The sequence below is a fragment of the Peromyscus leucopus genome, chromosome 14, assembly GCF_004664715.2.
Source record: "Peromyscus leucopus breed LL Stock chromosome 14, UCI_PerLeu_2.1, whole genome shotgun sequence".
NCBI lineage: Eukaryota > Metazoa > Chordata > Mammalia > Rodentia > Cricetidae > Peromyscus > Peromyscus leucopus.
In genome coordinates this window covers 86528721-86672899 of record NC_051075.1, presented here as the reverse complement: position 1 = coordinate 86672899, position 144179 = coordinate 86528721, and the positions used below count along the sequence as shown (strand labels likewise).

At 36.6% G+C, this 144179-nt stretch overlaps 1 protein-coding gene across 6 annotated transcripts; it reads left to right on the top strand.

Moving 5' to 3' along the window:
• Nucleotides 1-77514: 77514 nt before the first annotated feature.
• Nucleotides 77515-139934, top strand: Tmem196 (transmembrane protein 196). Of its 6 annotated transcripts, none has more exons than XM_028880939.2 (5): nucleotides 77515-78539; nucleotides 130480-130536; nucleotides 133344-133598; nucleotides 134743-134816; nucleotides 137249-137334. In XM_028880939.2, the coding sequence occupies exons 1-5, from the start codon at nucleotides 78375-78377 to the stop codon at nucleotides 137253-137255; spliced, it is 558 nt and encodes a 185-aa protein (XP_028736772.1). In that variant the 5' UTR covers nucleotides 77515-78374; the 3' UTR covers nucleotides 137256-137334. The 6 variants fall into 6 exon arrangements, with proteins under 6 accessions (XP_028736772.1, XP_028736771.1, XP_028736773.1 ...); XM_028880944.2 differs by lacking the exon at nucleotides 137249-137334 and adding an exon at nucleotides 79099-79120 and having other exon boundaries at nucleotides 78460-78521; nucleotides 134743-135549; XM_028880938.2 differs by lacking the exon at nucleotides 137249-137334 and having other exon boundaries at nucleotides 77516-78539; nucleotides 134743-135549.
• The last annotated feature ends 4245 nt before the right edge of the window (nucleotides 139935-144179 follow it).

The following is a 144179-nucleotide window of genomic DNA, read 5'->3' as shown; positions in this document are numbered from 1 at the left end:
GTTTGTTTGTTAATTGAGACAGTTTCTTTGTGTAACAGTCCTGATGGCCCAGGAACTCACTTTGTAGACCAGGCTGGCTTTGAACGCACAGAGATCTACCTGCCTCTGTCTCCCAAGTGCAAGAATTAAAGGTGTGCATCATCACCACCCGGCTTAAGAGATCCCATTTATTAATCATTGTTCTTAGTGCCTTGTTAATGGTGTTCTGTTCATAAAGTCTTCTCCTGTGTCAATGAGTTCAAGGCTATTCTCCAGTTTCTCTTCTATCAGGATCAGTGTATCTGGCCTTATGTTGAAGTTTTTTATCTACTTGGAGTTGAATTTTGTGCAAGGTAATAAAGCTTTTTTAGGTAGACTTTAAATCACTGCTTTGATTTTTACTATAGGTTATAGGTCAATTTAAATTGCTTATCTGATCTTGATTTAATTTTGGTGGGTGGCACATATCAAGAATACTATCAATTTCTTTTAGATTTTCTAATTTGGTGGAGTATAGATTTTTAAAGTATGTCCTTTTGATTTTCTGGATTTCCTTGGTGTTTGTTGTTATGGGCCCCCTTCATTTCTAATTTTGTTAATTTGGTTGTTCTCTTTCTTTTAGTTAATTTGGATAAGGGTTTGTCAATCTTATTGATTTTTCTGAAAGAACCAACTCATTATTTGATTAATTCTTCAAATAGTTTTTGAAATCTGTATTTAAATCTCTGATTTTATTATACAAATGCCCTGATTTTTATTATTTCTTGCTGATACTCCTTTTTGTTCTGATTATTATGTACAAAGAGGACTTTTTTCTGGTTCAGTCTATTTTGTGTTCTGTATTTCTTTTATATCTTGATAGACATCTCCATCTTTATGTTAGGGACATTTTCTTCTATGATTTCATTGAAAATATTTTCTGTGCCTTTGACCTGGGTTTTTTTCCTTCCTCTTTTCCTATTATTCATACTTAACTTTTTGGCATCTTTTGCATACAGACAAATAGCAGTCAGCTGAGTTCAATGATGTCAGTGATTTATTCTTTTCATACTGCCCTAGATTCCCTCAATGTTGCTAGAGTTTTCCTGCCTTGCCCACAGTCAGGACAAATCTCTGTCACTTGCCAGTCCCACAGCCGCTCAGACCCAACCAAGTAAACACAGAGACTTATATTGCTTACAAACTGTATGGCCGTGGCAGGCTTCTTGCTAACTGTTCTTATAGCTTAAATTAATCCATTTCCATAAATCTATACCTTGCCATGTGGCTTGTGGTTTACCGGTGTCTTCACATGCTGCTGGTCATGGCGGCGGCTGGCAGTGTCTCCTCTGCCTCAGCCTTCCGCTTCCCAGAATTCTCCTCTCTCCCTGTCCCACCTATTCCCTGCCTGGCCACTGGCCAATCAGTGTTTTATTTATTAACCAATCAGAGCAATTTGACATACAGACCATTCCACAGCACCTCAATGTTTTTTTGCTGGAATATTTTTAACCAAGATATTCATTATTTCTACTGTGTCTTCAATGTTTGAGAGTTCCTCTTCCATCTCTTGTATTCTGTTGGTAAGTCTTGTCTCTGAGGTTCCTGTTTGAGTTCCTAAATTTTTCATTTCTATAATTACTCCAGTTTTGCTTTTCTTTACTAATTCTATTTCCACTTTCAGGTCTTGAACTGTTTAATTTGTTTCCTTCCACTCATTGTGTTTTCATAGATTTCTTTAATTTCTTTAAATTTTGTAATTTTTAAAGACCTCTATCATATTCATGCTGCCTGTTTAAAGTCCTTGCCTTGTGCTTCAGCTATGTTGCACTTCTCAGGACCCACTCTGGTAGGGTTTGGGGGCTCTAACGAGGACATATTGTTCTGATTGTTATTGTGTTTTTACTCTGGCTTCTAGACCTTAAGGTTGGGAAGACTGTAATTCTAGGTGCCAATTTCTGGCTTTGTCTTTGTTTGAATGGGTGCTTTGTTCCTTGATTTCTGTTGCTCTTTCTGGTTCCCAGGAAAGTATGATGACTATATGTTGCTTGATTGTAGCTAGAGTTTTCCTGCCTTGCCCACAGTCAAGAAAAATCTCTGTCACCCACCAATCCCACAGCCGCTCAGACCCAACCAAGTAAACACAGAGACTTATATTGCTTATAAACTGTATGGCCATGGCAGGCTTCTTACTAACTGTTCTTATAGCTTAAATTAATCCATTTCCATAAATCTATACCTTGCCATGTGGCTTGTGGCTTACCGGTGTCTTCACATGCGGCTTGTCATGGAGGTGGCTGGCGGTGTCTCTCTGCCTCAGCCTTCTGCTTCCCAGAATTCTCCTCTCTCCTTGTCTCACCTACTTCCTGCATGGCCACTGGCCAATCAGTGTTTTATTTATTGACCAATCAGAACAATTTGACATACAGACCATCCCACAGCACTTGATAGGGAATGCTTTTGCATCCTGCTTAGTGTGGCCAGTGGTAAGTTCTGGGTACAATGTTTCTGCTTATTGGGTCCTGAGATTTAGGAATATGTGTGAGCTAGAAAGTTTGGGAGTGGAAGCTGAGGGGATCCATAAGAATGAGGGAAGCAGGGTGTTCCACCAGCATCTGCTTAGTTACCTGGGAATGTGGGGCAGAGAGTAAGGAGAGACCACAACAGGTAGGTAGTCATCTACAGAGCTGGAGATGAGACTGGAGAATTGGATATGGAGGAGAGAGAGAAAGTAAAGACCCGAAATATCCATGCTTCCTTGCCCTGAGTTGCTGTGGGATTCCCATGTAATGCCTGGGTGAAGGATGATTGGAGGAGAAGATCTGCATGATCTCCTGAAGATGAAGGAAGAGAGGGAGGGGAGGCCACAATAGGTGTTGTGCTACAGAGCTCAGGGGTGTGGTTAGGGAATGGGATTTGGAGAAGGGAAAGAAGATCTACAGTTAGATTACATTTCCCCCTGTGTCTGTTTTGTTTTGTTTTCTTGAATTTAGGTAATTATTCTTGTAGACACATTTTACCCTGTTATGTAGTATATATTATTATTTTCTCTTTTCTTTGGGTTTATTTCATCTGAGTATTAAGAATAAGCCTTCTTTCTTTGTCTCATTTAATCTATACATAAACACTTGGTGATTTGTTTAAAGTTCCTGTGAATTTTAATATGCATGTGTGGGTTGGATAAATTCAATCTGTAGACAAGTCATGGGGAGTCATTTGATATAACTATATAGATAGATGCTTCTAGCAAAAGGGATTAAACAGATTAAAGAGGAATATCAAAAGGTATATAATTGAGGTAAGTATTGCTGTCAGTTAAATTGTATTTTAGTAGCACTTAATGTATGTGATTTACTAGGGTGTTTGCTTGAGCAAAACAGGCCTGGCAGGAACAATATCCAAATATCTGCTGTGTAGTGGAGAACATCCTTTGAGTAAAATACATTATCCAGATTTACAAGGCCTGGGGTTTATGCTTCAAGGAAGACCATAAAAATGAGACTAAGTACAAACTAAGGTGGTTCTGCTGTGAAATGTATTTAAAAGTTGTGACTAGTGCTTTGATGAACATGAGAGTGTAGCCCTCCCTGTAGTATACTGTGAAGTAACCATCTTATTAAATAAGGAACACAGAGCCAATGTAAAGGTGAAAGCCCAAGAGGTCAGAGCTAAGAGCCTTACCCTTTCTGCTTCAGCTATCCTCTCCAGCCAAGAGACCTACTTCCTGTGTTTTTGTACTTATATAGACTTTCTGTTCTGCCTTCTCATTGGTTGTAAACCCAACCACATGACTGCCTCATCACTGCCTGTCTGTACAGACCTCCAGGTCTTCTATGGTTGGTATAGAGATTAAAGGCATGTGTCTCCATTGGTGGCTGTACCCTTGAACACACAGAGATCTACTTAGCTCTGCCTACCTAGTGCTGGGATTAAAGGAGTGCACCACCACCGCCCAGCTTTTGCTATGGCTCTAATAGCTCTGACCCTTGGGCAACTTTATTTATTAACATACAAATAAAATCACATTTCAGTACAAATAAAATATCACCATATTTCCCCTCTTCTATTTTAATAAAAATAAAAAAGCAAAAAGATTATAACTAACATAAGAAAAACTATATATAAAAGTACAATAACTATATACAATATATACAATTAATAAATATCTAAACAATGTCTAGTCCATTCGTATTTGACAAATTCAGAGAAAATAATTACATTATCTATCCTGTTTTGGTAAGCCCAAAATGTACCTAATCACTTTCTATCTTAACTAATCTTGAACTATAACTAACTAATCTTCAATAATAGCTAACTAATCTTCAACTATAACTAACTAATCTTCAACTATAACTAACTAACCTTCAACTCCCTCAGAGACACAAGAAGGGAATAATATTACCTAGCAAAAATAAAAACAGGAAGTACATGCAAGCAACTTCCAAAAAAATTGTGAGTTGACAGAAACAGCCAGCTGCCTGGACAGTCACCTAAGGTTTCTTCACAGTGTTGGGGCATCATCTTCAGCCTATAGGCTTAGTGTATCTGACAGACTCATTTGTGAAGTGTACACAAGGTCAATAGTTTGACCTCACATTGGGTAAGAGCAGTCCATGTACCAGAAACACCTGAATTCCACTAGTGTCATGTCATGATTCAGGATTTTAATTTCTGGAAATTGATAATGAGTTTTTTTTTTTAATTCAGCTGTCCATTCTTCTTGGCTATGTGTGTGGCTTCATCTCAGCATCCCATTCTTCTCCATATCCTTCTACTAAATGCCAGTCTACTATTGAGAGGCGTGAGCTTAGTTACTCTTCAAGAATAACTGTTTCAGCTGTCATTCCACAATGCACATCAGAAGCCATTGACCCACTGCCTGTTCAGCTGCCTTCTAAGAAAAGGGCACTGTACCTTTTCTAGATTGTAAAGGCCACTTCAGGGATGGTGCCATATGGTCCTAGCCTCAGACCACACTTGTACTTCAGTAGTCCTTTGCTTCGTGTCCTGTCTGTCCATTTTGTCCTGTTGTCAGCAGTTGATTCAAGGATACTTTATTGTCCAGTGGCTAACTTTTGCCACAGTGAAAGTTAACTCCATATGCAGTTTCTTCAATGCCCATATTCTCTCTGAAGTAGATTGGTACTGCCAGGAGCTGACATGTCTCATAGTCATAACAAAAAGAAAAATTTTCTAAGTTATTAAAACATTTTAAATGCCATACTCTGTAGATCTCTGAAGGGTTTGAAGATGACCTGTCTATCTAAAATATATCTGCTAAATCTTGAAAACATACCTAATATAACTACAAGTACTATTATAATGTTTAACTACTAACTTTCATTTCTTTTTATCCTAATAGTTGGTAATAATAATATTCACAAATCAGCAATTTGCATTACATTGTTAAATGAACAGTATAAGTACAATATCTTGAACAAGATTAAAAACATATGCATGGCATTTTCTAACAATATCAATGTCAATATGTATAATTTGTATACAATAGAAAATAATCCGCCAGGCATGGTGGCGCATGCCTTTAATCCCAGCACTGGGAGGCAGAGGCAGGTGAATCTCTGTGAGTTCGAGGCCAGCCTGGTCTCCAAAGTGAGTTCCAGGAAAGGTGCAAAGCTACACAGAGAAACCCTGTCACAAAAAACTAAAAAAAAAAAAAAAAAAAAAAAATGCTTGTCAAGCCTGGCAGTGGCCACAGAGGTAGACAGGCCCGGCGGTGGCTGGCACAGACATACAGGCATGGCTGCAGGCAGCAGAGACATACAGGCCCAGCGGTGGCCGGCAGAGACAGACAGGCCAGGCAGCGGTCCACAGAGGTAGACAGGCTCAGCAGAGGCAGGCAGGCCTGGTGCAGAGGCAGGCAGGCCCAGCAGGCGGCCGAAACACAGTTGCAATAAAGACCAGAAACTGAGCTATTATCTGCTGAAGAGCTAGTGAAAACAAGCTCTTAATCAAGAGCTTGGAACAGGGAAGCCTTTAACCTCAACACCTGGGAAAGAAGCTATCTCCGTGGGACAGAACCAAAAAGAATCTGAACACTCCATCTGAGGCCAATCCAGGGTCCAGCTGCTGATCCTGCGAAACCCAACAACTTGGAGGTGTTGGTGAGACTACCCCACTCAGCTGAAATCCATCCGGGAGAGGATTCAGATCCCTACAGTTTGAAGTCTGAAGAAACAAGATCAGCTGAGGAGTTGTCGAATGAACAAAATGTGACCTGGGAACACAGAAGAAGGCACTGCCCAGCCACCAAACCAGATCACCAGAATCATAAGTATATACTTCACTGACTGAGATCAGCTGCTTCTGAAGAAACAGCACAATCGCACCAATTTAACCAAGAACTCCTAGTGAACCAAGACTAAAAATTAGAGCAAGAGAGGCACTCTCAGACACAGAAACCATCTGCACCTAGCAGAGGAAGAGATGAGTAGACGCCAGTGCAAAAATACAGGCAACAACATAAAGACCTATATGGCAACATCAGAACTTAGTGATTCTACACCTGCAAGACCTGAACATACCAAGACAGAAGAAACAGAAGAAATCAATCCTAAAAATGACTTTAAGAAGATGATAGAGGCCCTTAAAGAAGAAATAAAAATTTCCCTCAAAGAGGAAATAAAAACTTCCCTTAAAGAGGAAATGAAAAACTCCATTAAAGAGGAAATAAAAAACTCCCTTAAAGAAATGGAAGAAAAAACAAACAAAAAATGGGAAGAAATCAAAGAAAGCCAAGAAAAAGCAATTAAACAGATGAAAGAAACATTCCAAGATCTGAAAAATGAATTTGAGACAATAAAGAAAAGACATGCTGAGGGAATACTGGAAATAGAAATCCTGACTAAATGTACAGGAACTACAGAAACAAGCATAACCAACCGATTGCAAGAGATGGAACAGAATCTCTGACACTGAAGACACAATAGAGAAAATAGATTCATCAGTCAAAGAAAACACTAAAGACAAAAAAGTCGTAACACAAAACGTTCAAGAAATTTGGGAAACCATGAAAAGACCAAACCTAAGAATAATAGGGATAGAAGAAGGAAAATACCAACTCAAAGGCACAGAAAATATATTCAACAAAATCATAGAAGAAAACTTTCCTAACCTAAATAAAGAAATACCTATGGAGATACAAGAAGCTTACAGAACACCAAGTAGGCTGGATCCAAAAAAAAAAAAAAAAAAAAAAAGTCCCCACGCCATATAATAATCAAAATACTAAACACACAGAACAAAGAAAAAATATTAAGAGCCACAAAGGAAAAAGACCAAGTAACATATAAAGGCAAACCCATCAGAATAACACCAGACTTCTCAATAGAGGCTATGGAAGCTAGAAGGTCATGGACAAATCTTATGCAGACTCTAAGAGACCACGGATGCCAACCCAGACTATTATACCCAGCAAAACTCTCAATCACCATAGGCGGAGTAAACAAAATATTCCAGGATAAAACCAGATTTAATCAATACCTGTCCACAAATCCAGCCCTACAGAAAGCACTAGAAGGGAAAATCCAACCCAAAGAAGCCAAACACATCCATGAAAAATCAAGCAATAGATTATCCCACACCAACATACACCAAAGAAAACAACATAACCACAAAAAATAACAGGAATTAACAATCACTGGTCATTAATATCCATCAATATCAATGGTCTCAACTCACCTATAAAAAGACACAGGCTAACAGAATGGATAAGAAAACAGGACCCATCCATCTGCTGCATACAAGAAACACACCTTAACTTCAAAGACAGACACTACCTCTGAGTAAAGGGCTGGGAAAAGGCTTTCCAAGCAAATGGACCTAAGAAACAAGCTGGTGTAGCTATCCTAATATCTAATAAAATAGACTTCAAACTAAAATCAATCAAAAGAGATCAGGAGGAACATTACATATTTATCACAGGAAAAATCCACCAAGATAAAGTCTAAACATTTATGCTCCAAATACAAAAGCACCCACATTCATAAAAGAAACACTACTAAAGTTTAAAATGCACATCAAACCCCACACATTAGTAGTGGGAGATTTTAACACACCAGTCTCACCAAAAGACAGATCTACCAGACTGAAACTTAACAAAGAAATAAAGGACCTAACAGATGTTATGACTCAAATGGACTTAATAGATATCTACAGAACATTCCATCCTAACACAAAAGAATATACCTTCTTCTCAGCACCCCATGGAGCCTTCTCAAAAATTGATCACATGCTTGGACACAAAACAAATCTCAACAGATACAAAAAAAATGGAATAACCTCCTGTATCTTATCAGACCACCATGCCTTAAAGTTAGACCTCAACAACAACAAAAATTATAGAAAACCCACAAACTCATGGAAACTGAATAATGCCCACCTAAAAGATCAATGGGTCAAGGAATAAAGAAAGAAAGAAATTAAAGATTTCCTAGAATTCAATGAAAATGAAAGTACAACATACCCAAACTTATGGGACACTATGAAAGCAGTGCTAAGAGGAAAATTCATAGCTTTAAATGCACACATAAAGAACATGGAGCAATCCCATACCAATGAATTAACAGCACAACTGAAAGCTCTAGAACAAAAAGAAACAAACTCACCCAGGAGAAATAGACGCCAGGAAATAATCAAATTGAGGGCTGAAATCAACGAAATAGAAAACAAGAGAACAATACAAAAAATCAATGAAACAAAGAGTTGGTTCTTTGAAAAAATCAACAAGATAGACAAACCCCTAGCCAAATTAACCAAAAGGCAAAGAGAGAGCACCCAAATTAACAAAATCAGAAGTGAAAAGGGAGACATAACAACAGACAACAAGGAAATCCAGAGAATCATCAGATCATACTTCAAAAACCTGTACTCCACAAAAATGGAAAACCAGAAAGAAATGGACAATTTTCTGGATCAATACCACATACCAAAATTAAATCAAGACCAGATAAACCATTTAAATAGACCAATAACCCCTAAAGAGCCGGGCGGTGGTGGCGCACGCCTTTAATCCCAGCACTCGGGAGGCAGAGCCAGGCGGATCTCTGTGAGTTCGAGGCCAGCCTGGACTACCAAGTGAGTCCCAGGAAAGGCGCAAAGCTACACAGAGAAACCCTGTCTCGAAAAACCAAAAAAAAAAAAATAATAATAACCCCTAAAGAAATAGAAACAGTCATCAAAAGTCTCCCAGCCAAAAAAAGCCCAGGATCAGATGGCTTCAGTGCAGAATTCTACCAGACTTTCAAAGAAGAACTAATACCAATACTCTTCAAAGTGTTCCACACAATAGAAACAGAAGGAACACTACCAAACTCTTTTTATGAGGCTACAATTACCCTGATACCTAAACCACACAAAGATGCAACAAAGAAAGAGAACTACAGACCAATCTCCCTCATGAACACTGATGCAAAAATATTCAACAAAATATTGGCAAACCGAATCCAAGAATATATCAAAACAATTATCCATCACGACCAAGTAGGATTCATCCCAGGGATGCAAGGATGGTTCAACATATGAAAATCTGTCAATGTAATACACCATATAAACAAACTGAAAGAAAAAAACCACATGATCATCTCCTTAGATGCTGAAAAAGCCTTTGACAAAATCCAACACCACTTCATGATAAAGGTCTTAGAAAGATCAGGAATACAAGGAACATTCCTAAACATAATAAAGGCAATTTATAGCAATCCAACAACAAACATCAAATTAAATGGAGAGAAACTCAAAGCGATACCACTAAATTCAGGAACAAGACAAGACTGTCCACTCTCCCCATATTTATTCAATATAGTACTTGAAGTTCTAGCTAGAGCAATAAGACAACAAAAGGAGATCAAAGGGATACAAATTGGAAAGGAAGAAGTCAAACTTTCACTATTTGCAGATATGATAGTATATATAAGTGACCGCAAAAACTCTACCAGGGAACTCCTACAGTTGATAAACTCCTTCAGTAAGGTGGCAGGATACAAGATTAACTCAAAAAAATCAGTAGCCCTCCAATATATAAATGAAAAAGGGGCTGAGAAAGAAGTCAGAGAAACATCACCCTTTACAATAGCCACAAAAAATATAAAATACCTTGGGATAACACTAACTAATCAAGTGAAGGACCTTTTTGATAAGAACTTTAAATCTCTAAAGAAAGAAATTGAAGAAGATATCAGTAAATGGAAGGATCTCCCATGCTCATGGATAGGTAGAATTAACATAGTAAAAATGGCAATCTTACCAAAAGCAATCTACAGATTCAATGCAATCCCCATCAAAATCCCAACACAATTCTTCACAGACTTGGAAAGAAAAATACTCAACTTCATATGGAAAAACAAAAGACCCAGGATAGCTAAAAGAATCCTATACGATAAAGCAACCTTTGGAGGCATCACAATCCCTGACCTCAAACTCTACTATAAAGCTATAGTAATAAAAACAGCTTGGTACTGGTATAAAAACCGACATACAAACCAATGGAATGGAATTGAAGACCCTGATATTAATCCATGCACATACGAACACCTGGTTTTTGACAAAGGAGCCAAAACTATACAATGGAAAAAAGAAAGTATCTTCAACAAATGGTGCTGGCATAACTGGATGTAAATATGTAAAAGATTACAAATAGATCCATATCTGTCACCATGCACAAAACTCAAGTCCAAGTGGATCAAAGACCTGAGCATAAATCCAGTTACACTAAACTTAATAGAAAAGAAAGTAGGAAGCACTCTTGAACACATTGGCACCAGAGACCATTTCCTAAATATAACACCAACAGCACAGACCCTGAGCACAACAATTAATAAATGGGACCTCTCGAAATTGAGAAGCTTTTGCAGGGCAAAAGACACAGTCAATAAGACAAAAAGACAGCCACAAGAATGGGAAACGATCTGCACAGAAGATTGATCTCCACAGTATATAAAGAACTCAAGAAACTAGACATCAAAATACTAAACAGTCCAATTAAAAAATGGGCTAAAGAGCTAAATAGAGAATTCACAAAACAAGAATCACAAATGGCTGAAAGACATTTAAAGAAATGCTCAACATCCTTAATCATCAGAGAAATGAAAATCAAAATGACCCTGAGATACCACCTTATACCTGTCAGAATGGCTACGATCAAAAACACCAATGACAGTCAATGTTGGAGAAGATGTGGAGCAAAGGGAATGCTCCTCCACTGTTGGTGGGAATGCAAGCTTGTACAACCACTGTGGAAATCAGTATGGCAGTTTCTCAGAAAATTAGGAATCGAACTACCTCAAGACCCAGCCATCCTACTCTTGGGCATATACCCAAGGAATGCTGATTCATACCATAAAGACACATGCTCAGCTATGTTCATAGCAGCACTATTTGTAATAGGCAGAACCTGGAAAGAACCTAGATGCCCGTCAACGGAAGAATGGATGAAAAAAAATGTGGTACATATGCACAATGGAGTACTACTCAGCAGAGAAAAACAATGAAAGCATGAAATTTGCAGGCAAATGGATGGAACTAGAAAAAATCATCCTGAGTGAGGTAACCCAAACCCAGAAAGACAGTCATGGTATGTACTCACTCATAAGTGGATTCTAGATATAAAATAAAGAATACTCAGACTACAAAAAAAAGAAAGAAAAAACAATCCAATCCAATGTAAAGTATTTAAAACTAGTAATTGTCTTTTCTTTTCTTTTTTTTTAAACAAGAAACTTAAATCTAATCTCCTTTGCTTAACCCTTTTCTTAACCTTTGACAACAACTTGTAACCAACACCCCCTAAACAATGAAAATTATCCCAGACCCAAATCCCATTAAAAGACCAAAAAAACCACCCGCCCCACACCACCTCTTTGGGAATATGGGAGTTATATTCTTAAAATTGCTTCCTGCTGGGTATGGGCGAAGGTATCTTTATCCTGAAAAGAAAAATGTTAGGTTAATTGTCAAATTCTAGGAAAGGTAACTATATCCTTCCTTATCCAGTCTGTGTATAATGTCAAAGTTCAGGGTTTATCTCAAGTCCTTATTCAAGTAGTCTTTGAGACTGGATCATCTCAGCTAGTCCTCTTAAAATTGCTCTGAGCACTTTGTAGTTCAAAGCTGATCTGTAAATGATGTTTGTCAGCTTAGTGATATTATTATTGTCCACATGGAATTGTTGTTGTTGTAGGACCCCATCTTTTTCCTGGAGACTTCAGTTGATGTTAGGCCTAGCCATGATTTCCTACAGAAAACTGATAAGAGACTCGAACACATAGACATATATGCAGCTAATTGAAGCCTTTTTTTCTAGAATTAGTTAGTACTCTATATGACCATTCATATCTTGACAAAGTTTAAAATGTGTGTGTGTGTGTGTATTCTTATAAAATTTGAAATAAATTTATACTTTAAGAAAAGTTTAAAGAATCAAAATAGAATAAAAGAGTTGAGATTAGTAATAGAATAATCCCTTAATTAATTTGGCTTTTCTCCTTTTCCATAGCAGAATATGACTCTTTTCTTCTGGCATGATACAAGGAGTTTGCATTCTCCTTTTAACAACATGCTTGAGTTTAAAGAAGGAGAGAACCATTCTCCAACTCCAAAGTCAGCTTTAAATTTTAATTGAACTGGGCCTATTGAAAGACCAAAAGTGTTAGAACTTTAGAGAAGAGCAGAAACAAACATTTAGGAAGACATAAAAATTTTTAGATGATATACCTATATGCCATTTCACTCTGTTTCCTGGGATAGATGATTTGTGCCTTTTCTTCAGTTGTCTCATTTGTCCAGTGTTCTTCAGATTCCTTAGCCTTCATTCTCCTAAAAGACAAAAAAAAAAAAAAGAAAAAAAAAAAAAAAAAAAAAAACCTTTCCACAAGACTAATTTTGGAGATGTTCCTTTTTAGCAAGTTATTATTTGATTAAATGAAAAGGCATGTGTTACTGGTATAAGTTAGTTTAAATTGGATGTTCATACGGGTTGATGAAATATTACCTCCTCTAATTAAGAGGTCTCTCTTGTTTAAATTGAACCTTCATCAATTTTGATGGTACCCACAGCTTATCTTTTCCTGTAGAAACAAAAGCAAAACCACCTCCCCAATGTAACACATATCCTGGTTTCCATTCTGAGGTCAGCACATCCTTAAAGTATATAGGCTGATTTAATTCTGTAGTTTTTTCTATTATCCAATGTCTTTCTGCAGCTGTTGTTCCTTTCTCATTGGCATTGAGAAAATTCAAGGTTAATAGAGCATTATGCAGTCTATTTCTGGGGGTTTTTGTTACCCCTTTCTGTTTATTTAGCATATCCTTTAGAGTTCTGTTTGATCTTTCTATAACTGCTTGACCTGTAGGATTATGCGGTATATCTGTAATATGCTTTATATTGTAATAAGCAAAAAACTGTTTCATTTTAACAAAGACATATGATGGAGCATTGTCAGTTTTGATTTGTGCAGGTTTATCCATGATGGCCATAACTTCTAGCAAATGAGTGATTACAGAATCAGATTTTTCAGAACTCAAAGAGTTGCCCATTGAAATCCTGAATAAGTATTGAAGGTATGGTGCACATATTTCAGTTTTCCAAATTCTGCAAAGTGAAACACATCCATCTGCCAGATTTCATTCCTCTGAGTACCCTTTGGGTTACATCCTGCTGATAATGGCATGTGATTGTAGAAGGAACAAGTAGGACATTTCTTTACTATTTCTTTGGCTTTTTGCCAGATTATGGAAAAATCATTTTTAAACCTTTACTATTGACATTTTTTTAATGAAATTCTGAGGCCTCCAGCACATTTCCTATCAATTTATCAATCTCATCATTGCCTTGTGCTAGAGGGCCTGGCAGACCAATATGGGATCTGATATGAGTTATGTATAAAGGATGACTCCTTTTCCTGATTTTACCTTGTAATTGAATAAATAGTGAAGTTAATTTTGAAGCATCAGGGATAGATTCTGCAGTCTCAATTTGTAACACCACTCTTTCAGCATACTGAGAGTCAGTTACTATGTTGAGAGGTTCTGAAAAATCCATTAATACCAACAGAAGAGCATACAATTCTGATTTTTGAACTGAATTATAAGGACTTTGAACCACTTTACTTAAATTTTCTGATTTGTGACCTGCCTTTCCTTGTTTGTTGGCATCTGTGTAAAATGTACAAACTCCAGATATGGGTTTTCCCATACAATTTGAGGCAAGATCCAATCAGCTCACTTTATAAGATCAATTCAATTGCTTTTGTGATATTTGCTGTTAATTTCTTCCAAAAAATTATTGCAAGCTCTTTGCCAAAGTTCACTTTTGTCCACAATTTTTCAATGTCCTCCTTAGTTAAAGTTATGATAATTTCTGCTGGGTCTATTCCTGCTAATTGACAAAGTCTCAATTTTCCTTTCCAAATCAAGTCAGAGATTTTTTCCACATAAGTTTTTAATTTTTTATTTGGTTTATTTGGTAAAAATATCCATTCCAATATAACATCTTCCCTCTGCATTAATATTCCTGTAGGAGAATGCCTAGAAGGTAAAATAACCAAAATGCTATCTAGCTTTGGTTCAATATGATCCTTGTGCCATTCATGTACTTTTCTTTCCACCGAGGCCAATTCTTTCTTAGCTTCAGGTGATAATTCCATTGAACTATTTAAGTACTTTTCACCTTCTAAGGTTTTGAGCAAATTATTCAGTTCATCATTTTTTACCCCAACAATAGTTCATAGATAAGAAATGTCTCCAAATAATCTTTGAAAGTCATTAAGAATCTGTAGTCGATCTCTCCTAATTTGCACCTTTTTGGGTCTAATTTTTGTAGCTCTATTTTATATCCTAAATAATTAATAGAATCTCCTCTTTGTTTCTTTTCAGGAGCAATTTGTAATCCCCAGCAAGGCAAAATTTTCTTTACTTCTTCAAACATTCTTTCTATAGTATCTGCATTTGAATCAGCTAGTAAAATATCATCCATATAATGATAATTTATACATTTAGGAAATTTTTTACATACCACTTCTAATGGCTGTTGTACAAAATATTGGCACAGAGTTGGCCTATTCAACATTCTCTGTGGGAGTACCCTCTACTGAAATCTTTTAACTGGTTGAGAATTATTTTAAGTAGGCACTATGAAGGCAAATCTTTCTCTTTTTCTTGTTAGGGTATTGCAAAGAAACAGTCTTTTAAATCAATAACTATGAGAGGCCATCCTTTTGGTAACAGAGTAGGCAAAGGAATTCCAGATTGTAGAGAGCCCATTGGCTGAATTACTTTGTTAATTGCTCTAAGGTCTGTTACCATTCTCCATTTACCAGATTTCTTTCTAATAGCAAATACAGGAGAATTCCAAGGGCTAGTTGATTCTTCAACATGGTGAGCATTTAACTGTTCTTCTACCAGCTCTTATAAAGCCTAGAGTTTCTCTGTTGTTAAAAGCCATTGCTTAACCCATACAGGCTTGTCTATTAACCATTTTAAAGGTAGAGCTATTGGTGTCTTTGGGAGATCATTAGTTGTTGTGCCCTGTTCTTGTATCATATGGATGGCTGTTGACCACTCATTAGAATAATATCTTCTAATATTTCTCTCAGAAACATTTTCTAGTTTATGATTTGTTTCTGAGATTGGAGGGATGTTAATCTGAGTATTCCATTGTTGCAACAGGTCTCTGTTTCATTATCCCAACCAGCATGATTTATTCCAGTAGGCATTTGGTTATTTAATTGCTCTTAGTAGGGGTTTCCTCTACAACTGCAGGAAAGGTTTGAAATGGATTTGCTGTGGGGTCCTGCCTGAGGCCCCTCTTGGAGTTTCCCAAAGCCCAAGGCAAAGGATTACCTTGCCTGTCCCTTGTTGATCTACATTCGTTGGTCCAGTGTTTTCCCTACAACACCTTCTGCATACTCCAGAAGGAAGCAGCATTCTGTTACCAGTGTTCCTTGAAGAAACATTGTTTCTAGGCATGACCTGTTTACAGTCCCTTTTCAAATGTCCCTGCTTTCCACATCCAAAACATCTAACATTTCTCAAACCTTTTGAAATTGCTTCTCCTACCCACATATCATCATGTTCATGAGCCTCAACATTAACCATATCTCTAATCCAATCTTCCAAAGGAGCAGATCTTGCCTTTAATGGCCTGATTATTCTTTTGCATGCTGTATTTGTGTTCTCAAAGGCCAAAGATTCAATTATTATCTGACTAGCTTCTGAATCTGGGATCATTCTCTTTACTGCTGAAGCCAGTCTTTATAAAAAAAAATCTGTGAAAGATTCTTTTGGGCCCTGTATAACTTTTGTAAATGACTCACTTTGTTTTCCTCTTTCCTCAGATCTGTCCCATGCATTCAAGGCTGCCGTTCGACATAGAATTAGGGTTTGGACATCATATAAACATTGTGTTTGTACTGAAGCATATTGGCCTTCTCCAATAAGCTGATCCTGGAAGACTTCTATTCCTTTATCCCTCCATTGTTTTTCTATGTTTTAGCCTCACCCTTGAACCACATTTGCCACTGGAGCCTTTGTCTTGGCTCCAGAACAACATGTGCCAGCTCCCACCAGTCCTGTGGTACAATCCTATTATAAGTTGACCAGGTGTTCAACATTTCCTTTACATATGGGGAATGCATGCCATAAGATACTATTGCCTCCTTAAACCTTCATAAATCTAACATTTCAATTGACCCCAAATATTTTGTGTATTCACTTGATCAGATAACTGCTGTACAGTTATCGGATAAATTAAGGGTGACTGTGTGAAAACAGGCTTTCTTTCTCTAACCTTATGATCCAATCTTGAAACAACTTCATTGTTAATTTCTTCTGTCTGAATTTGAATTTCTCTATCATTCATTTTTACAGGTTTAACAGGTTTTTCTAAAACTGTTATCCTGGCACTTAAATTGACTATCTTTTTAAATAGTAAAATGAGGATAAGAAAAGTAATAAAGTTCATAATTCAATCAACATTAATCTTCTCATATAGTTGTTCCATTGTCAGACTGCCTAAAATTTCAAACAAAGCCCAATTTTCTTACAATGTACCCATAAACCCCATTTTTTTTAATGAGGAAAAAATTTTCTTTTAAATATTTTCCTTTAAAATGTCTGATATCTTAATTGACTTAAGTCTGTATAGAACAGTAGAAATCTGAGAGAATTTCAAAACAGCCACTTACTGTCCGAGGTGTGAATCCAGAGAGAGAGAGAGAGAGAGAGAGAGAGAGAGAGAGAGAGAGAGAGAGAGAGCAAGAAAGCGTAGCCACAAGATCTGGCTAAAAGCTTAAATCCAGCCATGTGTTCCCACTTGAGCTGAGTCAAGTCTGGGCTCTGGCTTCCTTAAACTCTGACCACATGCATTGGCTTTACAGGCAGGGGTCCTTTTTGGCTGGAGAGGCCTGAGTTGTTTGTAGCACTAGCTTTAAGTAAGTAGCTCCAGCTGCAGCTAACAGCTTGGAACTACGGTCAGTCTGGCCTGAAACCAAGCCAAACTGGGCCCGAGCTAGGGAGCCAGGCTGCTCAGGTGGGAAACCAGACCTGCCGCCAACCCAAGCAGTTTCTAATGGATTTTTGTCACCTTTGGTGCCAAATGTAGAAGTAACTGTCTTATTCAATAAAAAACACAGCCAGTGTAAAGATGAAAGCCCAAGAGGTCAGATCTAAGAGCCTTTCCCTTCCTGCTTCAGCTATCCTCTCCAGCCAAAAGACCTACTTCCTATGTTTTTGTCTTCATATAGACTTTCTGTTCTGTCTTCTCATTGGTTGTAAACCCAACCACATGACCTCCTCATCACTGCCTGTCTGTACAGACCTCCAGATCTTCTATGGTTGGTATTGAGATTAAAGGCGTGTGTCTCCAATGCTGCATGTATCCTTGAACACACAGAGATCTACTTAGCTCTGCCTACCTAGTGCTGGGATTAAAGGCGTGCACCACCACCGCCCAGCTTTTGCTATGGCTCTAATAGCTCTGACCCCTGGGCAACTTTATTTATTAACATACAAATAAAATCACATTTCAGTACAAGTAAAATATCACCATATTTGTCTTCATATGTTTAGAAATAAAATTACAAACCCATACAGTAGTTCTATTCTTATTGTCCTGAAGAGCTATCATACTTTTTTTAAACCAAACTGTATTCCAATGTTTTTGCCATATATTTCATACATTTACCAGCATATATCTTTCATGTTTTTATTTTTTTTGTTTTTTTCATTTTTCTTTATTAAGAAATTTTCTACTCACTCCACATACTTTTCACAGATCCCCCCTCTTCCTTCCTCCTCTTTCCCCCAGCCCTCTTTCCCAAGCCACCCCACATCACCACATCCTCCAAATTGAGGTCTCCCATGGGGAGTCAGCAAAGCTCAGCACACTGTGCCTCAGAAGGTCCAAGCCCCTTCCCACTGCACCAAGGCTGTGCAAGGAGTCACACCACAGGCACCAGATTGCAGAAGCCTGCCCATAGACCAGGTACAGATCCTGATCCCTTTGCTTGGGTGCTCCCCAAACAGTTTGAGCCAAAAACCATCTTCCATATTCAGAGGGCCCAGTCCAGTCCCATGGGGGCTCCACAGCCACCAGTCCACAGTTCATGGGCTTCCACTAGTGTGATTGGTCATCTCTGCATGTCCCCCCATCATGGTCTCAATGTCCCTCACCTTCATTATTTCTCCTCTCTCTCATCAATTGGATTCCCAATGTTCAGCCTGGTACCTGGCCATGGATCTCTGTATCTGCCTCCATCGATCACCAGACAAAGTCTCTATGATGACAGCTAGGTTATTTGCTAGGATGGTTACCAGGCACCCTCTGGACCACTGCCAGCAGACCAAGGTGGGATCAACCTTGTGGATTCCTGAGGGCCTCCTCAGCACCCTGCCTCTTCCTATTCCCATGATGGCCTCATCTATCATGGTATCTTCTTCCCTGCCCTCCCACTCTGTCCCTGTTCTAACTTGACCCTCCCATTTCCTTATGTTCTCATCCCCCACTCCTCATCCTCTGCAACCCCCCCACACCCAGTCCACTCATGTAGATCTCATCCACTTCTCCTTCACAGGGTCATCCATGTGTCCCTTCTAGGGTCTTTCCCTTTTAGCTAGTCTCTATGGAGTTGTGGATTGCAGTCTGACCATCCCTTCCCTCACATTTAGTATCCTCTTATGAGTGAGTACATACTATATTTGTCCTTCTGAATCTGGGTTACCTCACTCAAGATGACATTTTCAAGATCTATCCATTTGCCTGAAAATTTCATGATATCATTGTTTTTTACTGCTGAGTAGTACTCCATTGTGTATATGTGCCATATTTTCTTTATCCGTTCTTAAGTTGAGGGGCATCTAGGTTGTTTCCAGGTTCTTGCTATTACAAATAATGCTGATATGAACATAGTTGAGCATGTGTCCTTGTGGCAAGATTGAGCATTCCTTGGGTATATGCCCAAGAGTGGTATAACTGGGTCTTAAGGAAGACTTATTCCCAATTTTCTCAGAAACCACCATACTGATTTCCAGAGTAGCTGCACAAGTTTGCATTCCCACCAAGAGTGGAGGAGTGTTCCCCTTGCTCTACATCCTCTCCAACATAAGCTATCTTCAGTAATTTTGATCTTAGACATTCTGACAGGTGTAAGATAGTATCTCAGAGTTGTTTTGATTTGCATTTCCCTGATGACTAAGGATGTTGAGTAATTCTTTAAATGCCTTTCAGCCATTTGAGATTCTGTTGAGAATTCTCTGTTAAGCTCTGTAGGCCATTTTGTAATTGGATTGTTCAGTATTTTGATGTCTGGCTTTTTGAGTTCTTTATATACTTTGGAGATCAGCCCTCTGTCTGATGTGGGGTTGGTGAAGATCTTTTCTCATTCTGGAGGCTGTGGTTTTGTCTTATTGACTGTGTCCTTTGCTCTACAAAAGCTTCTCAGTTTCAGGAGGTCCCATTTATTAATTGTTATGGTGATATTTTATTTGTACTGAAATGTGATTTTATTTGTATGTTAATAAATAAAGTTGCCCGGGGGTCAGAGCTATTAGCAAGCCATAGCAAAAGCTGGGCGGTGGTGGTGCATGCCTTTAATCCCAGCACTTGGTAGGCAGAGCTAGGTAGATCTCTGTGTGTTCAAGGATACATGCAGCATTGGAGACACACGCCTTTAATCTCAATACCAACCATAGAAGACCTGAAGGTCTGTACAGACAGGCAGTGACAAGGCGATCATGTGGTTGGGTTTACAACCAATGAGAAGACAGAACAGAAAGTCTTTATAAAGACAGACACACAGGAAGTAGTTCTCTTTTGGAGAGGTAGGACCACCACAAGAGGAAGGGTAAGGTTTTTAGCTTTCTTCTTTGCATTGATTCTGTGTTTTTTATTGAATAAGATGGTTACTTCTACAAATTGTTGCTCTCAGTGTCTGTGCTACTGGTGTTATATTTAGGAAGTGGTCTCCTGTGCAAATTTGTTCCAGACTACTTCCTACTTTCTCTTCTATCAAGTTCAGTGTAACTAGTTTTATGTTGAGGTCTTTGATCCACTTGGACTTGAGTTTTGTGCATGGCAACAGATAGGGATCTATTTGCAATCTTCTTCATGTTGACATCCAGTTATGCCAGCACCATTTGTTGAAGATGCTTTCTTTTTTCCATGGCACAGTTTTGGCTTCTTTGTCGAAAGTCATATGTTCATAGGTGTGTGGATTAATGTCAGGGCCTTCAATTCTATTTCATTGGTCCACATGTCGGTTTTTATGCCAGTCCCAAGCTGTTTTAATTACTATGGATTTATAGTAGAGCTTGAGGTCAGGCATCATGATGCCTTTAGATGTTACTTTATTGTACAGGATTCTTTTAGCTCTTCTATGTTTTTTTGTTTTTCCATATAAAGTTAAGTATTTTTCTTTCCAAGTCTGTGAAGAATTGTGTTGGGTTTTTGATGGGGATTGCATTGAATCTGTAGATTGCTTTTGGTAAGATTGCCATTTTTACTATGTTTATCCTGCCTATCCATGAGCATGGGAGATCTTTCCATTTTCTGACATCTTCAATTTCTTTTTTCAGGGACTTAAAGTTCTTGTCATAGGTCCTTCACTTGCTTAGTTAGAGTTACCCCAAGGTATTTTATATTACTTGTGGCTATTGTAAAGGGTGATGTTTCTCTGATTTCTTTCTCAGCCCCTTTTTCATTTATATATAGGAGGGCTACTGATTTTTTGAGTTAATCTTGTATCCTGCCACCTTACTGAAGGAGTTTATCAGCTGTAGGAGTTCCCTGGTAGAATTTTTGGGGTCACTTATGTATACTATCACATCATCTGCAAATAATGAAAGTTTGACTTCTTCCTTTCCAATTTGCATTCCCTCGATCTCCTTTTGTTGTCTTATTGCTCTAGCTAGAACTTCAAGTACTATATTGAATAAGTATGGGGAGAGTGGACAGCCTCATCTTGTTCCTGATTTTAGTGGAATCACTTTGAGTTTCTCTCCATTTAATTTGATGTTGGCTGCTGGCTTGTTGTAAATTGCCCTTATTATGTTTAGGTATGTTCCTTGTATTCCTGATCTCTCTAGAATCTTTATCATGAAGGGGGGTTGGATTTTGTCAAAAGCTTTTTGAGCATCCAATGAGATGATCTTGTGGTTTTTTCTTTCAGTTTGTTTATATGGTGTATTACATTGACAGATTTTCATATGTTGAACCATCCTCGCATCCCTGGGATGAAGCCTACTTGGTCGTGATGGATAATTGTTTTGATATATTCTTGGATTCGGTTTGCCAATATTTTGTTGAATATTTTTGCATCAGTGTTCATGAGGGAGATTGGTCTGTAGTTCTCTTTCTTTGTTGCATCTTTGTGTGGTTTGGGTATCAGGGTAATTGTAGCCTCATAAAAAAAGTTTGTTAGTGTTCCTTCTATTTCTATTGTGTGGAACACTTTGAAGAGTATTGGTATTAGTTCTTCTTTGAAAGTCTGGTAGAATTCTGCACTGAAGCCATCTGATCCTGGGCTTTTTTTGGTTGGGAGACTTTTAATGACCATTTCTATTTCCTTTGGGGTTATTGGTCTATTTAAATAGTTCATCTGGTCTTGATTTAACTTTGGTATGGGGTACCTATCCAGAAAATTATCCATTTCTTTCAGATTTTCCAATATTGTGTAGTACAGGTTTTTTAAGTATGACCTGATGATTCTCTGGATTTCCTCATTGTCTATTGTTATCTCCCCCTTTTCATTTCTGATTTTGTTAATTTGGATGTTTTCTCTCTGCTTTTTTCATTAATTTGGATAAGGGCTTATCTATCTTGTTCATTTTCTCAAAGAACCAACTCTTTGTTTCATCGATTCTTTATATTGATCTCTTTATTTCTATTTTATTTATTTCAGCCCTCAATTTGATTATTTCCTGGTGTCTGTTTCTCCTGGGTTAGTTTGCTTCTTCTTGTTCTAGAGCTTTCAGGTGTGCTTTTAAGTCACTAGTAAGAGATTTTTCCAACTTCTTTATGTGGGCATTTAAAGCTATGAATTTTCCTCTTAGCACTGCTTTCATGGTGTCCCATAAGTTTGGGTATATTGTACATTCATTTTCATTGAATTCTAGGAAATCTTTAATTTCTTTCTTTATTTCTTCCTTGACCCATTGGTGATTCAATTGGGAATGATTCTGTTTCCATTAGATTGTAGGCTTTCTGTAATTTTTGTTATTGTTGAAATCTAACTTTAAGCCTCAAGATAAGATAAGACACAGGAGGTTATTTCAATTTTTTTTGTATCTGTTGATATTTGCTTTATGACCAAGTATGCTGTCAATTTTGGAGAAGGTTCCTTGGGGTGCTGAAAAGAAGATATATTCTTTTGTGTTAGGGTAGTATATTCTGTAGATATCTATTAAGTCTATTTGAGTCATAATTTCTGTTAGTTCCCTTATTTCTCTGTTAAGTTTCTGTCTGGGGGACCTGTCAATTGGTGAGAGTGGGGTGCTGAAGTCTCCCACTACTAGTGTATAGGGTTTGATGTGTGATTTAAGCTTTAGTAATGTTTCTTTTATGAATGTTGGTGCCCTTGTTTTGGGGGCATAAATATTTAGAATTGAGACTTCATCTAGTCAGATTTTCCCAGTGATAAATACGTAGTGTCCTTCCTGATCTCTGACAATTGATTTTAGTTTGAAGTCTATTTTATTAGATATTAGGATAGCTACACCAGCTTGCTTCTTAAATCCATTTGATTGGAAAGTCTTTTCCCAACCTTTTATTCTGAGGTGGTGTCTGTCTTTAAAGTTGAGGTGTGTTTCTTGTATTCAGCAAATTGATGGATATTGTTTTTGTATCCATTCTGTTAGCCTGTGTCTTTTTATAGGTGAATTGAGACCATTGATATTGATGGATATTAATGATCAGTTATTGTTTATTCCTGTTATTTTTTGTGGTAGTGTTGTATGTTCCCCTTCTTCGGTATTTGTTGGTATGGGACTATCTATTGCCTATGTTTTCATGGGTGCATCTAACTTTCTTAGGTTGGATTTTTCCTTCAAATGCTTTCTGTAGGGCTGGATTTGTGGAGAGATATTGTTTAATTCTGGTTTCATCATGTAATATTTTGTTTACTCCATCTATGTTGATTCAGAGTTTTGCTGGGTATAATAGTCTGGGTTGATAGCCATGGTCTCTTAGTTTCTGCATAATGTCTGTCCAGGACCTTCTGGCTTTTAGAGTCTCCATGAGAAGTCAGGTATTATTCTTATGGGTCTGCCTTTATATATTACTTGGCCTTTTTCCTTTGCAGCTCTTAATATTTTTTCTTTATTCTGTATGTTTAATGGTTTGATTATTATGTGGAGAAGGGACTTTATTTTTGGATCCAGTCTATTTGGTATTCTGTAACTTTCTTTTATTTATATAGGCATTTCCTTCTTTAGGTTGGGAAAGTTTTCTTCTATGATTTTCTGTGCCTTTGAGTTAGTATTCTTCTCCTTCTTCTATCCCTATTATTCTTATGTTTGGTCTTTTCATGGTGTCCCAAATTTCCTGGACATTTTGGGTCATGACTTTGTTGGCTTTAATGTTTTCTTTGACTGATGAATCTATTTCTTCTACCATATCTTCAATGCCAGAGATTTGCTCTTCCATCTCTTACATTCTGTTGGTTATACTTGTATCTGTAGTTCCTTTTTACACAGATTTTCCACTTCCAGCATTACCTCAGTTTGTGTCTTCTTTATTGACTCCATTTCAGTTTTGAAATCTTGAACTGTTTCCCTCCCATATTTAATTGCTTTCTCTTGGCTTTCAAGGGATTTACTGATTTCTTCCCATTTTTTGTTTGACTTTTTCTTGATTTCTTTAAGGAAATTTTTCATTTTCTCTTTTAAGATCTCTAATATCTTCTTAAAATCATTTTTATTGTATATATCTTCTGTTTCTTCTGTGTTGGGATGTTCAGGTCTTGCTGAAGTAGGTTCTGATGAAGCCATATTGGTTTTTATGTTGTTGACTGTACTTTTGCATTGGCGTCTACCCATCTCTCTCTCCACTTGGTGCAAGTGGTGTCTGTGTCTGAGGGAGCCTCTCTTTGTCTGATTGATACTCTCGATCCAGTGAGAGCTCTTGGTCTAGTCAATGATGATGGACTTTTTGTCTTAAGGAGCAGCTCTTAGTCCAACTGGTGATAGTGGGCTCTGTCTCAGGGAGTAGCTTCAGTCTTAGCATATGGTAGATGGTGGTAGTCTGACCTGTCTGCAGGATGTCTGCCTCTTAGTCCATTTGGGTGCTGGCAGGCTCTGTCTCAGGGAACAGTTGCAATCTTGGAGAGTGAGTAGGATTTGGGGGAGGTGGGGCTTGGGTTACAGGGTCTGATGTGGGATGGTAGTAGTCTGACCTGTGTGCAGGAGGTCTGCCTGCCAACTGGCCTGAAACTGGAACTGCAATGGGTGGTGGTGTAGGAGCACAGGGTTGTGCCCCTGGGCCCAAAGCCTAGGGGCTGGGGTGTTTGGGTATGAGGATAAAGACTCACCTCTTAGTTCAGTGGGTGCTGGCAGGCTCTGTCTCAGGGAACAGTTGCCCATGTTTTTAATAATAGCCATCTGATAGGTGTCAGGTGATATCACATTGTGGTTTTAATTTGCATTTCTATGGTGCTTCAAAATGCTAAGCATGTTTTCGTGTTTTGTTGTCTACTCATGTATCTTTTTTTTTTTGGTTTTTCGAGACAGGGTTTCTCTGTGTAGCTTTGCGCCTTTCCTGGGACTCACTTGGTAGCCCAGGCTGGCCTCGAACTCACAGTGATCCGCCTGGCTCTGCCTCCCAAGTGCTGGGATTAAAGGCGTGTGCCACCACCACCCGGCTTCATGTATCTTCTTTTAAGAAATATCTTATCTGAAGATTGAAAGCTAAAAACTAATATTTTTTGCTCTTTAGTTTTTTCTTTATATATTTTGAGTATTAGCCCTTTATATGATGCATACTGTTGAAATACTGAAATACTTCCAATCCACAGGTTTTTGTTTCTGGTTGGTTTTTTTTTTTTTTTTTTTCCTATACGGATTGTTTCTTTGCTTAAACAATAACTTTTGGTTTGATTGAGTCCACTCCTCTGTTCTGTCTTGTGTTGTTTTTGCTTTAGGGACTCTATCCAAGAAATTGGTATATCCAATGTGGTATAGCTTTTTCCCATTTTTCTTTGAGGAATTTTATAGTTTCAGCTTTTTTTTTTAGACTAGGAAGTCGCTTTCATTTTGAACTCAGATGTTTTATCATGACAAATATTTTTATATAAGCATATACATAAACCACAGTATTTTTCTAGAAATTTACATAAAAGGCCAATTATTAGCTGTGGATTTAGTGCCATAGTGAGATTAGCTCTATGAAAAACAGGAGTTAAACATTACTTACTCAGTTGTGAAAAAGATTTCAAAGCTACAAAAGACAATCCCAAATCACTATATTCCTCATACAGATCTAAGTTAGGATTAAATTCAATTATATTACATAGTTTCAGCTTTTAAGCATCAACTCATTTTGATTATAAGTTATTACAAGGTGTGATGTAAGAATCCAACTTCATTCACTGCTGCTTGTGAACATACAGTTTTCACAACACCATTTAACAGAGAACCTGTTGCCTTTATAGCTGTATTTGTGTGCATTATAATAATATAATAACTGCTTGATTACATAATTGTCAAAAGACATAACTCACAAAGGAAACTCATTCTATCTTCTCATGTCTGAAGTTATGTGTACACCTTGTGCATAAAAATAACCTAATATACAAACTTTTGTTTATGTATGAAGACATCTATTTTGTAGTATATGCATTTTAATATGATTTACTAATCAGCTGTTGTGATGAGCTTATAATGATAATGAATGATTGTAGGATAATTGTTCAAAAAGAACATAAAGTTTCTGAAAATATACAAAAATATCCTGTAGGGAATAATTCCAAATATGACGGTTTATGTTTAACAACATTTTACAACCAAGATTTTTTTAATTCAAAATATTTTAAGACATCATACCTGAGCTCTAATACAAGAGGAAATGCTTGAAAGCAATTTGTTAACATTATGGTATCAGATACAAATCATGTAGTTTAGGTAGCATGGACATGGTTGGCAAACAGACACTTGTCAGGAGAGAAACTGCAACCCAGTCATTTTTACTTCCAATTATAATAACAATACTGCATTAAAATGCTACATGGGACTCAGGAGTTGTCCTCTGCTCTTGGTTTTCTTCCCTTGTTTCCTTTTCTCGACTAATGAGTTTTCTCCAAGATCTAAGTATCATGTAAAATTCTCTCATGGATGGTATATTTCTCCTCATTCATAGCATAATGTGCTGTTATTTGTGATGATCAAAATTCTGCTTGAGTCTCTCTTATACAACCAAGCAGTACAGCAAGCACTAAAATCAAACGCCTCAGGTGTTATATTCACAATAACAACTTCAGAACAAGCTGGAAATAATAATTTACCAGGGAAATTTGATGGTTAGTTAACTTTTGACAGACATAAAAATAATGTAGAAATAGGTCTTATATTCTCATTAATATTCCATCATCATAAGCCAAAAGAACATTCTAGATGAAAATCTGAAGGAGATAAATATATGCTTCCTTTTTAAGCCACGTGTAGTGATTAATCACTCTTGCTTTTCATCATTGTTATTTAGTTTGTAGACACATAAGCTAATGTACTCAGATAAAATGACCAAGGGGTTCTGCTAAAATGTTGTTTAGCTTGCAAATTAAGTCAAATAGGCACATATGGAAGAAACAAATTCACACACACACACAAATTGTTTTTTTAAATCATCATATTGTTCTCTCTATATATTCACACACATATATAATTATTATCTATCAACTAAAAACAAAAGAAAAACTGGAATATAAACTTATGTAAATGGATTATAGCTTTCAAGCATCTGTCTTGCATCTATGCATAGTGTTGCATAATCTAAGTTACTGCATAAAGCTAGAGTATAGTAACACTATTATACTTTACTTAGACAAGAAAAGTGAAATATGTTAATGTTTATGTTTCTTGTAAAGACAGTATATTAAAATAGATGATATATATATATAATTTTAATCTCAGTATTTAAATTCAGATTGTATCATATTAATAGGTATAATTAAATGAGGGATTCTCCCCAGTTAAATATAAAATAATGCTGAGCTTTGGAGCTTATTTGGTACCAATGATTATTTTTGATAAATTACATGAAACCATGTATTTAATAATGTCATAGACTTCCAACCAAAAATTTGAAAGGCACAAAACCATTGGTTCATAGCTGATAAGTGAAATGAAACATATTTTATTATCTTTTCTTATTTTATCTAGCCTTGTCATCTATTTGAGAACTAGCTCTTAAAATGCTGTTTAATAAGGAAGAAAATGTATCCTTTCTAAAAATCACCATCCTGGGGATTTAAAATATAGTCCTGAGGATTAGAGCAAATTTACTCAGGAGGAAATTATATAGTGATTAAAGCATAGTACTGTTATACAAATCATATCAAGGGTTTTACTAAGAAAGCCTATTTAAGTCTTTTAATACTGCATTATTAAAGCTTAGGGTATGATGTTACCAAAGAGATTATACTATTTAAAAGATTGGTAAAACCCAGTTACCAGTAAAGATTACATTGCTATTATAAAGGCTAGCTCAGCTACTCAATTTTTTAAAAACCAATGGTAAATAGAAGTCAAGCAAAATACACATTTATTTTCATATAAAAAATATTGTCTTAATTCCAAACTTAGACACATGTACACACACGCACACACCTACACATATTCACCTAGATTGGTTAAATGATGTCTACATACTGGCTCTTTTGTCAGTAACTCAGCACTTGAGAATTTTTATCTTAGCATGGAGAAAAACAATTTCCAGGAGGAGAAATTAATTAAGATTCCTCCTAGTCCAAAGTCTGTTTGGCCAATAAGTCAGAATGTGGTTGCTCCAATAATTCAGCTTAAAGGAAAATATATTCCTTTAAGACAGATTTTAAGTTTAGTGCTTATCTAAAGAAGTTTCTATCTTTATATGAGATATTCAATGAGTTTGTTTATAAAAAGTAATCAAAGCGTAACACCTGTTAAAATAGTATGTTATAAAAAATATATTAGCCTAAATAATTGAGTTATAAAAAGAAATTATCATGTAATACATGAAAGTTGTAAGACTTTCAAATAATACAGTTTAATACTCTATAGGCAATACAGGTTATTAATTTTATCTGTGTTCTCCCTTGTCTTATTGAAAAATCATGTCTATAATTTTAGGTTTGGTGATTCATAATTTATTAATTTTAAATATATGATACAAATTCACCTATAAGTGTCATATAAGTTCAGAAAAATAAGATTGGTTTTGAACAAAGAGAATATTCCAAACAAGTCTGGACTCCCTACACATGCAGAGACATCTCTGCTTGTCACAGGCCTACAACAAGAGTCTGACTAAAACACAGATACCAAAAAGCATGCTGCTTGTTTTCATTTCCATGCTAATTGATCAATTGGTGTGAGCTTATCTCAGTACAGTGTCTACAATTTGCTAGAAGATGCTTGAAAATATTTGTTTACATAAAACTAATGTACAAATACATAAGTACCTTGTTCTTATTAATGAAGGGCAAAAGCACAATTTAAAAAAACCTGAATGAGAGGCATCCTATCTCACCCAGGTTATGGCCATAATATCTTTCTAGGATATTGATATTATGATATTGAACTCAGCTCGCTGGTATTTGAAAATGTCCTATGTATTGTTTACACATCAAAACCAATTAAAACAACTGTTCTGGAATTGAGTGTACTTTTAGGAAAAGAGAAGACCTAGAGATTGAGCTCAATGATAGAACATTTGCCTTACTCACATAAGGTCCTATGTTTCAATTCCCCAAAACTTCAAAAAACATTAGGAAAGTAATAGAGGTCAGGGAGAGGTGCATAGAATACTGATGCAATAATTGAACTGCAGCAGCCCTCTTGGAAAAATTCTAAAACTAGAAACCATTAATAGAGCAGAGTAACTAGGAGTCCTTCAACACTGTACCTTCAACACAATCTTCATAACTATATCACCAAAGGATAAATCAACTGCTACTTGTGGACACAGTTATTTTTGGTTCCTATTACCAGCAGTAAAGGCAACTCATTACTAACATTGTGCACACGTAAGATCTCCATATAGATCCCACATAGACTCCCACATAGAGTCTAGACCAATTCTTCTTTGAAACCCACCCAAATAGCCAAGTAATCAGTAAGGTCTGTCACTTTTATCCCTTGAGTTGATTTCAAACCTCTCTCTGTGCCCATTCCCATTGCTTTAGAACAAATGCTTGTCATCTGTCACTGCACCATCACAGCAGACTCTAACTCTCATCTCACCTCCTTTGGTGATGCCATCTACCCTGCTACCAGTGCATTCTCTTTGAAACAATTATCTGATGTAAATCTTTTCTCTTCTCACACATGTTCAGCTACCTTCACTGGTTAATGGTTATGTGCTATGGAACAATCCTCTGAAGATTTGTTGCTGTGATTGGTTTAATAAAGAAGCTGACTGGACAATAGCTGAACAGGACAAAGTTGGGCAGGAAAACCAAATTGAGGTTGCTGGGAAGAAGAAGTGTAGAGTCAGGAGTTTCCAGCCAGCCACATAGGAACCAGGGTGTATAGAAAATGAGGTAACAAGCCATGAGCCACATCGAGAAGCATAGATAAGAGATATGGATTAATTTAAGTATAACAGTTAGCTAGTAGCAAGCCTGAGTTATCAGCTGAGCATTTATAAGGAATATCAAGCCTCTGTGTTGGTTATTTGGGAGCAAGCAGTTGGGACAGGAAAACTCCACCTAAAGTTATATGTTCTCCCTTTGAGATGGAAAAATAAGAACTTAACTATTAGCCTTGTATCCAGCCTTATTCTGTGTAAATCTATGTGACCTGATAATTTCTTAAATACATCTTGTATGCCTCAGTACTAGTTCTTCTCTCAACTACCTTGTGTCAGATTATTTCCCATACAACTCTTTTTTTATTTTGTATTCATTTTGCATACCAACCACAGTTCCCCCTCTCATCCTTCCTTCCACTCCCCCATCTCACTTTCCCCACAACTCACCCCCCATCTAGTCCTCTAAAAGGGTAAGGCTTCATATGGAGAGTCAACAAAGCCTTGTACATTCAGTTGAAGCAAGACCAAGTTCTTCCCTCCAGCATCAAGGCTGAGCAATGCATCCCATGATAGGAAAGCTTGTAAATGTAACCGTCTTGTTAAATAAGAAGCACAGTCAAATACAGAGTTAAAAGCCAAGAGTTTAGAGCAATAGCTATGAGCTGAGATTAAAAACCTTACCCTTCACTGCTGCTGCTGTCCTACCTCTCTGCAAGAGAACTACTTCCTGTGTGTCTGTCTTCTTATTGACTTTCTGTTCTGCCTTCTCATTGGTTGTAAACACAACCACATGACCTCCTCTTCACTGCCCATCTATACAGACCTCCAGGTCTTCTATGGTTGGTATTGAGATTAAAGGTGTGTGTCTCCATGCTGGTGGTATCCTTGAACACACAGAGATCTACCTGTCATGTGATCAGGATTAAGGGCGTGTGCTACCACTGCCAGACTTCTTCTATGGCTTGCTATTAGCTCTGACCCCCAGGCAACTTTATTTATTAACATACAAATAAAATCACATTTCAGTACAAATAAAATATCACTATAGAAGCCCATCCATGTGGTGGTATTGTGTTCCCCAAAATATTGTGCACCCTAATAAACTTATCTGGGGTCAGAGACAGAACAGCCACTAGATACAAAGGCTAGAAAATGGTGGCACTCACACCTTTAATCCTAGCATTCCAGAGGCAGAAATCCATGTGTTTAAGTATACAGCCAAGCATGGTGACTCATGCCTTTAATCCTAGAAAGTGAGCCTTTAATCCCAGGGAGTGGTGGTAGAAAGCAGAAAGGTATATAAGGCATGAGGATCAGAAACTAGAAGCGTTTGGCCGGTTAAGCATTCAGGCTTTGAGCAGCAGTTCAGCTGAGACCCATTGGGATGAGGACACAGAGGCTTCCAGTCTGAGGAAACAAGATCAGCTGAGAAGCTAGCCAGGTAAGGTTAGCTGTGGCTTGTTCTGTCTCTCTGATCTTCCAGTGTTTACCCCAATAACTGCCCTCAGGTTTGATTTTATTAATAAGACCTGTTAAGATTCCTGCTACACATCCAATTCTTTTACAATAATTAAAAACATGTTTCTCCTTGAAGATTTAATGATTAATCTTTAAGACATACTCTCCATTTTATAATAATAATATATACAATTCTATTGTATATTACACAATATCATTATTATTTATAAAAAAATATTTATTTCCCTTGCAGATCATGGGCAGTCCAAAGATACATAAATTCATTTTAATCATTTTTGTACCTCTAGTTCCTGTTTCAGTGCTCAGGGAGTTGTCAGAAGAGACACTCAGAAATGCTTGAGGACTTTGAACTGTCATGCCCATTCTCCATGTATACTGTTAGTCAACAAACATCTGAGAAATAATGGCATCAGAAGTCATCCTAATGGGAGGCAAAATAATTCAGGAGTATATATTCTATGTTAGATATTTTCATGAATTATCTTGCAGCAAGCTATTTTTGTGGTTGAGATGTCTAGAGAGAGCAAAGGTCTTGGAAATCTAGAAGAAAATGAGTGGCAAGTGGTAGAATGATACAAAGACCCTAGGACACTGTGAGTAACAGCCACCAACACTGACTCACTTCTTCAGGAAGACAGAACTTTCTGATGAGGAATGAAGACTAGATAGAGTTCTCTTTCATCTTTCTTCACAGAGAATATATAGCCAGTCCTGTTCACTGGTTCATTCTATTCCAAGTTTTAATTGTGCTTATGGTATATTAGTCCAGGAAACTGTTTATTCTATTTCTAAAGTCAGCAAATTTTGCTATTCAGTACTTACCATGATGCCATGCTTAAATGCTTAGAAAACATTTAAAGAAGGTTCCCTATTGTTTTTCAATAGCACTGGTCCCCTTCTCATAATCATATTTTAGGGTTTTAAGAGGAATATTTTAAGAATATTAGATAAAATCTTTGGTATTCATCTTCACTATTTAATAGAAAATCAATTGTTTTATGCTAATACTTTATTCATTAGAATCAATATTTGATTTCATTCTTTCTAATCTATGATAATCACAACCAGATGAACCCAATTTGAGAACAACCCACTACTTCCATAATACTGTTTGTGTTCGCTATTTATGCTAATTCAGAAAACCAAAAATTTCAATTTGGAAGTGTATTCAATGCACAGCTCTGGTTTATCTATTCTGATATATTCTCTACTTTGCTCTTGCAGAAAAATTGCTATGATTGATCTCAGATATAGGAAAGTCAACTAAACAATACTTCCACTACTGTTAAGGATTTTACTGTTAAGCTCTTTAATTATGTACCTGCATATTAAACAAACTTTTTAAAGTCTTGAGGGATATATGTTTTAAAATCTATGATGGATTTTCCCTATCTGAGTCATTATTGGCTTTAGTATCAATAAAACTAATAATAGGGATAAAATCATTTCTTAAATTCTAAAGAAAAGTAATTTAAGGAAGTGAGAGGGGTAATGTAAGAAATATTTTGTACTTTTAACAATGTACTGTGGTGATTTCATTTGGTGAATCTTAAATAATTTTCTGTGGTTGATATATGTGTACCCTAATAAACTTATCTAGGGGTCAGAGAACAGAACAGGCACTAGATTAGACACATAGAGGCCAGACAGTGGTGCCACACATGCCTTTAATCCTATCACTGGGGTAGGGGAGGGGCAGAGATCTGTCTGGATCTCTGTGAGTTCAAGGCCACACTGGGAACAGAGTCAGGCATGGTGGCACATACCTTTAATCCCAGCACTTAAGATCTCATCGTTGCTTGGGAAGAACACATGCCTTTAACCCCAGGAGTGATGTCAGGAAGCAGAAAAGTATACAAGGCATGAGGATCAGAAACTAGAAGACTTTTAAGCAGTTCAGCTGAGATCCTTTCAGATGAGGACTCAGAGGCTTTCAGTCTGAAGAAACAGGAAGTCATGCTCTGGAGGCTGAGGAGCTGGTAAGGTGAGGTTGGCTGTGAGGTGTTCTGTTTCTCTGATCTTTCAACATTCACTCCAATATCTGGCTCCAGATTTTTTATTTAATAAGACCTTTTAAGATTCATGTCACAATTTCCCCAAGATTATCAAACAATTGTATATTGGACTGAGATCATTGCTAGACTGGTTGATTCTGAAGTTTCCATATTAAATATTGTTTTTCTTCAGTGTCTCCAGTAGACATTACATTGCTATTTAACAAAGCATGTTTAATTAGAACCAGATTATTCAAAATTATAGAGTATCTACTATTATGGTCCAGGCTCAAAATGATTGACTCTGTTTTGTAACAGAAAGAATCAATGAGTAACTGAGTAGGCCATTCAGTTTATTGTGTATTATGTGGGAAAAATGTGAGTGTAATGGAAAATTAAGATATAGTGGAGATTCAAGTGTTTGGGAACTGGTTGCTTCTGAGTTCTTTTAGAATTTTTAACAAATACCCTGCATGGGAAACAATTTACTTCACCAAAACACAGTGCTTTTTATATATGAAATTATATAGTTCTTACTTAATTTTGAAGTTATTTTAGTTAATATATACTAGCCCAAATCTTCAACAAGTTTATGCTGTATAATTACATATAATTTTAGCTTATTATAGTCCAAATTTTATTCTGGGATCTCCAGAACTCCCAAATTATCATTACTTTTAAGGTAATATTTAGTTGGAAGTTTTCCTGTGCCCTGCCTGGTCCTGCAGCTGCTCAGACCCAAATAAACACACAGAAGCTAATATTATTTTCAAACTATATGGCCTAATGGCTCAGGCTTTTTGCTAGCTAGCTTAAATTACAACTACATCTTATATTAACCCATTTCTATAAATCTATACATTGCCACGTGGCTTGTTACTGGTACTTTATATCTTGCTTCTCATGGCGGCACCTGGCAGCATTTCCTCAGTTCTGCCTTTCTCCTTCCTCTCTCTCCAGTTAGAATGTACCACTTAACTTTATTCTGCCTCACCATTGGCCAATCAGCTTTATTTATCTTCCAATCAGAGCAACCATATTTGCTTGGGAAGCACATGTGCCTTTAATCCCAGGAAGTAATATGGCAGGGTGGAGAAAGTAAGGACACAGGAACTCACTCTCCTTAGGCTGAGAATTTCATAGAGGTAAGAACTAGTGGCTGGCTGTTCTGTTTCTCTGATCTTTCAGCTTTCACCCTGATATCTGGCTCTGGGCTTTTCACTATAAGACTATCTAAGATTCAAACAACAGTCTTCTGAACACAAACAGAGAGGCATGATCAACCACCTGTCCTCTGTGACATTCCCAGAAGGTTATATAAAAATTTCCAGAAATAAACATATCTATTAAACAATAATATGCAAACCAAAGTTTAGAGATACTTTAAATGTCTTCCATATGGTGCTCCTGAAAGGTGGTGAAACACTGAGGAGGCAAAGACTGAAAAAAGGTAATCTCTTTGTAGCTTTCTCTTCATGGCAGTATTGAGACACTGACATCTTCCTGTTTTTCCTTCTCATTTCTGGACAACCATGAACTCAATACTACTCTTCTACCATGTGTTTTTACCATGATGTGCTTTAACAGATCTAAGTAGAAATCTTTTCCCTTATCATATGTTTACCAAATCACATTTTACTACATTGGTTTATTGAATCTGATCAGACTATAATAGTGTAAACAACTGGGCCTTAACTCAAGAAATTAATCTAGGTACTTTTGGATATTCTAAAATGCATGTGGAAAAGACTTTCTGTCTCTATTTCTCTGTGTGTCTCTCTCTCCTTTCCTTCTTCCTTCTCCACTTCCTTTTTCTACACTTGATCTTAGCCAAAAGGAGGAGAAGCAATTCACCTCCTTTTTCTTCCCCTCTCCCCATTTCTCACCACTGAGACTCACTCAAATTCACTTTCCTAGATGACTCTAGGATTTTAAGGCAGAAGCTGTTTCCAAAGGCCCTGTGGCACATGGTCAATCCTACTCCTCTTTAGGTTTGGCTGAGTCCAACCTGATGGAACATAGTATTCCATAGGCTCCCCCCTTTACTTTAATCAAAAATCCTTTGGATGAACTTGTCAGGTGTACATTGATATGTGATTTTCATGGGAGGATAGTCTGTCTTCCTCAACAGGCTTCTAATAGAGGGTCTGAGGGGGGGGGTCTCATTGGAGCTGCTTTTCTGTGTTCCTGATTTGCTAAACAAAACAAAGCACTGTTAGGATGTCAGCCAGTCTGTACGTGCATGGAACAATGAGAGAAGATGAAAAGAGAAGCCAGATCGTATGTTTTTTTTTTTTCTTCATCAGCTGAGATTCAGTTTCTGAGACAAATGTGAGTGTTCTTGGAAATATCAATTTTTGATGTCTGAATGATGGATGAAAATCTACTTCTAATAAAAAGTTAATGAACATGAACATAACAAAGTCTCAGAGGAAAATTTTAAAACTCCAGAATTATCTTGGACAATGAAAGGATCATGCATGGTCTCAGATGTTAAGCTTGAAGACAAAGTTTGAACTTTCTACACTAGCATAAATTACTTTCTAAGAAAACCAGTGACACCATTTATGTTGCAGCCTTGGCTATGCTATTTCTGGCTGTCTGCTAAGTGTCTACTTTGCTGCTATCAGGAAAAATAATGTCTGATCCTAGCTTATCATGTCCTGAATGACCTGCTTCCTTTTGTAATTTTTAAAACAATATTTTGCTATTTGATAGTTTCATATGCTGTATTTTGAATATATTCACACTTTCCTTTCCAAACTTCTCCAATAACCGTCCTCTCCATCATCCCATCCATTTCCACTCAACCTTGAGATTTGTAGGTTTTTTTCTGATGCTCCCTCCCACACACATTAAGTCCAATTTTCTTGCCCAGCTAGTCTTGATAGTGGAACATGTCCTGGAATGTGATTGACCTACAAGAGGTTACATAATTATTTTCTCTTCTCCATAAGCTATAAAATATCTTTAGTTCCTTAGCTAGTGGTAGGACTTCATTCCTGCATTACCCTCTTCAGTGCTGGGATTTTGGCTGGATGGAGCTTGTGTAGATCTTGTAAATGCTTTTCACAATTACTGTGAGTTCATAAATGCAGTTGCACTGTTATGTCTGGAAAACACTGTTTCCTTCTAATCCCTGAGTCTTGGAGGTATGGTATGTGTATTGTAGTGATATAGTGTATACCCCAATAAAACTTATCTTGGGATCAGAGGACAGAGCCAACCACTAGATTAGACATAGAGGCCAGACAGAGATGGTATATACTCTTAATCCTATCACTCAGGAGATATAGATCCATCTGGATCTCTGTGAGTTCAAGGCCACATTGGGAACATAGCCAGGCATGGTGGCAAACACCTTTAATCCCAACACTTGAGATCTCATGCCTTTGCTTGGGGAGCACACATACCTTTAATGCCAGGAAGTAAGATGGTAGGGCAGAAAAAGGTATATAAGGCATGAGGAAACAGCAACTCACTGTCATTAGATTGAGGATTTCGTAGAGGTAAGAACTTGTGGCTGGCTTACTCTGCTTCTCTGATCTTTCAGCTTCACTCCAATATTGGGCTCCAGGTTTTTTCTTATAAGACCTTTTAAGATTTGTGTTACAGTGTATCTCATTTAGGGCTGAGAACTCCAGAGTCTCTTATTCTCTGCACATTGGCAAGTTAGTGTGTCTGTATTAATTGCTACATACTGTAAGAAGAAGTTTCTCTGATGACAGTACAGTTATGCTCTGATGTATGGGCATAGCAATGTCATAGTAATCATTTTCATACTATGTCCACTTAGCACATTAATATTATTGGGTTCTCTGTAGCATGAATTTTAAAAGACGAGGATTGCCCAATGACGGAGAAATGGCTGATATCTACATGAACAACCTGGACATGAGTGGGAGCAATGAAGGGCAAGGGTCAAGGGAAAGAGAGCGGGAGATCCTAGCTGGATCAAGAAAGGGAGAACAAGAAATAGGAGACCATGGTAAATGAATACCACATGAGAAAAGGAAGAAACAAAGTGCTAGAGAGGCCCACAGAAATCCACAAAGATACCCCCACAAAAGACTGCTGTCAATGGTCGAGAGACAGTCCGAACTGACCTACTCTGGTGATGTGATGGCCAAACACCCAAATAGTCGTGCCAGAAACCCCATCCAACGACTGAGGAATCTGGATGCAGACATCCACGGCTAGGCCCCGGGTGGAGCTCCGAGAGTCTAATTAGTGAGAAAGAGGAGGGCTTATATGAGCGAGAATTGTTGAAACCAAGGTTGGATAAAGCACAGGGACAAATAGCCAAACCAATGGAAACACACGAACTATAAACCAAAGGCTGAGGGGGCCCCAACTGGATCAGTCCCTCTGAATAGGTGAGACAGTTGATTGGCTTGATCTGTTTGGGAGGCATCTAGGCAGTGGTACCAGGTCCTGTGCTCATTGCATGAGTTAGCTGTTTGAAACCTGGGGCTTATGCAGGGAAGCTTGGCTCAATCTGGGAGGAGGGGACTGGACCTGCCTGGACTGAGTCTATCAGGTCAATCTCAGTCCTCGGGGGAGGCTTTGCCCTGGAGGAGGTGGGAATGGTGGGTGGGCTGGGGGGAAGGAGAGGGGGGCAGGAAGGGGGAGAACAAGGGAATCTGTGGCTGTTATGTAGAACTGAATGGTATTGTAAAATTAAATTAAATTAAATAAATAAATAATCAAACCTGAGCCAGGTATTGGGGTGAACACTGGAAGATCAGAGAGAAAGAACAAGCCACAGCTAACCTCACCTGGCCAACTTCTCAGCTGGTCTTGTTTCCTTAGACTGGAAGCTTCAGTGTCCTCGTCCCAATGGCTCTCAGCTGAACTGCTGCTAGAAGCCTGAAAACTTAACCAGCCAAATGCTTCTAGTTTCTGGTCCACACGCCTTATATATCTTTCTGCTTTCTACCACCACTCTCTGGGAAAAAGGCTGGCTTTCTGGGATTAAAGGCATGTGTCACCATGCTTGGCTGTTTCCAATGTGGCCTTGAACTCACAGAGATCCAGAAGGATTTCTATCTCTGGAATGCTAGGATTAAAGGTGTGAGTGCTACCATTTTCTAGCCTTTGTATCTAGTGGCTGTCTGTTCTCTGACCCCAGATAAATTTATTAGGGTACACAATATTTTGGGGAACACAATACCATCACAGTTCTCCTTTAAGCTTTGTGACTTATCTAGCCACAAATTCTTGGGCCCTTTGAAAGTGCTGGATATAGATTCCATCTCATGGACCAGGCTTTAGATCCAATCATAAAGTGGTTGGTTATTCCTATAATATTCATACAAACATTGGACTAGTATGAATATTTTGTCAGGTCTGTCATAGTTATTTCTTGCAGGGTTTACAGCTGGTGAGATTGAGGATTACTTTTCTCCTCCATTAGCAAGCATATTACCTTCCAGCAACATGAAGGCTATCCAGCAAGGATGAAGCTTCCAAGTGAGTACCAGCTTGATTTACCTAGGTTCCATGAGTAAAGTATATGTCATCTTCAACAATAGGGTCTTGCTCTCAAGTTATGGAGGGTAGCTAAGAGTATTGACAATATCCTCTAGTGCTTAGACAATTCTGTGGCCTCATTGGCCACCAACCCAAAAAAGTTTTTCTAGTATCAGGATTTTTATTTGCTAGCATGAGATGTTTAGTTGGGGTATCATCACTTCATTGCAGAGTAACTCCATTAGCTCAATGTGACCTTTTCAAAAGACCTTTAATGTTAGTTATTTCTCCCCATATTCCCTACTCTGCCCTCTCATGTCCTGCCTCATTGCTGCTCTATTTATAATTACTAGGAAATAGAAAAGGCTTCCTGTGATCTTTGCTCCCCATCTTCTACCTATTCTTCTTTAGCTCCACAAAGATTGGCCCCAAACCTGACTTAAACTTTCCAAGCTGGCTTCAGATCTTGACTACCAGTCACTGGTGGCAAGCATCTTTATAATTGCCCCCAAATATCTGCTAGCTTTTTCTTATTAGAACTGTGTAAGGAAGTAATTCAAGTAATTTTGTCCATTGAGAATTTGCTTTCAATGGAGACAAACTTATACAATTAGGATTATCAAATATGAACTTGCCATACCTTTTCCTAGAAGGTTAGCATGCTCTACCTTGAGAATAGCTGGCAGTAAGTTTTCCTGGATGTCCAAAAAATAAATTAGTTTGTAAATTCAATTTTCTTGACTCATTCTCCCTAATGGGTCTTTCCACTTGGATTTCTCAAGAATGACTATTTTTGGATATCTCAGCCTGACAGCAAGGTTGACATAGAAATCAGAGCTGGGCGGTGGTGGTGCAGACCTTTAATCCCAGCACATGGGAGGCAGAGCCAGGTGGATCCATGTGAGTTCGAGGGCCAGCATGGTCTACAGAGTGAGATCCAGGACAGTCACTAAAACTATACAGAGAAACACTGTTTCAAAAAAAAAAAAAAAAAAAAGATAGAAATCAGATATAAAAACTCATGGTTTCATAACTTTAAACTTTTACCAGACATGCATACTGATTTCCAGGGCTAGAAGCACCATAGTCCACACCTTTAAAACATAAAGTGTGGGGCATTAAAGTTGGAAAACAAGATTAGACTTATTTTTTACTTTCTGATCCTTTGTATTTCATTTGAATGACATTAAATTTCCCTATATTTATGTATTTCATGTGATGTTTTGAAATACATATACTCACTGTCAAATTCTCAAATCAGGATAGGCATATACATGTCCATCAGCACTTGCCATTGTGTGTGTGTGGTGAGAATATTCCCATCAACAATGTTAGTTAGTAGATGCTAAGAAAATTTATATATTTTGTTTTACACAGAAAATGGGCATGCTTTCTTTTTTCTAGATGTTTTTGGGTTTTTTTTTTTGTTGTTGTTGTTTTGAGACAGGGTTTCTCTGTGTAGCTTTGGTGACTGTACTTGATCTCACTCTGGATTCCAGGCTGGCCTTGAACTCATAGAGATCCGCCTGGTTCTGCCTCTTGAGTGCTGGGATTAAAGGTGTGTGCCACCACTGCCTATCTCTTGATGTGTTTATCAATCTTATAAATAAAGAAAAGGTTTGATCAACTCATCCCATTCCTTAATTTAAAAGTAAAACTTTAATATTACATTTTCTCATCTAATTGAAAAATCTTGAAGCATTCTTTCTTCATCCATTTTTTTTTATTTCACAGGTTTCTGATGTCAACTTTGAAATGGTATTTATGATGTTTGTCAGTCATCTCTAGAGCATTGATGACTAATTAAGGAAATTCAAATGCTAAGTCAACTCTTTCTGGGTTCAGAAACAAGTAAATCATATGGAAGTGTCTCACTGTGTATTCTGAAGCATTTCAGAATGCATCATTACACAGACAATGGAACATATTCAGAGAAAATCAGCTAATTCATATTTTATAGTAGCTGTTATTTGAAATTAAAAACTTTAGTGTCACCATAGATGTCTTCAGGCTATTATAAGATAGTAAAATAAATTATTATTACTTGGATTTTTGAAGTATGCATAATAGTTTTAGCTCAATTATAAAGAATGAACATCCCACTTCTTAGAGATAAATGGACAAAGTCTGCTTATAAAACTGATATTATAAGACAGTTAAAATAAAGTCATATTTAAAATGAGGATTTAAGTAATTTTATTCATAATAAAAATAATATGTTCTTAGGAGTATCAACTGCTGTGGATATCGCTCTGTGTAAATAAACACTGGCCAGTAGCCAGACAGGAAGTATAGGCGGGACTAACAGAGAGGAGAATTGAGGGAACAGGAAGGCAGAGGGGGAGACTGTGAGAGTCACTGCCAAGACAAGGAAGAAAGTATAGATTAATAAAAATGGACTAAATATAAGAGTAAGAGCTAGACAATGATAGGCCTGAGCTAATGGCCAAGTGGTTTAAATAATATAAGCTTCTGTATGTTTATTTTATAAGTGGGCTAAAAGACTGCCAGGGCTTGGCGGGACCCGGAGAGAAAACTCCAGCTACAATCAACTGTGTTATTGCTCACAATATATTTCATTAAAGTATAGAACATAATTTGTCCCTTGTAGAACACACATTTTATTATATATTCTTTGTTAATTTAATGCATGAATATAGCATGTCTAATCATACCCACCTCTCCCTCTCCAACTCCTCCTGGAGATAGATACATAGATACATATAGATAGATGATAGATAGATAGACAGACAGATAGATAGATATATAGATAGATGATAGATGTAGATGGATAGATGATATAGATATAGAAGATATAGATATAGATTAGACAGATATAGATATATGGAAAGTTTACAGCAGCCTACACAAAAATCAACTCAAAGTGGGTCAAAGACCTAAACTTGAAACTGAAACTACTAGAGGATGTTTATATTATCATTCTATGCAAGTTGATTACATCTACTTTTACTCCTTAAAATGGCACTGCAATCCAGCAAACTTTCTAAAATGAAAATGTCATCCTGTACTTCCTATTCTTGAGTTACTTCAACTAAGGATGAAAAATAAGACCCTTATTTCACTCTGGTCTTTCTCCAGACTTGGGTGTTGTCACTTTGTTCTATCTCCTAGTGCCCATCTGCACAGCACTGCTATATTTAAGGGTGCTTGATTCTCCCTCACTTGGGGCTGTGTATACAATTTACATGTTTCTAAGATGCCACCATCATCCCCAAGCACCTTCATTTCTTAATTTGGCTAGTTTTTCATCTAGAGCTTCAACATTGTGACTTCTAGCAGTTCTTTCTCTAAGTGATAATACCATCCTGTGCAGCTATTACTGTGGCTCTTCTTACTTTTTGACTGTTGTATATCATAACCTACAAAGAACCACAGTTGTGACATTCACTGTACCATGTGCAAATACAAGCCCAAATAGAATAAGTACTTGAACTATACATTTTATTTGAATAATTTATTGTAAATTATAAAAAGTCACTTTACAAACCATACCATCTCCCTATTTTATTATAACATGGCCCATGTTTGTGCATGCCATATAAATAACAATAAATATAATTTTTCCTCCTATGAGACTAAAATCACTAGTAAATACAAAAGAAATACAGTTCAAAGTAATTTATACTAGGCTGACTACTTTAATTATATATTATTCATGAATTTTCAATTTGACACATCAATTTTAAAACTGTAATTTTTGTGTGTCAAAAAATAATGAAGCAGACTACTTGAATTACATAAATGTAGCGTTATTTTATTTGTATTTTAATAAATAAAGCTTGTCTGTAGATCAGAGGAATAACTAAGCCATTATAAGTAAACACAAAAGTCATGCAATGTTAGCCTTTAATCCTATCACTTGGCAGAAAGGTATCTTTCTGGATCTCTGTGAGTTCAAGGCCACACTGGAAACAGAGCCAGGTGTGGTGGCACATGCCTTAAATTCCAACACTAGTTAACCATGGAGGTCTGGAGGTCTGTACAGACAGACAGGAAGTGACAGAGTTGAGCAGGAAGTGATGTAGCTGGACAGAGAGAACAAATCAGATGGCAGAACAGCAAGGGATATATGGCCTGGGCAGACAGGAAGTAACCTGCATTTAGAAACTGCAGAGTTGGTAAGGTAAAGTTAGCTGTGGCTGTTCCTATTCCCCTGATCTCAGGCTTTAACCCCTATATCTGGCTCCATGTTTTTTTTTTTTTTTATTTAATAAGACCATTTAGAAATTTGTTTGCACATAAGAGTTGTTTTTTAGGTACATCTATAACATACTCAAATGTCTTTTTTAAAAATTTTATTTAAAAAATAGAAACAATGTGTTAAGAAAAGAAAGAAGTACAGGAAATATTTCAGATTGAAGAAGAATTTTAAAAGGCCTTGCCATTTCCAAAGTAATAAGTGTTATCTTCAAATGCTGGAAAGGTCCTATTCCAAATATTATTACAAAGGAGGGAACCATTCTTCAGAGACATAAAGTCAAGAGTTCAAGGATTTGAAAAATCCCTCAACTTCTAGTCCCTCAAGCTATGGTTTCAAAGTCAAGATGTTTGTTTGGGGTACTACAGCACAAAAATTTTATAGTCCAAAATGATAGACCATACATTTATTTCACATTCTCAGAAAAAATGGATGACTTCAGAGTCTTATAAGTAAAAGTACAGTAGAAGGATATAGTACATCTAAGAAATATATAACTATATATTTTTTTCCATTTTGAATATATTTGTTATATTGCACCCATGCAGTTTTCTAGTCATTGTAGGACTAAATGAAATGAATAGCTACAGTTTTATCCTCTTGGAACTAATAGTTTAATGCAGAATCTGACAAACATCACCATATGGAACAAGTGAAGCATTAGAGCAATGTAGAGAGAGTTTTTTCTGCTTGTAGGATGTCTCTGTGAATCAAAGCTTGCAAGAAGAACCTGTAGCTAAACGAGTAAATAGAGGCAGCTAGAGGTTTTGAGAAAGTTCTATTAGGAAGTAGCAACTTTTTGAGAGCAGGAAATACAATGAAAATAGTTAGTGATGAGATACAAATGCTTGGTTAATTTAGAGCACAGAATAAACAAAGCAATCCCAGCATGGTAATATATTGTGTGCTCAAATGAACTTATTTGAAGATCAGAGAACAAAGCCAGCCACTAAATTAGATATAGAGGCCAGACAGTGGTGGCACACACCCTTAATCCTATCACTCAGGAGGCAGAGATCTGTCTGGATCTCTATGAGTTCAAGGCCACACTGGAAACAGAGCCAGGCAGTGGTGGCACTTAATCCCAGTACTGGGAAGCACACACGTCTTTAATCCCAGGAACTGATGACAGGGTGGAGAAAGGTATATAAGGCATGAGGAAACAGCAACTAAAGCAGTTCAGCTGAGACCCTTTTGGGTGAATACTCAGAAGATTTCAGTCAGAGGATTCATGAAGTTGGTGAGGTAATAGGTGGTGGCAGTGACTTGCTCTGCTTCTCTGATCTTTCAGCTTTCACCCCAATATCTGGCTCCAGGTTTTTTATTATAAGACCATCTAAGATTCAAACAACATCCCAGAGAAATGCAAATCAGGACCCAAAGTCAGGAGACCTAAAATAGCACAGTTCATGTAGTTCTGTGACTTGGGAAATTGATCAATAGCTAAACTTTGAGATATATGATGAATTTAGCTGAGTGCTTCCCTTGAAAAGATGGGAGATTACAACTGCAAGGATAAGACAATTTAATTAAATAAAGTCTTTGGTGAGACAAGGTTTTCTATTCAGATGTTCAAAGACCAATGCTTCTTATACACAAACTGGAAAGCTTCTGGAATATTTTCATGGTTCTTAATTCTATTTTCCCATTTCTCTTAATTTACTAAAATAGGAACACATTACTTACAATTATTGCATATTTCTTACCCTATAGAAACAAGTTTATACACTATCACTGTCTGGGGGGCCAGCCTCCAGGAGCACAGAGATCAAAGGAAAATCAGAGGGGGTAAGAGAAAAAGACACTCACACTCTCTCGATGCTTTCCTTTTTTATTTGTTTGCATTCTTTATTCTGTGTTTTATATTCCCCTTTCTTATCTCTACCCAGAAATGCCCCTTCTGTCTCTCTTATTATAAATCAACTGTGTAGATGAGCAAGCTATTCTTCTCAGTCAAGTCTTTTACTGACAGGCTGCATTTGGCAGTTACAAAGAAAGGACCAATCACTTTATTATTTATCTTGAAAGGTAATCTTGTAAGGTATCTTAAAGAAATCATAAACCTGAACTTTTATACATGAAAAAAAAATCAGTCAGCTTTACTTTAGGGTGCATACCCACTCATCAATAGCTTTTTTTTTTTTAATGTCACGAGATTGAGGGCAAAAATGGGTACAAGGAATTAATCATCACCTTTTATTAGCAACCAGTCCTAGCAAGGAAAATATGTCAGTTAGTAATAATTGGGCTGCTTTGTATTTGTTCCCTCACCTTAACCTGTTCCTCATTTCTAAAACTTTAGATTGTCTTCTTGGGTTTTTCACCTCAAAGCTACTTGACAAAACATCTTAGTCTAAGTTTAAGTAATTTTCAAAGCTTTGTTTCAACCATGATACACCCTGAAGCCTATGAACACATATCTCAACATTAAGATTAAAAGAATTTAAATTAGCTGGTTAACTGGGATTCAATTGTTTTTCTTTTTGTTTGTTTGGTTTTGTTTTTTGTTTTGTTTTTGTTTTGTTTTGTTTTTTTGAGACAAGGTTTCTCTGTGTAGTTTTGGTGCCTATCCTTGATCTCACTCTGTAGACCAGGCTGGCCTCAAACTCACAGAGATTCACCTGGCTCTGCCTCCAGGTGGAATTAAGTGATGGAATTAAAGGCATGCAGCACCACCGCCCAGCTCAATTGTTTTTCTTAATCATTAACCTAAGCCACAGTCTATAAGACTCCTCAATAGAAACTCATGTTCTAGTGTGACACTTCCTTGTTTTATTTTTTTCATCAAAACTCTATTTAAACTAACATTATTATTATCATTTAGACAGTACAGCTTAGGAAGGAATCATCTTCATAATAATCCACAGGTAAAAATGCCCAGTAGAACAGGATGTTTCCATGAGATAAATACACTATATTACATGCTGTGGTGATCTCCCCACACTCATTTACACCATACCAGATTCCAGAGAAAGATAACAGTGGCAAACATGTAAAGACACAACAGAGCCACAGTATTCTGGAGTCTTTGGACTTGGGATTTTCCCTATTCAAGAGTCACCCATCAGGGATTTTCCTCCTGCTGAACTGACACCCTGAAGTCAACTGCCATCTGCTGCTCCTCTGATGTGGCCACCAGCAAGATATTGCTAATCAAACTTCCTCAAAAATGTTCAACCATCATTATAAATGTTTAATCTATTATTTGAATTATTCAGAACATGGTGATGAACTGATTAAAATGAGAAATTTATTTTAACTTACACAATTTGCTACAAGCATAGTATTATTGTAGAAATTTTGAAACATAAAAATTGAAATCTAGGGGATTGCATTTTTTTATTTTCTTGTGTTTAGCATATTAACAGAAATAAAATTGAATCAGAGAATACTTTTATTACAAATAAGAATAGTTAATCTAGCACAAAATTTATTGGAAGTGCCATAAATTCAATCTCTGATCTATCTTCAATTCTATTAGTGTATATTTTCCTTTCCAGTCACTCATTTAATTTGAATTTTCCTAATAGAGATATAAACAATTTTTTATGCCTGTCCTTCATAAAACATGACTTTTTCTATATTTATCAAGATGGATTGCTACAAACTCCATAGCTTGTTCAATATTAATGGAGCATAGTGGACACATTCAAAATATTTAACCACTATGTCATGGCAATAACAAATCAGAACACACCACAGAGCATTCAGACTCAGTCACAAACAATGGTTGCCTTGTATATATCAACTGAAATAAATATTAGTCCATATCCTACTAAAGCTGATAAGAATCATTGCCATCTAAGAAAGTCTTGACTGACTCATCTTTCAGTTTAATATAAGCATTATCTTGGCAAATCTTAACTCTTAAAGGACTGAGCATAGAAAACTGGAACTTTAATGGACTATATTATATTTCTTGCTTACAGCTTCAGAAACCACTGACTTGCCAATCTGGAAACAGGGACCATAGCATGTATTCTGCAATGGGTCATGAGGATAAGATTGATGTGTGTCTAAGTTGTCACTGTGACACAGAGCAATGACATCTGTTGAGTTTCACCTATGGTGCCTATATGGGTCCTCCTCTCTCTCCCTATTAGTGATTCTACATATAAAATAAGCAGAGAAATAACATATTTTCTTAGTAACTTTATTTAATTAACTCTGTACCAACTCCTTTTTTCTACTTTCCTTTTCTGAACCTTGTACTTGGTGGGTTTTTGTCATATTTATAACTACACCTCTAGAAAAAATAGGTGAAATATCTTCAGGTAATGGTTCAATAATCAATGTTACACTAGTTTCTTTCTGTTGCTGTGATAATCACCATGACCAGAACCAACTTAATGTGGAAAGGATTTATGTGCTTATGCTTCCTGATCACAGACCATCATTGACAGACGTCAGAGTAGGACCTCAAACAGGAGCAGAGGCAAGACTCATGGAAGAACATTACTTACTGGCTCTGCCAGTGGGTTGCTCAGCTTGCTTTCTTATATAATGCAGGCCTGTGGATATCGTTCTATATAAATAAACACTGATTGGCCAATAGCCAGACAGGAAGTATCAGCAGGACTAACAGAGAGGAGAATTGAGGAAGGAGGAAGGAAAGGAGGGACCACCTGGAGCTGCCACCAGAACAAGGAAGATGTAAAGTACCGGTAAGCCACAAGCCACGTGGCAAAGTAAAGATTAATAGAAATGGGCCAAATATAAGAGTAAGAGTTAGACAATGATAGGCCTGAACTAATGGCCAAGCAGTTTAAATAATGTAAGAGTCTGTGTGTTTATTTTATAAGTGGGTTCCGGGACTAGCGGGACTTGGAGGGAGCTGGAGAGAAATTCTCCAGCTACAGGTCTGGGCCTCCTACAGCAATTATCAGTTAAGAAAATGCCTCAAAGACATGGCTACAGACCAATCTGACCAAGAGACTACTTCAGAAGAGATTTCCTCTTCCCAGATGGCCCTCAGTTTGTATCAAGTGAATCAGTGAAGCTAACTATCACAGTTATCTTCTAAAATTAAATCTTTATAGGATTCCATTGAAAATCCCATTCTTGAAATTGTCACTTCCTAAGGGATCACTCTTAGCAGATTTCTCTTCACACTCATACACACCTGTGACTTCAAGTGACATCTCTTTTTTTTTCCATCTATACTGTGTATAATTCTAAGAAACAAACATTTTATTTTTTCTCTCTACTAGTGACCTCATCCAAAATATTACAACAAAGTTTAGTTTTCCTCCTATTTTGTATTTTCACAGCTGGGCATCAACATCAAATCATGTCATTAAAATCCAAATCATCAAAGTGGAATTTCCTCTATCTCTCCCCCATTTGAACCTCCTGACCTGGTTTTGCAACCTCCAATTAGTTAATTAGTTTACATACATCCATTCATGTGATCTTCAGTTAGAATGTCATTGAGTGGCTGACTGATGGAAAAGGAAATAAAGGCAGTTTGGTCTCTACTCTCACGGAGAAAAAGATCTAGTACATGTCTAGAAATTTTGTATTTTCATCTTACATGGAAATTTTGTGAGGGTCCAACTGGAAACAGGTAAAGCAATTTTGTAAAATATGTGGCATGCCATTTTGTAATAGTGTACATGTCTACTTCTTTCTCCATATCATAAGTGAAAAGACCACATCATTCATCTATACAAAATATCTTCCAACTAGTCCATGATTGAGAGATGTTAATTAGTATAAAGAGAAGAAATTAATGCTGAGGTGACAAATATCTAGGTATGTTAAATTACCTCATTTGAGAAATATGTATACTTACAAAATACATACATATGTATATTTGATGCATGTATGTGTGTATGTATGTATGTATGTATGTATTAAGTTCCCACTTCAGATTTGTGAAAGTAATTGAAAGTTATTAATCATTTTCCATTGCATTATTAAGAATCCATTAATAGGACACATCAATGACATAATGGCTCAATATTTCACTGAAAAAGAATCAAGACCATTGAGCTGAAGTAAACCTTGAGTCATAAGCAGTTTGGGTGATTTGAGAAAGAATAATATTCCCTCGCTATTTTTTGTTATTTTTATTGACTCCTCTACATTATGGGACATCTGATTTGTTCTTAAATAGCAACATGAACATGAAGTGACTGAGCACATGCTTGGCTTTTGCAAATGGCATAATATTGACCTTCTAAAAAACATGGCTTCCTTGACAATAGAAAGAAACTACTTGTCAATGCACATAACAGGACAGAGTAATGATGTGCCTAAACAGAAATTTTATAGTAGGTACTAAGGAAGAATATTTGATGGGATAAATGAATGATTTTTCCATTCTTTGAATTTGACAGGATATTATCTTCCTAAGTATTAAATATCAACATGCAATAAAAAAAAATCTGAAATAATGCGAAGAGAAAATAAACTATGTGAAGTACACTTTGAAGCACTACTGATTTCTAAAGTGTTCTGTAACTTGGTTATTGCTTTCTGGATTGTTATAAAAATAGCATGATCAGTGTGTTCTCACTGCCAAGGATGTTGGAAGAGCTCAATGATAGTGAAGGGAATAAAATGACTGATGAGATGTTTACTGTGCAAATCTCAGCTCAACAAATAATGCAATATTACTTCTTTTCACTAATTCATATTTTATGAGAACTATTTTTAAATGTGTTTTTCCTTCTCTGTTGACTTTGATTATACTTAATAGAGTATACCACACTCAGAAAATATTTATACTTATTTAGTTCACTGAACTTACTAATTTATTTTGTAGAGTATGTCTTATTTATCTTACCTACTCCCCGAATATGAAGTAATATTATCCTGGTATTTGTTGCCCACCTCAACTACATTTATGATACTATTTGTAATTGCTAATGAAGGACAGGTTGGTGCTCACCCATTTTCCAAAATAAAGAATATCTTAATTAAAGACTTGTTAAAAAGAGTATATACTCTTATGGATTGTCTGCACTGATATAAATTCCTGTCTAGCTAGCATCTTATTGCTGTGGATATTGTTCTATATAAATAAAACACTGATGGCCAATGACCAGGCAGGAGGTAGGTGGGACAAGGAGAGAGGAGAATTCTGGGAAGCGGAAGGCGGAGAGAGAGACTGCAGCCACCGCCAGGAGAAGCAGCATGTAGAGACTCTGGTAAGCCACCAGCCACGTGGCAAGGTATAGATTTATAGAAATGGGTTAATTTAAGATAAAAGAGCAGTTAGCAAGAAGCCTGCCACGGCCATACAGTTTATAAGTGATATAAGCGTCTGAGTGATTATTTTATAAGTGGATTGTGGGACTGCGGGGCTTGGGGAACCTGGAGAAAAGCCCTCCAGCAACAAATGGCGCCCAACGGCTCGAGTTTCCACCTTAAACCTGAGAATATTTAATAACCGATTCTAAACAGAGCCAAAACCAGGTTCCTGCTTCTTGTCTCATACGGGCAGCTAGATACGGCAAAACACAAGTTTGGACACTGGCGGGTTCCTGGCGGGTGCGCTTGACCGGCAGTATGGTGTAAATGAGGCATCTGCCAGCGTCAAATTAAGCTGTGTGGTAGATTTAGTCTTTACTAGTATTTAAAAAAAAAAAAAAGAGGTTTCTGGGCTACACGCTGCTTTGATAAAAGCTTAGACCCACTATTTCTGAGATTTGATGACTCCCAGAGCTGGCGAAAAACGTACCACTGCCATGTTGGGAAGCTGAAGTGGGCGGAGCCAGCAGCCACAGCGCCGTTTCAGGCTTACAATGGTACAGTTTAAAGCAATAGGCTCAAGGCTCAAGGTAATATAAAACATAAGCCACATAAAGATGGCTACCACACAGAGAATCTGGATTATGTTCTCTTTGATATTCATAACTAAAGAAAAACATTTGATTACAAAACCTGTTGAGTTATGCCAAAATGTATATTTTAAAGGTACCTTGACTTCAAAATTTGGATATAAGGATATGTTACTTTGGAAAAGAGATTCTGCTTTTGTTTCCACAGAAAGCCAGAGGCTGTGGACTTGTTCCAGATTAAGATACATCAGGTTTCACCAGCCAAGACCCCCTGAAAGGACTCCGATGACACCATGGCCCAGATGATCCAACATCCAGATCGGTTTCAAGGCAACTGGTTCACACAATACAGCCTCACGGACTACCCCATAGGTCTAAAATTTTCTTTGCGTCCCCATAAGATACAGCGCCCCCCTCCAGCAGGAAGTAGTAAGAGATGCTACGCCCAAATTCCCAAATATACCAAGCTGGCTTTAGAGGTGGAATTGGCTCACTCCCCCTCTAAACCCAGACATATTGCTTTAAAAAAAAAATGGTTAAGTGATTCTTGTGTCCCAAATCAGAAGAGCCCTCTGGTGTGGGACAGAGAAAAACCAATATTTTTATTTAAAACAGGTTGATTATAAATGTGATCTCTTTCTAAAAAACAAAAGGGGATATGATATATAAGAGGATATGGAGATGATAAGATAAAAGGGTAGATTAATGAACCTACTTTTAAAGAACAACTTGTTTAAAATGTTTTACATTGGTATAGATTTTAGTTTATGTTTAAAATGTTTTACATTGGTATGAATTTTAGTTCATTGATACAAACTTGGGGTTGATTTTGTTATACTGTATATATATATATTTCTATTCTTGTTTGAGGTATTATGTTTATGTAACTCATTTAAAATTGTAATGGATAATTAAAAAATAGGTTAATAATTAGTCATCTATGATAATCATATCTGTAGCCATGTTAGTTAAGTCTTCTAGGTATACATAGATATATTTCAGATAGATAGGTAATCTTCAAACACTTCATAGACCTAGAGAATATGACATTTAAATAACTTAGAATTCTGTTGACATGAGACACAATTGCTCCTGGCTGCACCAATTTGATCCCGAGAGAATGTTGGACTTCTAAGACATTTCCATTTGGAAGTTTGTCTTCTTGGCACAAAATGGCCTACTGGGCAAAGAACTGCCCTTGCCTTAATGGTTGACAGTACAAATGCAATGCTGTCCTTTCTGGACAAGCGGGACACAAGGAAAGCGACCACTGTACTCTGCCAAGACAGGGTAAGATGGTCTCTTAAAATTCCTGCTTCTGAAAATGGTCTGTCAGATACTCTAGGCCTGTAGCCAATTTGAATGCACCAACAATGCTGAGAAACATTAGGTGACTGTCCAGGTTGCCAGCTGTCTTGGTCTACTCTTGCAAGATTCCCGAAAGTTGCTTGCATCCGTCTACCATTTCTCAGGTACCATTATGTTCCTTCTCAGGTCTTTGATGTGGTTGAAAACTAGATAGTTGTAATTTCCTCAGTTATGATAAAAGATAAGTTAGATATAAAACCTTAAACTCACAAATATAAGATAGATAGGACATCTTCTTTAATATTGTAACTATAATTCTTGCTCGGTAATTGTTTTGTTATATGTAATTTTACCATGTTAAAGTTAAAACCTTCCTTTTTAAAAAAAAGAAAAAAGGGGAAGTGCTGTGGATATTGTTCTATATAAATAAAACACTGATGGCCAATGACCAGGCAGGAGGTAGGTGGGACAAGGAGAGAGGAGAATTCTGGGAAGCAGAAGGCGGAGAGAGAGACTGCAGCCACCGCCAGGAGAAGCAGCATGTAGAGACTCTGGTAAGCCACCAGTCACGTGGCAAGGTATAGATTTATAGAAATGGGTTAATTTAAGATAAAAGAGCAGTTAGCAAGAAGCCTGCCATGGCCATACAGTTTATAAGTGATATAAGATTCTGAGTGATTATTTTATAAGTGGATTGTGGGACTGCGGGGCTTGGGGAACCTGGAGAAAAGCCCTCCAGCAACATCTTATCAACCCCTTTTTCTATTTATAGTCAAACAATTTAAGTTTTATTTTTAAAACCAAACTTCTCCACTTTTACTTTGTGTGGTCTATTTTGGACTGAAGTATCCCCTAGCTTCATGGGTTAGAATATTTGATTGTGTAGTTTTGTTTTTAATGTGTGTACATGTGTGCAGACATGTTCATATGTGTCAGTGCATGTGTGTGTATAAAAATGCCTCTGCTTCCTTGTAGATAGACAGAAGACTCAGTACTCTTTTCTTAAAACCAGTTTATTTTGACATAAATCAAGTGATGTATATCTTTTTTATAATGCCTTTGCCTCTTTTCTGTCACTAAACAAATCATTTAAATTCAGAAGAGACAAGGGACTCTACATTAATTTATAGATAGACATGCATTATTCATTATCCTGCAAGTCCTGCATCAAGGAGGCTGAACTTGAAAAGATTACAATTTTGAATCCATCTTTGACCTAGCAAGCTCTAGACCAGTCTGAACTATGAAACTCTGCCTCAAAAATAAAATAAACAACTCCCACGACACTAATTTACATCCCTTCTGTAATATCTACTTTAGTAGAGATGGTATTCCTAAGAAATTGATACATGGTAGCTGGGTGGTGGTGGTGCATGCCTTTAATCCCAGCACTCGGGAGGCAGAAGCAGGTGGATCTCTGTGAGTTCGAGGCCAGCCTGGTCTACAGAGTGAGATCCAGGACAGGCACCAAAACTACACAGAGAAATCCTGGTACATGGGGCTGGAAAGATGGATCACCAGTTAAGAGCACTGAATGCTCTTCCCAAGGTCTCAGGTTCAGATACCACATGGTAACTGACAATCATCTGTGGCTCTAGTTCCAAAATACCCAATATCCTCTTCTTGCCTCTATGGTCACCATATGCATGTAGTACATGTATGTGTTCAGGTAAAACACTAATACAAAAAAATGAGTCTTTAAACAAATAAATTATGACATCCCAAACACCATAAGACACCCAAAACTTTGCCTAACCTTTCTGTTTTTCAGTGAGGCTTCATAGCCACTTAACCTGTAGAAATCAGTCAGCAAGTAGACATACCAGAGGTAAGCTAATTTTGAGTATGAGAGTGAGTCCTTTGTGTCTATCTTTTCTCAGAGATTTTGAAGTGTAAACTTAAATTTCTGGTTTGGGCTTTTATCCTACAAGACTGTTCAAAATGTGTTTGGACTGTCTGTATCACACTGTCCTCCCTGTTTCCAGCTTTTCAAATTTTTTCTATGCCACAAGTGAGGAGTGTAAAAAGAAAAGCAACATTTTAAAGAAATTGTTATTAGAAGAAATATCAGTGAAAGTTTAAAAGAGGAAAATATAAAGAATAGCAATGAAATTATTTTAAAAGCCTGTTTATTTGGAAAGATCAAAAAAATTGGTAACTCTTGTCAGACCAGTTAAGGAAAGAGGAGAGACATTTTGAACATGATGATGAAAAGAAAAGCTCACAGACATCAGTTCTGCAAACAACTCTGCTCAAATTTCCTATCTTAGGTGAAATTAAACAGCTCCTTGGAAGACACAAATTGCTATTGACTCACAAAGGAGATGCTAAGCGTCCCGTGGCTTACCGGCATCTTCACATGCTACTTGTCATGGCGGCAACTGCAGGCAGTCTCCTCTCCTTCCTGTTCCCTCAATTCTCTTCTCTGTTAGTCCCACCTATACTTCCTGTCTGGCTATGGGCCAATCAGTGTTTTATTTATACAGAGCAATATCTACAGCAACTTCTCCCTTTCTTATTTTTCAAAAAGGAAGGTTTTAACTTTAACATAGTAAAATTACATATAACAAAACAGTTATCAAGCAAGAATTACAGTTACAATATTAAGGAAGATATCCTATCTATCTTATATTTGTGAATCTAAGGTTTTATATCTAACCCATCTTTTATCATAACTGAGGAAATTATTACTATCTAGTCTTCAACCACATCAAAGAACTCAGAAGGATATAATACTACCCAAGAAATGGGAGAAGGATGCAAGCAACTTTTGGGAGTCTTGCAGGGTAGACAGAGACAGCTGTCAGCCTGGTAGTCATCCAAAGTTCTCTTGTAAAGTTAGGGTATCTGTCTTCAGCCCACAGGGCAAGAGTCTCTCAGTCTTTTTTTTAGTGTCCAGTAGATTTTTTTTTTTAAGCACAGCCACTTTTCTTAGTGTCCTACAGAATGTCTGGCAGTTTCCTCTACAAAACAGGAACATGAAGGACCATTTTGCCAAGCAAAGTTCAGTGGTTACCTTCTTATGGGTCCTGCATGTCCAGTCAAGAAAGCAGTCCAGGCAAGAACAGTTTTTTGCCCAAATGGCTATCGTTGTCAAGAAGAAGATAAACTCCATATTGAGTCTTTGATGCCCATCCTCCTCTCTGAAGTAAATCTGGTGCTGCTGGGAGCAAACATGTCTCACTGTCCAGAAAGTCTAAATTTTTAAAACATTTAAATGCCATATTCTGTAGATCTTAGAAGTGTTTGAAGATTACCTATCTATCTGAAATATATTTATATATACCTAGAAGACAACTAATATGGCTACAAGTATGATTATCATAGATGACTAATTATTAATCTATTTTTAATTATCCATTACAATTTTAAATGAGCTGTACAAACATAACACCTTAAACAAGAGTAGAAATATACACACAGTATAACAAAATCAACTTTAAGTTTGTATCAATAAACTAAAATCTATACCAATGTAAAACATTTTAAACAAGTTGTTCTTTAATAGTAAGTTCATTAATCTACCCTTTCATCCTATTATATCTATATCATATCCCCTTTTTTTCTTTTGAAAGAGATTACATTTATAATCAATCTGATTTAAATAAAAATATTGGTTTTTCTCTGTCCCACACCAGAGGGCTCTTCTGATATGGGACAAAAGAATCTTTTAACCTTTTATTTTAGGAATATGTTTGGGTTTAGAGAAGAAATGAGCCAATTCCATCTCCAAAGCCAACATGGTATATTTGGGAATTTGGGCATAGTTTCTCTTACTACTTCCTGCTGGAAGGGGATGCTGTATCTTATGGGGACACAAAGAAAATTTTAGGATTATGAAGTAGTCTGTGAGGGTGTATCACCTGAGCCAGTTGCCTTGAAACGGTTCTGGATGTTGGATCATCTGGGCCATGGTGTCATCGGAGACCTTTCAAGGGGGTCTTGGCTGGTCAAACCTGATGTATTTTAATCTGGAACAAATCCATAGCCTCTGGCTTTATGTAGAAACAAAACTAAAGCCTCTTTTCCAGAGCAACATATCCTTATATCAAAATTTTGAAGTCAAGGTAACTTTAAAATATACATTTTGGCATAACTCAACAGCTTTTACAATCAAGTGTTTTTCTTCAGTTACAAATATCAAAGAGAACATAATCCAGATTCTCTGTGTGGTAGCCATCTTTACGTGAGTTATTTTTTATATTACCTTGAACCTATTGTTTTAAACTGCAGCATTCTAAGACTGAACCAGTGCTGTGGCTGTTGGCTCTTCCCACTTCAGCTTCCAAACATGGCAGTGGTACATTTTCTGCCAGCTCTGGGAGCCATCAACTCTCAGAAATAGTGGATCTATGCTTCTATCAAAGCAGCATGTAGCCCATAAAACTCTTTTTTTATATACTAGTGTAGCTAGAGTTTTCCTGCCTTGCCCACAGTCAGGACAAATCTTTGTCACCCGCCAGTCCCACAGCTGCTCAGACCCAACCAAGTAAACACAGAGACTTATATTGCTTACAAACTGTATAGCCATGGTAGGCTTCTTGCTAACTGTTCTTACAGCTTAAATTAATCCATTTCCGTAAATCTATACCTTGCCATGTGGCTTGTGGCTTACTGGCATCTTCACATGCTGCTTGTCATGGCGGCGGCTGGCAGTGACTCCTTCTGCCTTCCTGTTCTTTCTTTTCTCCTCTCTGTTAGTCCCACCTATACTTCCTGCCTAACCACTGACCAATCAGTGTTTTATTTATTGACCAATCAGAGCAATTTGACATACAGACCATCCTACAGCATACTAGCAAAGGCTAAATCCACCACACAGCAGCAGCATAATGTTCCTCTTGTAGATGCCTCATTCCCACCATACTGCAGGTCAAGCATAAATGCCAGGAACCTGCCGGTAGCTCAAACCTGCGTTTTGTGGTGTCTAGCTGCCGTATGAGACATGAAGCAGGAACCTGTTTTTGGCTCTGTTTAGAATTGCTTATTAAATATTTTCAGGTTTAAGGTAGAAACTTGAGCCGTTGGGTGCCATTTGTAGCTGGAGTTTTCTCTCCGGGTCCCACCAAGCCCCAGTAGTCCCTTATAAAATAAACACACAGATGCTTATATTATTTCCAAACTGTATGGCCGTGGCAGGTTTCTTGCTAACTGTTCTTACATCTTAAATTAACCCATTTCTATAAATCTATGCATCTATACCTTGCCATGTGGCTCATGGCTTACTGGCATCTTCACATGCTGCTTGTCATGGTGGCGGCTGTAGGCAATCTCCTCCTCTCCTTTCTGTTCCCTCAATTCTCCTATCTGTTAGTCCTGCCTATACTTCCTGTCTGGCTATTGGCCAATCAGTGTTTAATTTATACATAGCAATATCCACAGCACACCTGAGAAGATTTATATCTATTAAATAAATTTAATAATAATTAGCAACTTTACTTACACACATACACACACACACACACACACACTCACTCACTCACTCACTCACTCACATAGCCACCAGGCCCAGATGTCCTCACTGAAATCTATCAAGAACTTTGAAAAACAATACCTATTCTTCACAATATTTCATAAAATAAAGTCAGAAGACTACTCTATAAATATAATAGAGTCATATAAATAAGGCCAATATTTACCTTGTACCCAAACCAGAAAAAGATAATAAAGAAACTAAAAATCATATTCTCTTATGAACATAGATTAAAACACAGTAAAACCTTAGTAAATCAAGTACAAAATACCACCAAAATGTACATATTTTACTAGTATGCATATATTAGAATGATCATAATACTATTTTAGTATTCCCAAAATATAAATACTGAATGTTTGCCAACAGTTGAGTATATAATTGTGGCATAGAGACATTTTATAAGATAGTATAGAATAAAGAAAATAGTAATTTGTTGTTATTGTTTGTTTTTACTCTTTCATTAGGGGGCCCACCACCCAGCTCCAAAATAAATCACACATGGAGGCTTATTCTTAACTATCAAAGCCCAGTCTTAGCTTGGCTTAGTTTCTTGCCAGCTTTCCTTAACTTATTCCAACTACCTTTTGCCTCTGGGCTTTTCCCCTTCTCTTACTTCTATAAATCTTACTCTTACTCCATGGCTTACTGTGTAGCTGGGTGTCTGACCCCTGGAGTCCTTCTCCTTCTCTGGATCCTACCTCTTTTTCTCCTCCATCTCTTTTACTTCCTCCCTTTCCCAGATTTCTCCCTGTATATATTCTTTCTGCCCGCCAACCCCACCCATCCTTTCTCCTGCTTTTCTATTGGCCAGTTCTTTATTAGATCATTAGGTGTTTTACACAGCCACAGTAACACAGCTTCACAAAGTTAAACAAATGCAACATAAACAAAAGTAACACACTTTAAAATAATATTCTACTACAACCTATAAATACATTCAGCAATATGGATTAAAATCACTATGTCAAGTTAAGGAAGGCAAATAATATTCTCTATTATATATTGATATAAAATACAACAGTTACAATATATGTTATTATAATTTAGAATTCTTGTCACTCTTGAAGGTTCATGGAATAGGTAGTGAGTAGAAACATATACTTGGGAACTTAGACTGTTAGTCTGGGTGGTAGTTACATAAATATGCTCACTTTGCAAAATGCCATAAATCTATACACACTTTAGTGAACTTTTCTGAATACATTTTATAATTCCCCCAAAACATAAAATACTGAGACACTGTTTTGCAAATGTCAAAGATGTTAGTAACTAGCTATAAGAGATCACACTACCTAAATTTAAAACTGAGCTTCCAAATTGATTGATAATATACTGAGGACTATTGTGAGGAGTAAAAGTCAAAAGACATGACCATAACAAGTTCATAAGTATTGATTTTGTTACCTATGCTATGGGCTTCAGATTTGTTTGTCAGAACACCAGTATAGAGAAATGAGTGATGTATTATCCCTTTCTAATTATTTTTTGTATTCTTTATCCACAGAATAATTATCTTAAGCACAGTCTCCCGAGAGGTTATGTGTTCATGAACAAGTGCCACATGCAATGACTTCCAAATGAATGTAAGATTAAAATTTGCCTCCACATGGTGACATAGAATGTCAATGCTATTTTTGTCTATGTGCCCTAGTAAGAGGATTATTACCACTTTCAAGCTGGCTGTTAATATTGTACACGGAGAAGGGGTTCTGTTTTGGGGTGGGATTTTTTTTGGGTGAAGAGGGGAGCTCAGAAGCCTCTACCATTAAATTAAGTGTTGGGAGGTAGGGTATATTAAAAAGATAATCTATGTTGTTCCATGCATGTAGGCATAAACAAGAATAATGATGGACTAAAAATACATGGAATTTTGTTTTGTCAAGCAAGACTAAGAACAATATAAGAATGATAAAAATTCTAAAATTAAAAAAAACTAATTACAGTTATTTGGAGAGTATGTATGTATCTGTGTGTAGTAGATTTTTTTTTCAAGAGCTGGAGTTAAATGCCAAAAATTTCCTGAGGCAAACCACTCTCCAGCTGCAACAAGTTGGTAAAATATATCCTTACACTCATTTCTGGCCTAAGGAAATGGAATAATAATATCTGATGGAAGTGTTAAGTACGATTGTTAAAACAGGGGTTCTGGAAAATATCAAGCTGTCTCAGTGGCTGAGAGCAGATGAATGAATGTCATGAGCTAGGAAGGGACAAGTTTAAAAAATGGAGTATATAGAATTAGAACACATTTTCTCAATCATTGTTTGTCATGAGAAGCTATCCAGGAAAGAGTTTCCTTTTTTATTCAATCCAATGATAGATTATAGATAATAGCAATCTTAAAGGAACAATTTATTAAATGCAATGACTGCTTCAGAGCTTTAGGCCTTAACTGTTAGGGGGCACTTGGTTAATAAGAGATAATTGAACCATGACTTTCTCCAACACCATGATAGAACAAGTTAAGAAAATAATTTCCAAACTATTTGCATTTTCTATATTCACTTGAATTTTATATGAATTTTTTGAAGAAATAACCATCTTTCTCATTAGAATAACTTTTGGGGAACCCTGAAGGTGGTGAGTCAACTAAAATATTTAGATTAAGAAGCAACATTTACACATACACATACACACACATACACAAATAATCCTTGACTTACAATGTTTCAATTTATGTTATCTATTTTATGAAGATATGAAAATGATAAACATACAGTGAAAAGCACACTTTACATTTTTATCTTTTCTTATGATAATGATATGTGGTAGTATACATGTAATTCTGAACGGTTTTATTAAATAAGAAACTCAGAGCCAAATGCAGAGTTAAAAGCCCAAGAGGTCAGAGCAGCAGCCAAGAGCTAAGACCAAGACTGTCTTCTTACCCCTCGCTTTCGTTGTTGTCCTTCCACTCAGAAAGAGACTTCCTACTTCCTGTATATCTGTCTTTTTATTGACTTTCTGTTCTGCCTTCTCATTGGTTGTAAACCCAACCACATGACCTCCTCTTCACTGCCTGTCTATACAGACCTCTAGGTCTCTATGATTGGTATTGAAATTAAAGGCATGTGTCTCCATGCTGGCTGTATCATTGAATACACAGAGATCTGCCTGTCATGTGATCGGGATTAAGGGCATGTGCTACCACTGCCAGACTTCTGCTAAATGGCTTGCTATTAGCTCTGACCCTCAGGCATTTTTATTTATTAACATACAAATAAAATCATGTTTCAGCACAAATAAAATATCACCATATGGTAGACATGATATTCATTAAAGATGCTAGACTACTGTATGAGTAAAAGCTCCATTGACCATGTGATCATAAGGACAAACAGCCAATATTATGTAGTGCATAATGTTGCTCAACAATGATTTGTGGTAAATGGACTGCAGAGGGGGGCTGAGGTAATCCACAGGAGGGAGCAAATCAGGGTGTTTCACCATGATCTATTTAGTCTTCTGTAATGGGAGCAGAAAGCAAGGAGAGGCCACAACAGAAGGTCTGCTATAGAGCTGTGGTTGAGTCTGGGGAATTGAACTTGGTAGATGGTGGGATAGATGAAGTTCTGCAGTTAGCCTAATTTCTTCCTTGGCAGGAGTAGCTTGTGGGTTCCCAGGGAGTGCCTGCTAGAGTTGGGGGCTGGGATAAAGTAATGAGTTGGGGGAAGGAGATTAGGAGAGAAAGATCAGCAAGATCCCTGGATATGGGGGCAGGGAGGGAAGGGAGGCCTCAGCAGGTTGTCTTCTTCAGAGTTGAGGTGAGACCTGGGTAATTGAATTTGGAGGAGCTCAGTGAGAAGAGATCTGTTCCTTGCTTCCCTGACTTGAGTCATGAATCAGGTTTTCATTCCAACCCTCCTTAGAATATGTTTTCAGTGTTTGAACTCACATGTAACTTCTCACTAAGATGTGATGTATGTGGGTGGGAAAGTTGATTAGAACAGTTTAGAAGAGATTTGTTTTAATCAGACTTGTGCTTTATGTTATTGAGGATGTAAGAATTAGAAGAAAATACTAATTTTATTTTTATCTCAATGATATAAACAATGAACAGAATATCTGCTGTTTCTTTTTACTTCCAACAACTGTAATTTGTATGTTGGCTGGGGAGAAAGGGCTTTCTTTGAAATTTGTAAAACTTTGTAAATTCATCACATGCATATGAGCTGATACAGCTGGAGTCTAGAGCCTGTGGTTGGAGGAATAGACACTGCATATTACTGCATTTTCTTATCACTCTTAAAGGGAAAAGCAATTTATATTGCTTAAATACTTAACATTTTCTCATTAAAATAATTTTCTAAATTTATTATTAGTTTTCCTGTTTTTTGAGATATGAATATTTTACATAAAATTATTTTAATTCCAAGGCATCATTAATATATTTTGAATTAAATTTTAACAGCTCTTTGGAGCTATTGAGATTCATAGGAATTTCCCCACAACATCAAATTACCCCAGTCTGCTGTGGGATGTCTTTCTGTATGCTGTGAATATGTGTTGCTCTGATTGGTTGATAAATAAAGCTGCATTGCCCTATGGCAAGGCAGCTTAGAGGCAGACAGGAAATATAAGCAGATAGACAGGAAGAAGAAAGGAGAAGGAAAGGGACACCAGCCTGCCACCCAAGGAACAGCATACAGGCGAGTAGAAAGCCACAGAACATACGGCAAAACATAGATTAATAGAAATAGGTTAATTTAAGTTATAAGAGCTAGCTAGCAAAAAGCTTTCCATATGCCATGCAATCAATAATTAATATAAGCCTCTAAACAATTATTTTTTAAGTGGCTGTGGGACCTCAGGCTGGCTGGGACCAGAGAAACCTTCTGACTACACCAGTCTACTGTGCTTTATAGGTTACTGGTTTTATCATATGGCTTTTTCTAATTAGAGATTTATAAAAGCATTATTACTTACAAATTGAAATACACACAAAGTATAAAGATAAAAAAAAATGCCAAAGCATTACCTAAAGTACTGGTAAAAATTAATGTATAGTTCATTGCAGAGTTCTTTATATATGTTTTTCAAAAAAAATGATGCTTTGGTTTATTTATTTTATTTTATTTTTTTAATTGCTTATTTTTATTTTTTTATTTTATTTTACAATACTATTCAGTTCTACATAACAGCCACAGATTCCCTTGTTCTCTCCCTTCCTGTTCCCCTCTCCTTCCCCCCAGCCCACCCCTCATTCCCACCTCCTTCAGATCAAGGTCTCCCCCGAGGACTGAGATTGACCTGATAGACTCAGTCCAGGCAGGTCCAGTCCCCTCCTCCCAGATTGAGCCAAGCTTCCCTGAATAAGTCCAGGGTTTCAAACAGCTAACTCATGCAATGAGCCCAAGACCTGGTACCACTGCCTAGATGCCTCCCAAACCGATCAAGCCAATCGACTGTCTTACCTATTCAGAGGGCCTGATCCAGTTGGGGGCCCCTCAGGCTTTGGTTCATAGTTCATGTGTTTCCATTCATTTGGTTATTTGTCCCTGTGCTTTTAAAGTATCCACAGGTATAAAAGCCTTTGAAAATATGATTTTAATGGCTGTCAATGATGTATCTGACAGCTTCATTGCTGTCACCATTATCCCATTATTTCACCATTATCCCATTTTAATTTTCTCCTAAGAATAATAATGTAATGACTATTCCTGTATGGAAAAGTTTTATATCATCAACTAGAGAGAAAACTCAAAAGTTGGATTATTAACTCAAATAATGATAGTTTAGGTAATATTATTGCTAAATATATTCTAAAATATGCCCATTTATCCTCAAAGTATTTGTAAGAATTGCTATTTCATTTCTTCCTAATTATGCTAATTGCCATTTTAGAATAAATATTTCTGGTGCACTGGGAGTAATAATTGATCATAGTGTTCATTTTACTATCTGGTCTAGAATTTTAAAGCATTTTAACTCCATTTGTTATTATTTTTAAGATATAAAAACTACTTGTTCATTACACTGTGAAAATTTGTGAAAAATTATTTCCTTTCTTATTTAGTTACTACTGTCCAGTCATCCTTGTTTCACATCTAGTATCCTATGAGTGAGTACATACCATATTTATCTGAGTCTGGGTTACCTCACTCAGGATGATTTTTTTCTAGATCCATCCATTTGCCTGCAAACCTCATGATGTCATTGTTTTTCTCTGCTGAGTAGTATTCCATTGTGTATATGTGCCACAATTTATTTATCCATTCTTCAGTGGAAGGGCATCTAGGTTGTTTACAGGTTTTGGCTATTACAAACAATGCTGATATGAACATAGCTGAGCAAGTGCTCTTGTGGTATGATTGAACATTTCTTGGGTATATGCCCAAGAGTCATATAGCTGGATCTTGGGGGAGATTGATTCCCAGTTTTCTAAGAAAGCACCATATTGATTTCCAAAGTGGCTGTACAAGCTTGCATTCCCACCAGCAGTGGAGGAGAGTTCCCCTGGTTCTACATCATCTCCAGCATAAGGTGTCTTCAGTGTTTTTGATCTTAGCCATTCTGACAGGCATAAGGTTGTATCTCACAGTTGTTTTGATTTGTATTTCCCTCATCATTAGGGATGTTGAGCAATTCCTTAAATGTCTTTCAGCCATTTGAGTTTCCTCTGTTAAGAATTCTCTGTTTAGTTCTATAGCCCATTTCTTAATTGGACTGTTGGTCGTTTTGATGTGTAATTTCTTGAGTTCCTTATATATTCTGGATATCAGTCCTCTGTCAGATGTGGGGTTGGTGAAGACCTTTTCCCATTCTGTAGGCTGTTGCTTTGCCTCATTGACGGTATCCTTTGCTCTACAAAAGCTTCTCAGTTTCAAGAGGTCCCATTGATTGATTGTTTCTCTTGGTGTCTGTGCTACTGGTGTTATATTTAGGAAGTGATCTCCTATGCCAATGCATTCAAGACTACTTCCTACTTTCTCTTCTAGCAGGTTCAGAGTAGCTGGATTTATGTTGAGGTCCTTGGAGGCTACCTGGAAAACAGGACCCCAAGAAAGACACGGGGATTGCCCAATGATGGAGAAATGGCTGAGATCTACATGAACAACCTGGACATGAGTGGGAGTAATGAAGGGTGAGGGTCAAGGGAAAGAGAACATAGGAAAGCAGGAGATCCCAGCTGGATCAAGAACAGAGAGGGAGAACAAGGAATAGGAGACCATGGTAAATGAAGACTACATGAGAAAAGGAAGAAACAAAGTGCTAAAGAGGCCCACAGAAATCCACAAAGATACCCCCACAAAAGACTGCTGGCAATGGCCGAGAGACAGCCGGGACTGACCTACTCTGGTGATGGGATGGCCAAACACCCTAATAGTTGTGCCAGAAACCCCACCCAAGTACTGAGGAATCTGGATGCAGATATCTACGACTAGGCCCCTGGTGGAGCGCTGGGAGTCTAACTGGTGAGAAAGAAGAGGGTTTATATGAGCGCGAATTGTTGAAACCAAGGTTGGATAAAGCACAGGGACAAATAGCCAAACGAATGGAAACACATGAACTATGAACCAAAGGCTGAGGGGCCCCCAACTGGATCAGGCCCTCTGAATAGGTGAGACAGTTGATTGGCTTGATCTGTTTGGGAGGCATCTAGGCAGTGGTACCAGGTCCTGTGCTCATTGCATGAGATAGCTGTTTGAAACCTGGGACTTATACAGGCACGCTTGGCTCAGTCTGGGAGGAGGGGACTGGACCTGCCTGGACTGAGTCTATCAGGTTGATCTCAGTCCTCGGGGGTGGCCTTGATCTGGAGGAGGTGGGAATGGTGGGTGGGCTGGGGGGAAGGAGAGGGGGGCAGGAAGGGGGAGAACAAGGGAATCCATGGCTGATATGTAGAACTGAATGGTATTGTAAAATAAAATAAAAGGAAAAAGAAAAAGAAAACTGTCATAAATGCTTCATTTTTAAGTTATAATCCTCCTTTTTCTTTATGTCTTTAAATGATTCAGTAAAATAAGCAAGAAAAATAATTATGTTGATTTGTCGTAATTAGATTCAAAATGAATAAAGGCCTAATGAATAATGTCTAGGAAAAAATGTTATTGTAATTGCTATAGTTTGAATCCAAAAGGCACCCCCATTGGCCCCAGTTGTTCATAAGAAGATGTTTAATAGTTTCTATTCATTTACTTACTAGTCAACACATGATTTACAGTTATATTCAGAATTTTGGTTTCACGAGACAGTTGTCTATTTAGTTATAGCTCCTCAAAGCATCTGGCCAGGGGTCACCCAAGTGTTCAGAGACTGACATGCATATCTCACTCTGTCAGTGCTCCTTTCACTTACTATTTAATTTTAAGATGGCATGAACTTGCAAACTTGCTGAGCAAATGTTTGTAAATACCTTGTGCACAAACATATGGAAAAGCAGATTGGAAAAACCCAGAATGCCAATGCTTGCTGCCACTATAACAAATAGCTGAGATAAACAACTTAAAAAGAGAAAAGGATGTTTGGCTCAGAGTTTTAGGAATTTGAAGTACTGATCCCTAGTCCTTGATGCTTTGAGGCTTGTGATGAGGCAGCAGAGAAGGGAGGGAAGAACATGGAGGAGAAAACCCATTCAACTCTTGGCCAGAAAAGAAAGAGATGAGAGTCCCATAAGCGACTGGGACTTTTCTCTTTGGTTAATGTAATTTAATAGCTTATTCTCATCATTTTCTCTTACTTTTAATGGGTATATAAATGATTGCTCAGTTATCAAAAGTACATAATAGAAATAATTGTTACATATTTAAACACAAATTTGATCATGGGAGTATCAGAAATCTTAAAAGGATATGAAAACTATCTTTTTCTGGCCAAATATTTGTGCAAATCTCAGAATTTCAATGAATCTCTATAGACAGATATTTGATTCTCACTAAGATAGAAAACACAGAAATATGGTGCTGGTTAAACAGACTACTAACATTTGCTTGGTAGTGTGTTCAGGTCTCCTATGTCTATTTTTCCCATTTGCTCGTCTATTGACTTTCAAAATTACCAAATGCAACTATATGTTGTTCAAATTTTAAATGGTCTTATTAATAAAAAAAATGGAGGCAGATATTGGGGTGAAAGCTGAAAAATTAGAGAAGTAGAGCAAACCACAGCCGACCTTACCTTGCCAACTCCTCAGCTGATTCTGTTTCCTCAGAATGAGAGCCTCTGAGTCCTCACCTGAAAGGATCTCAGCTGAACCACTTTAATTCCTGTTTCCTCACACTTTATATACCTTTCTCCACCCTGTCATCAGTTCCTGGGATTAAAGGCATGTGTGCCTCCCAGTACTGGGATTAAAGGTGTGTGCCACCACTGCTTGACTCTGTTTCCATTGTGGCCTTGTACTCACAGAGATCCAGACAGATCTCCAGATCTCCAGTGATAGGAATAAGGGTGTTGCCACCACTGTCTGGCCTCTATGTCTAATCTAATGGCTTTCTCTGTCATCTGATCCTCAGATAAGTTTATTAGGGTACACAATATATCACCACATTCTCCCTTTTTTGTCTAAAATAATAAAAGAAGGTTATAACTAATATAAGAAAATTATAAACAATAAGTACAATAAGTGTATGTAATATATACAGTCAAGAATTACATTAACAATGTCTAGTCCACTAACATGTGATAGATTCAGAGAAAATACTCCATTATTTATCCTATTTTGGTGAGTCCAAAATGTTATACCTAATTCACTTTCTATTTTAACTTGTATTACCAAATGAAAACTATCTTTTGATGTCTTTCAAACTTATACACTTTATACCTCTTTAGTGAGTTTCTTTTCTGAATTTGTTAACAAGGACAACTATAACTTTCTAACTTCAACTCCCTCAGAAACCTGAGAAGTAAATAATATTACCTAAGTAAGCAGGAAGTGCAAACAAACAACCTCCAAAAAAATTTGAGAAATGACAGAAACAGCCAGCTGCCTGGACAGTCACCCAAGATATCTCTGCGACATTGGGGCATCCATCTTAGGCCTACAGGCCTAGCATATCTGACAGACTCATCTGTGAAGCAGGATTTTCTAAGGGCCTTCCAACCTCATCTTGGCAAGGCTTGGCAGTCCTTTCTTTTATATCCTGCTTGTCCATTTGAACACATACTGTCAGCAGTTGAGGCAAGGGCACTTTCTTGCCCACTGGCTAACTTTTGCCACAAAGAAAGCAAACTCCATATGGAGTTTTTTAGATGCCCATCATCTTCTCTGAAGTTAATTTATGCTGCCAGGAGCAAACATGTCTCATTATCATAAAAAAAGAAACTATGTTACTAAAACATCTTGAATGGCATATTCTGTAGATATCTAAAATGTTGAAGATGACTTGTCTATCTAAAATATATTTCTGTTTAACCTTGAAAACCTACCTAATATGCCTACAAGTTTGATTGTAATGACTATTAACTTGCATTTTGTATATCCTAATTAGTTAGTAATAATAACTTTCAAAGACTAGCAATTTGCATTACATTTTTAGATGAACTGTATAGGTACAATACCTTGAACAAGATTAGAAATTTATGTATAGCATATTCTAACAAAATCAATCTCAATTTTGTATCAATATACATAATTTGTATACAATATACAAAAATCCAATCCAATGTAAAATATTTAAAGCTAGTAGTTGCTTTTTAAAAGTAGATCCAATAATCTACCATTTTATCTTATCATATCCATATTATCCCTTTTTTTCTTTTCAGAGTAGATTCAATAATCTATTTTTATCTTATCATATTTATATTCTTTTTTAAAGTAGATTCAATAACCTACCTTTTATATCATATCTATATCCTCTTTTTTCTTTTTCTTTTTTTTTCAAACAAGAACCTTAAATCTAATCTCATTTGCTTAGTCTTTTTTTCTGACCATTAATAATAACTTGTAGCCAACCATCCTAGATAATGACAATTATCCATAACCCATCGAACAACCAAAAACCACCCATTCCACCTCTTGGGAATGTGGACGTTGTATTCTTAAAATTACTTCCTGCTGCCTAGGGGTGAAGGCATTTTTAAGGGAAACTGAAAAGAAAATTTTGAGGTTAATTGTCAAGTCCTGGGAGAGGTAGCTGTATCATTTGTTGTCAAGTCTCTGCATAATGGGAAAATGCAGGGCTCATCTCAAGTCCTTGCTCATGTAGTCTGTGAGGCTGGATCATCTAGCCACCTTGAAATTGTCCTGAGTAGTTCATAGTCTAAAGACAATCTTTGCGTGGTGTTTGTCAGCTTGGTGGTATTATCATAGGCCTGATAGAATCATTGTTGTGGAGTTCCATCATCTTTTTGGAGACTTCAAAGATAACATTGGGTCAGACTATTCCTTTTCTTGGTAATTTTCCCCACATTGGGTGCCAGGTATTGTTTGAATCTTAAATGTTCTTATTAATAAAAAATCCAGAGCCAGATATTGGGGTGAAAGCTGAAAGATCAGAGAAGCAAAGCAAACCACAGCCGACCTCACCTTGCCAACTCCTCAGCTAATCCTGTTTCCTCAGACTGAGAGGCTCTGAGTCCTCACCTGAAAGGATCTCAGCTAAACTGCTTTAATTCCTGTTTCCTCTCACCTTATATACCTTTCTCCACCCTGCTGTCACTTCCTAGGATTAAAGGCATGTGTGCCTCCCAGTAGTGGGATTAAAGGTGTATGCCACCACTGCTTGGCTCTGTTTCCAATGTGGCCTTGAACTCACAGGGATCCAGATGATTCTCCGGCTCCTGAGTGATAGGATTAAGGGTGTATGGCACCACTCTGGCCTCTTTGTCTAATATAGTGGCTGGTTCTGTCCTCTGATCATCATAAGTTTATTAGGGTACACAATAAATCACCACAACTCATACAGTTTTACATCTCTGTTTTTTGTTTGTTTGTTTTGAGACATGGTTTCTCTGTGTAATAGCCCTGGCTATCCTAGAACTCACTTTGTAGACCAGGTTAGCCTTGAATTTACAGAGATCCACCTGCCTCTGCCTTCTAAATGCTGGGATTAAAGGCATGCATCACCATCTCTGACCTACATTTCTGTTTTTAATTCTGTAACTTTTCCCTCACATGCTTGAAGTTCTGTTATTAGAAATGTTCACATTAGACATCTGGCTATTGAGGTTTCCCTGTGAGTGTTCATGACTTATACTTTATTTGTTTGCTATTCTATAAACTACTATGGCAGAAAGGAGAGGTTTGTTAAACAATATTTGTTATCCAGGAATATGAATATCAGGAACACAGGAGCAGCACAAATGATTCTTCCTTTGGAATCAGTGTATCTGATAGATTGATGAGCATTGCAACCAAAATAGGTTCCCATGTGCTGATCAAGTGATTGTTACCAAGATCAACCCTTCATTCATTGTTGGATTACTGGTGCTAATTCTTTGGGGGCTGATGGTTTGAACCCACCTTCAATTCCTGTTCTTGTGGACCTGCACATCATAAAAGCATACTTTTAGAAGTCATGCAAACAAGAGAAGAGCAGAGAAGCAGCCATAAGATAGAAATCAGCAACCTACCCATGAAAGGAAATCCCATTACTTTGCCCTGTTCTATTAGAAGTCCATCAAGATGGGCAGTCCACACTGACTGGGAGGTCACTATACAGGATTTTAATTCTAAGAGGCTGAAATCATTGCAAGGATGAGTCAAGAAAAAGCAGCTGCCATCTACCTGATGAGCTAATCTTTTATCTCTTATCTATGTCTGTCTCTAGTAATAATTTGGTTTTGAATTATATTTTATCTATTGATAACATAATCATTGTTTCTCTTCCATTAACTTTTAGCAGTTAAATTTATATTTAAAGTGTGTATTCTTCACAAAACATGTAATTGAGTCTTTTTCCCTTATTATTCTTTCTGATAATTACTGCTGGTTATTTGTAATGTTTATTTCATCATTTTAATATATTTAATGCAGTTACTTATATCATTGTATGTCCAGGACTGAGGAGGTAGCTCAGATCTCCAGCACACACATCAAGCCTAGGTATGTCAGTGCATAGCTGCAGCCCTGGCACAGGGAGAAGCATGGCAAGTGGAGACAGATTCAGTGGACTCACTGGCCACCCTGTCTAGCTGAAATGACAAGCTCCGGGTTCATTGAGAAACCCTAAAACAAAACAAAACAAAAAGCAACAGAAAAACCCCAAGATGTGGAGCTTTAGAGAAAGACAGTGAATGTTGACCTCTGGCATCCACATGCCATCACATAGGCACTATGCATCAGCACCACCATGCAAGTACTGTGCACATATGCAACAAACACATTACTTGATTTCTTGGTTCCTACTTGTCTATATATTTTGTTTTGCACTTTTCCTGTATTTTGTTTGAATTTCAAATACTTTTTAGAGTTTTACTATTTGGTGTTAGCTTCTTAGCTGTATTTCCATTTCCATGTTTCTTTTTATATTTGACTTTTTTGTTACATTAATAATTATAATAGAGTACACTTCTTGTTAATTATATACTTTTTATTTTTTTGGGTTTTCAAGACAGGGTTTCTCTGTAGTTTTGATGCCTATTCTGGATCTCACTCTGTAGACCAGGCTGGCCTCAAATTCACAGAGATCTGCCTGGCTCTGCCTCCCAAGTGCTGGGATTAAACACCACCACTGCCTGGCATACTCTTTTATATAAACATAAAATCCCACAAACACATGGAAACATTTCCTACTCTTTATTACAGCTATGATTTTTTTGTTTCTTTAAATAGTGATGTAAGGTTTATAAAACTTTCAGAGAGGGGTTGGGGATTAGCTCAGTGGTAGAGCACTTGCCTAGCAAGTGCAAGGCCCTGGGTTTTGTCCTCAGCTCAAAAAAAAAAATACTTCCAGAGAAAAATTAAAAATAAAATGAGTTCTTTTTCATTAATCTGCATTTATCTGTCTACTTCTGGTGTTTTTGATTCTTTACTTAGGTAGTATTTTCCTCATTTTGCACCACTAGTGATCTCTTGTAACTTAGGTATCATTGACAGACCAAAATTCTCCATCTTTTATTTGAAAATGTCTTGACCTAACTTTTCTTCTTGAATGATATTTTAGCTCTATATAGAAATCTGTGTTGATTTTTTTAAAATTTTAAACACTTAAAATATCTCATTCCACTTTTTTTTTCTTCCCTGGCTTTGAAAGAATTGATTTCGACTAGTAAATAATTCTCTTCCTTTAAAAAATATGCATCATCTTTAGATTTCAGTAGCTGATCTGCCTTTTTATGCCTTTGGGTTCTGTAGATTTCAGCATACATGACTGTTGGTCATTTATGATATCAAAATTATGAGCTTTTTTCCCCCTTAAATCAAATTGACAAAAATATCTGCACATTTTATTTTCAATTTTTTTTTTGAAATTCTCTCCCACTTCTTTGTCTATTTTAATTATACTTACATTTGTCTATTTGGTATAATTTAAAAGGTTACTGGGGTCCCATTCTTTTGTTTTATAAAGATGGGAAGAAGATGATAGAAAATAGGGAACAGAGTAGTCAGAATATATTATATATGTTTATGAAATTGTCAAACAATAAAATTAATCAATTAGAAAGTCTATCTATTTTACTTGCTTATTACATTGTGAATTTGTTTCTATTGATTTATCTTCAAGTTAAATTCTCTTGTGAGCTTGCCTACCAAGTCCTTATGGTGCATTCTTTTTAATTTTCAATATTGTATTTTTAACTTTTCAATTTATATTTTGTTTTATTGTAGTATTTTATCTCTTACTATAATTTATCATTTCTCTGCTGAAATATTCATTGACTGGAAAATTTTGTTTTATTTAACCAATGATAGTTGTAACTACTGTCTTAAAATCTTTATCATTTGGTTCCAGAACCTGATTTATTTTATAATCAGACTTTTAATATGTTTTCCTTTCTTGAGTACACTTTTTCTTTCTTTCTTTCTTTTTTTTTTTTTTTTTTTTTTTTTTTTTTGGTTTTTCGAGACAGGGTTTCTCTGTGTAGCTTTGCGCCTTTCCTGGATTTCGCTCTGTAGACCAGGCTGGCCTTGAACTCACAAAGATCCACCTGCCTCTGCCTCCCGAGTGCTGGGATTAAAGGCATGCACCATCACCGCTCGGCCCTACACTGTTTATTATGTTGGTTCTTCATACATTCAGCAATGTCTACAACACTATACATATTAAATTGTGAGAATCCTTGATTCTATCCTTTTTCTTTAATAAGCATGATTCCTCTTTTAACTATTAATATTTCTGATTATGCTTGAACCATAAACTCTATCACAGGAAAGCTCTGGGTTTAATACATATATTTGAGGCTATTTTACACAAATATGTTCTTATATATATATAAGTATATATATATATGTATACATATACATACATATATATATATATATATATATATATATATATATATATTATGACTCTATTAACTCTGTTCTGTTTTTAACCTCTAGGTATTCCCTAATCAAAGTGGCTTGATAATTTTCTTTTGTTCATGCCCAAAGGACCACAGATCTGTGAATGGTGCCCTCTACCATCGCTCAATGTATCACACAGTTTACACCTAAGCTAAGCTTAAAGCTACAGAGATAGAAACTTAGTATGAGCCCTTCCCTTGCCCCTTTTAAGTATGCATTCATTAACTACTGTAGCCTTCCAGCTTCTGTTCATCAAATGCTTATTAGATAGCCTTTTTCAGTGTGTCCACATTTTATGGTTTCTTTTTTCTTTTCTTTTTTAAGTATGTTCAACTAAAAGGATATTAATCTTGTGTCTCCTGAGAATGAATTCATATCCTTTTATCTGACTTAATATTTAAACAAGTTTTCCTACCAGTGGCATGTAATTTAAATCATTTTATTATTATTCATCATTTATATCAGTGACTTTTAATTACAGTTATCAGAACATCTAAGTAATTATGATTATAGGTATGGGTAGGAATTTATGGTTCCATCTTGTTATGTTTCTAATTGTCCTACTTCTTTGTTCCTTCTGTTTACCTCTTCTTTCCTTCTTTTAGGTCAATATAATAAAGTTTAATATTAACCTTTCTTTGGCTTTTTTTCTATGTTGCTTTTTATCATTATTGCTTAGTAGTTGCTCTAGGTTAAGACTTATAATCACACCTCTAAATTATTGAAAACTACTTTCACCAGGATGAGACTACTTCATGCATAATGTCAGGACTGACTGAAGTCTGGGTCCATTCTAGTCTTACACTAGCTATGGTATACTTTAGCTTTCACATATTTTATTCATACATAATACCATAAACTGCAAAATATATTGTTTTTTTCCTTTTAAAACACCATAACTGAGAAAAGGTATTGTTTTCACACTTATATAACCACTTTTATAATGCTCAATAATTTCTTTAAAAAATCTGTTTCCCTTTTATTTTTTATTATATGCTTCTGGATTGAGAACCCTACACTATTTTTTGGCTTATTTTTAAATTTAAACAATGTAGTGCATTTGATTTGCCCTCTTCTTGTAATAGTTGAAGTATTAAATGAAAAGTCTGGAATTCATGCCTTTATTCCCATGTAATCTGCCCCATTTTATCTGGTTATTTTAAAGTTTTAATGCTTATCACTGGATTCTAGCAATTTGATTTATATAGTCCAGGACTACCTGCATTGGAATGGCAATGCCCCAGTGTTCTACGCCCGTCCACATGAATCACTAATCAAGAAAATCCCCCTGACAGACTATGCCTACAGGTTAACCTGATGCCTTAAGGAATTTTCTAATGACTCTAGTTTGTGTTGACAAAAACAAATCAGCATAGGGACTTTTTAATAATTTACTCTGCATTGGTGACTACTATGTCATTTTGCCAATGTATATCATTAAGTGACATATATTGACCAGTTTTTCTGTTATAATAACAAATTATCTGAGTCAATCAACTTGAAAGGAAGGAATTTGTTTCGTCTCATGGTTTTAGAGGACCTAACCATGGCTGGCAGCTTTTTAACCTGTGTTGAGGTGGATCATTGTGGCATCCAGGATATTGGCAGGGTGACCTGTTTACCATGTGACAGCCAGTGAAAGGGAAGGGAAAGAAAGAGAAAGGACTGGACCCCAACATCCCATTCAGCATAATACTACTGATGATCTAATTCTCTTTCCTTCTTGTCACACGCTGAGGAGCAAACTTTTACTGCATGAGACTTTGGGGGTCATCATTCATACCATAGCTAGCAGAAGGGGTTTATTTACCAATTCTTGGGTATTTCTTTAACAAAATATTTTTAAAAAATCTAAATCTAATTTGGAAGAATGAGTGTGTAAAGATCTCACAATTTTTGAATACTTATTTTCATTTTTAAGATACTTAAAGAGAAAAACATAAAGAATATATTTATTAGTTAAGGAGCTTTAGAACTATTTTGAGCCTACCCACACATTCATTTATGTCATCACAAGTCAACAGGTAGCAAGCTTGTGTGTTGTTCTTATTAAATATGGAGAAGTGTTGAACCATTTCAATGGATCTCATGAGTAACACTCTTGATGTACCATGATATAAGAAAAATTAAATCCTGGATTGTGAAAGTGCTAGGGTTTGGACAGAATGGATTTTATAAGAGTTCTCTTGATTTATAGATTACACTATAATTCTTATAGTACATAATTCATATAATTCATACTATAATTCCTTTTCTGACATAATTTCTAGAAATAATAACAATAATAAATAATTTTCCAGATTGAACTCATTTTGTGTTCTTGATTTCTGTGAGTATGAAGAAATTTAAGAAGTATTTGGGATCACATTAGGAAACTCTTTACATCAATTGAAAAGGTATGCAAAATACTTTGTGCCAAAGAAAGGGTGTTGTAAAAGTCTTGCAGTTTGTGATATTGGTAGTCATGTTTTAAAACAGGGGAGTTAATTTCCTCTGTGGATCATGATTTTCTTTAATATATTACTCATAAAATATTTGTTTGATCTTGACTCATATGTAGTTGCTCAGAAGTGAAGATGGATTTAATCTGTTCTGTGTAATTGTGTTTTCAGATGCTTTGTGTTTTATTCCAATGACCCAGAACTAATAAAAGGGTGGTTATAGTTGGGCATATGCTAGGCTTTCAGATACTGAAGTAGCTGGTTCCAAATGATCACCTTTGTCAGAAATGAACAATCAAACTTAATACATGATGTGTTTGTTTCTTTGTACCTCTGAAACTCCTGAATGGTTAACATCTTGGAATGTTCACTACAATTCTCTCCCAGTGTTATCTTTTCCCACAAAACTGCACTAATGGATTTTGATAATCATAACTTGTTTTCTTCCAAAAGAAGAAAAAATGGAAAGACAAAAAGCAGGGGCTAAATTCAAAAACAGAGGTGAGGCAGCATAGTTGTCTCATTATTTCGGCTTATGTTTGATTTATACAATATTTAAATAACATAAATGTTGCTATTTTAAATCCATAAACTACTTGAGAAATTCTGGCAACTGGCCATTCTGGGGGGAAATGTTTTGAGAAGTGGAAAGGAGCATGACTTCACTAATTATCAGTCAACATAAATATGTAAGTTGTGCTCTAAGTATTAAAACAGCTATATTTCTTAATGTTTAATAACTTGTAATCCTTCTTTGGTTTTTTGTTAATTTTGAGGCACATGACTCAATTTTGAAAACTCGTAGAGTAAACATATCATAAATGAGAATGTAGAAGCTAAGCTATGAAGCAAGTCCTGAATGAAACGTTTAAAGGTAAAACTGACACTTCTCCAGAGTTAGGGCTTCTGTTTCCTCAACATTGAACTTGAAAAAAAGAATATGAGGCATGTTTGGAAGAAGCCAAATTGTGGGTTATAACTGGACCCCCTTTGTCTACATTTTCCTTCAGCTCATCTCTAACTTAAGAACCAGTTTTTGAGAAAGATGATTGATGGATCCATACCTCAGAACCCTCCCCATTCTGAATATTTTGATGCAACACTTTGAGATGTTTCCTGGGGCAAAATCAGAGAATATAAAACTGATCCATACATAGCAGTTTCCCTGTGTCTAGGCTCCCAAAAGGCATCAGAGAAAGCAACAAAATTACACAAGCCATGCTTGAGCCCCTGCCATAATGATTCAGAGAAATTGAAGATGGCCAAAACCAGTTATGTACTAGATCAAACATTTTCTTCATTTATAAGTAATGCTTTGTTTTGGTGTACTGCTTAAGTATATGTATCTTGATTTTTCAGTTTTTATCTTTTCAAGATAAGAACACAGGTTCTCTATCTTGCTGGGTCTGACTATGTATCTCTGGATGTGTGGGCACATGGCTAGCGAGGGAAGTGTGGCTCCAGCTGACTGCTTCTTCCCCCCAGGATAAAACGGTGCCAGGAAGTGATGGCAGAGAGTGGACCCTCTCTCTTAATAAGGAAGCTCCAGCCTGGGCTCACTGAAACAGAGGAGTTTTTCAATAAGGGTCCCCTGGGATTTTTGTGTAATCGGGGGTCTGGTTTCTCTCCACTCTGGTGCACTCGGCCTTCCTTTGCTCTTTGTTTCCCAAGCAGAGACAAGTACATGTGGAGGAAAGTTTTGCATAGAATGAGCCCACACTGACATAGGCATCAGGCATAGCCACCCCTCCTGGATGGGTAGAAGCCCAGGAGGGATAGAGTAGGGGAGATGCAGAGGTAGAGAGTTTGGGATCCCGGAGTTAGGTCCAGGGGCGGGGCGAATAAGGGGTCAGCCAAGAGTATTGGTCCAAGACCCACAAATACATCAGGATTTTCCCTCCTCCGTCAGCCTCCTAAGCCCCAATGAGGTCATAGCGATGAGAGAGAATCAGATCAAGAGAGAGGGGGAGGAAGAGGACGACGACGGAGAAAAAGACCCAGACGGAAAGAGGCCATCAGACAAGGTCGCGTTTTCTGGCGATACAGCAAGTGCGAGAAATGTGGTGCTGAACACCATCCACCTGCTCTGCCTGGAGACCTAGGGATTCACAGAAGCACTTTGCGATGCCAGGAAAACAAAGGAGGGGAGGCAAGAGGACTGGCGGAGAGGGGTTGTGAGCAGTCCCCCTTTATCTCTAGGAAGCCAAGCTCTGTTCTTCCACTGGGAAAGAGGAGGGAGCCTGAGAGGTGCAGGAAGCTCCTGGGAGCGCAGAACCCAGACGCGGCAGAACTCTGGACAGAGCCTTGAAGCTGCTAGGGCTCACATCCAGTCTGCTCTTCAGTACCCGGCTCCCCGGTGCTGGCTTCTGGACTCCCACCCACCGCCAGCGGTTCCTGTGTGAACGTGCCAGGGGCTGAAGCAGCCCTTTCTCCTCTGGCCTGGCCACGGAAATGGTTCTCTGGTTCTGGAAATCTAGACCTTTTGGATAATGTTTTGTTGGTGAAGAGAGAAAAGTTTGAGGATTTGGACTGTGGTAGGGGGTGGAAGGGGCTAAGGAGGACTTCGGAAGAAAGAAGGTGGACGATTGGCTTCTTTCTCTGAGCTGGAAGGAATGATGACCCAAGGAGGATGTGCACCAGCAGCCAGATTATTGGGAGCCTCTTGGTGCTCTCTGTGCTGGAGATAGGGCTCGGGGTGTCCAGCGTGGCTGTGGGGGCAGTCAGCTTCAGCCTGGCCCTCCGAGAGCACACACCGCAGCTCGGAGACTCGTCCCCGGTATGGAGCGGGGTGTGTGTACGTTGAGCCATTTCACTCTCTCTTTACCTCTTTTCGGGATGATCAGTGTGCGTGCCTTAGTCACTGTCTCCTGGGGAAACAAAATTATAATTCTCCTCTGCCTGTAGGTTCACATTGACAGGCTCGGCTGCTTTATATTGTCCTTTTATGTATTGGGGAAAGCTTTTTTCCTCTTACCTGGGCTTAAGACCCAAATGAATGGTTGGCTTTAAACTTGAGGGGAGGGTCAGTCTCCACTGGCTGATTCTGCAAAAGACTGACCAGTGTTAATCATTACAGGGTCACACCTGCCAAGGGCAAACTCACTTGTCGTTTATGTCTTTTACTGAAAATGTTACATCATTTTATTGTACCAAGAGCAGGCAGGGGTAGTTATCTGTTTATCTCTGGGCAGTATGATCAAGGTGCACCGATGCAACAGTGATGTGACCAAAGGGGAAAGTGAGCTGAGACTTTGAAAGGTCTGAAAAGGGGTGAGCACCATTCCAGAAAGCACTACTTTGGATTTAGCTTGCCACCTTTCTGATACTCACCTCTGAATATTCTGTTGTTCTAGGCCATCAGTTAAACAAACAAAGGTAAGGAATGTAATGTCATTCTAATTGTAGAGTAACTCACTTTAAAGAGTGCCTACCTGTTCAGAAAACAATATTGTTTTCTTCAGGTCAGGGGCAGACCTAAAAGCATCTTGTTTGGTCATATACCCTTTGCTGCCACCAAGAATCAATAACTACCTGATCATAAAAAAAAAAAAAAAACCTTCTCTGTGTGTGTGCATGCGTGTGTGTCTGTGCATGCCTCTCTCTATCTTTCTATTTCTTTGTGTGTGTGTGTCTGTCTGTCTGTCTGTCTGTCTTTCTGTCTGTCTGTCCCATCTCCCTTCCCTTCCTTCCTCTCTCGCCTATCTCCTCAGAGATGACATTCCCATGTAGGTCTCTAGCTCGATTGTATTTTCTGCATAATTCATTAGGAGGCTATTCTGTTGTTCACAATCCATGCTGTATTTAACAATCACAATTTCATCACTACATTACTAAGAGAAAAACCATTTAGGAATTTAAGAAAATCCATTCTAAAGTCATTCATAAAAGGTGTTCTGGTCCTCTGAGTGCTGTGAAATTGTACCTTGGGTAATTAGCTTTTATACCTCCCATCCCCCAAGTGAGATACATGTTTATAAATTGCAGAACTTGAAAGATTTTTAAAAATGCAATTCTAAAACTGAATTTTCCCAAGAATCCATTTTCTTAATTCTGTAAATTTGTATTAACTCCCATTAACTACCTTGTTCTTTAATATGGGAATGTTGCTGATGGAGGTAATAAGTTTGAGTTTGAAAGAATAAGAGGCACATCTTAAATTTCACATCTAATGTGTTGCTATAAATATTTAAGAGTTGTGTTTGTCATAGTTATTAATTTCTACTGGACAACTGTCCAAATAAAGTGCAATGCCAACATGTAAAGAAAGAGGGAGAAATGTGATCTCCTGATGGCTAAAGAAAGAAAAACCTCATACAAGCATCTCCCCATTCTTTAAACACAAGAAATTGAGTGAATTAAAGTAAACTGTCTCTAAATGATATCTTAAAATCATTTTATCTTTAATATCTTTTAAGTAACTGTTAGCTTGTTATTTTTAAAACATAATTAACCTTTCCTCCTTCCCAAACAGATACTGTATAAATGAGCTAATATATGCACATGTGCAAAAAAATTTTTGAATCAGCTCAGAGAAAAGAAAACAAGTCATTTATATTGATATAGTCATTACTATAAACAATGATTTATACTTTAATTTGTTTTTTTACAGTAAGCACAATTCACCAATATTCCTGGAAGTATAATTTTGAATATTGTAATGTAGTTTGGTGAAAATCAAAAGATTCAGTCAACTGAAGGAATTATTTTGAAACTGAAATGATCAAATAATTACTCTAGTTTTTGTAAGTTCAAAACACACAAAAATTTAAATTTGTAAAGAAATAAATTCCCAGTTGGGTAATCATGGTTTTCAAGTTATAGATTTGCTAAGCATATTATTGAAATGGTTTCAAATTCTTTTGTGATATATTTTGAACTATCTTTTCATTCCTTCTCTGGTAAATGCATATAACCAATATTTATAGAGAGCTCAATATTTGAATGGCATTTTACTACTACAGAAGCTATAAAAGATGAGTCAGAAACAGTTTTCAAAGGGTATCACATGGCAAGGAAACAAAGTGATATATCACTAGCACTGGCAGAGGTAAGAAGTTCAAGTATGACCTCAGAGAGATAGGGGATAAAAGAGGAAGAGAAAAGTTGGCAAAGACAGTTAAATACCCATAGAAGTACTCATGGTCTTTAAGGTTTCCTGGAATTGAAATCAGTATGTCAAAGTGTTAATATTTCATGAGATAAGGTCTTAAGGCAAACTAACTGGATATAAATCCCAGAACTACCATTATGTAGTTGGGTAACTAACAAGTTATCTCATGAAAAAAAAGAGTTGGCACATGTATAAATTAATGGATAATGAACAATCATTTAGATAAGTGTATCACAAGCATGAAGTAAATGTGAGCAACTAGTCCTGTATACCCAAGATTGCAGAGGTGGGTGTAAGAAGTGAGAACCTCTGGGGCAGTGTGGGTGGAGACAATGAACTAGGATGGAATAGGATGTCAAAACTCCTTTGTTTTTATAAGGCTTAGGTGTGTGAGAAAAAGATAAAGACAGAAAGAGTGATGGTGGCAAGACCATGACATGCTGTGTACCAGCTGAAGCAATAGATTTTCTCATGTTTGTAATAATCATCATTATAATAGTAATTCTTACATCCCAAAGAGACTCCAGGAAGACAGAGGGATACTGAATATAAAAATCATTAATTTCTCTAGGAATTTATGAATTAAAAGTCTGTATTTTTATGAATACAAATGAGACACACAGTAATTAACCTGTCAGAATTTAGAGTCTAAATAAGACTGTGTTTTGATAAGTGCATGAAATTTTACTTCAAAATATTAATGTCATTATTACAGATTTCTGAATTAAATTTACAGTCAGTTGCAATAAAGGTTGCATTGCGGAGGATTATTTTCATAGAGAGAGACTGAAATAATGGAAGTTGTAGGAAGCTATATGATTATTTGACTTCAAATATGCTAATTTTTATGGCTTAAACTGAAGCAATACAAAGGTAAATGGCTTTGATTATGTAATGTACGTTACAGAGATGATTTTCAGGCACTATTTCACAAACATAAAAAGGACATATGATCAATCCTAAAAATGAGTACAATTAGAAGGGAAAAGATCCCTTAATTTCATTTCATAGGGAAAGAAAAGTATAGATTTCCATATCATTTTTTCCTTGACACTTCATTATAGCTCAGAAATTCATAATTAAACCAAAAACCAAGAATGCATAACTGTGAGGTGACAGTGAATGAACCATTGAGTAAGTTGCTTTGGAAAAGACAGACATGTGAGGCAGAATCAATTTGAAAGACTTATTGAATGGAGTTAAATGACATGGTTGTGTTTCCAAGTTACTGTGTGTGTCACTAATCTTAGCCTCCAGAGAGCATCCTTGACAATAGGGATGGATCAGTAGCATGCAGGTCGCTGAACCACTTACTCTATGTTGTTGGTCTAGCTTGGTATTTAGAAGTCTAGAAACTTAAATGGTAGTGTTCAGAATAGTCTAAGTCTGAATTGTATTTGATTGATCTCATGCTGTAATTCCAGCCATCTTTATTTGATACTCATTTTGTGAGGTTTAATTTCTTAAGTTTTTTATTCTTTATTCTCCCACATGTAAACTATAAGGCAATTTCTTTTGAAATTTTTAATACTTCCTTTATGTAAATCATTAAGTTTGAATAAGTTCATTTCTTATTTTTCTGAAGCATACTTGGTGTTATATTTTAACTTTATCTACTTAATAACTTTGATGTTTTGCCTGGATGAGATGTGTAGCATAATCAACACAGATACCTGTCCTATAGACTCTTACCTTACCATGGCAACAACTCATCCAACTATAAGAATTTTTACACTTTATTTCAACCAACTATAAGACTTTTTTATATTTTATTTCAAAGATAAGATGTAGTATGTAAGTGATAATTGCATCAGAGTATTAATTTTAATTTTTAAATATGTCAGGATTATTTAGTGAAAAACAGAACATTTTAAACTCCTTGGTGACTTTAAATGTATACAACTTTTAAGCTGAGTTATTATTTTTCTGCAGTGACAAAATTCCTTATCACACAATGTAAATCCCTTCCATATCCTCAGATAAAATTATAAATGTATATATATATATATATATGTGTGTGTGTGTGTGTGTGTGTGTGTGTGTGTGTTCTGCTTTTAAACTAATTTTAATTACATAAGTTATCATAAAAAGATTTCTTTAAGATGTTTATTTAAAGAATACCAAAGTTCTTTTTCTTATTCCTCATCAATATTAGTCACCACTATCATATTAAAACCTCAGGGACATTTCTCCTTAAATAAATACCCATTTTTGGTAATAGAACACAGCTGTGGTAGAGTTTCTAGGTATAATGAAGACTAGTCGTGAATTCTGTTAAGGCCCAGGCAGAGACTCTTATGACTCACATTCTCATTTTCAAATGTGACTGAGTATTTACTGGTATTAGGAAATCTGAAAGGGTAAGTGTGTTAAACTTCTAGAGAATGTGATTATTATATCATGCATCAAAAGAAACATAAGTAAGTATATGTCACTTCTAATACTGAGTGATAGTGGGATGATGGAAAAATGGTGTTCTGACTATTATCTTATGAGATGTTCTTACATCTAAACAGTGTTCATGGGTAAGTGGCATCTGTTAGAGTTTTCATCTAGTCTGTGATTGATCTAAAGGTGTAACTTGCCTTGATTTCTTTGTTTAGGAACAATAGGGAATGGAAATATTTGTTAGTAATTCACTTTATATAAACATGATCCGAACAAAATCACATGTATTAATTTGGATGCTTTTGACTAAAATAGTTGAGTTGATTTTTTGTAGAGACTCGGTTATAAGCCAGTCAAGAGATAAAAAAAAAATTGTATAATTACTTACTCTTTGTAAAACAATCAATTCTATTTATCTTTGAGGCATGCCCCAACCATCCAATCATAAATGTTTGTTTTCCTCCTCAATAACAGCTACCATGTATTTTGGTATATACATATACATTTGCACATGTGCAAACATAGCATACATACACATAACCAAAGGAGAAGACACTTTGGCAGTTTAATTACCAATTAATATGTCAGAAATTCCTTTTGAGTCATGAAGTCTACAAGTTATTGTTTTACTTCATTTAAAAAGCAGAAGTCTTGTGATATAGATTAGTGGTAGAGTAATTTCCTAGCATGTTCAAGGCCATGAGTTTCATCCCCCATACCACACTTACACACAAAAAAATATCAAGCATGTATGCATATATTTGTACACGTGCATGCACATGCACACACACAGCAGACTAGAAATGCCTCAGATTTTTTATTGTGTCAGATTTTGGAATAGTTGTGTATATATAGTGAGTAATTTGGAGCATGGGACTCCATTTTTAAAATGAAAGTTATTTATGCTTTATATATATGTATATGTATATATATACATATATATATATACCTCATATACATAGACTGCAGGCAATTTTACACAATATTTTAGTGAATCTGCCTTTTGGCTCTGAAGCATTACATGAGGTCAGCTCTGTAATTTTCTATTTATAGTATTATGTTAGGACTCAAATAATTTTATATTTAGAGAAGTTCAGATTTCAGAATTTTATTTTATTACTTAATTTTTAAAAAAACAAGGAACTTGTGATATGGCTTGGTGTAAGAGTGCACATCCTGTGTACATACCACACACACACACACACACACACACACACACACACGCACACACACACAGTTTACAGATAGTGTGTTTCTACCAAGATCACTAGGCCTAAAGTTGATCAAAAATATCTGACTTTATTCCTTGAGTAACAATGAAACCATCTAATGGCCAGTGTACAGTTAGATGTTTCAGCATGCGAAGATGATAATGCCCAAATAACTAGGTGACTGTAAGTAGAGTACCACAATGAGCATATTTTTAAAGGATAATGCAAAATGAGCTGTGTAGCCACTTTCCTCTGCAAGGATCAAAACTATGCATTCTTTCTCACGGGTGTAGATCTAATCTGTATATACTTCATTCAAACTGAGTAATAATCAGACTGGAGTCTGACATCTCAATAACACTAGATAAGCTTTCATCCAGAGCCTTGTACAGAGCAGGTGCCCCATGCATGTCAGTTGCTACTGTCCCTCTGTTACCCTTCTGCGGTGAAGGCTGTTGGGGTCTCTCAGTTCACAAGTGGCGCCTTGGCTCATAACATATCCCCAACATTCTTAGTCAACCATAATTTGACTATTATTTGTGTTCTTTGTGTGAAATGTGTATTGTTAGGTTTTGATTTAATTGAGATATGTACATTAGAAACTAGAAGAATATGCCAAAATATCTATTAAAAAAAACAGTTATGTAAGTATTCAGTCTAGAGGCAAATGTGAAAAGTAGCTATTGGTATAATATACCTCTCTCTTTGTTTTTCTCTTTAAATAGGCTAAAGTAGTCAAAACTACAATAAAAATGTTCAGTAATCAAACATATTAGACAATTAGTTAAATTAAGCAAGCCAAATAGTAGGGATATGGTGACTGCTATTTGTATTACAAAACAAAGCCCTTACAAAACATTTAAAGACTTAAATATTTCTTAGAAGATCAAAACAAACATACATATTAATATCTCTATCAAAGATACTTCATGTTTTGGAAATATGTATAGTTTTACTTAAGTCTCCAAGCAACTCTTAAAGCAGCTAACAAATTTGTATCATTTACAGGTGTGTTGTTTATCTGTCTAGATCCCTATAAGAACCACTGCAACCTTCATTAGTCCTCTTACTTTTTAGTCACTACTGGAACAATTGAAAAGCAACCACATTCCATTAGTTTATGATCTATTGTTAAACACTGAACAAAATGGCATGATCAAAGTCCAAGGAAGTATTAGGAGTCAAATACATTACATTGAAAGGCAGAGTACTGTGTTTTATTTGTTGGTAGAAATAGCAGTGGCATGGCTTATTATTAGGAATTTCTCATGTCCAGGTATGACCATAGACACTGACATTTATAATCATTAAAACTATTATTTTATAAAGTTTAGACAGGAAAAGAGCCCACCTAGAATTTAACAGATATTTATATAAAACTATTAAATATATTTCTTAGGTATTCAGCAATCATGTCTGACCCACAAAAATAGCTATGTGTGCTTTCCATTTGTCCACAAAATCCATATTCTGCGTTTGATTTTTGTATGCTATAGTTATTTCTAGAGATGATTTTATTATAATCCCATCAGTAGCATTGAGCATGGACTCTACATGTGCTAACATTTAGGTTGTATTTCCCATTTAAGAAAGTGTGTTACCTTGATGGTCAATTTTGGACCAGTAATAATGGTTGTGATTTAATGTGCATGTTCCAGAATATCAGAACAATTATTTTAGGTAAATATTGAGCTAAAGAGGTATATTTTATGTTTGATCTACCAAATAGATATATGGTTGATTTTCCCCCTCCATTTTACTTTGACTGTTGGAAATATTAGATCATTTCTCTACCTGGCTCTTGCTAATCATTTTCCTACATGACCTTTTCTGGTGAAATAAAAAAGATAACATTAATATTAAGATAACTGGAAATTTGTATGTATAATATTCTACATTGCCTAAGAATTGGTAATTTATTCTACTATTTATCTCACCAAACAAAATTCTTCATGTAGGCAATGACAATGGGATCACCCAAGATCTTTAGAATTCAGTGATTTAAGAATAGTTAATGAAATGACTAATGAGAGGAAATAAGTCTAAATCACTTAAAGAAGGAAATATGTATGGGTGTGGTACGCACACATTGACATGGGACAAGTGATAGATAAGTAATTCTTTAAAGAAGGTGGTAATTGTCTTTTATATGGATTAAATGCTGCACTTGGGTTGCTTGTGCCCTGTCAGGGGACATGTTCACAATGTGGTCCTCTGTTGCAGCTGTACTCAATTTCCATAACTGGCCAGCTTTCAGGAACTGCTACACATGCTGGATGGTCATCCATCTGTTGTGTTGGCTATCCATGGAAAAAATATAATTTCCACTTCCTTCTTCCCTCAGGTCACTGGCTGTTTTCAACTCTAACAGAACAAGTCACAAATCAGACTCCAAACTGGCATGTAGCTAACAGAATAATTATTTTCTTTCCTCATCAATAAGTCCATCCTCTACAGTTTGAAATCTTTTAGAGTTCCCTTGAGTATCAAAGTGTGGGTCTTATATTTGACTTTCTAAAATAGTCGTTTCTAATTTAATGTTACTGATATCTGGCAAATGACTCTTAAATATTAAGTATAAACAAAAATCAAGCAAATCAGGATACTATACATTAACACTTAAGTTACTTATAAATATACTTCTTAAATTGCTATTATGATTATGTAATATGGAAGTGCTATATAATACTTAAAAAGTTTAAGCTGGGCGGTGGTGGCGCACGCCTTTAATCCCAGCACTCGGGAGGCAGAGCCAGGCGGATCTCTGTGAGTTTGAGGCCAGCCTGGGCTACCAAGTGAGTCCCAGGAAAGGCGCAAAGCTACACAGAGAAACCCTGTCTCGAAAAACCAAAAAAAAAAAAAAAAAAAAAGTTTAATCTACCTTAATAAATTGAATGTTATAATATCTATATCTGATAACCAGTATTGATCACATGACCTCTCACTTCCCCCCAGAGAAGGTCATCATTATCTTAAATGTTCATATTATTTAATTTTTAAAATAATATATCTTTGGTATTTGGCTAAAATGATAAAAGTTTAGAATAAGAACATTTCCTATTTTGCATCTGCTGAGACAGGTTTTGTTTTTGTGAATACTTACGTGAAAGTGACTGTAAGATTTATTTGAGTAATTGACATGTAAATATATCACAAACTCAAAGTTATTCTCATGAAAAATTCATCAGTTTAGTTATAATTTCCCTTACTGCTTTTAGAACAGCAACAGCCCCCAAACCAAAATGCCTTGTTTACTTAGCATGCTCAAAATATTCACTAGATTATTTTTTAAGAAAAATGAACACAAAACAAAATTGTAACAGAATGGGATGCATAATACCTTAAACAAAGAAATAATACATTATTTGGACACAGGAAATGTGACATTACATGGATACTGAGGTAGGAGAAGTGAGGAAATGTCATTCAGAGAATCAAGAATCACTTTAGTTGTGAACCAAAAGATCTGGGACCTGGTACAATGGGAAGTTTCAATAATGATTTCAGATATGGTTTTATTCAGAAGTATTTGTTTCTATGCTATGTCAGATGATTTTCAGTTTGTATGTGTATATGTTCATCTTTCATTCAGTTGCCACACCATCTCCAAAAGCATTTTCTTAATATCTGCTATGCATCCTCATTTAACACCAATCTCTCTCTCTCTCTCTCTCTCTCTCTCTCTCTCTCTCTCTCTCTCTCTCTCTCTCTCTCTCTCTCCAGATTTGTTGCTGTTGTGTTTTATGTTGCTATTAATTTCCATATTTGCTTGGGTAGCTATTATCTTACCCAATCAGCTAAACCAAAACATGACCTGTTATCATCTTAATATTTTATTTTTTCAGTACAATTAACTATATTTGTGAGAAATCTTGGCTCTATTGAAAAAAAAACATATATTGACCCTCTTCAAGTTCTATCTATTTTGAAAATTTTTTTGGACTGAAAGAAACATGCTATACTGAGCTGTCAGTACATCATTCTGTGGTGGAAAATAAGAAATTAGTTTAAGCTTTAGAGTAAAAAGAACACTGCATAATTAGCAAGATTTTTCCATGGACTAAGAAAAGTAGGGAATATAAATAGGGAAGCAGAAAAGTGGCTCCTCTTAAAGATGAACACTAACGAATACACAGAAAAGTTGGGAATGGGTAAAATAAAGAACATCCTGGAGATCAGGGTATCCAATAATAAGAGCCCAGGTCAGTAGATTGTGAGAGAACACAGCATAGGGCTGGGTCCTCCAATGTAGGCTTACAGAGATGGCACAAGTTACTGTTGCAGCAAATAGCAATGATATTTGATGGGCCTGAGATCTGTGACCTAGGCTGACCAGAAGTGAGAGGAAAAAATAACAGCAATAACAGGAGTGTGGAGGAAGAACGGAGTGGGAAGCCAGAAGGGGTGATTCCTGTTTCCATTCCCATGAGTTAGCCACCCACTCTACTCAGTTTTCTTTTTTATCCAATTTGGTCAGTAAGTATTCATTCCAGAGTTAACACATTCTATTTAGATCTAGAGTGAATATGAGAAGCATAACAGTGCCTGATCTTCTGAGGCTTAATTTAAAAGCTAATGTAAATAATGAATAAATAATGCATACATTCAAATGACACATTGTTCCTTATGAAACAGGGAAAGTTATATATTTATGGATAATATAAAAGAACCCTATTAACAGCAAGGAAATGAGGAAATACATTGTAAAGAAACAGCATTTATTTTTTGAAGGATAATGTAAAGATGCTTCTTTAACAGTGAGGGACAATACTGCTTTAAGCTGGAAATCAATATGGGTGAAGGTCTTGAGGTGAACTACATTTGCTGTACTTCAGAAACAATAGGTTAGGGTTACTGAAGTATGACAGTCAGCAATGAGGAGAAAGAAGTGACAGAGCAAGAGGAAAAGCAGAGGCAAAAAGACTAAAACTCACTTAAAGCTATATATGTGCATCATGCTGATTCAATTTCACTGCAATTTTTGTTTTTGTTGTCATTTTGTTTTGTTTTGAAATAGGGTGTTACTATATATATATATATATATCATAATCTTCCTGACTTAGCCTTCCTAGTTCAGGGATTATGGAGAATTGTCTGAGTTAAGATTACTACTGCTGTGATAAAACATGATTTAAAAAACAACTTGGGGAGGAAAAGGTTTATTTGGTTTACATATCCCAAGTCACAGTCCACTAAGAGAAACTCAAACTGGCCAAAAACCTGGAGGGAAAACTGATGCAAAGGCCATGGGAGGTTGCTGCTTGCTGGCTTGCTCCTTCTGATCATAGTTCTGCATAAGATGGATCACTAATAATAATTGGACACAGTCAATACTAGGCTATCTTGAAAATCTCCTGCACCAGCAACATTAGTTCAAAATTCTTCAATTCCACCTTCAGCAGATTTTTGTATAGAGCGGAAAGTCAGCCAATCCTTGGCCAAAATATCACAGGAATTTTCTCTAGCCCAGGTAATATTGTTCCCTTCTGAAATCTCTTGAGCTAAGTCCCTACAGTCCACATTGTCCTCAGCACTACTATCTTCTGTGGTCCTACTTGTATGGCCTTTTAAGCACCACTTTACAAAGTTCAACCACTTTTCTAGTCTAAAGTCCCACAGTCTTCCAAACGGCATGATCAGGCCATCACAATAATACCCTAGTCCCTGGTACTGACATTTTTCTTAGTATTCTATTGCTATGAAGAGACACCATGATCAAGGCAAATCTTAACAAAGAGAAAGCATTTAACTGGGGGCTATCTTACAGTTTTTGAGGTTTACTCCATGATCACCATGGCAGGGAACAGGTAGGCATGGTTCTAGTGTAGGAGCTGAAAGCTTTACATCCTGATCAGTGGGTAGCAGGCAAAAAGAGAGAGGGAGAATAGAGACTGGGCACGAGGTGGGTTTTTAAAACCTCAAAGCCCACCTCAAATGACACACCTCCTTCAACAAAGTCACATCTACTCCAACAAGGCCACACCTCCTATTCCACAAACATTCAAACATATGAACCTATGGGGTTCATTCAAACCACCACAGATATGCATCACCACATCTGACCTGATTTTGCTCTAATTTTTAAGAGAAGTCAAGAGAAGCTTTAAAGAGGAACGTGAACAAAATTATGTTTGCAATGCAGTTAGGAAAACACTAGAGTCCAACAAGTTAAGCCACAATTCTATATAGAAGGCTCACAGTATAGCTCCTATAATGCATACTGGGATTAACTGTGGAAATAAAAATAGAAGCAGCACAGGTACCTAAGATATAAAGTGGCCATATTTTGTGCTTCATTATAAGCTTTCATAAATGCAATCATAAAGCATGAACCCTAGGCTGTGAGATCAACATTTGATTGCATAGATTCCCCATGTTGTCTTTGACATGTATACTGTTAGAAAAATTCTCTCTCTCTCTCTCTCTCTCTCTCTCTCTCTCTCTCTCTCTCTCTCTCTCTCTCTCTGTGTGTGTGTGTGTGTGTGTGTGTGTGTGTGTGTGTGTGTGTGTGTGTTAAGAGAGATGAATAATCTACTTGTTAGGTAGAGATACCTGTGAAATTTCAATATGGGGAGATCATAAAGACTGTTAATTAATTGTAAAGGTCAGAAGAGATAGTTGTGCTAATATAGAAATAATCTGTAAATGTGAGGTATCAAAGCTATAAGATTAGTTGAGACCACCCAAGCAAAGCCCTTCATTATTAGAATAATCACAAGCTTAATAATAATGAATAAGAACAGAAAGACTGAGAAGTTGTGGTCAGGAAAACATGATGAGGTCCTCAAAACCATGGTGTGAGAGAAGCCCAGAGGAGCTTTCTTTGTTAAGAGAAGAACTAATGTGGTGGTCAGTGTTGACTTATCACAAGTACATGAGGGAAAACAAAAGAATATAAGCAATCTAAAGTTAACTGAGGGGAAAAAAGGAAGCAGCAATGGAAAAATAGTAAGTATCCACCCCTAGGGAAGGAAGTTGGTCAGTGTAGAGAAAGAGCTGTTGATATAAAAATACTTGGATTTTTACTCTGAAGGGAAATTTGGAAATACTTTTGAATGCCAGCATGAAAGCTGTTGTTTTGAATCCTGTCAGAGATAACAGTTACTTTCCAGAAGTCAAAGCATAGGATTTTATTTAGTATGAGCTACACAGAATATATTAACTGCTTTATTTTCATGATGGATAATAATTATAATTAAGTCACACATTATAACCTGGATAGAGAATTAAAAATAACTTATTCTAAATCAATTATAAAATATTTTTAAATCCATTATTTTTATTTATTTATATATTTATTTTATTTTACAATACTATTCAGTTCTACATAACAGCCACAGATTCCCTTGTTCTCCCCCTTCATGCCCCCTCCCCTTCCCCCCAGCCCACCCCTATTCCCACCACCTCCAGATCAAGGCCACCCCTGAGGACTGAGATCGACCTGATAGACTCAGTCCAGGCAGGTCCAGTTCCCTCCTCCCAGATTGAGCCAAGCGTCCCTGTATAAGTCCCAGGTTTCAAACCGCTATCTCATGCAATGAGCACAGGACCTGGTACCACTGCCTAGATGCCTCCCAAACAGATCAAGCCAATCAACTGTCTCACCTATTCAGAGGGCCTGATCCAGTTGGAGGCCCCTCAGCCTTTGGTTTATAGTTCATGTGTTTCCATTAGTTTGGCTATTTGTCCCTGTGCTTTATCCAACCTTGGTTTCAACAATTTTGGCTCATATAAACCCTCGTCTTTCTCACTAATTAGACTCCGGAGCTCCACCCGGGGCCTAGCCGTGGATGTCTGCATCCAGATTCCTCAGTACTTGGATGGGGTTTCTGGCACAACTATTAGGGTGTTTGGCCATCCCATCACCAGTGTAGGTCAGTCCCAGCTGTCTCTCGGCCATTGCCAGCAGTCTATTGTGGGGGTATCTTTGTGGATTTCTGTGGGCCTCTCTAGCACTTTGTTTCTTCCTTTTCTCATGTGGTCTTCATTTACCATGGTCTCCTATTCCTTGTTCTCCCTCTCTGTTCTTGATCCAGGTGGGATCTCCCGCTCTCTTTCCCTCGACAATCGCCGTTCATTGCTCCCACTCATGTCCAGGCTGTTCATATAGATCTCATCCATTTCTCCATCATTGTGTGATCCCCGTGTCTTTCTTGGGGTCCTGTTTTCCAGGTAGCCTCACTGGTGATGTGAGTAGCAGTCCAGTCATCCTTGTTCCACATCTAGTATCCTCCTATGAGTGAGTACATACCATATTAAATCCATTATTTTATAGATAAATAACCTACTAACTACTGACCTAGAGAAGTCCCAATCATGTAACTCTTAGTCTAACACTATTTCCACAGTTGTCTCAACATAGAGAGTATCCTTAAATAGTCTCTCAATCACAAGAGAGGTGCTGGCTCCTACTCAAAACCAAATGGGAATGATCCCTAATTGCTGGCAGGTTTAAACTATGATGTAATATAATACATATTTCAACAGATTTCAGTAGGCTCCAGCTATCTGGAAGTTCCACAGGAAAAAAAAACTGTCTATAGAAATTTTGGCATGCCCTCAAGGGTGGCATTCTAAACCAAGTAGAAAACAGAAGCTGATTTTTAGTGGTTAGCTACAATTGTGAAATCCATTAGAACTATTGATCAGTTTAGCTAGTAAATGAATGGCTTTTAGAAAGGCTTTAAAATGCCAAAGATCATTTGTCAAGCTGAGAACATTCAAAGACATTGGACTAGAAATGTCAAAGTTCTACTGACATTAATATTTGCTGTGTACTCTCTTTTTAATTCAAATATGAAGCAATGAAAATTAATGTTTACTACATGATTTGTCCTAGCTGCTCAGGGAAAAATGTTATGTTTTAACTCATATAGTCTTAAAAATTAGAAAATTATTTTAGAAGGTAAATGCCTTTTATTAGTTTCACATTAAGACGTGGGTAAAGTTTATTTTAGATCATGGTAATAGCTGTAGAGTGGGCATTGTTTTCTACTGTGGAGGTAAAACATTAAAATATCATTATGAGAGAAAAGAATTATTCATCACCTTTTTATGCCAGTTACAATTAAAAGGTTTTCTCAAAGTAATAGTTATTTTGGAGAAAGGGGTATAACTCTATTGATTTTGCTATTGTGTTTCATCAACCATCTTAAGCTGATAGATTTCTAGAACAGCCTTTAATCCCAGAACTCAGGAGTTAGAGGCATGCAGATTTCTTTGAGTTCAAGGCCAACCTGGTCTACAGAGCTAGTTCTAGGACTGCCAAGGCTGCACAGAGAAATCATGTCTCAAAAACCAAACCAAACCAAACCAAAACAGCAATGAAACAAAAACAAAACAAAGATTTAATGCTCGCAGGGGACTGTAATTCTCTAAAAAAAACCATTTGACAACTGCAAGAGTATTTCATTGAGAACTTGAAGATAGATAACCTACTGGATTCTGCATCCATATTGGTAGTGCAAAAATACAGGCAAGAAATGATAAGTATTCAGCACTAGGGATCATCTAAGTGATTGGTGCCTACTATTTTATTTAATATTTTAATAATTATATGAGTTAAATACTCATGCATCTGGTTATATAGAAAACTGAAAAAACAATTTAAGTAACTTTTCAAATCTACATGGCCATGATTCAAACCTCCTAATCCACCTCCAGAAAAGTCACTTTTAACCACTAAATTAGGCTGCCTCCTACTAAACACAAATAAGTAAAATTTGATGCTGAATGAAGAACATGCAAATCTGATACATAAAATAATGTGAAAAGGGAAGGATGTGCTCCTGCCAGCAAGCATGGAAAATTGCAAGAAAGATGAGGAAGGTATGTCATATCAGGTTGGTGGAGGCATAGCCCATGAAAATTTGAGAATAGCAAAGAGAATGTTAGTGCTAGAGCATAGAATGCACAGAAAATCAAGAATAGTCTTGATCTAACAATGCTAACTGTAGCCATTTGATGATATTTGATTTACATATGTTTTCATAAGGAATGGGTATTAAAGTAGATTAAAGATTCCTAGGATAAAACTGATATGATTAATCTATTCTATGAGTAACCACCCAAGTAAGTGTGAAGAATTAGAACCAAAGATGTTATTCACACTTTTAATACTAAAATTAATTATCAGAATGGAGGAAACGGCAGTGAGAATGGCAGTAAAAATGACTCCTTTGAGAAACCTCATAGAGGCAAAGTCTTCAAAAATGCAGTGGGCATCAGGCTGTGGAAGATGCTGTTGGAAGATACTGATAGAAGAATATGGAAATTGAGACTCACGTTCTGTCTGGGTTATAGAAATTGATAAGCTGAATCAGGAAAATAAAACTGAAGGCCCCTTTGAGAGGGCCAGGATAATGAATCTATATGGTACGTGTTTTCATGAAGTATCCACATTTTAATTATATACCAAATGTTGTGCTATGCTTTATTGTACTACAGAATCAGAAACACACCCCACAATAATGCAACACCTCTTTTTCCAGATGTCTATTTTATGGAAGTAGATTAGTATTATTTGTTTAATTACAATGCAATAAGGAAAAAAAAGAATAGCATGACTCACTTCAGAAAGTTGCTGAAGACTTCCATGAAGCAACAACCAGTATTCAAGCAGAAAGCTGAGTCATGAATGGGCATCGTCCAAATAGAGAAGAATAAGGAGATTTCAAGAAAATAAAACATCATATACTAGGTCCTTATAGGAGGAAAAATTTGGTAAGTTTGAAAAAACAACAGGAAAAGTCTGTAAAGGATAAGGCTAAAGAAAAGGTATCTCATGATGTACCACATACAGGTTTGGGATATCTTCGAAATATTTTTTTAAAAGTATAAATTTCAAAGGAAAATTTATTTGATGAAAACAATGAAGGACTAACATGAAACCTTCACTATAGCATTGATGAGAAATTCTGGTGCCTAGGACTCACACTGAAACAATGGAGGGGAGACATGTACAAAGGTTTTGGAAAATTCCCAGAGATAATAGGAACTATGAGTTTTCTGAAGATCATAGGAACTACATTATGTGTTTCACTGAATGTAGTACATGAGAGTATGAAGGAGACATTAGCAAAGACTTCTGGGCATTAGGATGAGAACAGAATAGACCTCTGTGCTACTCCCAGAAGTGAGAAACACTAGAGGGAAATGGTTTCCAGTAGGAAGATGATAGCAGTTGGGACACCCAGAAAATAAAGGAGGTTTATGAGGCAGCTCGGTGCCTTGGTCTTATTCTTACTTTCCTTGCCATGTCTACTAGTAGGTCTGATGTCACTGTCATACCTAGGGCCAATAGAAACTGACTAAAGAAACAAAATTTCTAATATTCATTCTCTTTTCCTCTTACCTTACTTTGTTGTGTGACTCTATTTGAAAAAATTACTAAAATCAGAGATAAACTATCATAATAAATTTAGCCTGGTTTACAGAGCTGTGGGGAATGTAAAGCATACAATCAATGGTAAGAGCTACATGACTTCTTCAGCACAAAAATAAAGCTAAATTATCAAGAGACTAATATGTAAATTGTAAACAAAACAAAATAGCAGCTTTCTGCCACTATACAGAGTAGCTGATACCATTAAAGTACATATTAAAGGTTTTTAAAGTGTATAATTAATACATAAGCCTTACACTAGAAGAAACACTTGAAAGTGTGTCTGGATTCAAAGGAGGACAGTGCTTGATACGTAGATGTGAAAGGTTATTGGGAGAGAAGTAAAAGCTGAAGCTGCAAATACAATGTAGTAAGAAGAGCTCTCAGACTACAAAATCCAAAAGGATGAGCAGAGGAAAGAGTCCAATAAAGGAGACCAAGAAGTAGGGAAGAAAAAAGGTCACTAATTATCTTCAAAAGTATAATTTTAATGAAATGTGGTAATTAAATAATAAGCATTGAGAAGCTAAGACTAGCTTAGAAATATAAGCAAGGACTTGCCTTTCCATTCCATCATTTTAGCAAGTGCCTACTCTAAACTAGTAAACACATAGAATATTCCAGCTGGGGATAGAGTAACTGGGATGATGGTAATTGTGGAGATGGATAAACTATGTTTTCTTCCTCTATTGATATGGACACTAAATGAATGAGTCAAATGTAGTACTACCCTCAAAGAGGTACTGGGAGAATAAAGAAAAAATAGATGGTATCAAATCTGATGAGATAATTTGAAGTGCACCCTGAAGAATAGGTAGGTATGTCTTGGGATTTATATTGCTGTGATAAAAGCTCATGACCAAAAACAACTTGGGGAGGAAAGGGTTTATTTCATCTTCCAACCCTCAGGCCACATTCCATCACTGATATAAGTCTGGACAGGAACTCAGTGTAAGAACCTGGAGGCAAGGATATAAGCAGAGACCATGGAGGAATGCTGCTTATTGGTTGGCTTCTTAGACTTGCTCAGTCAGCCTGCTTTCTGTTAAAACTCAGAACCAATTGTTCAGGGGTATCAATGCCTATGATGAGCTGTGCCCTCCTATATCAATCATTAATTAGAAAATATTCCAAAGACTTATATATAGAGGAATTTTCTCAATTAAGGCTCCCTCTTCCCAGATGTCTAGGTTTATGTCAAGTCAATGAAAACCAATCAGAACAGAGTAAGAACATGAATAAAATTTTACAAGTACAGAAGACAAATGAGCAAAGATGATACATCCAGTGTGCATGGGATTACTCAAATTCAGTCTGACAATAGAAGGTAAGCTTCAGTGGACCCTTTGGCAAACTGAGAGGGAATACAGATAAGTCCTGCTGGCAGGCCAGGATGTCAAAAAAACCATTGCAAAAAAGGCAGAGTGAAAGCTCCAGATGCTGAAACTTATACTTAAAATGGAATTAGAATGCTATTTGAGAAACAGAAGAAATGAAACCCTTTTGTGGCTTCCTTCATAATCCAGGTACATAGCCACTAAGGCACTGAATAAAATGAGGACTGTTGTATATGTGGAATGAATGGCATACAGTAACTAATTCAATGGAAATGATGTAAGAAGAAGGAAAAGTCAATAGTGTCTCCAAATTTTGAGAGAGGACATTAGAGTGATGAGCATAGGAAAGGGTTGAATAGGAATAGAATTGAGACTCGCTTTGAGAGATTTTAAAGCTGAAAATATCCCTGCTGGATCTCTTTCATTGATTGTCTTACATCTGGCTGTGCACACAATGAACTGCAAAAATGATTGTAGGCTGAAGTAAAAATAGATGAAGCTGTCACAGTGACCAGTACGCTCTGTTATTCTGTCTCTTAAAGCATAGACATATTTTAGATAGGACATTTGATTTGAAAACTTATATTTGGAGGTAAGAATTATTGACATTTAGACAATTTTCAGTACTTCAAAGACAAATTTGTAGAGTTCATTATTTTCTTAAAGGTAGTCCACTCAGTCTTGAAGTCTTGTTTATTGCAGCTCAGAATACTGGAATCATAGGTTGAAGGTTCAAATCCCAGATACATGTTGATTCTGTTTAGAAAAACTAACTCCATAAAGGATGAAAGAACAGAGAAACAAAGATACACTTAGGTTTGGCATAGACAAGATTCTGTAAATGAGAAAAAGAAGCCAAAAATAGATCAAATATTTCTTATAATTCTATCAGGAATTCTGATACTGTTCTGTAGCCATCATGTTCAAAATGTCATATATATATATATATATATATATATATATATATATATATATATTCCGAGACAGGGCTTCTCTTGTGTAGCTTTGCGCCTTTCCTGGAACTCACTTGGTAGCCCAGGCTGGCCTCGAACTCACAGAGATCCGCCTGCCTCTGCCTCCTGAGTGCTGGGATTAAAGGCGTGTGCCACCACCACCCGGCCAAAATGTCATATATTTTTAATAATTATTATTGGACATCTCCATTTGTTTGTGGATTATTGGATTTAGAAATTTAACCAAAACACATATTATTTTATTTTTAGCAGAATTGTGAAATAAATACTAGCATACTTTAGTAGTATATGCATTTGGGGGGTGGGGTTCAATCCTCTTTTACTTATTTATTTGTTCATTTATTTATTTATTTAATGCTGAATGCTGTTTATTGAAGGAAGGAAGAGGTCTTAAATACAGGCTTACAGCACAATGGGAGAACCACAGAGGGCAGAAGTTCGCTACCAATGTTTTACAATCTTGCATCTAAGCTGTTAATGCCCATTATGCAGAATACACAGACAAGGAACTTCCCTTAAGCATTCAGGAGGGTGGAACCCAGCAGAAATTAGCATAGGGAGGATATCAAGGTCAAGGTCAGCAAGCAAGGCAACAGTTACCCAAAACAGAGGCCAGGACCCTACAGGTCTCCCTTTTACTAAAAAATGAGCTTCTGACTTAGGTTGCGTGGAACGTCAGCAGGTCACCTTACCCATCATGGAGACACCTGCCCAGGCCACACAGGCACTCTGTCTTAGGTTTGTGAGTGCCCCCCCGGGAATTAACCATCTCTGAATACTCATTATCATACAGGCTCAATCATGTGTGAGCTGCAGAGTTAACTGCTGCCTAGTATACGCATTTTAAAGATGTAAAAGATATGATCCAGAGAGCTGAAGTAGCAGTTATTAGTGCCACTCATGTGCAAAACAGTCAAATTTTAATGTCCATACCTGCATGGGTTGAAGAATTTACTATGCTACGCTCTGTCCATTTCTTCTAATTCTTGGTTCTAAAAAGCACAGTTGGTTCTATCCTAGACCTTGGCATAAGGTACCCATCAAGTTACCCTTTCTCGGAGGGCAAAGAGCCGCTGTGCATCTATTTGGCTCCTCTAGTGCTTACAAAACATTGTCTCAACAGGAAAGTACATCAGAAATATCTGTTAGTTCATACTATAGGCAGCTAGCCCATGATCATACCTTCTAGTGTGCTGGGGGAAATGGATTACTTTTCCCTTTCAATTATTGAGTTTCCTCTTCATACTTCATATGGTTGAGCATAAAAACTGGCAATATACTTTTTGGTAGTTTGATACCACCTCCCTGAAAAAAAAAAAAAAAACAGCAATAACCATAATATACTTTCATGGCATAGATGGTCTTCCTACTGGATCCTCTTGAAAATAAGGAGCTGAATTGTATTCTGTTTTTAACCATTCCTCTTAATTCAATTATTACAGCTATAGCAAATGAGCAATGATAATTAAAACCTTTAGAAAAATAAAAAGGCATACAAATGATTGTCTTGCCTTCTGAGATTCTGAAGATATATGTTTTGCTTTAAATTGTGTAAGACTAACTCTGTTTCTGGGATATTAGTGTTATTTTACTGCAGAATTTAATATATGATAGTGTCTACCTACAGACTTATGAGCATTGTAGACATGATTTTTTGTAATCTGTTTCTTGTTTCATGATAGGTAGGAAATGGTCTTGAATAAACAGAGAACACCAGAAAGTGGCTATTTGAGCTACCTAGAGCTGAAAAGCAATGTTATACTATATGAAAACATATGTATTAAGAAGTTATTCTAAGATATAAACATCTATCAGAGGTATGTAGATTAGAAAAATATGAATATTGGAGACCTCAACTATCTAGAAATTTTCTGAAAAGAAATAAGAAAGTCTGCAATTTCCAGGTATTTCCATTATTAACACTCTATAAATGTTTGTATCATTGACAAATAGCATTGTATGTGTTTATAGGATACAAAGTAATGTTTTAATACACACATTTGGGAAATGATCAAGCTAAAGTAAATGTATTGCCTAACATTCATTTTGTGATGAAAATATTTGAAATTTACATTTACAGAGGGAAGGGGAGACATTGTCAAACTTCTTAAAGTGAGAGAAGGAAAAACAGAAAAGGACATTCAGGAGAGCATAATCATGAGACTGACTGGGAAATTAGACCACATTTAATCTAGAAAAAATGTAGGATTACTTGTGTGCTTGCCTTAACTTATAGACAATAAATAAACACAGCAGGGATAAATGCTTCAGACCTCACAAAATAAAGGATATTGACAATTGGACTAGCTAAAAGATGAAAATATTCATTTTTGTTAATTGAACCTAAAAGAAATTGAACCTAAACTGGAAAAAAAAATCTTGATAGGTGAGACATGCAAATACAATGAGTGTATGCAAATACAATTTGTATGCAAATACAAAAAGTGATGTTAAGTTACTAATGCTTCCATGATTTGTTAGCATCCTGGTTCCCATTCTAGCAGGTTGAGCTTACCTCAAGTAAGTATAATTTGTGGTCAGTTATTATTCCAAATTCCACTTATTTGGAATAACACTTGAGCACAGTAGAGAAAGGAGGTAAAGTGGAATAGCAAAATACAGAGGGGCTGTTAATGAATATTAACAGAGAAACACCCTTGACCTTCCTTTCTATAGGAAGGAGTGAGGGGGATCTTAATTTGTTTTATTACAGTAATCATTTTACTGTCTAGAGAAATAGAGATTTCAATGAAAATGACCCCTATAAACCTATATATTTGAATACTTCATCTCCAGTTGGTAGAACTGTTTGGGAGGACTAGAAGTTGTGGCCTTGTTGGAGGAGGTATGTCACTGGGTGCAGACTTTGAGGTTTCAAAAGACTCTGGGTCTCTCTTGTTGCCTTATGATTGTCTCAAGATGTAAACTCTCAGCTAACTGTTCTAGCTCCATGCCTGCCTGCCTGCTGCCATGCTTCTAGCCATGATGGTTATGAACTATAAACCTATGAAACCATAAGCCTCAAAATAAATGCTTTATAAGTTACCTTGGTCATGGTACTTTATCCCAGCAATAATTTTTTTGTAACTAAGACATTGTATTCTATATGTCATTTTGTGTATGTGAAATATGCACAGTTAAATATATTTTATACAAAGGAATAATAAAATAGAACTTGCCAGGACACTGAGCACAGCTTTGGACTTCCAATAAGAGCGGCTGACATGCATATAAAGTAAGATAATGTAATGGAATTATCTCCATAAAAATGTATGTAAATCTCACACAAGTTATAGGTTATATTTTAAATGATTTTTGGAGGCTGTGCAACATTAGCTTATTTTAACTTGATAAATATGAAAATAATCTTTTGCAATGCAAGAACACAACCGCATAAATTCTTACATTCTGATATTTTGTTAAATTAAAATAAGTTTTGAATGCATTTTAACTGATACATAAAACTGTAAAAATTATGCACAATTGATTACCAGGTGACATGTAGGTGTGCGCATGCACACACATACACACACACACACACACACACACACACACACACAATTTAAATTAGATCAAACATATCATGCCTCAAACATTTGTCATTTCTTGATGAAGAAACATTTAAAAATAATTTCCTCTAGCTGTTTGATATATAGTACACAATTCCTGTGTAGAGTCTCTTGCTGTTCAGTAACACAATCTCTTACATTTAAATGTAACTTAGAACACCTTATAAGCCTCTGAGAGCAACAGCCTTTCAACTTCTATGTGACTATTTTATGTTACACATAAAGGTGAGGTGGTGTGATGTTTGTCTTTCTGTGCCTGACCTATTTCACTTAATGCAACCTTATCCAGGTCCATTCATACTTTTGCAAATGATGTTGTTTTCACTCTCTTACAATGGCTGAGTCATGTTTCATTGTGTGTTTATATTACACTGTCTTTACCATTCATCAGTTGTTAACTTAGATTGTTTATCTCTTGATTCTGTGAATATTGTGGCAATAAACATGGGGATTCAGATGTTTCTTTAACTTATGGATTTTTTTTTCCTGTGGCTATGTATCAAGCAAAGAGAGACTGATGGACCAGTCAGCTGCTAAATAGTTTGATTTAGTAGTATATTTTCATTCCTTAGTTATTATTTTTGGTTTTTCTGTTATATAAATTTTCTTTCATTGTCATAAAAGCTTTAAGTTCTTTTAATATAAGAAACAATTTGTAAATGATAACAACATATCATGGTCATAATAGTAAGAAACAAAATAACAAAAAAAATTTAAAACTGGATAGGATGGTGCATGCATGAAACCCTAGTATCTGGGAGGAGTAGAAACAGGATGATCCAGGGGTTCAAAGTTATCTTTAGCTACATAGTGAGTTCAAGTCTAGCCTGAGCTATGTGAAACACTGTCTCAAAAAAACAAAACAAAGAAAGAGGAAAAGAGGAGAAGAAGGACAGGAGGAGGAGATAAAATATATCAACAAATAATTTTAAAATTAATACTTAGACTTCATTTCTCCTCAAATTTTGAATCTCTGATGCCCTATTGTATATCTTTTATGCTATCTCTCTTTCTCTTTCTCAACATATTAATCATTGTTACAATTGTTCTTTCTTCATTTTAGCAATATGAGTGGCTCACACAGCCTACTTACAATACTAGAGTATTGTAAGAAGAAAATTCTGATTTTCTTTGTATAATTAGTCTTATTGTTATGTTTAACATGGTTTCTTTGTACTCTTTTATGTGTCCTTGATGGCTAAAGGACTCCCTGTATGATTTCTTATAGAATAGGGATGATGAAGGCATTCTCTTAGCTTCTATTTGTGAGTGTCTTTATTTCTCTTTTATTTTGCAAGGATAGCCTTGCTGACTATATTCTTGGTTGAGAGAATTCTTTGTTGTTGCTTATTTACTCTGTCGCATTTGGTACTCATGGAAATTGTGTGCTATTTTCTACTGGCATTTAAAATTTCAGCTGAGATGGTTGCTGTAATATTAATTACAACACGTCTACATATTACTTGCTTATTTTTGCTTCCAACATTAATATTCTTTTTTTGATAGCTATTCCTTGAAGAATTAGATAATAAGATGGTTTGAGGTAAACTTGATTTCCTGGAACTGAATAGCTTTGGTCATTAAACCTTGACTAGGGGTGGTGTCAAGGGAATAAAGAAAAGACAGACAATTCTGAATGTTGGCCTTGGACCTCCCCATACCTACATGTTTGTATCCTTCTCTAGGTTTAGAAAGTCTATTATGTTCTATTTGAATAACCTTTCTACCCATTTAGCATATTTAAGTTCCCTCAATATGGACCTCAATAACATAAACATTTCCTTTTGTTTTTAATGCCATCTCAAAGGATTCATAGCTTGCTTTATTTTATTCAATTTCTGTTGTTTTCTTCTTTGTGGTATTTAATATTGTTTGCCAGTGCGTGGGATTTAGAATCACCTCTTAGATAAGCCTCACAGTGTGTTTGTGAGCTCATTGCCAGAGTGGTTTAACTAAGCTTGGAAAGCACACCCTGGGTGTGGAAAGTATCATCCAAGGGACTGGGTCTCAGACTGAGTAAAAGTGGGGAGGGACAAGCATTCACCATCATTCACCGCTATCTGTTTCCAGGCCTCAGCTGCAGTGCACCAGCTATCACAGTTCTGTCACTTGCATGGTCACCATCTTGAGCTGTAACCCTTCTTAAACTCTGGGTCAAAATAAACCTTTGCTTCCTGACAAAAGCTGTTTTTGTAGGAATTTTTCATGGCAACAAGAAAGATGCTAATACATCTACTATTTTCCAAAAGATTGTTTTCCAGCCCACTAATTTCCCTTCTATGTGATCTGCTCTACTATTGATGTCATCTATCATGTTTCAGTTTCAATCACCGTGTTTTTAATTCAAAATTTTGTTTTATCTTTTAAATAGCTTCTGTTTCTGTTTTGCTATCATATTGAATAATTTCTCTGTGTTTTCCTGAAGGTCATTGAGTCTCCTTTTAAAAAAGTACTTTAAGGGACTAGAGAAATGGTTAAGTTGTTGAGAACACACGTTGTTTTTGCAGAAGACCCAAATTTGGTTTCCAACACACACGTATTGGTTCACAACCAGCAGTAACTCCAGTCACAGGGGATCTGATTGTCTCTTCCAACCTCCATAGGCACTAGATTCATACATGGTGCACTTTTACATACGCAGGCAAAACATTCATACACATAAAATAAAATAAATAAATCTAAAAAAAAATTAAAAACTTTTAAATTCTTCATCTAAGATTTACCTGTATTAGGTACTTTATTTCAGTGTCTGGTAAGTTATTTTGACTGTTAGGTAAGGTCATGTTTCTAAAACTTTGTCCCATTGCTGGTAAATAATTTGATATGCCACAAAAGAACTAGATCCATCATCCAGTTGCCATAGTCCAGTTTTACCTTTGTCTTCTCAGAAATTACAAACAGCCTACTAATTCTTCCTCAGCCTGATCATTTGTACTATCAGCACTAGATGTCACTATCAGTCCATGTTTGCCACAAGGTTCCTTCAGGTCTGTCCCTAATCTACCATTTGTGTGCTGTTCACAATGCTCTGGAGGAGTATCTAAAACAGCATATTATACTCACAACCCTGTCCCTGGAACTAGGGATAGCCCAGAGATTGCATCCACATCATTCTCTGATTGGATAGTATAGGATTTTTCTAACTCTGGGATGAATCATCACACAGGAACAATCCTCAGGTTCCATGCTACACTAATTAACACCAATATTAAAATACTTTATTGTATCTTGGCCTGCAGGGCCACACTGCCATGGGCTTCCTGATACTGAGGTCCTTGTGTCCTAAGGCCCACAGTTGGTATAGCCAGCTACAAATGATGTTGGCAAAATACAAGTACAATTTCTTGAGGCTGCATGCCTCCAGGCCTTGAGGCCCTGTTCATGCACACTGATCTGGAAGCAGGAGTTGTTGGGATCTGTCTATTGTTAAGTGTAATCCAGCAGTGGGTTTTGTATCAACACCTGTATTTCTACCCTACCTGACTTCTTGGAATCTTGCTACATATTGTGCTGTCCAAGGATGGTTTAGTGGAAGAGGAAGCTCCTTACCCACTGAGACTGAACTAAGCTTGGCCATGTTTGAGGTTTGCAGTTGTAAGAACCAATGCAGTCCCACGATGCAGTCAGGGACTGAGCACAGTGAAACTAGAGATGATAGATGTAAAATCATGAATCCATCCTACCAGGACAGATGGTTCAAAGACTCTACCTGGGAGATTAGGCCCATGCATAGAATATTTTGTTTCTTTACTACTTTTTTCTTATTACTGAGTGTTGGTGCTGTGTGCCTGACACCAAATTCAGGGCAAAATTCTATGCTAGCTTTGGTGTCCTGTTCCCAGCGGGAGGAATCTCACTCCCCCTTCTGCTCCCTAAGGTTGGAAGATAGGCCTGGTAGATTCAGTCACTTAGCTGCCAGGCTAGTGCATTTACACTGTCTTGGTGCTTGGTACCCACATGTTGACAAGATATTTGGGGCTCTGCTTAATTCTGGGTTTTGCTACGGTAGGCCTGACACTGGGTTTCAAATCTCAACCTGTGAGTTGAATTTTGTCTCTGCCAAGTGGGAAGCAGTTATTTACATTTTGATTGGTTGGTCTGGTAAGGGAGGCATGATGGGGCAACTTTTTCTTTCTACTTTTGTCAATGCAGCTTTTCTAGCTAGTGCACTAAAACTAGACACTGGACGTGGACTCATCTGGGTTTTTATCTGTCTGTTGTGAAGGTGGCTTGCATTAACAGCTGTTTCAATTTGTAAATCTATGAAAAGATGGTCACAGAGGAATCTCACTCATCTGCCAAGTTTTTCTGCCTTTGATAATAATCTCATAAGCATTTCACTGTGGCTGAACATATCATTAGAAAATGTAATTGTTAATACTTAATTTTATTAATTCTTTAATCTGCTTTCAGATGGTTCTAATTAAGATAAACATATCTATACCTCATTTAAAAATAAAAAAGATTTTCTTAGCTAGTTTTAAAAAACTCCAATTATCCATTTGTCTTAAAAGCTAAATAGAACATATTCTTTACAAATTCACTCTTTCTACTTATTTCTACATCATACAGAAAATCACCCTGACCATTTTTAGCCCCTTTGAACATGAAGATTAGAATTATTTCCTGGATGTGTAAGTGTTCAAGCACATTAATAACCATATTCATACAGGTAGCATGAGATAATATAGAATACAGATGCTTTAAGTCAGATAGTCCTAGATTCAAATCCTAATTTTGCCATGCATTAGCTAAACAAATTTTCAGACTTATTTCAGACCAAAATGTCTTTAGTTTTTCTGTACCTATTTCTTCCTAAAATATGGACTGAGACATTGCTTGGTGTTCCTTGATTGATGTAAACCCTCAGTAACAATTTCATGTTTGATTACAATGTCTAGTTTTAGAAGCCTTCATTCTTTCCAGTTCACATCACTACCTTGCTTTGCTCCTTACTCATATAATGAACATCTCGAAATATAAAAGGATTAATAAAAGAAATTTTATAGGTTTATATTATAGAGGAAAATGCAAGTATACTGAGAAGGGTAGAACACTGATGATTTCTAGGAGGACATTGATGCTCCAGACAATGATAGGTTGTGGTGGTATTGTGTTTCCCAAAATATTGTGCACCCTAATAAACTTATTTGGGGTCAGAGACAGAACAGCCACAATATTAAACATAGAAGTTAGGCAGTGGTAGCACATGCCTTTAATCCTAGCATTCCAGAGGCAGAAGTCCATGTGTTCAAGGATACAGTCAGGCATGATCCTCATGCCTTGTATACCTTTCTGCTTTCTACCATCACTCCCTGGGATTAAAGCCTAGTTTTCTGGGATTAAGGGCGTGAGTCACCATGCCTGGCTGTTTCCAATGTGGCCTTGAACTCACAGAGATCCAGAGGGATTTCTACTTCTGGAATGCTAGGATTAAAGGTGTGAGTGCCACCATTTTCTAGCCTTTGTATCTAGTGGCTGTTCTGTCTCTGACCCCAGATAAGTTTATTAGGGTGCACAATATTTTGGGGAACACAATACCACCACAATAGGTTGTAAATAATTATGATCTATATCTATGGGAAACCTGAATTTTCTGAAAAGGCTAATCATTGATAAAGCAAATCTAGCTTTTGAAGTCATTCCCAGCTAGAGAGAAAGACCAGTATTTTAGGTATAAATTGAGACTCAGTGTTGTAAATTAGTTAGTAGCTACTGCCACCAAGTGGTAACAAAACCCTTCTTCAGAGATGAACCCAATAGGCTTTAGAGGAAAATGAAGGGAGTTGTGTTTCTTCCCGTCCCATTGGTCCATAAACATCCAAGATATCATCTTCACAAAATGTTAGTGTCTTTGGTTTCTAAAACCACACCACCTTCAAATTCTGCTACAAATGGGACTTAAGACTGCCAATGTCTTTCCCAGAAGGGTCCTCTAATACAAAAGTAAAGGGTACAATGATTGAATACTGACGTGGTTGAGACAAAACCATAAAATTCTAAATTACTTCAGTCATAGACTTCAAATGGCTGGTGTGTAGATATCGGCACTGCCACTTACTTGTTTGTTAATATGAACAAAAATTATCTGAGACATTCCTCAGCTAAAATTTGGAGAAGTAATTAGATAACATGTGTATAAGGGTTAGCAAGAGTCTGTAGGTAGTCAGTAGAAGCAAGACTAATCTTTTATTATTTTGATGCCCATTTCAATGTATTTCCATTTCTTTCATTCGAATAAGAACTTATTGTCATTACAATTATTGCTGATATATCAACCCAACCCACAAAGAGATCCAAGAAAACTTACAAACTCTGTTACCTATGACAAATGTTTTAGTTATTTTTCTTTTGGTGTAATAAAATGTCATGACAAATAGCAATGTAAGGAATAATCTATTTTGGATTGTAATCCCAGAGAGCTAAATGTCCTTAATGGCAGTAAACAACTGGAGGAGGAATCTTCAAAATCACATCTCAACCACACTCAGAAAGCAGAGAGTGAGAAATGGATGTGGGGGTGAGGTTATAAATCCTCAAAGCCCACACACAGTAATATACTCCACCATCTCTTCTAGAAAGCACCACCAACATGAGACCAAATGTTTAAATACTTGAGTTTGTGAGGAACATTTCTCATATAAGCCATAACAACAAAGATATTTTATGATTTTCCTAGACCCAAAAAGAAACACACAATGGGCAGACAGAACTTAAATATTTTAGGTTCTAAGTCTGTGTTGGGTCACTAAGACTTCTCTCTGATAAGCCCCCAAACAAGGCAATTGAGCCTACTTTTAGTTTTTGTAACTGTATTGTAAAGAATACCAATTAATATTTGTTGGATACTGTCTAAAATATGAAGTCTATATGTGGATGCAAATGCAAATTATGCAATCATATACAATAGGGACTATAAGAATTATTCTTACTAAATAATTTTAAGTTAATTTAATTATTTAATTTCAAATAATGTTATGGTCCTCAGTTTTGCTAAATCTGACATTAGATAGTAAGAAGTCTCAATTCAGCAGTACATCTATACCTTGATAAATTCTTGACTAATTTATGATCATAACAGTACCTGTCCCAGCACAGTGCAAGGACCTAAAGTACCTTTTGTTTCATCAGATATAAATTACACAGTACCACATGTAGATTTCTGAATTCTAATTGAACATCCATCCATGGAGCAAATTGTTAACAAATAGACTGTCAGTATATCTCATAGGATTCGATTTCAACTCCATGTATTATTCCAGCCTTATCTTCTATACACTAACAAGTGACCATTTATACTTCCCTTAAACATTCCCAGTAAAATGAAACTGATTTATTGTAAGAGGGAGTCCAAGATACAGTGTGGCCAAATCTAGTCATTAGAATGTACTAGAAATAAGTTGAAATCTCCCTGTGTGCAACTCTTCTCCATTGCTGTCAGATACAGTATCAAGATACAGAAACAACAGGTGACATTCTACACCACTCTAATTCCTATGTAGGTTGACCAATAGAATTTTGGGTGGAACCCTCTTTATTTAACATTACAAAAATGTATAATCTTGACATAGACTATCATTCATAAGTATTTAATTTCTCCAGGACTTTAGCTTTCTTTTGTTAGTTCAGATATCCTGAGTCTTTTGACTCAAAAAAAAAAACCAACAAATACATATAAAAATCAGAATTAAATGTAAAAGAATCATCATTGTGTTAAAGTAAACCACAAGGTATAGCATATCAGTGACCTCTAGCCCTTTGTCTCTTAAGATTTGATAACCTCTTGGAATCCTCCTCACTGGGTCTCATTTGCAGGATGTGAGGTGGGAATAGGACCTGGATATTAAATGAATGTGTATCAGGAAGGAGATAGATTTTTTGTTGTTGTTGTTTGTTTTTTGAGACAGGGTTTTTCTGTGTAGTTTTGGTGCCTGTCCTGGATCTCACTCTGTAGACCAGGCTGACCTCGAACTCACAGAGATCTGCCTGCCTCTGCCTCCCGAGTGCTGGGATTAAAGGCGTGTGCCACCGTTGCCCAGCAGAGATAGATCTTATAGTCTCTTAACTTTAACTTCTCTTTTGTATCCTCTTTTTTCATAATCATAGTCCTTTTAAAGCAATTTATTAAGGGATCAATGGAATGATATTTATTTAAGGTTCAATTCATACATAAATAGCCAAGAGATACAGCAAGAAGCTAAGACCTAAATATGATTTTGAATGTGAGGAGAGAGGAGAAATATTCTCTAGGAAATAGTTAACACCAAGGTGATAGCCATACTTATATGGCATCCCTTGACATAAGAGAAACGCCTCTTTAAACTTTATACCAAATATACATTATGTACTTTGTCAAGGAAATCTTTTGACAAGATCATTTTCATATTACCCCTGGGTTGTTCAGAGGTAACATGAAATGGAGCAAGGGCACAGTGAATGATAATGTGGAAATCCCAACTTCAGCTCCATTAAATGTTTGACACTCGGTTGCAATGTGATATTTAGCATCTTCACTTCTCTACCCACAACATGAAAATAGTAAAATGTGCTTTAGTAGTTTTTCTGTAGTTGTTGGAAGGAGAAATCAGCTAATCAGTTTCGCAAACTTTGAAAACCCAAAATATGGAAAGTGGAGAATTCTTTTAAATAGAGAATAAAAACTATTACCTTTTGGAATGTTTTAACAGGTATTATTAATGAAAGGACTGAATGCTGAGGATAAAGGTCCATCTTCTGAGACATCTTGTAAATTTTCTTTTCACAAAGCTAATAATAGCTAAAGGATAGTGATGGAGAATGCAGTGTTTAGGTTTCTTTCCAAAGCCATAAGCCACATTCTTTATTATAACCCCATTTAAATAGATTACTACATTATTATTTCTTCCTGCAACCTTTGTGGGTTTTTCAGTAAATGCACAATTCAACTCCAGGAAATAGGAAACCTGTCAAGCTAAATCATTTTAGTTTTTGTGAGCCAGTACCTATTATCTGACTTGTTTTGACTGTGAGCTATTTTTGACTGACTGTAGTATCTTCTCATAATACTACAGAGTGAAAAATGTATAGTCCTCTACAACTTCACTGAAATGACAAAATCACTGAGTCATGAAGAAAGGCCCTGGTGAAAGGCTGGAAGAAGGGTTCAGATTTTGCAATGTTCTTCATCCAGAGCTAATTATAAGCAATCACATTAATGACATAAATCAATGAAGCTCAGAAACCACCATTCAGAGCTATTCTGAAACAGCTCAGAAATTCAGCATCCTTGCTGTATCCTTAACTTCATAAATCATCTGCCTTTACCTTGCTTCAGTTAAACCATTTCCTTCCAGAATCCTGTTTGTAAACCCTCACTCTCCAGATTCATTTCCCAAAATCTAACTTGAACAGCTTGAATCATGTTTTCGTAAGATCCTATTTTAGAATTGTTGTAGCAATCATAAAATTGTAATTTCTTAAAGAAAAATTTAATCTCTTTTCAATTTTGTAATTCCCTATTGTACTTTTTGAAATGTTCTCTTCCCCTTTGAGATGCTCACCCTCACTCCACTTTGTTGTCCTATGAAATAAATTTGATATGGTATATAGAATGAAGAGATACTTTCCCTTTGGGAAACACCAAGAATGTTTTATTAACAATGCTCTGCAACTCTCTATATTTCCCTGGAATTTGGAAATATCTCTTTTAAGAGTGTTTATTTCTCCAAGCTCTTAGTTTTCCTAGTCTATTTTTCTATGGTGATGAATTCTGTATAAATACATACAGGAAAAAATTACAATCTTATGTCCCATGCAAAATATGTATTATAAAATTGAAAGAACATGAAGGATTAGAACTTGAAACTTGCATGGAATTATTTCACATGCCTCTAATCATCTGTTTCAATGACACTTAAGAGAGGGAGGTAGAGAATGATAGAGACAGAAAAATTTGGGTAAAAAGAAATTCTCCTCTGTTGATTCTCTTTAAAAAGCAACTCTCTCTCTCTCTCTCTCTCTCTCTCTCTCTCTCTCTCTCTCTCTCTCTCTCTCTCTCTGCTTGGAAGCTCTGAGTGGAATATTGGGGCCCATTTTTCCTTCAGTATTGGCATCCTGAACCTCAAAAATGATTTAACTTCATGGGAAATCGAGCAGCAGATGAAGCATAAAAGAATTTAAGAGACCAACAATGCCATCAGTTCTTTGATGGGGGAAGTCAGCTGTAAAAGACAGACCACATAGAAAAGAACTGTGGGGAAAGAAACTATCACATGCTGTGCTTTCTTTGAGGCTCAGTTACTACAGTACTGCCAACTCTCTGCACTCCACTGGGCCCCAACCTGGCCTGGCAGGATAAAGCGCTCAGGCTACAGTCCAAGACAAAGTTGTGTCATATATACGATCTGTATGTGTCCCAGTGGCTGCTAACTCCTGGTTCAAAAGGGTACAACTGATGGCAAGCCTGTCTTCAATATTGCCAACAAGCTAAAGATTGTTGCCAACTAGCTAACCCAAAGCCTTTAGTCTGTTGCAGAGGAGAGAGCTAGATGCCACTGTGAGGTTTGGTGGGTTGTAGATTATTACTGGTAAAGACTCCAAATATAAATTTTTTGAGGTTATCCACATTGGTCCATTCCACAAAGCTATCTGAAGAAATCATTACCCATAATGGATCAATAAACCAGTCCACAACTGTGAGAGATGCACTGGCTGGCATCATCTCTACAGGCCCCAAGAACCATGGCCTTAGAAAAGGCCATAATTTCCACCACACTATTGATGGTTCTCCCTATGTATCTGGAGAGAAAAACAATTCTCTCCACCTCCACAATTACTGCTAACATAAAAAATGATTGTTAAATTCATAACCAATATAACACAATAAAAAGATAAAACACATCTAAGTTGCAAAACAAAGGCATAAAATGCCTAAAATAGCATCTAGAGAGAGAAGCATTAACTTCTCCCCACTTTGGTTGATTAAAGTAAGAATGAGAAAACATAACTCTTGCTAGAGTTATTTGAAAAGTAGCTTAATACCTGGGAATGGAGGAATGAATGTTCTGTGTAAAGACTGAGAACTTTCAGAAAACAGGACATTGATTCATCTGGTTGTCTTTGTGATCTGATATTAGACACCAATCACTGTTTCCTTTAGGGCTATTCCCTAGCTACCCTGCAGGGTGTCTCAGTTTCCAAACCTGGATAGTTCATAGTAGGATTAGCCCATCTAGGCCAAAACAGATAACTAAATAAGTGCTCTGAGTTCACAGCTAATATTCTTCAACTATAGAGAGCATACAAATTACCTTGATGTTAATCCAACGTGTAAATGTTTAGATTTTGCCCACCAAAATTTGAATCTGGAAGCAGGAACTGAAGCAGATGCCATGGAAGAAGACTACTTATTAGGTCGCTTCTAGGCTTATGCTTATATACCTTACACATACAGTTCAGGCCTGTCTACCCAGGAATGGCACTGCCAAAAGAGCTGGACCCTCCTATTTAAATTAGCAATCAAGAAAATGCTTTACAGAAATACCCACAGGTCAGTCTGACAGAAGCAGTCCTTCAACTGAGCTACCCTCTTCCCAGATGTGTCAAGTTTACAAATAAGATCAATCATCACAGTATAGGTTTCAAGGCCTTAAGATGAGATAAGATGATATTGAACTCTATCATTTCTAGCAATATGGAAGCTAGGAGTAAGCATTAGCATTCAAATGAGAATATTGAGACACCACCACCTTTTTACTTTCACCAAGGCAGGTAAGCTATTCTGTGCCTATTCTTAAAGCAAAACTCACTCTCTGACATTGATTTAATCAATTATAGTCTCGGATATATACTCATAGGTAACTTTCCTAACTCATTTTGTCTCACATAAGCATACAACCTTTTTTTGAGACAGAGAAATCAATTTTTACCTCCAAAAGAAAAAGCTTTTCTATTCATAACTCAGGACTAAGGTAAAATCTTTTCCACTGACTTTGATCTAGCCTACCCTACATATGTTACCACATCAGAAGCATCTGAAGATTCAGAAAGAGCTGACTAAAACCAACAAAGGCAACACCATCCAAATTGTTTCACTGAGGACAGAATTAATCATGTGACCAATTACAAATATTTTTGGCAAAAAGAGTAGTTAACTAAATTTGACTCTGTAAAAAGGATGATATTCCAGCTGTGTTTTAGAACTGATCAAAATGGATTCACTTTGGCTTATTTTTGTTCATTCACTTTGAAGTTACAGTATATCATGCAGACATTTTATTCCAAAATCAAGAGGCAGTAGGTATGCTGTGGTAGAATAGAAGGCAATAAACAAATGATCTGTCACTTGAACAATGGCAGCAGTGGAATATAAAACAGTACATTAAATTCCACTTATATATGGAGTTCATACCAAGTTCAATACAGATTCTGTAATTTTTATATTAACTTGCTTATCATGAAGCAAAATCTCTTTTCTAACACATTTTGCTAGAGTGTTAAAAAGCTGTCAAAATACTTTGAAAAACTTTATTTTGGCTATTATCATGGATTTTGAGGCTACACAATCCTTGTAATCTAAAGATTAATTATGACAGTCACTCAAGGTGTAACTTTCTATAATCTGGAGTAGTTTATGTTTCAGTATATTTGACTGAGAAGAAAGTAAACCTCTTGGTGAGCTTCATGTAGCTTCATGATATGCTTTATTTTCTTCAAGAAAGACTGATCTCAATTCTTTTTTTAACTTATGAATATTTCTTTTATTAGACAAATAAATTACTTTTTTATTATTTTTTTATTTTACAATACTATTCAGTTCTACATAACAGCCACAGATTCCCTTGTTCTCCCCCTTCATGCCCCCTCCCCTTCCCCCCAGCCCACCCCCATTCCCACCACCTCCAGATCAAGGCCACCCCCGAGGACTGAGATCGACCTGACAGACTCAGTCCAGGCAGGTTCTGTTCCCTCCTCCCAGATTGAGCCAAGTGTCCCTGTATAAGTCCCAGGTTTCAAACAGCTATCTCATGCAATGAGCACAGGACCTGGTACCACACTGCCTAGATGCCTCCCAAACAGATCAAGCCAATCAACTGTCTCACCTATTCAGAGGGCCTGATCCAGTTGGAGGCCCCTCAGCCTTTGGTTTATAGTTCATGTGTTTCCATTAGTTTGGCTATTTGTCCCTGTGCTTTATCCAACCTTGGTTTCAACAATTTTGGCTCATATAAACCCTCCTCTTTCTCGCTAATTAAACTCCCAGCGCTCCACCCAGGGCCTAGCCATAAACCCCATCCAAGTACTGAGGAATCTGGGATGATCTCAATTCTTAAAAGCTACTCTTTGGTACTTTAGATTTGTGCCTGGAAACTCTAATCCTAGTATGATCTGAATTCTAGTCAATTCATCATAAAAACCCAGTCTTTTATATGGGTAAGCAACCTTAGGGTTGTGATTAAAGACACTCTAGCAGAGTTCTTAAATGCCAAAATATGGGTTGACTTCTCAAAGAATTTTCCCAGTTAGCTTTAATAGTCAAATTAACACAATCTAGAATCTTCTGAAGAGAGTATCTTAATTTAGGGATAGCCTAGATCATATGGGGCATGCCTATGGGAGGTTTTATTGATTAACTGATGTATAAGGGCATAGCCCACTGTGGGCAGTACCATTCTTTGGCCATGTGGTCCTGGTCTATACAAGAAAGTTAGTTAAGCATGAGCCTGGGAGTACGTGAGCCAGCAAGCAGTTTTTTCTTGGTTTCTGCTTCACGTTCCTGCCCTGACTTCCCATAATGATGGATTGTGACCTGGAAATGTAAGCCTAATAAATCCTTTGCTCCCTCTATTAATTAGGGTTTCTATTGTGCTGTGGGATGATTTGTATGTCCTGTGGGAGCCCTTCTTGGGTTCTTTGTGGCGTTGCCCAGCAGGTCCGTATAGAGGATGATTAGGACCATGGGCCTGAGTGCAGGTGTTTGAGATGGTCTGCACTTGGCTGTGCTGGGGGATGGTCTGTATGTCAAGTTGTTCTGATTGGTTAATAAATAAAACCTGATCGGCCGTGGCTAGGCAGGAAAGATAGGCGGGACTAGCAGAGAGGAGAAATAAAAGGACATAAAGGCAGAAGGAGACGCTGCAGCCGCCGCCATGACCATGTGAAGACGCTGATAAGCCACCAGCCACGTGGCGAGGTATAGATTTGTAGAAATGGATTACTTTAAGGAATAGATTTATGGAAATGGTTAATTTAAGATAAAAGGAAATGGTTAATTTAAGATAAAGGAACAGTTAGCAAGAAGCCTGCCACGGCCATACAGTTTGAAAGCAATATAAGTGTCTGTGTTTACTTGGTTGGGTTTGAGCGGCTGTGGGACTGGCGGGTGACAGAGATTTGTCCTGACTGTGGGCAAGGCAGGAAAAACTCAAGCTACACTATTGCTTTGAAGAGACATCATGACTATGGCATCTCTTATAGAGAAAAACATTTCATTGTTGTGACTTGCTTACAGCTCAGAGGTTCAGTCCATTATCATCATGGAGGGACAGGGTGGCATGCAGGCAGACATGGTGCTGGAGCTGAGAGTTCTACATCTTGTAGGCAACAGGAAGTGAATGAGACACTGGGTGTAGTTTGAACATATATGAGACCTCAAAGCCCACCTCCACAGTGACACACTTCCTACAACAAGGCTATACCTACTCAAACAAAGCTACACCTTCTAATAGTGCCACTTCCTATGAGCTTATGGGGATCAATTACATTTAAACTACCACACTCCTCTATGATGTCTTTAGTCAACATGTTTTATCACAGAAACAGAAAGGAAACCAGAACAAGCTTGTTTATGGACTTTTTAAAATACAGGGATCATGAAACTGAATGATTCATTAGCACAGATGAATCTCAGTGGGCTACCTACATAATATTTGTACTTTGTATAAATAAGAGGAACTTTTTAAACCTTTCTGAATAATCAACACTTGCATATGATGCAAAAATGTGTCAGTTCAAAAGAAAAAAATCTTTCCCTTCATCATTTTGCAATCACACTTCTAGCTCAGGTAATAACAGCTATTTGTTTCTTTTCTGGTTTTCCAGAATTTGTCTACATATGTATACAAAGTTGTCTATAAGTTGTATTATATTTTCTTCTTGTTCAAAAAGTACTTTAAAATATATATGTTTCTATACTTTTCACATAAGTGTACCTGAACTTTCTGAATCACAATATAGTTGCATTTCTAACATTCTATCATAGGTTCATAGACTTTAACTGAATTAGTCAGTTCTCTGCTGAATGACACTTGGGATTGTCCCTCTTTTTTTTTAATTTTATAATTTGATTTAATTTTACATATCAGCCACGGATTCCCCTGTCCTCCCTCCTCCCGCCCCCCACCCTCCCCCCAGCTCATCCCCATTCCCATCTCCTCCAGGGCAAGGACTCCCCTGGGGATTCAGCTCAACCTGGTAGATTCAGTCCAGGAAGGTCCAGTCCCCTCCTCCCAGGCTGAGCAAAGTGTCCCTGCATAGGTCCCAGGTTCCAAACAGCCAGCTCATGCACTAAGGACAGGTCCCACTGCCTGGGTGCCTCCCAAACAGTTCAAGCTAATCAACTGTCTCACTTATCCAGAGGGCCTGATCTAGTTGGGGGCTCCTCAGCTATTGGTTCATAGTTCGTGTGTTTCCACTAGTTTGGCTATTTGTCCCAAGCCCAAACTGACCTACTCTGGTGATAGGATGGCCAAACACCCTGAGTGTCATGCTAGAAATCTCATCCAATGACTGATGGAAGCAGATACAGAGCTCCACAGCCAGGCCCCAGGTGGAGCTCCAGGAATCTAAATGGCAGAAAGAGGAGGGATTGTATGAGTGAGAATTGTTGAGACCAAGATTGGGATTGTCCCTCTTATGGTGTCAGTAGCAATCTGAAACAAATCAGCACACACATATCTTGCTCACTTGTAGCTTTGACTAAATTCTCAAATATAAGACTTGTGGCTAAGGAGATGTACACATATGTGTGAATACATGTGTTTTATGTATGAAATGTTGATTACTGCTCCCAAATGCCTCTCAAACTATCAACTATAAGCCATATGTTACCAGTTATCTATAGTTCATCACAGTTTATCTACTCAGTAATTGTTTTCCATTTTTGTTTTTTAGTGATTGATAAAGCCTACAGAAGGTTTCAAGTTAGTTAGGTAAATACTTGAAAGAACAGTCAAGGTATATGGAAGACTATGCTTTTAGCTTTGTTGGAACTATTGTAATGTTCTCCTAAGCAGCTGTAGTATTACCATTTTCACAAGCCACCCAAGAGAATTATTGTTGCTCTAGGTCATTAGTAATTTCTCTCACGAAGGGCTTTGTTTGTTGGTATCTCTGGTGCTTGTTTCACATGTTAACCTGTTCTGCTTCTCCTTCTGCTGCTTCTCCTCCTCCTCCTCCTCCTCCTTCTTTTTCTCCCCCATCTTCTTCTGCTGCTTTCTTCTCCTCCTTCCTTCCTTTTTCCTTCTTCCTTCTTCACCAAATATATCTTCTTCCCTGGGGTGTCTTGATGGATATTTTCCTTTTCCTTTCTTTTTCTATGAGAAGCAGGACAAAAAAAGAGGCCACACTGCACATTTGAAAGAGTAGAAGGCCAGAGATCTGCATATCAAGGGGTGGTTCCCAACCATCACTGGCACATCATATTCTCTCATGTTGTAAATCTCTTCTGCCCTCCGGTCAACCTTGACTTTAGGCTTCCTCTTCTCTAATGTGAGATTGGAAAGGGCAACTTTTTTTTCTCTAAATATTGAAAGTCCTAATTATCAGCAAGTTGACATCTACACAGGTTAAATTTAAAGTTGTTATTGTAGTTTTATTTTTAAAACCATATTTTCATATAATTTATGTTGATCTTGTTTTCCCCTCCCCAAACTCTTCCCAGATCCTACCCACCTCCCTACCCAACTAACTTCATGTTCTCTCTTCCTTCCTCTCTCCTCTTTCTGTTTTCAAAAAAAAAGAAAAGAAAAGAAGAAAACCAAAAGAAAAGAACAAAAAAGTAACAGAAAAAAATGACCAAGATGAAAGAAAAAGCCCACAAACAAACAAAAAGATGGCGTCTGCCCTTGAGTGAGGCTGTGACTTTGTTTCAGTTCTGACAGTTTCCCCCTGCCTTTGTCATTTGGAGTTTGGGTTTGGCACTCTGTCTGAGTCATTGTATTCTATAAATAAAAAGAAAGATTCAGGCTTTTGCCCATATTTTAATTCAGTTTCTATTTTATGGTTGATCTCACCTAATTCTGTCTCCTTTTAATATTTTTCTGTGATTACTTGTATATATGTCTTTCTCATTTTTGACATACAATTACTCAGGTTTTTCCAGATCATCCCATGTCATGGTTGATTATAGATCTAATTAACTTAACTTTAAGCATAAAAATATTTGGAGAAAATTTACTCAATTGTTAACATACAATTACTCAGGTTTTTCCAGATCATCCCATGTCATGGTTGATTATAGATCTAATTAACTTTAAGCATAAAAATATTTGGAGAAAATTTAGGAAATATCAGAGGTTTAGAGGGAAAGTCTATTAACAATGATGAAAGGCCAGGTTGGGCTTAAATTACAAGAGGATGAAATAGCTACCTGTTTCTAAAAGCTATTAGAGATCCAACAATCCTGACTTATTGAACTTCTGTTATGAACTTAGACAATATCTCTCCAGTGAAGAGCCCTTAATTTGGCCTTCATGCTTTTCCACATCTCTCTGAAAGTAATCATGGAGCCATTGCTACTGTACAAGCTGAAGTAAGTTGGTTCACTAGTAAGTAAGGTAGTTAAGCATGTGAATCTTAGGTCATGTGATTCTTGGACCCATACTGTACTCAGAAATCACCTGGGAAGATTGAAAAGTGCTGACACCTGATTCTACTCAACAGCCCAATGATTAATTCCCAGTCTGTTTTAATTGAGCTGCTGCCAATCTTGAGAACCATTGACTTTGGAAAGGTTTTCCAAATTGATGTACATTTTACACAAATAGTTTTTACAGGAATTATTAAGAAAATGCAATCCCAAAGGAAGAAGCTCCAGGACATAGGGTCATTCATTGGTCTGTGTCTAGCCAGAGTTTATGGCTAATCATATCAGGACAATATCAAGGAAAAAACTGTTACATTGTGCATTTTATGTGTAAACCTTCAAAGTAATCTTTTTGAGAAAGTTAATAGTGATCATTTTAACTGAGAAATGATTGGAGTGTGATTAAAAAAATTTAGGAGCCAACAGTGGCCAATTTATACAATTTTCAACCCAGTTACAGAATAAACATAGCACCTAACCAGCACTGGACCATGTTTAATCGATTTTACAGCTTTTAACATTTGTGGTTTTCTTGATAATATTTCTGTACTGATTTAAATGAACTGGTTTTTATAAAACAATGTAAAATAGTAGTAATTGTTTAAGTATTTAGTTCAGTTTTCAGCTCAGTAAATTGGGGGAAGAAAAGTAAGGCTTCTGCTTTCGGATCAGCACATCTGTTTAACTCTGGTGCAAATCTATTTATCTGAAGCAATTAATGTAGAGTGAGAAATAATTTTAACAGTCTGTCTTAAGACTAGACTGGCTCATCATCTCTATAATTTGATCTACCACCATGCCCTTGGCCAAATGTGATGTCATTCTCAAAATCTTATGTTTGAATATGAGTTTTGCTGAATGCTTTGGCTCAAAATTCAAGATCTTCTTTATATTCAGAATAAAAATTGTGTATTTTATTTAATTTGTTAATTTAAGTTTTCATTGTGACAAGAATCATTCTAGTGAGAAATGACATTTTGATCTTATGATTATCTTTGAGATGCCATAGTGTTCAAATTCTGTTACTCATGACCTGTGGTTGGCTCATGCTCCAGATAGTAAGTAACCCAGTACTATGATTAATCTCCAAGGTCAGTGGCCTACCCTCATCTTTACTTACCTCCACATTCAAGTTCTTCTTCTATGTCATTGTCTGTTCCTCAGGTTAGAATTTTAGTACTTGTTATTCACATTGGCCAGGCTTACAGTGTAAGGCAGGTAGATGATGGAAAGGGTTCTTTGTTATTATAAGCATCTGGTCTCAGGGTTGATAATTTTTCAATATTATGCACCCTCCTTCTTGTGACAGCAAGTTCTGCCTTGTATAGATAACTGGTCTAGAGCAGAAGGTTCTTTTTTCCAATAGGTGGCCTTTGCTTAGTATGGGCATAGGGTGTTAAGCCTAAATTGAATTCCTGCCTTCCTTAGGTAAAGACTCTTTCTTATACTTTTGTCCTGGTTATATTTGACATCTATGCTTATACATGCCATGGAAAATAAAAGGCTTTGCTTCTGTCCTTTTAGTAAATTGTTGCTGCCTTTTAAGCCACAGCTGTCTGAATCAGCAACTGCAACTACTAGCAGCAATTAAACCACAAGGGCTGGAGCCAGAGGGAATTATGTTCCCTCAGGCATCAACTCTTCCAAAGCTATGAAGGGAACTTAACTAAACCTCTTTCCCTCTAAAGAACTCAAGATTCAAAGGTTAAGGTGGAAGTCTGCTCTTCAGAGGATGAATAGCAAATAGCTCACCTCCTCTCCTTGCTGGCAAGCCTTCAGGCTTCTCCTTGCCCTTCCTTAAAAACCCTTCTCCACCTGGCTCCTCCCTACTACTTCCTGTCAGCTAGTTGTTGACTCAGGCTTCTGACTGCAGGTGAATTTTATTTAATCAAACACATCTTTGCACCATTAAACAAATGTTCCAGAACATATACAAAAGTAACACACCTTAAAATAATATTCTACAACATTTCCCCCTTTTTGTCTAAACAAAAAAAGAAAGGTTTTAACTAACATAATAAGACTGTACACAATAGGAACAATTATCAAGCAAAGATTACATTCACAGTGTAATGAATTCCAGTTTATTTGTGTCTGTCAAATTAAAAGAAAATTTAATGAATCTAAAGTTTTATACCTAACTTACCCCCTATCATAATTAAGGAAAAGTGCAACTATATCTAGTCTTCAAGTCCATCAAAGATTCCAGAAGGATAATATTATTTGAGTAAACAAAAAGTGCATTGCAAATAACTTCCAAAACTCTAGCAATAACAGAGACATTTGAATGCCTGAACAGTCACCCAAAGTTCCTTCTGCAACATTGGGGCATCCATCTTCAGCCTACAGTATCTGGCAGACTTCTCAGTGAAGCAGGAAATTTGAAGCATTGTCCTTCCTTGTATTGGCAAAATGTATCAGTCACTTTTCCTGTGTCCTGTGGAATATCTAACAGCCTCTTCTGTGAAACAGAAATTTTGAAGAACTGTCCTGCCTTGTTTTGGTAGAGTTCAACAGTTCTTTTTCCTGTGTACCCTGCATGTCCAAACTGCATAGCACATTGTCAGCAGTCAAAGGCAAAAATAGTTTTTTGCCCAGTGGCTAACATTGCCACAATGAAAGAAAACTCCATAAGAAGTTTCTTCAATGCCCATCATCTTCTCTGAAGTAAATTGGTGTTGCCAGGAACAAATGTGTCTCATTGTCATAAAAAAAACTTTAAATTAACAAAACATTTTAAATGCCATATTCTATAGGTCTTTGAAGTATTTGAAGACCATCTATCTAAAATATACCTATTTAACCTAGAAAATATACATAACATATTTACAAATTTAGTTGTTATAAATGACTAACTACTGACCTATGTTTCTTGATTGTCTTATATAGTTTATAATAATAGCTTTCAAAAACTAGAACTTTACCTTACATTTTTAAATGAACTTCATAGATACAATAACTTAAACAAGAGTAGAAACATATATGAAATATGTGGTAACAAAAACATCATTAAATTTGTATCAATATACAAAAACCCTTTAGATAAGAGTAAAAACATATACCAGCTTGACCTTCCCATTTTCCTATGCTCTCATCCCCCACTCCTTGCTCTCTGCCACCCCCCACACACCCAGTCCACTCATGTAGATCTCATTCATTTCTCCTTCACGTGGTCATTCATGTGTCCCTCTTAGGGTCTTTTCCTGTTAGCTAGCCTCTCTGGAGTTGTGAATTGCAGTCTGTCCATCCCTTCCCTCCCATTTAGTATCCACTAATGAGTGAGTACATACTATATTTGTCCTTCTGAGTCTGGTTACCTCACTCAAGATGACATTTTCTAGATCCATCCATTTGCCCGCAAATTTCATACCATTGTTTTTTAACTGCTGAGTAGTACTCCATTGTGTATATGTGCCATATTTTCTTTATCCATTCTTCAGTTGAGGGGCATCTAGGTTGTTTCCAGGTTCTTGCTATTATGAATAATGCTGATATGAACATAGTTGAGCATGTGTCCTTTTGGTAAGATTGAGCATTCCTTGGGTATATGCCCAAGAGTGGTATAACTGGGTCTTGAGGAAGAATTATTCCCAACTTTCTGAGAAACCATACTGATTTCCAGAGTGGCTGTACAAATTTGCATTCCCACCAACAGTGGAGGAGTGTTCCACTTGCTCCACATCCTCTCCAACATAAGCTGTCTTCAGTGTTTTTTATCTTAGCCAGTCTGACAGGTGTAAGATGGTATCTCAGAGTTGTTTTGATTTACATTTCCCTGATGACTATGGGAGGGCAGGGAGGAAGATACCATGATAGATGAGGACATCATGGGAATAGGAAGAGGCAGGGTGCTGGGGAGACTCTCAAGAATCCACAAGGTTGACCCCACCTTGGTCTGCTGGCAGTGGTCCAGTCTGGTGGTCCAGTCTGATCCAGTCACCTGGACCGGTCTACTCTGGTGATCAGGCTAGCAAATAGCCTAGCTGTCATCATAGAGCCTTTGTCCAGTGACAGAAGGAGGCAGATGCAGAGATCCCCGGCCAGGCATCAGGCTAAGTTCTGGGAATCCAATTGATAAGAGAGAGGAGAGATACTGCAGGCGAGGGACATTGAGATCATGATGGGAGCATGTGCAGAGATGATGGACCACACTAGTGGAAACCCATGAACTGTGGACTGGTGGCTGTAAAGCCCCCATGGGACTGGACTAGGCCCTCTGGACACGGAAGATGGTTGTTTGGCTTGAACTGTTTGGGGGGCACCCAGGCAGGGGGATCAGAATCTGTCCCTAGTGCATGGGCAGGCTTCTGGGAATTTGGTGCCTGTTGTGTGACACCTTGCACAGCCTTGGTGCAGTAGGAAGGGGCTTGAACTTGCCTAGGCACAATGAGCTGGGCTCTGCTGACTCTCCATGGGAGACCTCGATTTGGGGGATGTGGGGATGTGGGGTAGCTTGGGAAAGAGGGCTGGGGGTAGGGGAGGGAGGAGGGGGGTCTGTGGATAGCATGAGGAGTGAGTAGAAAATTTCTTAAAGAAAATAAAATTAAATTTAAAAATAGTAGAAACATATATACAGTGAAACAAAAATAACTTTAAATTTATATCAATATACAAAAATACTTTAAACAAAAGTAGAAATATATGTGTGTGTATGTGTGTGTATGCATACTGTGTGCTGTAACAAAATTACCTTAAATTTATATCAATATACAGAAGTCCTTACAAATACAAAATACTTGAGATCAATAGTTGTCTCTTAGTTTATAGTAGATTCAATAATCTGCCCTATTATTTAAAGTAGATTCAACTATCTACTCTTCCATCCTATCATTCCTATATCCCCCTCTATTTCTTTTTTCCCTTTTTTTTCAAAGAGATCCCTGAATATAACATCATTTGCATAATTTCCTCCCTTTCCAATACCAGTAACCATTAATAAACAACCCCTATAAATGATAACAAGCATCCATAACCCACCAAAGACCAAAGACCACCCACACCCCCCAACTCTGGGGAATATGGATGTAGTTTTTCTCCATACTGCTTCTTCTTGTCTATGAAAGAAGCATCTTTAGGATCCCAGAGAGAAAATTTTGAGAAAATGGCCAAGTCCTGGGAAGTCAAGCTATAATCCTTATTGATAGATATCACCTGTCAAGGTTCAGGAGGTCTTGCCTGATCAAACCTGATCCATGTTATTCTTGAAGGAATCCACAACCTTTTTGTCTCCTGTGGGAACAAAACTCCAAAGCATTTTTTTACTTCCACTTAACAAATATATTTTTTGACTTTTTAAAAGTTAAAGAATTCCTAAAGTATATAGGCTGATTTATTTCAACAGTCCCTCTTTCAATTCCAGGTTTCTTTGCAGCTGTCCTTCGCTTTTCAACAATCAAAGACTTCAAAATCAACACAACATACAAGATCTAGATTTCCTACATATTTCACATCTTATATGTCTTTTTTCTTTTACTTTTACTCTCTTTAAACACTTTATTATTACTTCTAAACTATTCATTTCTTTCTATGACTATACTCTTTTTCTTTTCTCAAGCTTATGCACATTGTTAAACACACTATAACCTGTTTAGAGGTTTTTCTGTCGGAACCTCTTTTATCGCATATCTTCATCCTTTTTTGACTATATTAGCAAACCTTTAACTGATAACCTACACCTGGACCCTCTGCCTGTGGCTCTCAGCTGGATCTGCCCACTCTTGGGTCATGAATACCAATTGTGAAACTCACAACTAATAGGAGGTTTGTCTGACCAGGAACTACATTCAACCTTTCTAGAGCACTAGAATGCCAAGCTTGCACTGTGGCAGGCATTTTAACTTAGTTTTTTTGTTCCTACTTAACATACTAGCTGCTCAAGGGCTCAGTGTTCCTGTAGAAACTGTCCAGCAGAAACTACTAAAGGAGTCATTTTTTTAAAGCTTTCTCAGCCACTATAGAAATTCAAGCACCACATTGGTACACCAAAATATTGTTTGTTTTTGCTCTTTTGAGGGACCCACCACCCAGCTCCCAAATAAATCATATGCAGAGTCTTATTCTTAATTATGAATGCATGGCCTTAGCTTGGCTTATTTCTAGCCAGCTTTTTTTTTTTTTAACTTAAACTTAACCTGTCTTTCTTTTGCTTCTGGGCTTTTCCTGTTCTCTTACTTCTGTAAATCTTACTCTTACTCTGTGGCTTGCTAGGTAGCTGGGTAGCTGGCCCCTGAAGTCCTCCTCCTTCTCTGGCTACTTCTCTTTTTCCTCCCAGATTTCTCCTTCTATATATTCTCTCTGCCTGCCAACCCCCCATCTTTTCTCTTGCCTTGCCATTGGTTGTTCAGTTCTTTATTAGAACATCAGGTGTTTTAGGCAGGCACAGTATCACAGCTTCACAGAGTTAAACAAATGCAACATAAACAAAAGTAACATACTTTAAAATAATATTCTATAAAAATTTGCTAGCTTTCTTCTAGTACTTATAGATATTGTTTCTTAAAAGAAGATGACTAAGAAAGAAACAGGGTTTTACACAAACATTTACACACACACACACACACACACACATACAGTGGGTACCTGTGATTTTTATCTCTCCTGTGTTCTGCAACAGGTAACAGTCTGACTTTCCATGCTTTCTTTGGAGGACTTTGCTTATCCTCTGATCAAAATGTTTTTATTGTTTTAGAATCTTAGTTCTTAAGCGGGCTCTAGAAAAGTTATCATTCTGCATTTTGGAGTAGAAATTATATCCTTGCTTGTTTCTATACCAAAAACAAAAACAATAATCTCTATGGTCATTTCATAAAAAGTTCCACTCACTTAAAATATAGAATGCTAACTTCATAATAGCTTCACTTTGTTTGATGATCTTGGGTGCCTCTAATTGACTTAATTTTGTAGTATAGCACTTGATGACTTATCATTGTGTTACTATATCACTTTTGTTTCATAGCAAAAATAAAAACCTTCCATTCACTTAATATTTCTCATGTAAAATAATGTATTTTATTCAAGCTGTTTACACAAGTGTACACACAAACACATACCACACACATGTGCACACACACACACACACACACACACACATGCACACACCTGACCACCATCAGCTTTTTACTTAAATAATTTCTATGATGAGAGTAAGTGTTTTGCATCTTGGATAAAGTACTTATAAAAAATACTTCAAATTAGCAAATGCCCTTATAAAGGGATTGAAGTTTAGACTATAGTACAATTACTAACTTTCCATTTATTTTATTACATCAAATGTTAACACTGATAAGGTCAAAGAGTGTCCTTATAGGTGAGCAGGTGTTTTGTTAGTGTAATGCATACTGTGGTCACATTAAAAACTCCTTTTGAAAATTATTTCCAGTAAATAATTATAAACAAATTAACAGACACTTAATAAAGACTTCAATTATATGTGTGATTGATAACTTCCATGTGTGATCATTAGTAAGTTAACAAACTTGTCTGGGCTTCTAGTTCTCCAGGCCCCTATATGTAAAGACCAAGACTAATTAGATTAGACCACATGTGAAGTACCTTTTCAGTGCCATGGCTTGCTGTAAATAAAGATAAACAATAGAATAAAAGGTAAGTTGACTACTTTGTTGGGGTGCTACTCTTTTCCATAAATTATGATGGCTAAGTTTAAGCCAAAAGCTCTTCAACTGTACTCCAAATTTCCATTATTTTAAATACCCTAACTAAAATAACTATTACAGAAGGTTTTTTTTAAATACTTGACTGAAGGTCAATTGAAAAATGTCACCTAACTTCTCTCCTACTATACATTCTCCCTCCCCAAGTCCTTAGCTCCATCCAAGTGAAGTGGCACAGTAGGAAGGAGACATTTCCTCACATCTAGGGGTCTCAACCAAGTGGTCTGAATGGAGAATTCTGCTTGTGTTGTTCTGGCCCTTTGAGTTTTACTGTAAATAAATAATGGCAGTGTATATAGATTTCAAGGCAAATGAAGGAACAAAAATGTGCTGCTACCAAATTATTTAAAAATAAATTTGGGTGAATTGACTTTCAGGTTGAATAACAGATTAGTTAGTGAAATTTGAAGAGAAGGGAAAGCTTAGGCTTTGATCTAAAGCTTGTGGAGCTAAAAGGAACATAATTTGTCCAAACTGGAATTGCTTGAGCACAGTCTTGAAACCTGTGAGGTAGAAACAATACAAAAGACTCTACAAAAGTTCAATATATATTTTGGTTCATAACATTGGTTTTATACTTAGAAAAATATTTCTTACTTATCTGAATTTATGCAAATATACTAAATTGTTTTCTCCTATGACATTTGCAAAAATTTGTACATATAAACATTCAATTTACTCCATGTTAATTTTCCTATATGATGTTTGGAAAGATTAGCTAAATTCTTTGATGAAATAACTAATCTGTGGTGATATTTTATCTGTACCCCAATAAAGTTTATCTGAGGATCAGAGGAAAAAGCCAGCCACTATAGTAAACATAGAGGTCAGGCACATACCTTTAATTCTATCACTTAGAAGGCAGAGATCTGTCTGGAACTTTGTGAGGTCAAGGCCACACTGAGAACAGAGCCAGTTGTGGTGGTACATACCTTTAATCCTAGCACTAACCATAAAGGTCTGGAGGTCTGTACAGACAGACAGGAAGTGACAGAGCTGGGCAGGAAGAGGAAGTGATATAGCTGGGCAGAGAGAGGAAATGAGATGGCAGAACAAAAAGTGATATAGACGTAGGTATACAGGAAGAAGGTCTCTCTGGCGGAGGATCTCCAAGTGGTAAGAACGTGGCTGGCTTCTTTCTGCTTTTCTGATCTCTCAGCTTTTTACCCCAATATCTGGCTCTGGGTTTTTTATTAATAAGACCATTTAGCAGTTCTTATAATTTCCCCAGTAATTTGAAAGGTTGTCTAATGTCTTTACTAATTTTTTGTGTATCCTGTGCTCACTAACTTCTCTTGCTACATACTACCTGGTTTATAACTGTCATGTTCTCTTACAGGAGAGTCCCTTCACAGCAGCTTCCCTTGCCCATTGTTTTTCAATATATTCCTCACATGTATATTGTAGCATGAGTTGTTAGAAAATATTAATAAAAACAAACCTGGAGCCAGGTATTGGGGTGAACACTGAAAGATCAGAGATACAGAACAGGCCACAGAGTTAACCTCACCTTGCCAACTTCTAAGCTAGTTCTTTTTCCTCAAACTGGAAAACTCTGAGTCCTCATCCAGAATGAATCCCATCTGAACTGCTGCTAAAAGCCTAAAAGTTTAACCAGGCTCTAGTTCCTGGCTTTCACACTTTATATACCTTTCTGCTTCCTGCCATCACTTCCTAGGATTAAAAGCGTGTGTCACCATGCCTGGCTGTTTCCAGTGTGGCTTTGAACTCACAGAGATCCAAATAGAACTCTGCCTCTGGAATGCTAGAATTAAAGGTGTGTGTGCCATCATTTTCTGGCCTCTATATCTAGTGGCTGTTTTGTTCTCTGACCCCAGATAAGTTTATTAGTGTTCACAATATATTGGGGAACACAATATCACCATAGCATATTATTTCAGAGAAGAATTAGAATACTTTGGTATATGTTTTATAAAAATATATCCAGATACAAAATACTTAGTTAAAACTAGTTAAATTATTATCTATGATTTGAGATCTTTTGAAATTTTTATTACATTTATTTATGAAATTGTGTGTGTGTGTGTGTGTGTACATGTGTTTACACATATGGACATCAGAAAACAACCTGCAGGAGTTGGTTCTTTCCATCCACTATGTGAGTCACAGGAATTGAACTCGAGTTGTCAGGTTTGGTGGCAAGAACCTTACTAATATATACTACAAAAAAAAAAAATTTAAAAGTCAAATGGAGCCGGGCGGTGGTGGCACATGACTTTGATCCAAGCACTCAGAAGGCAGAGCCAGGCGGATCTCTGTGAGTTTGAGACCAGCCTGGTCTACAGAGAGAGATCCAGGAAAGGCGCAAAGCTACACAGAGAAACCCTGTCTCAAAAAAAAAAAGAAAAGAAAAGAAAAGAAAGAAAGAAAAGAAAAGAAAAGAAATCCTTGCCTCAAAAAAAAAAAAAGAAAATCAAATGGAAGCAGGTTTGTTAGTATATCTGAAAGCCATTAACTTTCTTATTATTTATTTATTAATTATTTTAGCTACAGATTAGGCCAACTCAAGTATGAACAAATTTGCATTGAAACAGTCCTAAATATTTCTATATAAATTAAACACTTGACTATTTTATGATACAAAATATCTTTATCATGGGTAGATGATTTAATGTAGTTGGTTCTGCAAAGCAGCTTTGTAACCAGTTTCTATTTATATGAAATTGTATGCCATCAATTGCTTCGTCTGTTTGGGTTCTTTAGACATGCTCAGAGAGACAATCTTCCTGTTAAAATGATGCAGTCATTGTTCCAAAATGAGAAGTACAAATAATGTCTATATGGAGGATGATCTTTTTGTTTGAAGTCTTATCTTTTTATCTGGGTTATCTTCCCTATCCATATAATAACCCATTGAGGTCTAAGTGCTTACTACAAGTGAATGCAGTATAATATGTTTGTCTCTGAGAAAGCAGAAAAGGAAAAGACAGTGGAATAAAGCAGGAGGAGCAAAATTCTAGTTTCTTTACTTCGCATTTTTTTTTTCCTGGTGACAAACTGATTTAAGTTTTGCTTAGGTCTCACAATTAGCTTTTACAAAAAAAAAAATTTAAAAAATAAAACACTTAGCCTTTGATATTCCACAACAAGGTATTTTGGAGGGGGTTGACGGGAATCCGAAACATGTAAGCTTCCTGGTAACAAGTGTCATGAACACATTATAATAAGTTAAAAAAATCTAAGCTTCTCCTCTCTATGTAAATTCAATAATTCTTCTTTTCTTTTGCAGTTTCTTCTTTGTGGCATATGTGGAATACTGTGCGCCAAAAAAAAATCTGGACTTGTTGTAAGTTTTTCCCTCGTTTGTATCCTATGGTGAAGGGTTTGAAATTTAGGTATTCAAAACAGAAATGATGACTAAAGAATTTTTGTCTACTTAATGTTGCTAATTTAGGATTAAAGGGAAACTGAGAAGCAAATCTTGGGCTTATTGTTTCAAAGAAAGCTATCAAGAATGTAAAAGACAAGAAAAACACCAAAGTCCCTGAGAAGCTTTGATATACCTTTAAATACTTGAATATTCAAACTTTAATGTTTGCTATATAGGAGAGTCTATATTTTTCCACTTAGAGATTCCCAAGCAATCACCTGGGTCCTCCAGGGAGCTAATAAATGTAAAACTTATTCTGTGGGAAATTGAACTGATTAAATACAGATCTGGGCCTAAGGATTACTTATATATATTTTTTTTACCATGAAACTAATTTTGCAAAGAACCAAGATAGATGTGGTGCTATGATTGCAGTTGATTCTTTTTTAAGATTTATTTAATTCATTTTTATGACTGTGAGTACACATAATCTCTCTCTCTCTCTCTCTCTCTCTCTCTCTCTCTCTCTCTCTCTCTCTGTGTGTGTGTGTGTGTGTGTGTGTGTGTGTGTGTGTGTGTGTGTGATTTTTTTATTTGCTCTAACAAATAAAGTTTGCCTGGGGATCAGAGGACAAAGCCAGCCACTGTATTAAACACAGAGGTCAGGCAGTCATAGCACATGCCTTTAATCCTAGCATTCGGGAGGCAGAGATTCATCCAGATCTCTGTGAATTCAAAGTCATACTGGGAACGGAGCCAGACATGGTGGCACCTGCCTTTAATCCCAGCACTAGTTAATCATAGAGGTCTGGAGGTCTGTACAGACAGACAGGAAATGATAGACCTGGGCAGAGAGAAGTAAGGTGGCAGCGCACAGAAAGATATATAAGGCATGAGTATACAGGAAGTAGCTCTCTCTTGGGCTGAGGATTTCCTAGCAGTAAGAACTTGTGGCTGGCTTGTTCTATTCCTCTGATCTTTTAGCTTTCACTCCAATATCTGGCTCCAGGTTTTTTATTAATAAGAACTTTTTAGATTATTGTTACTCTCCTCTCTCTCTCTCTCTCTCTCTCTCTCTCTCTCTCTCTCTCTCTCTCTCTGTGTGTGTGTGTGTGTGTGTGTGTGTGTGTGTGTGTGTGTTCTTTCTGTCATTGTTTCTCTGTCTCTGTCTCTCTGATATTGACCATACCATGCTTAATATGTTAAACCTCATTATACTCAAGGGTATTAATGCACAATTCCTTCTAATGCCAAAAACTGCCTCACTGATGGCCATCACTCAAAAATTACTTGTTGAACTCAGCTAACTGTTGACAGCAAACAATATCTTATAATGTAAAAATAAACACTAAAGTAAGTTATAAAGCTATTTGTGCTAAAGAATTAACACAACAAATGAGATCAATAATGTCCAGAAAGGACTTCTGTAAAAGCTATGACTTTTTTTCTACTAGGTGTCTAAGAAAAAAACAAATTTTTTCCAAGAAATTATAAATGTCCTTGTTATGAAATGTGTGTGACATCTCAATGGGCAATAAAGGTTTGTTGTGGGTATAGCACAGTTGTAGAGTGATTGCCTAGCATATGAGAGGTCCTGTTTGGTCCTAAGAACTAGGGAGAGAAGTGTAATTGGATACTGTGTTCCAGAAAATGGAAATATGAATGGATAACAAGTTAGTATTACCCTACAAAAGATCCATTAAACCCCATAGGATAATTTAGACAAGTTGCCCAAAGCAAATATAGTTATTATGAAGTTCTTTAAAGAGTCAATTACAGCCGGGCGTTGGTGGCGCACACCTTTAATCCCAGCACTCAGGAGGCAGAGCCAGGCGGATCTCTGTGAGTTCGAAGCCAGCCTGGGCTACCAAGTGAGCTCCAGGAAAGGCGCAAAGCTACACAGAGAAACCCTGTCTCGAAAAACCAGAAAAAAAAAAAAAAAGAGTCAATTACATTTATAAAATATTCACAGAATATTTACTACACAGAAAGCATATTACTTACTGCTCCCAAGGGTCCTCTTTAGATTGAGTTAACATCTTATCCCTATGAATAGAGACCCATGTTTAACCATTAGTAAGATCAACAATAAAAGCCACACTCCATGCTCCTTCAAAATGATCAAACAAGACTTTTGAAACAGCTGCTGTGTTATAGTTCATTGTGGTGCCACACATCAACAAAAGATTTGAATGATGCTGGGTCAGGTTATGGCAAGTCCCTAAGAATCTCATTTGGGGAAACATAAAATAGTAATGAGAAAAAAAAAATAAGACTGAACTAAATTCTCCAAGTTTATGTAGATAGAAAGTTATAGATACTTGGATACTTAGAGAAGACATCAGAATGAAACTGAATTTAAGTTAGAAAATCTGACCTGATCACCATTTATTCTTCCAAATTGTATTAGTGCTTCTTACAGAGGACCTCTGGGAGGAATCAGGCAGGTGACATCCATTCCTTGCACAAAAGTGTGCATATCAGAGATGAGTATTATTTTCATCTGTATCTAGCCAAATGCTAAATTTGGTTTCCTTCAGAGTTTCATAATATACATATATATCATTGGTTCCATTTTAGAAGTTCTATGATATACTTCCTCTGCAGTGAGTCAGACTGAGTGGAGTCTCCACTGACAGGCATACCTATCCTACCTTCTTATAACCAAAGAGAACACATCCTCTTCACTGTAGGTTTACCATCCTTGGCCTGCAGCATCATGAGTCTCTGTGTTCTGGAAATCTCAGCCTTATCAACGTTAATACCTTCTTTCTTTTTCTCAGATGATCCTCTTTTCAGCCTGTTGTATCTGTGGACTCATTGGAGGCATCCTGAATTTTCAGTTTCTTCGGGCAGTCACAAAGAAGACCTCATCCTTGTACCCACTACACCTCGCTTCCATGTCTTTGGCGTGTATTGGCATTGGGGGCTGCACTCTGTCCTCCTGGCTAACTTGTCGTCTAGCCAGCTATGAGCAAAGGAGAATGTTCTCGGAAAGGGAACATTCCCTGCATCACTCTCATGAAATGGCTGAGAAAGTGAGTTTTGTCATTTTGCCTCACACTGCTGCCATGGGTTGAACAGTACAACTAGGTGAATCAATTTACAAACTTAGATGGCAATTCGGAAATCACATTTTGTAAGTTTGACCCTATTAGATTAATAAAAGGTTTTTTTTAATTAGTTTTTCTCGGCAATTCATAAGCACAGCCATTTTCAGCAGAATTTTGTAGCCTCTGTGTATTCGAAACCATTGCTCCTAAAATAGCATTTCATAAAATATTAAGCACCTTATAAATATGGATTTTCATGTATTATAGTGAGGAAAAACAAACTAAATACAGCCTCCACTTAATAATGCCATCTTTAGAAATCACATGAATTCTCTTTTCCAGTATATCCTTTGTGCTTATAAGTAGATGCATTTGATTATGTAAATTGGATCTTCAAGCATAAAAGAGGCTCTTTAGTAAGGCGACAAAAAGCCTTGTCTATCAGTGCAGATATTGCACTCCATATAAAGCTTCATTGAATACTCATCTAAACTTCATGCATATTTGGCTAGCTTTGCCTGTATTTTATACAATACTGCTTGCATAATTGTTTTATGAAGGCTATTCAAACAGAAAGTTATATTAGCTGCATTAAGGAACAAGTAGTATGGAAAGAGCTGTGTGTGTTCCAATTACATTTGATATGTATTTCTAAATTCCATTCCTGTTACTTCATCTATTGAGGAAAAGATAAACATCTGTAAAAATCAACTCACTAAGATAATGGACAAATTATATTTTGATTTATTTCTTGAAAATAAAATTATACAATCATAGCATAAAAGAAATAGTAGCAAGAGTTATGCATATTTCTTCATAATGTTAAAGTTAAGAAATATTTATTTTGTAGTTTATCTATCTTCATTCCATATACTGCCTACACATAAGGAGAATAGATTCTCATTAACTGTCCCTAGGAAGTAATTGTAGACATACCTGTACATGTCATTTAAAATAAAAAAAAAATTGACATTATAAATAGAACTGGTTCATTTAAAAATAGATCTTTATAGTAAAAGATAATTGTGATAGTGTCTCCTTTATGCTCTATTTTTATGCTAGTGTTATTTAGCTTTTCTTCGTATATGTTTGTTCAATATTTATTGTATAATTGTTATATTTACATTAGAGATTGAGGGCTATTGAAATAACCGACTTGCCCAGCTGCCCGGTGGTGCCCCCGACACCGGAGTTACCTACAAGGTACGCTGACTTCTAGGGAGTTGCCATGTTGTGATGCTGCCACAGGAAGCCCTACCTCTATTAGAAAGCCATGATGTCAGCAGATCAGTCTGGACTGATGCTGTATGTTCCTCAAAGTATCTCTTTTAGAAGGACTACTCTGAGGAGCAGATATAACCTACATGGCAGAACCTTACAGCTTCAAAGTTGGTTAAGTATTTCAAATATTCAGCCTGCCTCTAAGCATCCAAGAACAGTTCTGCTTGGATGATTCATAATTCCCTTTATTCTCTGCTGCATCACAATTCTGACTCAGTATCATAATTCACAGATGAGACGTTTGGTTTAATAATAGATGAGTCTGGATAAAGACAAACTGTATATTTCTGTCATGACAAAATTGCATGAACAGATAACTAAAGTTTGATATTAATATAGTAAAATGTTTATATGTAGTGTTTCTATTGGTAAAGTTATCTGATATACTACATTTTCCATATTTCCAGTTATTAATAATAGTCAAGACTCTTGGTTTGGCCAAAGAACTTAACTGGAAATGCAGAAAGTTACATTTGCAGTCCTTTTGAAGGAAGTACATTTGTTTGTAAATATCAAGTCTGTCCTTGCCGAAATTAGGAGTATGGTCTTATAAAATTTGAAATACCAAATTGCAAATGAAATGATGAGACTCATCCATTTAAAACTAACTTTCACTATTATTTTCTATCAGTAATTTTACTGTGTCTGAATTTGAGTAGCTTTAGTTAAGAAAATTCTTGAATTTATAAGATTTCAGAAGTTTTTTTTAATTTTATACTAAAAGATTGATACTCTAATTTTATGGGATTTAGGAAATATCTGTTGTTTTTATTTATTTTTTTTAATTTGAAATCTTTTTAGGGAATGGGAAAGATAGCTGAAATTCTTATTTCTATGCATTTACTAGGAAGTTTTCTTTCTCTTCTAGCAGAACAAATAAGAAAATGTGCTTCATTTTATAATGATAATTTGGGGAATTGAGTTTGGCTAATCTTTCCATTAATCAGTTTTTATCACTATAAACTTAACACCAGCCCAATGACCCCCACATTTCCAGACCTACTTTCACTGTACTCATCCTTAGAAGCCTCCACAACAGAAACAAAGTAGAAATTGGCAGCAAGCAGAAGACTACAAAAACAGTAGTTTTCTCTTGAAATGATTTTTTGCCCTTAAGAAAGTCAACTTGTTGAAGTATAGAATTGTCAATCTTGGATAATAGACAATTTTGCTATTACATAATATTTATATTATATGCTAATATATTATCTATAATACTGTGCACTATGAAAAATGAGAATGGGTCTCTGATCTCGTGACTTCTTGTCATATAATGTAAAGTTAGTAGCTAATAAACAGGGGCTGGGAATGTAGCCAAGTTGTAAAGTGGTTGCCTAGCATCTCGAGCATCTTGTAGACCAGGCAAGTGACATATGCCTGGGTTTCTGCAACTCCAAAGGTGGAAACAATAGGTTAGAAGTTCAAGGCCATCCCCAAGTACAGAGTAATGTCTAGCAAGCCTGGGCTACATGACACCTTGTCTCAAAATGAACCAACCAACACAACAAACAAATAAACAAAAATCAGTCAATAAACAATGTGAATTCAAATTATCTAAAATTTATGTAAATATTTTCTACAATTGCAAGTCTTCATGTCACTCTATTTTTCATGTATCTATATCCATGTCTTTACAAGCACAATTCCCTGGTACTTTCTTAGTAATAAATATGTTAAAAATGTGCCCCAAATTTTCATTGTCCCACTTATTGAATAAGTGATAGTGTTATTATAAAAAAATTTTCTTAGCCAACCATGATGGTTTACACCTAGATTCTCAACACTCAGAAGGCTGGGCAGAAGGATTGCAAGTTTGAAGTAACTCTGGGCTACACTCGAGTTGTACATCAGTCCGGGCTACATTTCCAAGTCCTTTTCAAAACAAAATAAAACCTAAACACAACAAATATCTTTCTCACTGTGAACGTTTTTAAATTCATAAACAAAAGGCCACACATTTTTTCATTTTTCTGTAAACATCTGTAGAATATGTTGGCATTTGTTGATGTGCTTGGCAGAGGAGCTGTATATTGGCAAAATATACTGGTCAGTTAGGCATCTTCTTTCTAGGTTAGTTCCTTCCAAAAATGAGTTGAAGTAAAAGAGGGTAAATTTGGGCATGTGGAAAGAGAGTGAACTGATTTGTATATGGAAGCCTGGGCTGTCATTTCAACATTTTCATGTGATTCAAGATGCCGTGAAATTTCGTTTCCTAAATCACAGCAACTGTATCAATCGCTGTCCTTTACCCCAAAATGTTCTTCAATGGCTTGTAATCTCTGTTTTTCTATTAAGCATATCAATGTCTTACTCTGAAAGTGAGTTTTAATTGATTCATATTATTTTGCTAACAGGAAATGACAGACAACATGAGCAATGGAGGACCACAGCTGATAATTAATGGAAGAGTACAATCAATGTTTTAAAGAACTGAACATTTTCCAGGTTGTTTATGAGGCAGGAGAGGCTGAAGGCTTGAGAGCTGCAGTTAAAATGTTTCTAGCATTTGCTGTTATTTCCCCCGAGAATCCACTAAAATTTTACCTTCTCAATTTTTGCCTCACTTATCCTCCAGCCTTTTCTATAGGGTGAAAACTTTCCAGGAACATTGTAGCTTTAGTCTTCTCAGCAGACTGAAACATTTTTCTAAAGAAGACTCTTTCAGAACAATAAATGCAACAGCAGTGATAAATACTGTATACAAACAACATTTGACTAGCATGAGCTTTAGAATGTAATTGCATATTTAATGAATAGTTCAAAGGTAAACACATCAAAAGCTAACAACGTATTCATGTCTTTGTTTTGAAAGACAAATGACTTCAAGTATGCTAAAAATCAAAACCTCAGTAATGCCTTGTTGTAACAACATTGCAATTAATTTCAATTTGTGAATGAACTATATTTCATAGTTTATTTGTAAATTACAAAATGCAGCATCAATGGTGATTTTTTTAGAGAAAAATATGATTCTGTATGATATTTTTGCACTTTTCCACAAGTGAAAAATTACAAGTGATATTATGTAAGGAAAACAAATGTTTTCATTATGCTGTGCAGATTGATCTGCATGTCCATACATAGGTGTATATATACTGTAAATATAGAAAATACACACAGCATATATTTATAGCTACATGAATGTAAATAGATAATAGGACAAAATTGTGATGGTATAGGTATTCTACCAGTTATGGGAAGGCCATTGCTCAAAGATTTCTAAGCCCACAAGGTCACATAGTTAATTTCTACTCTATCTGTCCATTTCCTTCTTTTTCTTAAATCTATTGTGTGTAGATAGTATTATGACTTACATATATGAATCTGTATGATATTTTTGCACTTTTCCACAAGTGAAAACTTACAAGTGATATTATGTAAGGATGTAATCATAAATACTGAAGTATAAATATAAATTACTTAGTTGTTGGTTATTGTACTGTGATTATGGTGTTTATGTAAAAGTAATTGTTAATATTGATTTATAAATATCACTTCAATCATGTAAGTCTCTATAAACAAAAATATTATTTAGGATTATTCTGGATATGATTATTTCAAATAACTTTCAGCCAAATTAAATTGTATAGAAGGGAAGATGATTTACCACTCTAAGTGAAGTTACTAGCTTTGCTATATTTTATTTCAATGGCTTGTGTCTTTTGATGATTAACATGAAATAATACAGAATGGTCATGTTTGGGAAAGTATATATTCAAAACATCTGAGAGAGTTCTCAGTAGAAGGAAATTGAAAGATAAGCTGACATTCATATAGCTAGATTCAATCCTTCTCTTCCACAATGGAATATTAAAATAGCAGCTAACAGTATGTATAAATGAGTAAATAGCATGGACTTTGAGATATTTCTGAAAATTAATCTCTGACAACATATAAAGTAATATTTTTAAATGAGTAACACTACATTATATATTTTTACTACTTCCCCAAACTAAACAAATTTCAACTCATTTTTATGAGTTATTCAATCACAGGTAAATTGATATCTTTAGTACTCAGTATGAGAACACATTATAATCACAAGCAAGACATTTTTCATTGTGCTAACAAAACAGCAATAATTTGGCCTAAGGGTACCATGAGCCTTTGACAAAGTCATCATTCAATCTGTTGAGATAAACTCCTTAGAAAATTATGGCTGAACAGAAATAGCTGACCCCTACTTGGTTTTGGTATAAGTTTTGACTCTTTTCCACTTGTTTGGATACTTCATCATCTGGTATATTACAATTAGTGTCCATAGATTTAATCTCAAATAATGAATAAGCATCATCACTATTCACTTCATGCCACACATAGGCATGATATTTGCCACTAAATATCTAAACTGTAAAATGTAGAAATCTCGTGTATATATGGTTGTACCAAATTGATGCAGGAAGTAGCTTCATTGTTAAAGAAGAAACCACTGACTCTAATTTGTGGTAGCATTTCTCTGTAGACATGTTGTAAAATACAGAATCAAAATACATCAACACATTTAATACCTTTTGAATTTATTTTTAAAAGCACAGATTAAAAGACAAAAGTAGGCTATCAGTGCTTTGAAACACAGTTAAAAAGAGATGCAATTTCTTCAGTTATCTAGTTTACAGTGTGTATGTAATCAATTCTAGACACATCTTTAACTGTAATTATTTCAACCCAGTGTTTTCTTGACTCAAATTGGAGTGATTTTTTCTTGAGAGAAATGGGGGAAGTTAAGAAATTATGCAAGTAAATGAAATTTTAATTTTGAAAACAAACAGACAAGGAATCAAAAACGTTAGTGCCTACATCATAGTTTTAGTACATACCTACCCTTGAGGAAATATAATGTGATACTAAATTAGGAAATAAATGTGAAATTGGTGTGGAGTATGTTTTATATGCAAAAAACAGAAGTCACTTATTGGAGAATTTAAAATATATTTGTATGTGTATATGTGTGCAATACACATACAACTGTGTTTAAAGTGGAATGTTGTATGATGACTCCTGATATTTATGTAATAAAACCATGTACATTGAAACTACAGAGCCTATGAGCCTTGTTCTTTTCATAGTACAAATATGGTCTCTTTCGATAAATATGCAAAGAAACTACTATTCTGACATTGGCAAAGAGACAGGTTCCTGGGAATGAAGAAGGGAGTCAGAGCCAGAGAACAATGAAACTCAGAAAAGTGGTTATTTGACATAGAAAAGAAGAGAAAATGTCCTAATGCAGAGAGTTTGAAGTGATTGAAGATATAGAAAAAGAGAAATGATTATAATAAAGTAATATTCCTGAGATTTAGAAAGAAATAAGGTCTATATCAACAAGGTCATAAAGAATTGTAGGCAAGATTGAGATTACAAATTTCACAAATTAAATGATATTTAAGAAAATTCTGATGTCCTACTTGAATTTCTCAAATCAGTTGCCATCAGCATTTGGGGTGGCAATGACTCCTTTTACAGAGTGTCCTATATATTTCAAGTCAATTATTTTCCATTTTATGTGCTCTAAATGCCATAAAAATGAATCTGTTATTCTAACACCCAAACAGTATCTTAACAAATATTTATGTTTTTCTAGTTGGGGTAATATTACCCAATTTAGAACCATGTAGAAAACACTTGAACATGATTTGGTGCAGCCAATTTTAATGGTGTCCACAAACTCAGAACTGACTTGGTTAAGCCACACATTCACCATTCTATGGTGTTATGGCTTAGGTCTTCAGTGTCTTCCTCAGTCCTTCTGCAGGTTCTTCTGCAGTCAATAAAAATTCTGCGTGGATCAAACACATCCACAGACTGATGAGAACTAGTAAAAGCCAGTGAATGCAGTGGTAGGCCCGCCTATGGTAAAGCTAAGAACTTGCTTTAGAGAATGAATGGTTCTTTTTTTCTACTTTAAAATATCTGCTTGTAGAAATATCTAATGTTTGAAAGGCAAAATGAGCAGTTGTGAACCTCCTGCTTCTGGAGAAGTTTGTGCCTACATTGGCATGAGCCAGTCCTCAGTAGCACCTTTTTTGCTCTTGGGCAAGTGAAAATAATCTACTCTGCTTTCCACTTGAGTCTTCAACTTAACCAAAAAATGTCATATTTTAAACCTTATGTCCCAAACTACATTTTCAAAGATTATTTAGCAAACATGTTTCAGAAATATGGGGAGAATATCTTAAGTTCCAGTTGGTTAGAATGTTGTTTCTAAATAAAATTTCAGAACTTGGCATCACTTCACTCTTTTCTTCTCTAAGTAATCTTTCTGGAAACATATGTAATATTTCTTGCTCAAAGTACATGACAGCCAAAAAATTCAATTACTCCAAATCCATAAATCACAAGCAAGTTGTCAGTTACTCATCACAGGGGAAATCAATCAGACTGGATGCCTAACAAAAGCATACAGAGGGACTTTTTTCCCTTCTTTTGCCAGGAGAGAGCTACACGTTGAAAACATGTCTCTGCTAGGAACTTATTTTCCAGTGTGTTGTTAAAATGATGAAAATTGTTTCAAGATTATGGCAGTTTAATATGTTTATCATCTAATTATAGTACAGTAGACACATTCATTTTAGGCATCAAACCCTTGTATAGTTGGAATTCTTAAAAGATGAAGGGACATCTTTATTCTTTTTTACATTAACTAAGAAGTATTGATTTTGAAGCTGTGCTCCATATGTAGCTAAAGGATTTGCTTCCCATTCACCTATTGCATTGCAAGCCCTTACCCAAATTCAGGTATGTTTTGCTACTGACAATTTCCAAAACATCTCTAGAACTTCACAGAAAATTCTAAAATGTCATAAAAAAATATTTTGTTAACTACCAGAAATCAACACTTGTGACTACTCCTTGTTCTTCATTCTCTCCAGAATACTAGTTTTCAAGCATCATTCCATAACATCCTGAGGAACAGTTGCCTAAAAGGCTTCATGCTTGCCCTTCATTTTGGATAACTCTACTGTCTAATACTTGTCCTCATTCTGGACTATAAATAAGTCCAGGCATAAGAAACCACCTGCCCTAGTTAGATTTTTGTCAACTTGGCACAAGCTAGAGTTACCTGGGAAAAGTAACTGCAATTGAGAAAAATGCCTCAATCAGATTCCCTCCAGGCAAATTTTCAGGGCATTTTCTATAGTAATTATTGGTGTGGAAGGACCCACCTCATTGGGGATGTTGCCACCCTTTCATATGTTGTCTTGGGTGGCATAAAAAAGCAGGCTGAGCAATCTATTTGGAGCAAACAAAGAGTACTCTTTCATAGTCTCTGCTTCCATTCCTGCCTTTAATTCCTGCCTGGAATTCCCCTGATTATGGATTGTAAGCAGAAGATTGGATTGTAACCTGTAAGCCAAATAAACCCTTTCTTCCCCATCTTCATTTTGGTTATAATGTTTTTATCACAGCAATAGAAACATAATCCTGACAATATACCACACACACACACACACACACACACACACACACACACACACAAATAAATAAATAAATAAAACCCTAACTGTAACCATATATATGCTCTGTAATCCTTGTTTTGAAAAATATGTAGATGTCCAAAGCCTATACTTCTATTCAGAAAGTTTTCATTAGCCAATCTTTTCTGTTTGCAAAGTACATTAAAAGTCATCTTATATCAATCACTTAGCAAGTAAAATCAAGGCTCCATGTCCTGTTGTGGAATAATCTTTTCATACACTGTGAAGATGTGTCTTTGCCAAGGTGCCTTCTTATTGGCTTAATATCAAGTTAAATGGCCATTAACTAGGCAGGAGGTATAGGCAAGCAGTCAGACATAGAGGGTGCTGGGAAGAAGAAAGGCCAAGATACCATGAGATACAGACCAAGCAGTATGAGCACTACTGAGATGAGGTAATAAAGCCATGAGGCAGAAAGTAAATTAATATAAATGTGTTGATTTAAGTTTTAAGAGCTAGTTAGAAAGAGTCCTAAGCTACTGGCTGAGCTTTTATAATTAACAATAAGTTTCTGTGTCATGATTTGGGAGTTGTCAGGAGGGACATAAAAAGTTTGACTACAATGTCCTCCCATAATAAGATGAGTTAGTGGAAGTGATGTCAAGTTTCTAACTCAGAATTTAGTGAATACTAATAACTTTAGCTCACTGCTGTTCATATCTACAAAAAGCATGGTCATGCAGCTTGTGAAAATTAGTCACCTTAAGACATTACTTTAATGAGTGTTATTCATAAATGCAAATAATAGTCTTCTAATGGCATCATTTATTTAACATAAAGTAGCTAGAGACCTATTAAAATATTTTTCACCTATTGATGAGGTAGTTTTTAACCTATGACTCCAACCGAACTAGGCAATATGTATCTACTTGTGGGTTCACATCACAAACCATTATGTTCTCTCTTCTTTATTTACTCTGCTGAAACCCAGATTTCTGTCTTTGCAGTACTGCCTTGATGTTTGCTTCTAGTACCTGCACTTTAACCTGCAAATTTATCTTTGCAGTTGTGATATTTTGACAACCATGCCCCATGCCATTATCTTTAGTAAGAACTCATGACTGTTTATCAGAATTCAGTACTCCAGAGTCAGGCAGTGAAAACTCGTTGTAGTTGGTGAACCAGCACCAGTGTGCAGACAGAGGTTTTTGTTCCAACTGTCTGGTCCCAAATAAACATACAAACACTTATATTAATTACAAAATGCTCAAACAATAGCTCAGGCTTATTACTAACTAGCTCTTACTTTTAAATTAACCCATTTTTATTAATCTATGTATTGCCACATGACTTGTGGCTTTACCTGTCCTCTATCATCTTGCTTCTTGGGACACTTGCTGGTGTCTTCTCCCACTCTGCCTTTTCTTCATCCCAATCCTCAGTTTGATAGTGCTGCCTAACTTTATCCTGCCTTGCTATAGGCCAATTAGCTTTATTATTAACCAATGAGAATGATACATTTTCATAGCATACAGAAGGATTATCTCACAGCATTTCCCCTTTCTGTCTAATCAAAAAGGAAGGTTTCAATTTTAACATAGTAAAATTACATACAACAAAACAGTTACAATATACAGTCTTTGTATTTGGCAAAATCAGAGAAAACTTTTAATTATTCATCCTATCTTAGTGAGTCCAAAGTTTTATGTCTAATTTATTCTTTTGTCATAACTAAGAAAAATTATAACTATCTAGACTTAAACTCCATCAAAGTCTCTAGAAGGATGAAATGTTACCTAATGGCAGGGACATCAGGCTATCTGGACAGTCACCCAAAGTTTCTCTGTAATGTTGGGGCATCCATCTTTGA

Excerpts from the sequence above, each read along its gene's own strand:
- Tmem196 (XM_028880938.2), top strand. The coding sequence starts at position 78,375 with ATGTGCACCAGCAGCCAGATTATTGGGAGCCTCTTGGTGCTCTCTGTG. Across the intron at positions 130,537-133,343 it reads AAAAAAAATCTGGACTTGTT|ATGATCCTCTTTTCAGCCTG; the intron begins GTAAGTTTTTCC and ends TCTTTTTCTCAG. Across the intron at positions 133,599-134,742 it reads CTCATGAAATGGCTGAGAAA|AGATTGAGGGCTATTGAAAT; the intron begins GTGAGTTTTGTC and ends TATTTACATTAG.